This window comes from Oncorhynchus tshawytscha, linkage group LG25 (assembly GCF_018296145.1).
Source record: "Oncorhynchus tshawytscha isolate Ot180627B linkage group LG25, Otsh_v2.0, whole genome shotgun sequence".
Taxonomy (NCBI): domain Eukaryota; kingdom Metazoa; phylum Chordata; class Actinopteri; order Salmoniformes; family Salmonidae; genus Oncorhynchus; species Oncorhynchus tshawytscha.
In genome coordinates, this window is record NC_056453.1 from 10,358,958 (window position 1) to 10,503,136 (window position 144,179).

Here is a 144,179-nt window from a genome sequence, read left to right on the forward strand (position 1 = left end):
TAGTAGGTGCCAGGCACACCGGTTTGAGCGTGTCAAGAACTGCAACACTGCTGGGTTTTTCAAGCTCAACAGTTTCCCGTGTGTATCAAGAATGGTCCACCACCCTAAGGACATCCAGCCGACGGCAGGCCAGTGGTCGAAAATGGATTATTAATGAAGGAGGACAAAGGAGGCTGACACAAATTCGGCAGAGCAACAGACGGGCTACAGATAGTCAACTGACAGTCCAGTACAACATTCGTGCCCAAAGACCATCAAATAGTGCACAACACGGCAGCAGACAACCTTACAGAGAGTTCCACTTCTTTCAGCAAAAAACAAGAAACTGCGGTTGGAGTGGGCTAAGGAATAAAAACACTGGACACTGGAGAATTGGAAAAACATAGCCAGGTCTGATGAATCCCGGTTCATACTGTTTCACGGTGATGGGAGGACAAGGGTATGGAGAGAACCACAGGAGTACATGTACCCATTGTGCCGCGTGTCACGGTGAGGCTTGTGTTCTCATGGCACACGTTGGGCCATCATTGCCAATCAGGTGCATCCCTTCATGGCAGCAGTGCATCCATCTGCGAATGGCTTTCCTAAAGTTCCAAATGTTTTGTACACTGTGTGTGTGTCTAAAGATACAGTAGTATAATGTCTAGCTAAATTCAGGACATTGTAAATCATTTCAAGGGACAGACAGACTGACAACATACACACAACTCACTAGGTTCTTTCACTTAACCCCCCCTCCCGCCGCCGCCTCCACCCTCCATCCCATGCAGCCTTGAAATAGGAATGTTTATTGCAATGACAGAAGGACTGTGACTATGTTAAGTGGCCATGGATGAAGGGGCTTTGTTAACCGGCAAACAGACCACACTCCTCTGAGCCTTTACTTACTGATGAGATACACTCCCCTACGTATGTATTTGGACAGTGAAGCTAAAACTTGGCTTTATACTCCAGCATTTTGGATTTAAGATTAAATATTTCATATCAGGCGACAGAACAGAATGTCACCTTTTATTTGAGGGTATTTTCGTACCTTATCTTTTTTATCATTTAGAAATTAAAAGCACTTCATGTATCTAGTCACCACATTTGAAGGTGTCAGAAGTATTTGGACAAATTCACTTATACAGAGCATTCGGAAAGTATTCAGACCCCTTAACTTCCTCCACATTTTGTTACGTTACAGCCTTATTCTAATATGGATGAAATAAAAAAATATTGAATCACGTCGACAAATCTCCTGGCAAATCCTTTACAGTCCTTGTCATATGAAGAGAACTCACAGAGGAAACTTAGCGGTGCTCATCGCCCATTGAACATAAACATTACACAACATATTGGAAATAGCAAATTCAACAATGAGTGGTTTGGAAGGAATCAGTGGCAAACCATAAATCCAGAGAATGACAGTATTTGATGACAAAGTTTAATGACAAAATTTGCCCACAAGAAGGAACGTCACACCACCTTCCTGTCCAAAAATGTATTGTATGCTGCTGCATGAATGATGTAACATGCCAGAGATATATGTATACTGTTAAGAAAGTAATACTAAGTGTAAATTGTGTAGTGAGCTGTTAGTAGCCTATGTGCCTCACCCTCTTTTCCCCCCTCATAACTTAGCCTACTGTTCTGACTTGGTGGTGCACATGTAGCCTATACTAGCCTGTTTTAATGTCATCCTCAAATATTGTAAGCGCTGTCATTGTCAGTGACTCAGAGCGCTGCACCACTTGGGAGACTGTAGGCCTACGCGTAACTAAGTGTTACAAGTGGTTTTGGTACTGAAAGGAAGTGGAAGGTATAGAGGAAGAGTTGAATGAGAATGTACTTCAGGCGAAATAAATAAACAAGAGAAACATAACAATATACACCGCTCTTCCTGACATGGTGTGATGTATAATTATTACTAGTACATGGTTTGGGATATTGTTGTGTATGGGTGCCTAACAAATAAGTACACATTCAAAAATGGACCGTCGGACAAACAGTTCAAACTTGGCTTTGTGCACATCTTTTTAGCTATCACTGAATACAGCCACTTCCCGAGACTTGGAGGAGAGAATACTGTCTAAAATGTTCTTTGATCCAACTGCACTAATTCTTTCTTGTCATTTCAAACTGAGCTCAAGGAGTTATCGCCCTTGACCCAAGGTGTCATGGTAAGGGAAGGCAGGCATTGTGACATTTGAGGTGGTTTAATCCAATTCACAATCCATCTGTGTCTCTTTAAGACGCCTTGATGTATTTAATTGTGTCTTTCAAAACATTTCCTCACTGATATATTCTTAAAAGCATTATAAATATTTATGATGGCCTGTTGTTTCTCTTTGCCTATTTCAGCTGTTCCTGCCATAATATGGACTTGGTCTTTTACCAAATATGGCTATCGTCTGTATACCACCCCAAAAAAGTCACAACACAACTGACTGGCTCAAGTGCATTAAGAAGAAAAGAAATTCCACCAATTAACTTTTAACAAGGCACACCTGTTAATTGAAATGCTGGTTGAGAGAATGCCAAGAGTGTGCAAAGCTGTCATGAAGGCCAAGGGTGGCAACTTTGAAGAATCTCAAATATAAAATATATTTTGATTTGATTTACATTTTTTTGGTTACTGCATGATTCCACATGTGCTACTTCATAGCTTGATGTCTTCACTATTATTCTCCAATGAAGAAAATAGTAAAAATAAAGAAAAACCATGGAATGAGTAGGTGTGTCCAAACTTTCAACAGGTACTGTGTATCTTTATATATAAATAAACGTCCCTTTTTCAGGACCCTGTCTTTCATAATTAGTAAAAATCCAAATAACTTCACAGATCTTCATTGTAAAGGGTTTAAAAACTGTTTCCCATGCTTGTTCAATGAACCATAAACAATTAATGAACTTGCACCTGTGGAACGGTCTTTAAGACACCAACAGCTTACAGACGTTAGGCAATTAAGGTCACAGTTATGAAAATTTAGGACACTAAAGAGGCCTTTCTACTGACTGAAAAACACCAAAAGAAAGATGCCCACAGTCCCTGCTCATCTCTGTGAATGTGCCTTAGGCATACTGCAAGGAGGCATGAGGACTGCAGATGTGGCCAGGGCAATAAATTGCTATGTCCATACTGTGAGATGCCTAAGACAGCGCTACAGGGAGACAGGACGGACAGCTGATCGCCCCCGCAGTGGCAGACCATGTGTAACAACACCTACACAGGATTGGTACATCCGAACATCACACCTGCGGGACAGGTACAGGATGGCAACAACAACAGCCTGTGTTACACCAGGAATGCACAATCCCTCCATCAGTGCTCAGACTGTCTGCAATAGGCTGAGAGAGGCTGGACTGATGGCTTGTAGGCCTGTTGTAAGGCAGGTCTTCACCAGACATCACCGGCAACAACATCGCCTATGGGCACAAACCCACTGTCGCTGGATCAGACAGGACTGGCAAAAAGTGCTCTTCACTGACGAGTCATGGTTTTGTCTCACCAGTGGTGATGGTCGGATTCGCGTTTATCGTTGTAGGAATGAGCATTACACCGAGGCCTGTACCCTGGAGCGGGATCGATTTGGAGATGGAGGGTCCGTCATGGTCTGGGGCAGGGTGTGTGACAGCAACACCGGACTGAGCTTGTTGTCATTGCAGGAAATCTCAACGCTGTGTGTTACAGGGAAGACATCCTCCTTCCTCATGTGGTACCCTTCCTGCAGGCTCATCCTGACATGACCGTCTAGCATGACAATGCCACCAGTCATACTGCTCTTTCTGTGTGTGATTCCCTGCAAGACAGGAATGTCAGTGTTCTGCCATGGCCAGTGAAGACCCCGGATCTGTAAACAACAGCTGGTGCACAAAATCTAAGGAAGTCTCTAGATTTTGCTCGCCTGAAGTAGAGTATATTGTGATAAACTGCAGGCCACACTACTTTCCTAGAGAGTTCTCAGCTATACTTTTCGTGGCTGTTTATTCACCATCACAGACAGATGCTGGCACTAAGACCGCACTCAGTCAGCCCTATAAGGAAATAAGCAAACAGGAAACCACTCACCCAGAGGCGGCGCTCCTAGTGGCCGGAGACTTTGATGCAGGGAAACTTAAATCAGTTCTACCAAATCTCTATCAACATGTTAAATGTGCAGCCAGAGGGAAAAAGATTCTAGATCACCTGTACTCCACACACAGAGACACGTACAAAGCTCTCCCTCGCCCTCCATTTGGTAAATCCGACCACAACTCGATCCTCCTGATTCCTGCTTACAAGCAAAAATTAAAGCAGGAAGCACCAGTGACTCGGTCTGTAAAGAAATGGTCAGATGAAGCAGATGCTAAACTACAGGACTGCTTTGCTATCACAGACTGGAACATGTTCTGGGATTCTTCCGATGACATTGAGGAATACACCACATCAGTCACTGGCTTTATCAATAAGTGCATTGAGGACGTCGTCCCCACAGTGACTGTACGTACATACCCCAACCAGAAGCCATGGATTACAGGCAACATTTGCACTGAGTTAAAGGGTAGAGCTGCCGCTTTCAAGGTGCGGGACTCTAACCCGGAAGCTTACAAGAAATCCCGCTATGCCCTGCCACAAACCATCAAACAAGCAAAGCGTCAATACAGGGCTAAGATTGAATCATACTACACCGGCTACAACGCTCGTCGGATGTGGCAGGGCTTGCAAACTATTGCAGACTACAAAATGAAGCACAGCCGCGAGCTGCCCAGTGACACGAGCCTACCAGACGAGCTATATCACTTCTATGCTTGCTTCGATGCAAGCAACACTGAGGCATGCATGAGAGCATCAGCTGTTACGGACGACTGTGTGATCACGCAACCCCTCTTTTTACGGTCCTGCTACTCTCTGTTCATCATATATGCATAGTCACTTTAACGATACCTACATGTACATACTACCTCAATAAGCCTGACTAACAGGTGTCTGTATATAGCCTTGCTACTCTTTTTTTCAAATGTATTTTTACTGTTGCTTTATTTCTTTACTTACCTACACACACACCCACACATACCTTTTTTTTACCGCACCATTGGTTAGGGCCTGTAAGTAAGCATTTCACTGTAAGGTCTACACCTGTTGTATTCGGCGCACGTGACAAATAAACTTTGATTTCATTTGATCTCAATCCCATTGAGCACGTCTGGGACCTGTTGGATCGGAGGGTGAGGGCTAGGGCCATTCCCCCCAGAAATGTCTGGGAACTTGCCTTGGTGGAAGAGTGGGGTAACATCTCACAGCAAGAACTGGCAAATCTGGTGCAGTCCATGAGGAGTAGATGCACTGCAGTACTTAATGCAGCTGGTGGCCACACCAGATACTGACTGTTACTTTTGATTTTGACCCCCCCTTTGTTCAGGGATACATTATTCCATTTCTGTTAGTCACATGTCTGTGGAACTTGTTCAGTTTATGTCTCACTTGTTGAATCTTGTTATGTTCATACAATTATTTACACAAGTTAAGTTTGCTGAAAATTAACGCAGTTGACAGTACACACTATACACACTATCGTTCATAAGTTTGGGGTCACTTTGAAATGTCCTTGTTTTTTAAAGAAATGCCAATTTTTTGTCCATTAAATAACATCAAATTGATCAGAAATACAGTGTACACACACATTGTTAATGTTGTAAATGATTAATGTAGCTGGAAACGGCAGATTTTTTATGGAATATCTACATAGGCGAATAGAGGCCTATTATCAGCAACCATCACTCCTGTGTTCCAATGGCACGTTGTGTTAGCATAAAAGGTTAATTGATCATTAGAAAACCCTTTTGCAATTATGTTAGCACAATATTTTACAACTCTAGGCAGATTTCCTCTGTCCAGTGTCTGTGATCTTTTGCCCATATTAATCTTTTCTTTTTATTGGTCAGTCTGTGATATGGCTTTTTCTTTGCAACTCTGTCTAGGAGGCCAGCATCCTGGAGTCGCTTCTTCACTGTTGACATTGAGACTGGTGTTTTACGGGTACTATTTAATGAAGCTGCCAGTTGAGGACTTGTGAGGTGTCTGTTTCTCAAACTAGACACTCTAATGTACTGCGGTTGTGAGGCCAGTTGGACGTACTACCAAATTCTCTAAAACAATGTTGGAGGTAGAGAACTTAAAATTAAATTCTCTGGCAAAAGCTCTGGTAGGCATTCCTGCAGTCAGCATGCCAATTGCATGCTCCCTCAACACTTGAGACATCTGTGGCATTGTGTTGTGACACAACTGCACATTTTAGAGTAGCCTTTTATTGTCCCCAGCGCAAGGTGCACCTGTGTAATTATCATGCTGTTTAATCAGCTTCTTGATATGCCACACCTGTCAGGTGGATGGATATCTTGGCAAAGGAGAAATGCTCACCAACAGGGATGTAAACAAATATGTGCACAACATTTGAGAGAAATTTACTTTTTGTGCCCCTGGAAAACGTCTGTCATTGTTTTGTTCATGAAACATGCAACCAACACTACATGTTGTGTTAATATTTTTTATTCAGTGTAGTTTGGGGGTGGGGGTGCAGCAACTTTTTTGCCGACAGTGGGATGCAGACAAAAATGTTGCCCATGCTGACGACATCTATATAGGTCCGTTTATATAGGACTAGCACACTTTGGCATTGAATGAGTAGGTTTGTCCAAACTTTGACTGGTACTGTATGTTTTCCAGTTTCTTGAAATACTTTGCAAATGCAACTTATTTCAATGTACAACTGAAATGGTCTATTCATTCCTTTTCCATTTTAGTAGACACTCTTATCCAGAGCAATTTACAGTAGTGAGTGCATACATTTTCATACTGGTCACCATGTGGTTACCAAACCCACAACCCTAGCATTGCAAGCGCCATGCTTTACCAACTGAGCTACATCATCACAAACCACTTGATGTCTCAAAGTACCTTTCATGGTGATGGAAAGTCTACAGGTACAAACCTAGATGACCAGCCTATGTACAATACACTACACTAATGTACTTTGACATTAAGTGGTTTGTAAGGATGGTAAATTAAAACTGCACAAAAAGTGGTTGTTTTCCATGTTTTTTGATCAAGAAAAATATTTAATTTGATGTGGATGTTTTGTGTGTTTGCCCATAACTTTGCACCTTTTGATGTAAATGTTTGAAGACAGGGTTTTTGTTTGTTCTGGATTCCATTAAAATGACCATTGCAGAGAAAGGGACAGGGCAACAACTCTTACAATTCCAACTATTGAATCCTGCAAGTTACTGTACTTAATTATACTACCTTTTTTTGCCATAACGGACATGCAAAACAATAAAAAATGGCCCACGCTACAGACGTCTATATTGGTCCGCTAATATTAGTAAAGGCTCAGTGCAACAAAAAAAAAAAATGTTCTATTATGATTTTTTAGGGGGTGCTGCTGCACCCTCAGCACCCCTAATTCCCCGCGGCTATGCCTTTACACTACTGCGATCTCTCATTTTGTTGCTGCACTCACATATTCTATCACAAAAGTTAGACACAGATTTATCTGCACATACTAAGTCGCTTTTATTAATACAGAACTGCATGCTACAGAGACTGTACAGCATAAACATTTATTCATTACAAAAACATGGTTTTGGAACCATTTAAAATAACAGGGAAAAAAACAAAAAATTAAACAAAAGATAAGAGCATAAAATAGAACAGGAACATCACAGCCGTTAAGGAAACATTCAAACTATTCATCATTAGCATCTTAATAAACCAGAGAAGAAATCGACAGGTTACAGTCGCGTCATGTCAACTACAATGGTACCGAGTGGATGATTCTCTTGTAGCTTTTTTTACAGCCTCTTGCAACATCAACATGCCTATTTTTTCTATCTACCTATATGTAGCTGTGTACTTAAAAGTGGCAGTTTGTGTATTTTTTTGTAGTTATTTCATAGTTTTTTATGAACCTCCTAATATACATAATTTGGCCCTTGTGGGTTTATACAGTATGATGTCCGTCTTTTTAATCAGTTTAAATTGTAATATTTGACAATCTGCTACCAAACACATTTGTTATAGCAACATTTATACTACATACATAGCAATCTATGTAACGTCACAGCAAAGTATGGTTTTAAAAAACAAAAAACAATCAACAACAGAAAAACCCTACAGCGTGGTTAGAGGGGGGAGAGAAAATTATCACAAAATTTGGCACGGAAAATCTGTACACAAATCTACAGTCTGGTAGAGATGAGACTGTGCAATAAAAAAGAAGGGCTTTGACACTTTCCCAAACTACTGAAGACACGGTACCCACTGTCCCTTGGTGTTTCAAGTTTCTTTTCTTCTTTTGTAAAATGGCTTATAGACGCATTTCTTGAAATGAAGTTGTGCATACCTCTGTTCGTGAAATCTACACAGTACATTGGGTGGAATCCAGGTTGTCAACAACAACAAAAAGATTTACCTTTAAAACCTCCTTGTAAAAATGGATCATTTCATATATAAGTTGCTTACGTTAAGAAAAAATATTTATACAATGTATTAAGAAAAGAAAATATTTAAAAAGGGACAACATACAAGATACAACAAGCAATCTCTAAAGCAATAAATACTACTGGTCCTAGCGTTGTGACATTTTGTATTGAATAGCGCAACCCCCCCACCCACCTCAATAGCCCTCCCCTGTCTCCCCTCCAAGTCCAACCACCCCACCTGACTCCACCCCCAAAGGTAAACAACAACAAAAAAGACAACGTAATGGAACAATGCACATTAAAACAATACCCCCCCCACACACACCAATATTTCTGTACATTTAAAGAAGAACAAGTAACATCACAATTAAAGTTGTTCCTCAGTAAGAGAGGTGTCTCCACGATCCTCATGCCCTCCAGGGTTTGTACGGGTGTCAAATGATTGGTTCGCAAGCTCGTATTTAATACAAATAATGAAGGAGAACCAACTCTTTCAAGAAAAGGGCTCATTGAATAATCATCTAACCTACCTTTTTATATCTGTCATTTAAACATGTTTAAGTGGAACTACATAACAATTTTCTGTTGCACTGTTTAACACTACAAAATAAAAAATAATAAAAATAAAAAGTTAAGAAAATGTTGGCAAATTCCCAAAGCTATACTCTACAGCTCTTTGTATTATTCATTCATTATAATAATTATATATATTTTTTGATAATGATGGGTCAAATATTGACCAATGAACTTTGATAAAACAATAACTAATTTTCAAAGCCTTATGGCACAGAAATAGACAAAAAGATAGAAAAGAAAGAGGGCCCAAATAGAGGTGTGCAGAGCTAGAAAATTAGGAAGGAAGGACAGGAGTGAATAAGGAGGGAGGCTACTCTATAGACTTGGTCACGAGCGACAGAGGCTGAGGGGCCGTGGAGTTGGGGTGTAGCGAGTGGGAATGACACAGCGATGCTGCCGAGGGCCTGGCCAGGGAGGCGCCTGAGGAGCCCGGTTGCCGCGAGGACGAGACATTGCCGTGGTCATGGGCTCCATTGTGGGCTGCGCCAGGCATTTTACCCGCTGCAGCAGCAGAGTTTTCCAGCAGAACCAAAGATGGCGTAGGAGGATGCCCAGCCAGGAGGTGCGGGTGGTGGAGAGGCTGGTGGGCCGGTTTCATAGTCAGTGAGAGAGGTTGCATTTGTTCAGTCTGAGGTTTGGACTCTTTCGAGGAGGGGGAGGGGGCCACCGAGGAGGGGGAGGATGGGGGGGAGTCTAGTAAGCTTCCGTCCGAAGAGGGAGGACTGGCACAGCTGCCTTCACCTTGGATGTAGCGAATGCACTTTTTTTTTCTCCTGGAGATGGGGGACAGAGAAAGACGCTTTTTAGCATGACATCCCAGAACTGACAGCAATCTGCTGGGCAATAGCTGAGCCTTTAGCAGTCAACTTAAATGCACCATCTTGTTTAATTTGCATAATATCAGTGTCTTAAAGATTCAATCTAAAACCTATTTCTGGGCCTTAAATTATTGTTGTTTTCTGGTGCATTTAAGTGGTTGCCACCACTACAGCCTAGCTGAGGATTAAGGCTACAAGTGGCCTTCTCAGATTCCCAGGACATATATAGTACAACACAGTACACTAAACAGACAGACAGGATAATGAAATAGGAGAAGCAGCAGGATGATTAAAATTATGGATGAGAAATGGATGAAGAATAAAGAAGGATGAAGAATGGTTTTCATGGCAAATCTATAACAGCTCACTTTTCTTTCTTCTATTTTAAAAAGTATTTTAATCTTACAAAAGCTCTGACGAAGGCCTTAAGGCAGATAGGCATATTAAAGAGCAGAGATACTATCAAGAGCAGTGTGCGTGCGGGTTTCTTCTTTTTTCTCAAACGTTTCCTCACAGATTTCTGATCTTGACTGAAACAAAGAGCTGGCCCTGGTGAAGAGCTACCGCCAGGGATCACCCTGCTCTTCTGAAATACTAGTCCTCCCTCCCTCTCTCCTCCCTTCCCTTCACTATCCTGACCTCTCTCTCTCTCCTTTCCTTTGAGGGGAGAGTTTGGATGCAGAGGTAAGAGTTCAGGGGCATGAACACTACGCTGCACCTGCCCCTAAGACATATGTGTGAGTATGAAGGGTAACGGCGTCATGTTTGCATTTCTGCTCGGGTTTGGACCCTCCCCTGTCTGGCGTGCCTGCAGCGTGTGTGTGTGTGTGTTTGTATCTGAGATGGCTATGTGTGTGCTATGTTCAATTGGGGTGGAGGAAGGCTGGGAGGGAGGGGAGCCTCTGCCCACCTCGTCTTACCCTGACCTCTACAACAACTCCTTATCACAAGGACTGTGCTTGCCTGAAGGGCAAATACACTGTGGTTCAGACTGTGTTGCTAGCTCACAGGGACAATGAGCAAGGAGAAAGAACAGAATTCGTAGGTGTGGAGGGAGGGAAGGAGAAGGGCAGAAGTGACTGAAAGAAATGATGCTTTGGTTCAGCTAGCCTTTGAGAAATGTCAGCATCTCTGTTCTATTGTTCAATCAAGGTATGGCCTGTTTGTCAAGTCATACCCTGTCTGTACAAACAGTGTGCGAGAGAGAAAGAGATGGAAAAAAGAGAGGGAGATCGATCAGTGAGAACTGATAAAACAGAGGAATGAAGAAAAAGGGAGAATGGGGAAAGAAAAGCAGACATTTAGACAGCCACATATACCTTACACTGATAGCATGCTGAACAAAAAAGGCAAGCACTTCTGTGACTGAACAATTACACAAAGAGGACAGGCACACAACATGGACACACAAGAAAGAGTGAACCACGGGAAATGTCAAATGAAAAGCAAGGAAAGGGAGTTGGGTTGAGTTGTCTGCTTTGGCTGTCAAAGACCCTGTATGAGTATTGTGTGGTATTGACTGTTAGCTACCATCGTAAAATGCTATTATTCTGCCAGTGCTAGGCTGTCTCTTCCTCTGTCAAGGCTAAACTGATAACTGCCTGTCAAACCGCTACAAATGAGCTAATATCCATTTTTTAACAGACATATCGATTGATAGTATGTGCCTGTGTAACATATTGATTTCTCAGTCTCCAGGGGAATTACGCCAGATGCATCTTTCAGGAAATGGATCCCAGTGAGGTCTGTTAACCTCTCGGCTCCTTAAACGAAGCAGGAATTATCCCTGGCTATTCCCAAGCCTGGCCCTCTGGCACCCCGTTGCTGCCTCGCTCATCATTTACCCGTTACGTTCATGGACTAGATCAGGTAATACTGTGAGAATATCATCCCTTTCTCAATGTGATCAACCATGTACGTCTTAATTAAAATCTACAGTAAAAGTACTTGTTACTGTTAAAACTGAGTGTGGAGCATTTCTAAAAGAGTTCAGCTGTATGAACGTCTTTGTGGATTACTTTAATTGAATGCCATGTGAATTCAACATTTATAACTACTCATAAAATGTGAGGGGAAAAGTGACTCGGTAAGATCACTCAATATCCTGTTTTCTTTGAGGCAATGACAAAATGGCAGAAATCTTTCCGGAGTAATAACTCCAGATCAATATTGAAAACAAAATAAGAAAAATGAAATGCGTTGATAGGTCGCATGCCTTGGGTTGACCAGTGATACACAGTACCAAACGGCATGTCACAATGGTCAGGGTAGAGGTGGGGACACAGTGCAAGCCAGACACAGAGAGGGGTATTACTTAGCAGAAACAAATACCTACCATGAAAATATTCCCAATTCAAAGACTGCTTGTGTCAGAACAGAAAGACAACATGTAGGGACTAAGTACGGGTTATCAGAGAGGAGTTTGGAGGAAGAAGAAGAGGAGGAGGAGGAAGAGGGCATAGAAGAAAGTCACTCTGGTGCCCTCTGAGAAGCAGGGCCAAGTCTTAGCATGACAAGGTTATCAAGAGGGCCAATTCAGACAGACACTTAAGACAGTTAGAATGTCAGGCACTTACATACTGCCTGGATAGAAAATGGATTTCAACCTTTCAACTTGACACAAGAATGGTATCAGAAACCATAAATGTGTTTTAAAAAATTACATTACAACAAAAATACCCAAAGGTCTCCTAAATTTGATTGTTTACAATGTTGCAACCGGGACCTTTCTTTACAATGTTATTGTTATCGCCGAGGTAGTGTACAAATAACAATGCTAGTAAATCCATTTTCTGCCACTGGGCTTCTAGTTTTCAAAGAAAATAAGTAAAATGACTTGTTTAGAGAAGCTATAGCAAAAAATTCCACAATCAGGAAAAGGAACAGATAAAAGAAGGCCATCAATTAACACATTGAAGAAAACATAATACATATATTTTCGAGGGATGTCTTGAGAAGACGTAAGAGAAGGAAGTGGTTGTCTAAACGGTTGTCCTCCCATAGATACTACAGGGGTATACCTGCATGGTTTGCACCATAAACTCAGCTGGTCAAGCCCGAACAAGGCACGACACTTCTTTGGGGTATTTGCATCTGTTAGCCAAAGAGGTAGACACACAAACAATACAAAAACACAGAAAATGGACACGTCATTGGACAGACAACACATGTAGGCAGGGCTTAGGTTTGGGCTGTCAACACTGGGACTTCCTCCACACAGACCAGGCCATCACGTCTCCAACTCCTCTCAGACCCAGTCTACCATCTGAAGAGTCCTGCCCCTCATTGTGGCTAAGAAAATACCCCCTATTGGACCCGCCCAACCCCACATCTATATGTAGAGAATCTAGAGTTATATACAAACACCACTCAAACAAACACACGCACACACATTGACGCATACCCTGTTAACCCTGTTCCCAAACACCAATAAAACTAGTGGATAGAGGCAGGCCAAACTGGCAGGGCTGGGTTGGAGGAAGAATTGTGAGGTGGCGAAAGCCTGGCGAAGGAAGGAGAGAGGGAGTCGGGGAGGGAAGGAGGAAGTCCCAGCTCAGAGAACAGCCGACACCTGGCCCTGGTGTTCATGCCACACACACCATACACACCTGCACGGGCCACACCAGTTATTCTGCTGATCGAGCCCAAAGCGCGCTCGACACTTCTTAGGAGCGCTCAGGTCTGATGCCACAACAGGGAGGGAAGCCAGCAGAGAGGAGGAAGAAAAACCAAAAAGGAGGGAAGAGAAAGAGGAGAAAAATAAAGGAGAAAAATCGTAAACCAGTGAGGCTGCGAGTCTCGAAATCGTGGCATATTTAGCTTATTTCCCCCCCTAATTAAAAAGATGCAAGTAATTGTGCAGTATGCCTTTATAGAAAAGGACTGTCAGAAGACACAGTTAGTGTTTCAGACATTAGTCAAATCAAACCACAAGCAAAAAGTAAACAAATGCATAAATGTGCAAGGATTAAGTATAAAAAAGCGAATAAAAAGATAATAGGTATTTGTTTAAGGTAGAGAATACAATGGGGGAAATAATGCAGACATGATTACATTTCTGCTAAGTGCCATTCATAGTTATCTTTTTATCAGCATATTTGAAAAGGAGAGGGTATAGGTGGTAGGTGAAAGAGGCAGCAGTATCAGACTGTTAAAATAAGGGAAGGTTTGGGTTAGTCCCTGCCAGCAAAAGCATTAAAGGGTTGAACCCTACTGAATGCAGCAAGGGCACTTCTACTTAGACCTGAATTCAACCACCTGACACAATGTTTTACTTTACCTTGACCTGTCAACAAACAATTTGTTGTGTAATCTTCTAGAACTCTACCATGGGCTCTACACAGCCAGCCCAATTCAGATTCCCCCCCTTCGAATTTTGACCAATCAGATCAGCACTGAATATGTGCAAAAATCTGATGTGGTCAAAAGACCAATTAGTGGGAAAAAAATATCAGAATTTGGCTACCTGTGTAAATGCAGCCATAATGGCTTAATAATCATATGTAGAGCAAAGTTTACACTTGGGTCAAAGGAGGAATCCTGTGGTGAGTTGTTTGAATCCAGGCCCTAGTTTGAGCAGAGACAGCATGGAAGGGCATAGAATAGGCCCAACTCATGCTGGCCCAGGGAAAGGAGAAGGTGCAGCTACTGAAGCAAATAGATTAAGGAGGTTTACCCTGACTGACATCAAATCTCTGGGTCATAACTCAACATTAAGATTCTGTAACTTTTACAGTCACTGCTAGAAATATATACTACATATTGATTTGGCCAAATGGGGAAGATTGTTCTGGAATGAATTACTTTAACATAGAAGCATCATTAAATAAATGTGTAAGTATATCAAATGAAACATACTTTTGCTAGTATAATAAATAAAATGGTCAAATAAATAAACATAATCAACATTTTAAGAAATAAAGCAGCAAACAAAGTCAATAACATCCTTCAAAATATTGTATTTAGCTTAGTAAAACTACTTTTAAATATAATATAATACACATACATAGATAAATAAATACATGATAAACCAAAAAGAGAAAAAAAACAAGTTAGTAATTTAAGACTCAAAATGACATTAGCACCTGTAATCGGAGGGAGTGAAAGGCAAGGGTTTGGAAAATATTCTCTGTGTTCTGAAAAAAAGAACAGATAGAGAGGCCTTCAAGAGGGGATCCTTCACGTAAACGAGCGTAAAATACAGTTTAATATGCCGCATTTCTCCTTCTCAACTCACAATATGGATTATCAGAAGAATATGAATAATAAGAATATAAAATGAAGAAATAATAGAATTAGCAAACCTCCTTAATTTCAAGAAGTGGGTGATTTTTGTTTGTTTGTGTGCATGCATGCAGACAAGCAGGGGCAGCCCATGTTACACACACACACACACACACACACACACACACACACACACACACACACACACACACACACACACACACACACACACACACACACACACACACACACATATGCACCCACACACGCACAGACACAGACACACACACAAGCACAGTCTATCTGCAGGGCACAGGCATTATAACACACAGACACACACAACACTGGCAAAGTTAATGGCTCTCACAACGCTTAAATTTCACATTCTCAAAACACACATCACAGTATCATAAATGCTGGGGGCAAAGTGGAGAGGGGTGATGTTGGCGGGGGTGAGGAGGAGGGATGAGGCTGGTGGGGGGGGGTCATGCATATTCAATGTTATTAGCTGGGGAAGGCTAGGGGAGGGGATGGGGAATGGAAGGAGGGGGCGAACAAGCAAGTCTACCATTTAAATATTGCATTGGGTAGCATAACTATGTACAAAAAAACGAGCCAGGCACAACAACACAAAAATAAAATAAAAACGGGCTAGACTTTTATCTTGTGAGATGTCACACAGTCCTGACACATGATGGGGCTCCTCTAATAGGAGGTAATTGGCGCTCACTTACCATTGCCCTCTCCTGGCTGCTTATCCCTTTTTCTCTTCTTCTTTTTGCCCTGTTGGTTACCCGCCAAAAGAAGAGAAATAGACAGGAACCTTAGTTATTATATTGCAGAAGACCCGAGACATGAAATAAAAACGGGGCCCATATTTCTGTTTATTTATTCATTCATTCTCTCGCTCTCTCTGCCCGCTGGTTTTAACTGCCACTGCAGGCCATAACAGAATTTTCCCTTCTCACTTTTTGTACTTTTTCCCCCTTCTTTTATTTTGCTGCATTTTATATAGAGGCTTTGTTGGTTTGTAGTGAGGGAGTCAGATTTGTGCACAATGCTTTGGGCAGGCTGAGAGGAGTCAGAGTTTCACTGGTCAATCTGTACTGCTGGACACACCAACGCTGGGAGAGAAACTTCCTTCAGCAATCAGCATTTCAGGGCTTTTAGGCCCTGTTTAAATAGCCCAACATGTCTACTGTAAAGTATATTGGAGATTCCATCGACTAAGGTGTTTAGGGAAACAGACAGCAGGCATTGCTAAGGAGGTGAGCTCTCAGCTCAGACAGAACAGCAAGAGCACTCATCCCAGGGACATGTTCTTGTGAGGGGAGAAATACAGGATGTACATGTTGAAAACTTAAAAACTTACATAGTTATCTCGTGCTGACCAGCCTGGGTAGAGCTGCATGTGAAGCTGTCGCTCTTTCCGGGCCAGCTCGTAGTATTTCGCCTGCTCCTCTCGTGTTAGGGCATGCCACTATCGACAGACACACAGAAAAAGAGAGAGGGAGGGGAAGAGAGAGGGACAGGACATAATACAAAGAGGTGAGTGCAAGGCGAGAAGACTATAATTGTCAACAGTAAACATGACCATGTTCAGCCAAGAGCAGTGAGAGGTAGAGACAAAATAAGATATAGTGAGTGAGCCTCTGTATAGTTGTGTTGTCTCTCTCTCACCCTTCGTCCCAGGATCTGGTTGATGGCAGCGCTCTCTTTCAACGTGCACTCGGCCACCACCTTGGCCCTCATCTCCTTCATGTAGAGCATGAAGGCGTTCAGCGGCTTCTTTATGTGGGGCTGCTTCTTCTTCTCATCCTCCTTTTTCGAGTCCTGGTGTTTCCTGTGGAGTGTGTACAGTATAGTACTGTATGGTTGGCAAATACCCAGAATTGGTATTAAACAGATTATTGTAATGGTAGAATTTAGAACAACAAGACCAGTGCCAATTTTGACTACACTGCTGTTTAGTTTACAATGGTGAAAACAACCAGGTATGTGTACTCACGAGCTGTTGAGGCCTATGTCGCTGTGGGAGGACTCCTGCTTGACGTTGGGCGTGACGATGGCAGGGTGGGGGATGCCAGTCTGGTGCAAACTGTGGTGAGGGGGGACCATGTGGTGAGGGAACCTGGAGGACAGAAAACTGTGTAAATCGTCAGAGTGGACACGTGTGAAATGGAAGATGGACACATATTAGACACAAATAGACAGAATATGCTCACTCGACATTAATACAGATGTGCATATATACAGGGCCGAATCCTACCTTGAGGTCCGAGCATGAAAGGCCGATTTTCACGCAAATCTCTCATTGACGTCCAATGCATGACTTAACACAAAAGCTTGAGTTTCGCATGGGTATATCAAGAAAGGATTCGGCCCATAAGTATCACAAAATTTAGATCTCACAATCACATCGAAACTGTTACACAGCAAACACACGCTACATATCATAATGAGTTATATTTCATACAGTATATTCATTTTAAAAAGAGAGTCCGTTTGTGTTGGAGTGGGAAGAGTGTTAAATAGAAAGACAGGGCAGCCATTGCACTGAAGGTTTCTCTTTGACAAGCCCAAATGGTCCATACAGACACTTCAACTACACGTGTCCTTGTAATGGATTCTATAAAATCCTCACTTGCTTCCATAACAGAGACAAAATAGTGACTTGGCTCCCCTTTTCTCCAAGGTGAATTCAGTGTTTAGTGATGACACCCCTCTCTCCGGACTGTGGATGACAAATACAGGTCCCAGGATGTCTTGCCCCACTTTACAATGTGACAAACTACAGTTCTATGGAGTCTTGTGCCAAACCGCTGGGTGAGCTGATGTCAAATCCCAGTCCCAGTGCACCACTTTATCTTTAATCATTGGCAAGGCACCTTTTTCTGTGCATCACTGTGTTAGGCCTATTCTATCTGTCCTCATGCTTGATCCGAATTATTAATGGTGTTACCATTCTTTATCTCCCCCCTCTACATCTTCATAATACTGGTAGAATCATTTCATCATCTCCCACAGCTACAGTGATTGAGGGCAATAACCAGCATCTATTGAGCAGTGTGTGTGTGTGTGTGTGTGTGTGTGTGTGAGAGAGAGAGAGAGAGAGAGAGAGAGAGAGAGAGAGAGAGAGAGTAAATGTGTGTGTGTGCAAGATTATTTGTATGAGTGTGTCTGTGTCTGTGTGTGCACAGTATATATCTCAGCTATGCATGACCGTTCACAAATCATAGAAAAAGAGTGGAGGATGAAGAAGGGCAAAAAAGGAGGAATATTATATATATTTTTTAAACAGCTCATTATCTGGCTATGTCTGGCTGCATGGCTCGGAGCCAGAATATAATGATGAGCATAAACTCGCCAGGAACAACTCGTTTCTGTTGCAGGCGATCTCTGGGGAGTGTTCCCTCTCTCCCTCCTCCCTCTCTCTTGCTCTCTCCTCTCCTCCACTGCTCTTCTCTCTTCCCTTTATCATTGACACATTTGTGTTTGCGCCATGTCATCTGCTGAGGCGACCGAGGCAGTGGCTGCGGATCACTCATCATTAGCCCGCCACACTTCCTCTACTCTCTCTCTTCCTCTTTCTCTTTTTCCTTCCTTCTCGCCTTCTTTCTCTCTCTCTTGGTGCTCTTGTTAAGTTTCCTCTGTTCCAGCATCCAATTTTTTTCTCTTCTTCCTTCTCTACACTCCTCCTCCTCCTGCTCCCTGTCCCCTTACCACATCCACATTCCCCCTCCCTCGCCCCAGCTGCCACCGCGCGGCCCAGGTTATGGTTTAAACATGACGGCCATCCCTTTGATGTGCGGGGGCATCATCATCTTGCCTCATCAGCACAGAACAGAACAGCACCTTGGACCAATTTAGCCAACCCCCAGGCTCCTATGTCTCAATCTGAAAGGCAAGGATGGGGGGTGGGTCATTGGCTGCAACACAGGCCCAGTGTCAGCCAGTGCCATTTAATTGCCAATGTGAGGAAGTACCCCTGTGCCTGGTTAATGTACAGGATAACGAACTCGGCCGGCGCGCTTTCCCTTCCGCAGGAAAAAAGAGGGGTAGCGAGGGAGGAAGGGAGAGAGAGCGATGAGGGGGGAACATATCAAAGCGCAGGCGTTGGGCAGGGGGGCGAGGGGTTTACACTTCTCCCCACCTGTCACATACAGGTCCCGCCAGAGATAATGGACCTGTACGGTTCCAATCCCATTATCAAAATAATGTTTCTCATTTGCTCCGTTCGACTGACTCTCTCTTGCCTGCCTTTTTTCCCCCTTTCAGAGAATGTATTTTTTTAAACAGGACCTAGGTGTAAGGTGCTCATTGAGTGGGTGCAAGGTACGAGAGCCAGACTTGCTCTCTGCATTCTAATTGGGCCGGTATGTGGCACTAGGGGCTTGTACTGAAGCACTAGTTCTCTTGTTAAGATCTGGCTAGCCAGTAAAATACAGGATCAGGACATCTCAATGTAATTATTAGACACAGACTGGATGTCCGTGTCTAACTACTGGATGTCTTGTGCCATATTTAAGCAAGAAAAGCCCTTATAAAGACGAGACAATTTTTTGCTTCTGAAACCCTGTCATATACACAATTATCCAAACCTTCCCACAAACCTTCCCACTCTGTGCCATTTCTCTACGCCGTTGACACCCCAATTGGACATCTTTAATTTTTTTGTCAATTCCCCAGTGGAAGTTATAACAAGGACATGCTAAAGCCCCTTTCTCCAGAGAGATGGAGACCTCCACCTATTCAGCTATGCTAATTCAATTAGGGCTCATCAGAACGCATTAGCTCTCCCCAGCCCCACAGCCCAGCCAATCCCCCATCCAGTAGATTCAATTAGCCTTGCTGGAAATAAGATGATCACAATGTAGAGGCCGTCATTAGGGGTGAATTAGCTGTCACTTAAAACACAGGTCCACTAGATGCTGCCAGGTCCTGCTTAGTCTGGCTGCCTGTGCTCTACCAGACACCAGACGCACCCTGCCTGTACCTGAGAGCAAGGCAACCAGGGCTAGGATTGGGAGAAGGGGTAGGGCAAGGTCTGCTTCATGGGGGTTGCTAGGGGTGGAAGAGGGACACAATAGGGATAGAGAGGAGAAATTAGTGCCATCTTAACCCTGCTACATAGATGACACCCACATATGGAAAACAAGACTGTGCTACAGTGAACTGTGAAGATGGTTGGGTCTGTTCCTAAAGCCACAAGGGAGTCTGGGTCAAGGGGTGGCCAACAATGATATAAACTATCAACCTAAGTATTAATGAAGAATACACGTGAAGTTATATAGTTTCAATGTAAGGCTAACCAAGAAAAAGGACAAACGAAGAGCTATTGGCTCACCTAGCCTCTCTTTTTAACAGAAAGTGTGAAGTCAATCTGCTTTTCTGCTTTTAATTAAAAGAAGTGTACCAAGAGGCCATGTCAGAGTGTGTGTGCGTGTATGTGTGTGTGTGAGGGAGAGAGAGAGAGGGTGGGGATAAGGAACCCGAGTGCACACGTGTTCAATGTCAAAGTTCTGAGGGTGTCAGGTACTATTTCACAACATTAAACTTTCCATATCCCAATCGAGGCCTCCCTCTCTCTTCTTCCCTTCTTTTGCATTCTCTCTCCTTTCCTCCCTCGCTCACACTTATCCATCAACGTCACAGAGGTCTGAACAGTCGACTCTCAGGAACTGCTTTTCCAATCAGCACGTAATTAAACTGAAGCTTGGCCTGTTCCCCATACTCCCTAGGCCTCTGCCCCCCCCCCTCCCCTCAAAACTATAAACCATCCCCGTTCCAAACTCTCCAGCTGCCTGGAATGAAATGCCTGTGAATACTGTTCTGGGCTCAGGGAGAGGGACAGGGGAAAAGGGAAAGGGAGGGGCGGCCATATGGAATTGTTTGTTTTTGTTGTTATCGTTTTTCGAAAAGACTCTGAACCTACAAATCATAGGGTACTTGTCATCCACAGTTAACTCTTCCCTCTTCCCACACAATGCAGAGAATTATAGCACAGCCCCCAGGGGAGCCATGCCCAGTTAAAGACACATAATACAACAACAACAAACATATGTGCCCCCCTGGGTCCACTTGAGTCCAGAGCTCTCCTCTTGAGCTGGACCCTAATGGACCCAACAAAGCATTAGCCAAGTGTCAAGCCCGAGTCTACATCATTCTCTCCTTTTAAGTGTCTATATGTTTATTTATCAATGTGTCTGGTGGCTAAAAACTAGGACATGCCCCGTCCATTACAGATGTGGCTGACATGCAGCTAGGGTAAATGTTCTTCAGGGGCCTCATTAGAAAGTGATAAATATAATTAATATTTCAACACATAGTGGGGACACTGGAGGATTGGCCTTTTGAGCACGGAGACGAGAGTGTGCACTCTCCTAAAGGGATAAGTTTACGCAGACTGTGTGTGACGCCTGTGTGTGCACCCGCGTCATGGCCTCCTCCTGTGTGTGTGTATGCCTGTTTATCTCCCAAGGCTCAACTCACCTTTGCATGGATGCATTGACAGTGAGTGCAGTCGGGTAGGGGTGTCTAAAACCCCCTGTTGTGATTGGGTAAACAGGTTGACCTTGCCTAGGAGAAGGAAAAAGAACAAAGGGAAGAGAGGGAGGTAAAGAAACAGGGTTGATGGAAGGAGAGGAGGTAAAGCCCTCTCCCTCTCTCCCCGATCGCAGGTCTCTTTATTCTCATTTGATCAGGACTAAAATCTAGGGGATTGCAGAGTGCGGATCAAAGGAGAGGCAAACTCCGAACAATTTGAATACCACAAATTTGATAGGAATGGCTAATTAAATTTCATAACCCTTCGCTCGGTGTCGACGGAGAGGGAGCCCCTTCCTCCCCGAGCTGGAACTAGGTGTTTTGTTGTGATAATTAAAGACGAAGCGCGGGACTCTTTAATGGAGTCATCACGCTAATTGAGGTCTACACATCCAAAGACAACCAATAATGAATGTAAATTTATACCAAAATAAAGTGCAGCAAATCAAAGGGTGCCGTGGCTGCGCTCGGGGCCTCTTCCGGTATTTACATCGCGGTGAGAAAACATTAAATTAACAGAGCTTAATTTGTAGCCTTTTGTCATATTAACAAGTGTTGACAAGAGTTACCAGGGGAGAGCCCCCGTGTGGAATTCTGGGTAAAATACGGGCAATCACGGTTCATTAATCTAATTGGACAATACAGAGAAATGCAAAAATGCATTTGCCACAAAGAAGCAAGTTGGGGCTGGAGCAAAGGGGGGTTAGGAAACCGCAGTGTGCTTCTAAGGCCCAGTAGTTGGTCCATTGCCAGAATGTATAAACTGGAGACAGTGGTCAGCCAGGAGTCAAATCAGTGCTTGATCAAAACTGAGAGGGCCCAGTTTGAGATAAGTGGATACCGAGCTTTCCCTATGTGCTCTGCTTATGATGTTACCAGTCAGGAAAATACAGAAACCAAGCTCTTAGAAAACCCAACAAAACCAGAAGACATTGCCTCTGACGGAGAACCATTTGACATTATAAACTGGGTGGTTCTATCCCTGAATGCTGATTGGCTGATAAATGTCAAAACATTTATTTTTAATACTCTAATTACGTTGGCAGCCAGTTTATAATAGCAATAAGGTACCTCAGAGGTTTGTGATATATGGCCAATATACCACGGCTAAGGGCTGTATCCAGGCACTCAGCGTTGCGTCGTGAATAAGAACAGCTGTTAGCCGTGGTATATTGGCCATATACCACACCTCCTCGGGCCTTATTGCTAAATTACATCATCTACATTAGGGATGCTGATTTTATACCGTAACGATATACTTAATGATACAAACCGCTAAATAGATCTACATCTAGACATAGTTATAAACATTGTAGCCAGCACATGCGTGGAGCAATAAAAAACATGCTTGATGACAGTGGAGAAAGAGGATAATAAAATGCTGCTTACTGTGGTACTAACCAGCCTAGCGGATGGGGGAGCTGCCCTACAGAGCCAGGCGATAGAGGGTAATAGGGAGATATGTCTGGGTGTTGTGGAGGCCTTGGAATTCCTGGAGAGAAAGAGAGAGAAAGGGTAGAGAGAGCAAGGGTAGAGGGACAAATAAAGAGGGAGAGAGAGATGGACCCCGAAACATCAGCCAGTGTTAAATTCCTCCTTTGTGTGTTTCATAATGAACAGAGTCGACATCACAGGAAGCTGGGTGGGTGGAGAGGAGGAGGAGGAGGAAGAGCGGTTACGCTCACATGTACACAGTGCTAAATCACACGTCCTGATCAAAGCTGTTTGAGTCTGGCAGTACGGTGTCATAACGTGCTGAGAGAAAGGGGGGGGGGGGGTAAACAGGGTTCGACTTCATATAAATCTAATAAGTTCTCTAACTGTCATAAGCATGAATGAAGGGATGTTATAAACCGTCTCTGCAAGTTATTAATGGCCAGCTTGTTTCATAGCTAATATACTGGATGACACTACAGTGTTGTATTTGCCTAGCAGTCTTTATCTGACATAGCCTCTTACAAGCATTTCGCTACACCCACAATAACATCTGCTAAATATGTGTAGGTGACCAATACAATGTGATTTGATGTATGACTTTCGATAACATCTATGACATGCTTATGACATTGTAAAGTAGGCCTTATAAATAGGGGCCCTTGGGTTTCCAGCTTCTTTTAACCAGAATTAGTTCCAGAATTAGAGGACACTGCGAAACAATCACACATTTGCCAAAGTCGCAATCACTTGCTGTGGCAGTTGACAGGCAAATAAAACATGCAGACAAGCCACCCAAAACATTAGGCCTCCAAAGGTCTGTCGTAAAAAAAGGAGGAATGGCGAAAGCGAGGAAATTATGGCTTTTCCATTTTTCTGGTGTTGAGCGTTAAAACATGACAAGGAAGTGTTTGAGTTCCACTGGCAGACAGCACAGCGGAGGGACTTTTATTTGCTCTGGTGCATTATTTTACAGTGGTCCTGCCTGGCCTGCATATCAGTGCAGCTGTGGAGCAGTTTTTGTTTGGCTGGTGCCAATATGGCCACAGTGGACCCAGATGAAGAGTACTGCAGAACTAACCCTGGCCCCATGAATCCGTCCACAGCCGGTGTGTTGCTGGTGTGTGTCATACCCAAAGCCACAGGGCCAAGCCAGGTATTTGAAAATCGGCCCCATGGGAAGGTTTCCATAGACATTGTTCAGTGACAGGTGCCTAAGGAACATTTTGTGCATCCAAGAAGTAGACACACCCTCACTGAGGTTTGTCTCTCAAAACTGATGGCGAACTAATTGAGAACAATTTTTATAAAAAGTTATAGATCGTTAAGGGTTCCAGAGTGGCGCAGCTTTCTAAGGCATTGCATCCAAGTGCTAGAGGTGTCACTACAGACCCTGGTTCGTTTTCAGGCTGTATCACAACCGGCCGTGATTGGGAGTCCCTTAGGGTGGCGCACAATTGGCACATCGTCAACCAGCTTAGGGTTTGGTCAGGGTAAGCTGTCATTGTAAAGAAGAATTTGTTCTTAACTGACTTGCCTCATTAAATAAAAAAATAAAAAAATTCCACATTTGTAGTTAAGGAGGGTTTCAAAAATGTTGTATGCCCTAGTTCTATAGACATAGCGGCACTGACTGACACACTCCTCAGAGGAAAGAGTTCCTAACGTTGCTCTCCATTGCCATCCAGTGCTGAAGTCTTAATATAACTTGTTAATTAATTCAACAACACTAAGCTCAATTAAGCAGACCATTAACTGGCACATTAAACAGCAGCTGGGTCATTATCACCCTTTTGTGAGGAAAATCATAATAAGAGACCATTATTACCTCAAAACCCTAACAAAACAACCAGAGACCCTTCAAAGCTATTCAACACTAACTCAATATTATGTACAACATATTGAAAGTGAGTTGACCTGCTAGATCAAAATGTTTATTGCTGGTGGACATTTAACATGAAGGAATGCTACATTTAAATTCAGTCAGATGGATGGGGAACATGCTGTGGTGTGTGTGTGTGTGTGTGTGTGTGTGTGTGTGTGTGTGTGTGTGTGTGTGTGTGTGTGTGTGTGTGTTTGTGTGTGGGAGAGGAGCATTCAGGCATGTGAAGTTACACACACACCCACCTCCTCCTGTAGTGTCAGAGGAGAGAGGAAATAGTGACCCTCCCCTCCCTGCCAGAGCCAAATCAACAGGCTTACTTCTGCAGGACCAGAGACACAATAGCACAGCCATAAGGAGAGAGAAGCTTTCTGTCTGAGTAGCCCTGACTGTTGTCTGCCCTCAAATACCTCACACCTGGTCAGAGAAAGCAGGCCCTGCAATGCTGTGCTTTGTAAGGGCTATATCTTCCATAAATAAAACTACATTTGATCAGCCAGTCGTGTGTGTGTGTGTGTGTGTGTGTGTGTGTGTGTGTGTGTGTGTGTGTGTGTGTGTGTCTGTGTGTGTGTCTGTGTGTGTGTTTGTGTTTGTGGTGATTGCATAGGCAGCAGTGGTAGCCTTTGTATGTGGACAACAATAAGAATTCTTCTGTGTTCTGTTGAGGAATTCAAAATAAACATTTTTTTTTCTCTTTTGTTGACCTTGGGAGAAGATCTCGTGGCTATTGTATGTTAGTCGCTGGAATATCACTCTTTGGATTTGAGGACTGTGTGTCTTTGGAACATTGGCTGGAGTGTTAACCATTTCCCAACCATTTTTACCATTCCCCAACGGGGCATCAATGTAGTGTAGTGTAGTGTAGTGTAGTGTAGTGTAGTGTAGTGTAGTGTAGTGTAGTGTAGTGTATGTTCTCTGTCTTACCTGTTTTGGGGTCCACGTCTCCCTGTAGGTGCGGAGGGGGGTTGCCCGGTGTGAAGTGCTCATTGCTGTAGGTGATCAGAGGCGTGAGCGGGTGCACGTGGTGAGGGTGCTGTACCACTGGGACTTTATTAGACTATAAAGAGAGGGAGAGAGAGGGGGAGAGGAAAGGGGGAGAAAATAAAACAAAAGAAGAGTGTATTAATACTTGGGTTAGGGGTAGAGATGGCAGGCGCCTTCAGTAGAGTTACAACATGGCTCAGAAAGCTCTAGAAAATTGAGAACCATCAAATGATCAACCCCCTCGGAGCGCCAAACCGCCAGAGCAGAGTGAAAATAGTGTGCTTGGTAATTAAGAACACTTTTGCGGCGACACTCCACGACTCAGTAATGCTATCTCAGATGCAGGGCTGTCATTTTAGTTTTGGACTGGGGCTGCATGACAAGGGGTATCTTACTGGGGGTAGATCGATCATGTGCAGACCACCAAATGTGTAAAATCCACACCCATTATAACAACAGTCAGCAATCCTCTACCATCCAACCCCTCACTTAGTGCTTCACCCTACTGATTCCCTCTCCTCCCTCTGCTATACACCCCTCTACCCCTCCCCTCGCTGTCCCCCCAGGGTCTGGTTTTGGAGGGGGGTAGAGGAGGAGGGGGGTAGAGGAGGAGGGGAGGTAAAGAGGACAGGGGGGCATTGTAATAATAGAGGGGAGAAAATCCATTTCTACATTTTTGCCAAATTAGTTTTAGCTATGTAATCTGCTCTTTGTGCTCCTAAGTGGCCCAGGCCCCTTTTTCAATTACCCAAAGATTACAGTTAAGCTGAGGGGTGCTCCGCCATGGGCCATGTTAACCAGAGCTCAGCCCTCTTCTCCAGACACACACACACACACACACACACACACACACACACACACACACACACACACACACACACACACACACACACACACACACACACACACACACACACACACACACACACACACACACACACACACACACACACACACACACACACACACACAGTAACCAGATTAGTGTTCTGGTTTAAACCACTGGCGGTGAGCTGGTCTTGCTCTTCAACTCATATTCTGTCCCTCGGCAGTCAAAGAGGCATCACTAATCAGGCTTGTGGTAACATGGCTGATGTATGCTGGGGAAAAGGAGAGTGAGCTAGCTGGTGTGTGTCTCTGTGTGTGTAGAGAGAGGGAGGGAGGGAGTAGGAGCAATGGGGGTGTGGGTAATGTTCCCTTCACAAGTTCAATTTGCACTCTTGCAGTCCAAACACACTCATTAGCAGCCCTAACCATGGCGAGGCACCAACCCAAAACCTGGCTGTGGCAATTTTCCAATAGACTTTGAAATGCATTAAAGTAGGAGAGGGAGGGAGGGATAATGTATGGACTCTATGCTCATTTAACTATACAAATGCAAAGCTGAGGGCTCTAGGCAAGACACGTGTGCAGAGCTTAATGCTGAAAATCCATCATCTCCATAGGCTGAACCAACTGTGAGCAATTTATGAGATACATTTCTGTGTAACTGACAACCAGATTGGTCTGAACTGAACTGTACCAGGCTGGAGTGGGTAAAGTTCCCTTCCAGTGGAGCTGTGAGAGGGGTAGAGAGGAGAGGGGAGGGGGAAGGGTAGCGCCAAGCGAGAGAGGGAGGGGGAGGGGTGGCATTCCACACCGCATGGTCCCAATGAAAGATTAATGAACCCAGTAGAACTACTGGGAAACATGGAGAGACTCTAGGGACTCATTCACAGCCCTGAGCTCAAAAGACTGGAGAGTGAGAAGAGAGAGGGAGGAAAGAGAGTGAGAGAAGAAGAGGGGAGGGTGTTGGTTGTGGTACACGACTCGTTAAAATGAATACAAGACACAAATCAACATGTTTCTTCCCCACAGTCCCCATATCTAATCTAAAAATCTTGAACAGAGGGATAAAAAAAGATGGGGATATGACAGCTGCCAAACACAGCTGACGAGGTTGCCATTGAGCAAAACGCACTGGCTGCCCCAAACGGCCTTCTCTCCTCTACCCCCTTCAGTAATGATGTGAAAGAATGTTGTCAATTCTCCCTCTGCTGAAAGGCTTTAGAGGCCATTTAAATTAGTTATTTTGTCTCCATTGAGAGACTGTTTAAAATGCCCATCCATCAAGTATGCATTAAGAGCGAGAGACAGCTAGAGAGACAGCAAGAGATGACAGAGAGAGAAGGACAGAGAGCGAAAGGGGGAGAGAGAGAGACTGTTTGAGCATGATAGAGAGAGCGAAGCTGTGAGAGAGAAACTGTGTGTGTGTGTGAGAGAGAGAGAGCAAAAGAGAGAGAAAGAAAGAGAGAGAGAGATTGAAAGAGATGTAGAGAGGGATTTACATGGGGCTAACAGGCCTCCATTTCAGAAGCCCCGAGCAGAGCCAGGCAAATAATAGACAACGCAAGTGCTCCAGTTAATATGGCTTCTGGGCCATGCGGACAATACTGCTGTTTGGCTACTGTAGCGGCCAGCCTCTCTCTGTGTGACTGAGGGGAGGATTAGAACCACCCCATGAAGGGGGGAGGAAAGAGGGAGGTGTAATGTCACCCATAGAGAGAAACATTCATCAGCAATGGAGGTTTGCTGCCTTACAGAGAAGGCTAGTCTGTATCAAGACGAAAGAATAAATGCATTCTGAAGTATTTTTCAGTACAGTTATTTTAAAACAACTCTGGAGAATGCCTCAATTCTATGCTCACATGCAGCAAGAGGGGTGTGAGAGTGAAACATTCTGTGCAGCTTCCATTTGGGTCATGTTGACTCACACACACACACCTCTACATGCCCTAGAGTCCAGACGTCACTGACAAGTCCATGAGTTAAGCTTTTGCACTTTCACAGAGAGAACAGGTGAGTCATACCAGATTCCAACACCTACAGTGCAGAGCCCATATGTACTGTAACACACGCACAGAACTTAAGTAGAACAGCCATGGAGAGAGGCGGGATGATTTTTTGTTTTACTGATATGAGCCCAATCACACCTGAAGTTCAGGCCTTTGCAGAAAACACAGACTAGGTTCACACCATATCAACAATACAGTTTAGTCCCCCCCCAAAATAAGATATAGCCTACACTGCGTGTACGTGCACACACACACACACACACACACACACACACACACACACACACACACACACACACACACACACACACACACACACACACACACACACACACACACACACACACACACACACACACCGTCCATTAAAATGAAGCCTCAGTGCAGCACCTGCTTTTTCCCCATTAAAATGAAAGTAGGCCTAGGTGCAGCACCTGCTTTTAACACCCTCGGACAACAGGCGCTGACGGAATCACACCACAGCTACTCAAACAAGTGGAGCATTATACAAAGCACACATGCTAAACAAAGGAACTACGTGGGAGTATTTTCTGTTTCTCTACAAAGGAAGGAGCAAAGCCGACTTCCTGGCCCTGTTGCCATCACTCCCACCACTTTCAGTATTACTATAGACAGAAATATACCAGGAGACTAATCACGAGAGAGCTGTTCAAGAAAGTGCACACACGCTCAAACGGGCACACACGCTCAAACGGGTACACAATCAACACACAATTGTATGAATTTGTATACACTACTGTTCCTTGACCTTGATTAACCATTTCAAAGAAAGTGTCCCGCAGAAATTCCAACTGCTGAATGGCTAAACCCTTTACAGAAGCTCTGTAGTACTACGGCATGTGCATACACCTCTGCACACACACTGTAGCGCACTTTATAAATATATATACATAAAAAGACACACTGCAAAGAAAGACAACTGTTTTTTCTCGAGAGAGTGTGTCTGTGAGAGCGTACATGTTCACATGAGTGTATGCGTGCGTACACTGAACCCCCTTGGTGCGAGTGACAGTCGCAGTATCAGGGTCTTGACCCCTGGTGGTGATCTCACTAGTGTCTGGGCTGTGTGGATGGAGAGAGGGCCTGTGTGTTTGTGTGCAGGCCCTCTGGTTGCCACGGAGAGGCTGTGTCACACTCACTCAGCATCATTGTCCGACCCCTGACCCCTAGGCATTCCCATCAGCCACTCATGCAATGGAGCTGATGTAGGGGACACACAACTTGTCCGAGTTGGTTAGGTATCCTCTTTCTTTATGGTTCAACTGACCATGGTTTTGGATCTGAAAATAAAGCGTGACCTTTATCAAGTGGTATTTCACGTTCCAATGGTACATTTGAGTAAATAACTTGGTTTTTACAATATTGTTTATCATTTAGTCTACGAAACAAATCAAACTTTGTCAAATGACTTTTTGAGCTGCTTCACCACAGGCATGTGGTAATGACAGTTACAAGAGGATACCCTGTGAGAGACAGAAACAAAGAGGAGGGTGACAGAGAGAGAGAGAGAAAAGCAGGACAGGGAAAAGCTGTTGGCCTTGCATTTCCGCCTGGTGGCACCTTGCAGGGCAATTTCAAGACTAAATGTGAAGGTGGCGACCTTGTGGCCCCTGGGGGGCCCTACACGTCTCTCCATGCTTTATCTCATGATATGATGAGTTGTCACAACGCCTTGCAGGCTCTAATGAGCTGTAGTGGGGTTGAGTGAGGGGGGCAGGGGGACCAGGGGGGCTGACAGCGTAGTGATGGATAGGGGTCCTCGCAGGCCCACAAATTCCAGAGCAAGCATAAAAAGCTGCCAGGGCACTGATCCCCTCCCAAAACGTGCCTGTGGCCCGCATCCAAGCACACACACAGAGACACCATGCAGAAAACACACACTGTGCAAGAGGAGTGGGAGGGAGGGAGGGAAAGAAAGAAAGAGAGAAAGAGAGAGAGGGAGGGAATGATTGGAGCTTGTGTGTGTAGACTTTCACATTATCTGATAAGTGCAAAAACAAAACACATGGCAACATCAAAATTACTGTCCACGATCACAATAGGTCTTATTGGCGTGAAAGGATTTATTTTCATAAAACATTCAAGTTTACCTCTAAGGCGTTAAGAGTGCCCGCTCCAGGCAAAATATTATCGTCTCCAAGCGACACCCATATCAAATCTCTGTTGCCAGTAACTACATTTTCCCTCTCACTGTAGCAGTGATGGAGATCAAAGTGAACATTCCCAAAGATACAGATCGCAGGCTACACATCAAATCCTAGTAACGATGCCATATTTTCATTAATGCAACACCTTGGGGCCAAACGAGCAGAGAAACACATTACATACCATTTTGTGTTGGTTTCTTTACCAATACAATATCTTAAAGCGTAATCTTCTATGAACATTCTGTATATACACTCTTAGAAAAAAGTGTTCCAAAAGGGTTATTTGGCTGTACCCATAGGAGAAAACTTTTTGTTTCCAGGTAGAACCTTTTTGGTTTCAGGTGGAACCCAAAAGGGTACTACCTGGAACCAAAAAGGGTTCTTCAAAGGGTTATCCTGTGGGGACAACCGAAGAACCCTTTTAGGTTCTAGATAGCACCTTTATTTTCTAAGAGTGTACAGTGTCAGAATAAAAATACACACACTAACTTAGATCACCATATTTGAGTTAAAGCTGGACAATTTCTGCAGCATTAAATACATCAATATTTTCCATATTTAGATGTGGAAACAACCCTCACTGTTGTGTTTGCACTAAAATACCATCTCAGTAATATCTCAATGCTGTGTTGGAAAAAAATGAAAGAATTTAGGAAAGTGCCAGGCGATCAGTATTGCTATTCCAGACAGGGAGAAAAAAATCAGCCCACTCCAAGGGCATCTTGCTCTAGAGACCGAGTCAGTATATTTAAAAGTTAATCTATTCACTTTGCTTCTGTGACATGCTTGCTGCTGATCACAGGACCTAACAAAAAATGTATCTGGGCCAAAGCCTTTGCTCTCACTCTCCATCTCTCTTCATTCATTCATACATATTGAAGTCTGTCATTTGTCAAATTTACATTTTGCAATATATCTTCCATATAACTTTCTCAATGTGATTTTAATAATTAATTGTCTAAAATGTATTTCATATTGAGTTTTATACAAGAGCAATGTGCTATGTGTATTTACACTTCCCCATTAGAATGTAATCATCTCTTGAGCTTTCCTACCCGAGTTGAAGTGGTGTCTAGAAGCAGTGATACTACAGTGCAGGAGCTACACTGAGTTCTGTCATCAGCTTTTGAAATGCAATCAGCGTTTTACATTTTCAGTTGAAAGAGGAGGCAATTATAATTTTGAATTAGACGGCAAAATTAAGAGAGGAATATGTTAATTTGGGGGTTATTTCAATTATATTTTCCATTTCATGGTTAGACGCGAGCATGATCAAATAATGCTTTGTCTAGGAATTACTATTCAGTTGGATAATAAGGTATGATCTTTTGATAAATAATACAAAGTAATACTGAACTAACTATTTTCATTTTAATTCATTAGTAAATAACTGTTTATAGATTTGAATAGCAATTTAAAACAAAATGGCAAATGCTGCTTTCTGTCTTTGGCCTGTTTCTGTAAATGTACACTGCTCATTAGCATATCCCCACACACACCTCCCAAACACACGCCAAGATCAAGAACACCCCCTCCCCGCACATAAACATACACAGCCACCTAAAAAATAAATAGAAGCAGAAAGGAATACTTGAAAGGAAAAAGCTTTAAAGCAGATGACCACCAGCCTGCACTTACAGGAGAGGGAATACCCGTCTGGGTCCCCCTTAATCACAACAACCATCATCTGAACCTCAAAGTTCAACGGTAACATAATCAAAAAGTGATGGAGAACAGGAATTGAGAGAAAGGGAGATGAAGAGAGACAGAGAAAGGAGATAGGGGAGTGTGGTTTACTCACCCAGCCACTGAGATTCAGATGCCAGCAGCCGATCTGCTGGAGGAGGGGGAGCCCGGAGGCAAGGACTCCTCCTTTGGCTCCCCTCTCCTCCGGCCCCGCTAAAACGCCCTCACTCGGGTACATGACCCCCCGTTTACTTTTCACCTGCCCCCCACTTCTCCTCCCTCACTACAGAGTTCAAAACCACTGGCCTTCCCTTTCTTCTTCACACTCTTTTTCCTCCTCCACTTCTTCTTCTTTGTCTTTTCTTAGCCCTCACTTCTTCTTCTCCCAAAGTGCTGAAGTGTGTGCGGCTGGGCATGTGTGTGTCCCTCAAACCGAGGCATCCTCATTGCGACACGAGTGGCCCATTGTTCCCAGGATTTTATGATTGGAGGATCCACAGACATTTGTGTCTGAGGATCCACAGATGTGGTTCAGGGTCTGGGGCCTAGCCTGCCCCCTTACCTCCCCCAAAACAGCATGAGGATCCCCCAGCTTCCTCCACCACTCTCAGCACCTCCTCACAGCTTCCTCTCTCAGGAAAGTTTGTGCCGGTCACAAGAAATGAAAGCGAAAAAACAAACCGAGAAAAAAAATATAAAGTGCTGCTTCTCAGCGCAGAGAAATCTTCCCACAAGCAACAAACGAGAAAAAAATACACAACAATATAGACAACAAAAATATTGTTATTACAAAACTCCCAGATTGCACACTTGTATATGTGTGTGTATGTGTGGGTAGGCTCTGCAGTCCCTCCAGGATGCCCAGAGTCGAACTGGCAGCTTGAAAAGCTTTGGCTACAACAAGGTAAAGTGAGCAAGGAAAGAGACAAAGAGAGAGGGGGAGAAAAAAGAACAAGACACAACATCCACAAAGGGAGGGCAGGCTCAGCAAAGTGTAGCGAACAGTCACTTATCCATGTGATACTGACAGTCCCCTCTCCAACCCAACTTTCCAGGAGGGTAGGAGGAAACGAGAAAGAAATGTATTTGTCTTCATTTTGACATGGACGTGACATCTACGTGGGGTCTTCTTTCTGTTTTTCCTTTTCTGTTATTTTTCTGACCAATAATACTGAAGATGGGAGGGTGGAGGATTCCACTGTTAAATCCTCCTGACCTCTCTGTGTGAGAAGATCAACTACGCAAGGCCTAAAGCCTCCATACCCCCTACTGCTCTCTCTGTCCTCCGCCTCTGAAACATTATTATCTTGAGATCATTTCCTCTTAATATTCGGGTCCCACAACCATGCTCCTGTCCCTAGCGCTTTTCAGGCTCTTACCACTTCCAGGGCCTTAGAGCAGGGCAAGCAAATGCATGCATGACATGTGCCTTTCACCAATTAACAAGTAGGGTGATTAACTAATTGCACAAGAACTTGCTTCACCAAGGTGTAATTTGATATTTTGAATGTAAAGGAAATATACAATTGTGGTTTTTAATAAATCTATCATTTCAATATGATTTAGTGACAAAAAAGTAGGTAGAGTTGACCGATGGTATATTCCAAACACATTGTCACCTAATTTTACCTGGTGACAATGAATCAAAAATATATTTGCAAAAAAGGGGTGGCAGGTAGCCTAGTGGTTAGAGCGTTGGGCCAGTAACTGAAGGGTTGCTGGATTGAATCCCCGAGCTGACAAGGTAAAAATGTGTCGTTCTGCCCCTGAACAAGGCAGTTAACCCACTGTTCCACAGTAGGCCGTCATTGTAAATAAGAATTTGTTTTTAACTGACTTGCCTAATTAAATACAAAAATATATTTAAAAAATGGGCAACTGAAAAGGCGGAGCAGCATATTTTAATATCTGAGCAACAATAAGATGTAGAAAAATGACAACAACGGAAGCAACAAAAACCTAACGCATGACTATTTCCCCAATATTTTATTTCAATCTTCTTTTTTATGCCCTGCTCTTCTCTGGCGTTCACCAGAGGCCCTTAATGCCAAAACAAAGCCCTAGGAATGTCCTTTACATGGCTCCCACAAAAGCAACGAGGCTCCGGCTTGACAAGTAAAAGAGCCCCAACAACTTGGCGGCTAATTGCCTTCCCTCCCTCCATTCAGCTCGGCCGCCACACTCCCGCGACCTCCTTTGTCCCACGTGCACTTTCTTAAGTAAACTGCCAGTTCACCCGCAAATGATGGACAGCTCCCAATCAGCCGGCCACAATGGCAACAGTGCGACCAACAGGAGAGACGACCCCTCTGAAAAAAGAGAGAAATAAAAGACCCTCTATCCCACTCCACTGTCTCCGGTGTACACACTAGACCAAAAATTGTGCAAGAAAAGAAACGAAAGAGAGGAAACCGGAATGGACAACAATGGATGGCGACCGTTACAAATCCTGCTCATTTGGACTTAACTTTGAGGAATACAAGACTGGACACAAAATGTAAATGATTGGCATACACTCAAAGAGATGCCCCTAATCCAGGCACATTGTTTTGTGATAACATACCATGATAATTGATTTAATAGAATATTTACAGATAATACAAATTGAGTTTCATGATTTAAAATTCAATTGAAAAAAACTATTTCAAAATTATTTGAGAATAACAACAATTAAAATGTATTAAAAAAACAATACATTAGAAGAAACTGAATAAAAAATACCTGATATTTAGTTATTAATAGTACAATGCACTTCACTATTTTCATTACCTTAATCATAATTGATATGATTTATGATCAATATATTATTACAAAATAATAAATATAAATTTAAATTAAAGTTGACCATGTCAGACTGTCAGACAAAGCAATCAAACACTGCCTTTCAACCTGTCACTTAGCAACTAAACTATTAGAAATTGCCAAATGGAAGACATAAAATAATGTCAACAAACTCCAATAAAAAATGATATTTACAGCCAGACAAACCAACTTACATTAGTTGAACAATAAAGCACAGGAGGTAATAAATAATGTTGAAGTCTTACCATTTAAAAGAGCTGTATTTGGGATGCTGCTCGGTTCCTGGTTAAAACAAGCATGCTGGCGCTCATGGTAGCGCACAGACTTCAACAAGACGCCCATCACCATGTCATCCACTAATCCACTGGGGGGCAGCACCTCATCTACGGCAGCCCCTCGCAAACCAAACGCCTGATCGGCTGAGTCGATAACACACGAGCCCAAAGAAGAGGGAAAAGGACCGGTGGAGCACCAGCCAGCGATGGCAAGCCCATCCAGGTCCGACAGAGGAGAGCGAGCGAGCGGCCAAACTGGGCTGTTCACACTCAGCCCCCTCATTCATTCACACACACTCTCAGGCAGCGTTGCTCTCCTCCACGTCTGACCAGGAGTCCCTCTCTCTCCCCCTCGCCCATCTTCATATCCCCCCTAATAAGCTCCTTTGTGTCCATCTCTCTTTCTTTGATAAGTTGAAAGGACAACAAAAAGAATTGAGAGAAAGAAGTGAGGGAGAGGGAGAGAGAGGCTATCCTTCCGCGGCTTGGTAGACATAAAGGTACTCGAGTCTTCTATAGGAGTTTCCCTAACTTGGCTAAACTCAAGCAGTGGGGTGTCCCTCGTCATGTCATTAATCCTCAACGCTAGCTACGCTCCATTCACTATGAGTAGGACGGAATAAAACGCAAAATCAAAAAACACAACACAGGGCAAAAATACATGTTTTTAAAAAGCCAAAGAAAGTAATCCGATCGGGCAGCGAGTGTGTGGTGTTATGGCCAAATTGCCCCCTGGTCCTGCCTGCCGGTAGCCACAGATTTTGATGAAGGGACCCCGTAAAATACGAGACCAAAAAGACCAACCAGACATTTATTAACAAAAGAGCCCGCCACACTGTTAAAGCTTTGCAAACTCCACTAATCTCTAAAGACAACAGAAAAGAAAAATCAGCCCCGACTCCAAAGTCCAACAAAGCCAGAAGACAAGCCAACAACAGCAGTTAACAATAACAAAAATACTAATAAATTGAAACAAGCCGGTATGGTTCCTACCGAACTTGCAATAGGAAATTAAGCCCGGACAACTGGTGGCTTGAAGAGAGGAAGCCCACTCTTAAAGCCGTGATCCGACCATCCACCATACCACCGCTGTGAGCCTTTTAACCATAGCAGAAAAAAATTACTATTGATCTTCAAATGGCGATAATTTAAAAGATCAAAAAGATTAAACAAAATCAAGAATGTGCTGACTTACCATGTTACTCTTTTTTTTGGTTGCAACTTTTATTTAAAAAAAATATATATATTTGCTCAAAGATGAGGCATCGGAGGTGTCAAATTTTTGTAGCCGTCTCTTGATCGTATTACTTCTGCAGTCCTGGTTTCCAATGCGTGTGAACTTTTTCCGTTTCTCTTTTATTTTGTTTGTGGTACCTAGCTTTTTTTCCTTCCTTAAGACTTTAAAAGCCTTCAGCTCAGTAAACCAGCACAAATTATCTTGCCACCTTGCGCAGCTCTGATGCTTTGGCCGCTAACTTTGGAAGGCCCTTTACTACTGCATCAAAATTAGCATTGTCAAAGCAGTTAATGAATATTAATATTGTATTTGTCATTGGAGCTGGCCCATTGCTGAACTCCAAGTCATCCATCAGGGACAAGATTAAGCACACAATTATTTCTGACTGACAGGGACCAAATCTGGGAGATTTTTTTTCTCCAACAATTTAAAGAAAAAGACAAAACATCATCTTAAGGTGCCTCCCTGGAGACAAGAGACAAGATTAATACACTTTTAATGAAGCAAGATTTCATTGTGCGTGAGCTGGAGGAACGTCAGAAAAAAAGGACGTAAGAAATATTCTGACTCACGATTTTAACCGTTTTTACTAAAAGGACTGAAACCACAAATTACTAATATTTTCTGTGACAGCAGTCAAAAATTATGATTCAAGTACTATTATAATTTTTTTGATAGAATCTGAATTCTAATTAACGTTTCTCCCTCCTTCTGGAATACTTTTTCCTCAGGGCTTTCTAACATGAGTTGGAATGAAGAGGAATGAGAGATATAAACATGGAATAGTAAATAATTCCTGCACAAATTTGACATGAAACGTTAATCAGAAACCTGGACCTCCAGCGCTCTACGTGGAGCCCGACACAGTGCCGCTCACCGTGGACCACACAAGCAGCCTTCCACTACCACCCGCTACCACCATTTCAACTAAAACCTGTGAAACCCTTTCCCTACACCATCAGAACAACCCGCTTACACCAATACAGTTCAAACTAAGGAACCTTTTCCCAATAATCTGAAATACAGTACCTACAACCAGGGATGTATATCAAACAACATGTCTGAAAAATCACATATTTTCTAATCGAGACTGGCCAGCATAAATCCAAGTCGTAATAACATATATATATTTTTTAAATACAGTGCCTTAATCAAAAGCATTCTTACCTGCACCTGACTCGCTGAGAAATTAGCCAGGTAACATGCCATTTAGTTCAGTCCTACTCTTAATCCAATATCCATTGTAATTGCTTTTGCATGTTTTTGAAGAGCAAAAAAGCACAGATCACACACATTTTTATTTTTTTTGTCTTCTCACGCTTGAGGCTTAAGATTTTGAACAAACTCTACAGTGCGATACCGGTTCTTTTCACCATTCTTTGAGGTGCTTTCACCGCTTTCCCTTTTCCTTTCCCGTTATCCATCAGGGGTCGACCCAAATAGGAACCTTTTTTAGGGCACGTTTGGAATTTCTTTCGATCTTTTCATGGAAAATACCACTTTGAAATATAGTAAAAAGGCGCCAAGGGGGTGTACGAAAAATGACAGATGTGGGGCATTAATGCCACCGGCCCTGTGAATTGGTGCAGGTCGGGGGTCAAGCTATGGGCACACCTTGGGGTGTCGGGCCCCTGTCGACCACCCTGCAGGACCCCTAATACCATTAGCAACCCTTAGATGAACATAAAAAATTGGGCTTTTGTTCTCAAGGTGCTGATCCGACTCCAACAGCCCAGCGGCACTACCACCCCAAAATACAGATTGGAGTGTCTTCTATTGAACTGAAGAAAGCAGCATAGGACTGCTCAATATCAACATTTTACGGCGCCTCAAAAAGCCGCAGGCATCGATGTGATTGTTTTCGGGTGTTTTTATTTTTTAGATAACTTTGCAGTATATACCTTTATTTTTTTATAAGAGCTTGATTATATTTGACCTCACAATATCATATTAAAATATCATATTTTGATATTGTAGGCTTTAAAAATGTATGATCATGGTCAATAAAAAAATGCTATACCAAAATACCAAATGCTATATTTAGAGTTTTAATTTACCTTGGGTTGTAATTGAGTTGTAAAATATAACCAATTTAGCAATATTAAATGAAGATATGATTAATATTACAAATACAATTGTGTGTTCCTCACAATGCATTTGGCAATTTGAGATTGACAAATGCTGGTCTATATGTCTTCTTGAGCATACATTCATAATAATAATAATAAGAAGAAGAATAATAGTAATAATAATAGCAATTAGAATTAGAATTTTAGCAATTGCATGAACACAGACACACAGCCCAATTAATTAGGTGTTCACTGGAGTATGTCTTTAAGAGTAAACAGCAAGTAGAAAACCCCTCCATGTCTTAATGCATGTTGAGAGTCTATAACAGGTCCAATCTAGGTGAGTAGAAGGAAAGAGGAAAGGAGGAGAGCAGGCAGCTCTGTGGCCCAGCGTGATCACATCAGCACTAGTATCAAATTAACTCTCCGACTTTGAAACTTATTGATCTGCTATTAAGACACTAGTGAACTTGATGAAGTGAGTGCTGTAGGTGACTCGGGGACTTCAAAGTCTCACACGAGCCACATAAAACAAGCCACTTTGATCCCCCCTTGCCTCGGATCTGGAGAGGGGCTTCTGAGGAACCCCCAATTCGACTCCTCTCGCTTCTACTCTCCTCTCTCCCACTCACCCGAGGCCCGGGCTTCAGTACCGGCTCTCTCTTTTTCTCCATCCCTCTCTGGCAGCCTGGAGAACTGGCACAGCACTACTGTACAACCACACACTGTTAATTGCACATATTCAAGGGAATGATTAACATGGAGAATACAGTAGCTTTTACAGTGGTGCAGATCTCCTGTCTGATTCACACAAACACTTATATGAAAACACACACACAGTTTGACTGCATGATACGATGCATCAAAAATACACATTCACATCGGCTACACTGCCGGTTCTAAAGATGTCACCATTAAAATTCACTGCTGATAAAGAGGGGAGTCTCCTGACCGAATTTACAGTATTTAACATTGTAAGGATAAGAGGAACAATGCAGAGTGCTAGATATAGCATTGCTATTGTGTGGCGACCCCCCCCCCCAAGGAAAATCTTCACTTCCATATTAGAAACTGCAGAATGCCAATCATACCTGGGATTTTCTTTTCTCCTTTTGTGCCACTGGGTGGAGGTAGTAGTTAATGTTTTCAGTTCATGCTAAATCACAATTACATTTTGAGATATAAACAAATCCAGACATGCCCACGGAACACCATATTTTCCGGGCCAACCCTCTATAGAGCCTACTTTAAATAACATAACACAAAAAGCAGTGTCTAACTCACTCACTAGAAGCTCTATCTGCTGTCTCTCTCCATTCCACTATTAGAACGGCTGGAAAATGGTTTTAAAAACCCCCACTGGTTCTGCCTCCAGTCCTCCACTAACCCACAAGGGCCGATTAAAGTCAATATGAATGGCTAAATGAAGGACCGGACAGTGTTTGCGCTTAGGCTCCGGTGCTCAAAAGGTGTGTGTGTGTATATAAGTGTGTGTGTGGCTGCACTTGGAGTGCCAGGGCTAAGCTGTGTCTGTTTAATTAAGAGGTGTAAACAGATGACAAATGTGAGACAGTTAAACATTTCATGTGTGTTTATCTCTCCCCTCTCGCACTCATTTATTTAGTTCAGAGAAGATTCTAGAGTGGGTGGTGTTAAAGACTGATGGGAGAGACAGCGTCGGATTAAAACGCAGCCGCCACGCTACCATGACAGTCAGCAGGCAACAGAGACAATTGTTTTGACATTTTTTACTGCTCAACTAAATTCTGTTCGATAAAAAGAAAGCTAGGGACTATACATTTAATTGAATAAATTCAAATACTTATGCTGCTATGCAGCTGTTGTTAGAGGCAATAATTACATTGGTTTCAATTTTGATGACATTATGACATTGAATGACAAAACATTGGAATTAGATTTTCCATTTCAAATAGTATCAAGTGAATTGACAATATAAAAGTGCAATTAATATTGCTATAACGTTCATGACCGCATTCTCCTTGCAAGTAAGATCACCTGACAATGTTTTTATGCTTCCTATCTCGCATTGATGTATATTGCCAAGAGTCAATGTCAAATCGGAGCTGCGCAACACCCGCAGTAAATGCAGAACGAACAACGCCTGCGGCACACGCATCCTTTTCTTAACCCACTTGCAATATATAGCTCAAAGTTATCATTTCCATTGTGACAATGTTAAAGTCAAAAAAAATATGTTTGGGGGGTGGATAGGGGAAGGAGAGGCATGAGAGGCAGGAGAGAAAAAGCAAAAGAAGAAGGAGAGGGAGAAAAAGAAGAAGAGGAGCAGGAGGAGGAGGGGAAAAAAGAGCCCTGTGCCACGAGCATATATAAGAGAACTTTCACCAATTAGTGGGGAGAAACGGGAGAGGGAGCTGCCGCAGAGCCGGCACTCAAAGAGCCAGGCCTCGCGGCGGAGCTGTCATGTCGGCAGGATTGATCAACAGGCCTGCTATTTCTAATGGCATGTTGTCATGAAGCCGCAGCCATGGGGAGCCACCTGCCTCAGTCCTCCTAGACAGCAAAGTGTGTGTGTGTGTGTGTGTGTGTATGTGGATTTGAGATTGGGTTGGGGGGTATTGCAGCAACCATATATACCTATTCCGTGCCAGTATATCTTTAACTAACAATTTGAGAAGGGCCTCAATTCCTCCTCCCCTCTCTTCCTTCCTTCCTCCCTTACCCATCCCTGAAGTGTTCAAATGTGACAGGTGCACCTGTACTGTTTTAATCTCACCTAGTCCAGCCAGACAAAGCGTGTGTCAGTGCAATGACATGAAAATGTATAATATTGTTTTAATTTCTATTTCCATTGATAATAATAATAATAATACATTAAATCAATTTAAACCTCTCAGCTGTTCAACTTGTATTGTTAATAGGAGTGAAATTACAATACAATAAATAGAAGATGAATTTCTACTAAGAAGCTATTTTTTATTCCATTTTCATAACAAATCAGAAGTACCCATTTCATTGAGCTATAAATGATTGTCTCAATCAAGAGGCTATGATAAGCTGCATTAAGTATGCAAAAAAATGATATACTATAAAGCATCTTATTTGATTAAAGCTCATTTACTGAAAATCTAGCCAATTTTAAAACATTTTTGTATAATTTAAAACGGTTCTGGGAGAAACGACGCAATCAAACAAAGGAAATCGCTCAATAAAAAATTTGTCACGTTGCTCCGTTTTTCAGTAATGCGGCAACAGTAACTAGAAGCCTTGCTTAATTTCTAGCCTCCACTGCAACACAAGTGTGGCCTCACTAATGATAAAAAGTCAAATAAAAGTTACAGAACTTTCGAGTTCAAGGTAGCGATAGCTACTTGGAGTGTATGTCACGTACAGGTAACCTTTTTATCGGGCCTGCCTCTGGTCTCATCAGTCGATTAAATTCTCTGCCGGCGGCAGTGGCTTAGCCGAGGGACACGGACCAATAGAAAAATATTTCATTGTGTTAGCATTTCAAATGGCGAGTTGAGGGAGGGGGGGGTGGGTTGGAGAGGTGGGGGGAAGAAGCGCAAACCGATCATTGCCAGTGGAATTAATTGGCTATTCCGAGAATAATGTCCCTTACCCATGATCCTCGGAGGGCCGAACGCCAGCGGAGGCCACTTTTTTTGTTCGGTGTCTTCAAAAAGAGGACTGCTTGGGGGTACTGACCGTATTAGGGTTTTAGCTCAGACCCCTAAAGGCCGGGTGAAATAATCAGAGGCGCTGAACCAAACTCGGCTAATCCGCACCCTAATTAAAAACTCAGAACCCCATTACACCTCACCGTAATGCCAATCGAAAAATAAATACTTTTAAAGAAATAAAATGGAGTGAAAATAAAATTCGGAACATAAAGAGAAAGAATAAAACAACGATATATGCAGAGAGAATTTTAGAACAATGGACTGCACTAGGCTTTCAGCCAACGCTCAATAAATGGCTCAAGATGGAGCTACCATGGTGGTGCTTCTATCCTTTTATTCAAGGGGATTTGGGTTTGAGCTCTGTTACACATCGCCCAAGCATATGCAATGACCCTAACTGATATCGGTGCATCTTTTAACCATATCTTAATCTAACCTTTTTAAAGCTCTGTGGCTTTTCAGACTCAAAACAGCATTAAGAATGAGCATTGTTTGGAGCATGGGGGAGGCAGCCCTAGGAGACGATTCCACAGAATTGTTGGGCCTGGTCCGGGGCAGGAGCCCTCTGGATAAACAGCTGCTTATGCGCACGAATCATCAACTCTATAGAGCAAAGTGGGAAAACAACCCCCCCCAAAAAGATCCAGATTAGGGGGATCATCCCAAATGCTCCATCTCTCCATATCGACCACTTTGGGTCTATAGTACGCAGTTTGTCGATTTTATCCCCCCCAAAGACGTACGGGCGAATTCGCAGTGGTCCCCATTACACGCCTCTCCTTCGCTCATTGTGAATTCAGTCAACGAAGTCAATCTTATTAACTTCCGCACTGGTTCACACATGACATTTTCTTCAATTTTCTCGGCAACATCAAAAACATCAATTAGCAGCTGAAAAATGGGAAGGCGCGAATGACAGAGTCCGATAACAGACTTATTTGAAGCTGAGGGTAAATCTATTCTCCGGTTTCTGAATGTGTTCATTACAATTGCATTTTCAAAGAAGACCTCCAAATAGCAAAGAAATTAAACGTATCTTCTAGAAATGTCCAGAAATTGTTTTTTGTGTGTTTTTTTAATCCTGTGTCTATCTCCCGGCCTCAGCGGGCAACACAAAGCATAGTGGTGCCGCATTTTCCGTCTCTCATTATAACAGCTCACAACTTCCTCCACAGAACTTGAAACCCTGTAATGCCAAATCCAACCCGGAAAATAACAATTTTAAAGAAATGTAACATTTTCCTATGATGGATGGAGACCCAGATAAAAAAAAACTTTAACTGACCTATTGTCAAAAAAAATATAGACCGACTGTATGATGATTTAACACCTACTTTTATTTTAAAATAGTGATTAAATACACCAGATATCATATCACATGGCAAATCTGAGGGAAAAATATGTTTATTGAGTATTATTTAGTTGGTTTTTACCCTTATCCTATCTTTAATTAAAGTCTAAATAAGTGAAGACTTCAATATCCAAAATCCACTGTACTGAGAAGTAGTCTTGCAATGTATGTGGCATGGTATCACACCCCCTCATAGTTTAACCTTGCTTTTAAATGGAATATTTCCTTCCCCTTACTGGATCCTGGATACTTGAAATGCTATAAAAATATATAAAAAATAACATATTAAATATCATACATCAACTCATTTCAATTGATAATTTCCTGCTTTTTACATCACATCACAGTGTGTCGAAATATGAACCTGCATATAAAAATAAAAAAACATTTCTTTGCTCAACTTTTCCCCTTTCGCAACATTGATGAACATGTAACCCAGTAAACTAAGTAAAAGGCTATTTTTTGCTGATATCCAAACATCGTCAGACCGCTTCCTCATGCTTGAGTTACATCTCCGAGGGGGTGAACAAAAGCAACTTTAGTGGCTGCGGAAAGACACTCGTAATGCTATGGGGGAGAGGGCCGATCACATACAGAGATGCGCGGATCAGGTTCCTCCGGCCCATTGATTTCTGATCTTTTGACATTATTTAGTTGCTTTTTATTTTCTTGCCCGTCTTTCTTCCACGTCACAAAAGACAGGGATGTCCAAACAAGCGACGGTGGGGATATCTACTATCTGTCAAAAGAGCAGGCTTTTCCCGGCACTGAAGCAGTGGAGTGCTCCGACAGTGCCGAGAACCATCGGGATGAAAATATCACTCTTTATAATGGGGCTAATCAGATTTCGGATGCTATTTGCCTTCTAGCCAAGGGGAGACGGGTGGCGTAGAGCAAAAGGGCTGTAACCAATACACTTCCCCTAGTCCATCAGAGTCACTATCTGTCCGCACCTCAAAAAGAAGGCCTTTAATGAGGTTAGATCCATTTGAGGTGTAGCTATAGGCTATAAATCACACCAATACGGAAGAACACAACTTTAAATGTATGGTGACACATCTACCTGAATTTCTATGTACAACATTGTAAATATGGCTAAAACAAACAAGCTGGCTAAATGCAGAATGAAATGAGTAGAGGTGCATTTGTAATACCTCTGCTCGATGAATGCTGAACATACAGAAGTGATCATTTCCATTAAGCAGGGATTAGATCATCTTTCCCATGTGCTTTCACAGGCCTGTTGCAGATTAGATCACTGTGAAAATGGTCAAATGGTTCTGTTTATCTCCCTGTAATTATTTTGATGCAGAGATTGTTTGTGTGGCTGTGTGTAAGGCTTGATGACGCGCACAACCACACACACACACAGACACACAAACAGTGAGATAAAGACCTCTGCATGGACAAAGCTGAGTGGCGCCTCTAAATACCATTAACCCATTAGATTGTTTTAATAAAAACCTTACAAAAGGACCCATAGTAAGTGATTTGTAATACTGTTTTAGGTGAAGGAGCAGGTCCAAGCACACACAATTACAATATTCAAGTCAAGTAATGACTGACAGTAATGTTCTTGTGACGTGACACAAATTGACTTTCAATGAGGTAGAAAAACAGACAAACTGGGCGACCACGGCATGGCGTTTGCTATGCTAGCAGACAGTGCTTCAATCAGGGCCACCCGCACATCTCCCACGGCATCAATTGTAAGGAAGAATTCATATTGGTTGTTCTTCACAAAACATGACTATCAACCACTATCAAGTCAAACTATTTTTTGAAGAGATCTCCATCATATTTTTCCCATTACCTGCACATTGACAGTTTAAAAGAGCAATTACAAGGTTAAAAATAATAACTGTCCTTCGCCAGGGCAAGGCATTGTCAGTAACCCAGATGTAAATAATGCTGTCTTTTTATACTAACATATTTTATTAGCCTAAGGAATTATTAAAACATGTTGCAATAATAGAGGACCATGGCATTCTGTTATATTCATTCAATTCCATGCATTTTACAAGCAAGCAATTCAGCTTTCTTTTGTGTGGCGCAATTGGTGATACTGTACCTTAAACAGTACACCCCCATCATATCAATTGCTTTGTAAATAAGGATGCATTATGAAAGGAAAATTACATGGGCAAGAGACTGTAGTAATAGTTTTCCTCTTCGGGACTATAATACATGGCATCCAGGTCAGGATAACCAATAATATACACAAAGCACTAACCCTGACTCTCGTTTTTAAGTGTTCATAGGTCTAGGTCTATATATTCCTGGTGTTTTTTTAACAAACATTGCTTATTTTAGGTAAACGCTCTCCACAGACTGTGCTTACTTGAGACCAAAACTAGCGATCAATTGTAGAGTCGTGACTCTTTATAATCACTTCTATTTCCAGTCCATTAAAGTTTGGCCGTGTCACTTGATTACTACCTTTTGTATCTACCTTTCCAATTACTTTTAGAGTTGGGGATTTACAAATGTGCACTTTCATGTCCCGTGTTAGCAGATAAGTTGCTGCTCCTTGCCATGAAAGAAGCGTTTTAATGAGCTGCACTAGGGTTAATTGGTTCGCTAAGATCCCAGAGTCATGTTTCTCAATATGAAATTAAGCCATTTCTTGGAGTTTCCACAACTTATTTAATTACAAACACTTCAGCCCAATTTCTAGAGTTGAAAAAACGGCTGTGTTGATCTGACCGTGTCTGCTTGTTTGTTTATGCTGGTTGGTCTTACCCTGCCTTCCCATGATTCCTGACACCGTCATGTTCTTCATAGATAGCCCATGGTGTACTTTCAGATAGGAAAATAAACATGATCCAGTGTAATGCGTAGGTGCATAAGTGTGGTGGTCAGAAAATGGCACGAGTCACCAATATGATTGGTCGATTTAGTATTTGTCCTAGAATTTGGTAGCTACTGTTTATAATTATGTTTACTTTTTGGAAGAAAAAAATAACTTCTCTCACACCTTTCCACTCTCTCCATCTTACCACACACACAGAGCCCCCCCCCACCCACACACACACACAACCAGCTAATCCCCCCTAAAAGACTGTTCCAGTCACTTGCTATTAGGAACTACATGAGGTGAATCTGCCCGTATAAAATGCCTTGTAATTAACACTGGTGCAAACGTGTTAAGGTTACCCTCTGGTAGAAGGGGTTCAGTACTCTTGGCAGTGTAATTACGGGTTCCCCACAACGCACCAACCATCTCACTTAACATCGCTAATTCAATCCATCTTCATTTCTCCAGCACCACCCATCTCATTGATGGATAGCTATCATTAGAGGGTGACAAAGCACTGAAATGACTGAGGCGTGTGTGTGTGTTGGGCCTAATGTCGGGGTGCCGTGCAGGAGGACGCATCCTCTCAGACACACACTATTGCCTTCTAACAGTGGACCTACACATTACCAAGGGGTGTGGAGAGATGGGACAGAGCGAATGCTTTTGGGTCAGAGAGCAGGACGCATACTGGAAACACATACATAAAAAGCACACATATATTTGAGTATACGCACAACACTTGGCTGCCAGTGACCCCAACACACAGAGAGGCTATGGTTCTGCTCGGCACCCTTTTATAACATGCTGCTCAGACAGCAGACACACAGACACACGTCTCGTGTTCGAAGCAGTCCAACACTAACCACAGGCCCTGATTGAGGGAGACTGGTCTGGTGGTACTCTATATTTTCAGTCTATATATTCAGCCCCAGCCTGGCTGTATATCTTAATTATGTGCTCTGTTTCTTTGTGGAGTGGCGGAGAACAGTCTCCTAGTCATCCCAGTGCAGCAGAAGGTCTCTGTCATGAGGCTATGTTAGACTTTATGGGCTCTGTCATTTCCACTGCATCATTACACAACTCACAACCAGCCGGCCCGAATGCCTCTCTAAACAGTGTGTCGCACTCAAACAGGCAATTGCGCGCACACTGTACAAGGCCAACAGCTTCACATGAAGCGAGTTTGTAAAATCTTTAAAATAATAATTAATTTGAACATAATTAAGGTCCTACATACTTGTTTAATGACCCGCAGTAGGCTTATCTCTTATTACACATGGGCATCTGAAAATCAACAACCCATTCGGGCTACAATGTGGGATAAAAGAGAATAAACAACTGAGAAGGAGGTGAAGAGGAACAAATGCCCAGAAGAGCGAGCCCAGCTGATGTGTGGCTATAGCAGCCAGGCAGCCCTGCGCTCAGCTCAATGTGATTATCTCCTTTCTGGCTGCAGGTTTCGGGGTCAACGGTGCCACACACACAAGCCTGGCCTTGCCATTTCAATGATTGAATTGAATTCGGAGCTCTCAATCAATTGTGTTCAGTGACCCCAGAGACGCCACTGTGGAGAATGCCCACCACCGTCTCACCGTCCTGGGGAGGGAGCCTAGGCCTACAACAAGCCCCTATCCATTAACCAGGATCCGGTGCCACCGGGTTGAGTAGCTCAAAATGGCTGCCACACCAGGCAGCGGCGCTTCATGTTTTTACCCGGAGACGTGGGGTCTACTGTGGGAGGTTTGTTTCGTTTTTTTCTATTAGCAGGGATTTAAAAGGCATTTTGACACCTGGAGTTGTAGGCACTTCCACAAAAGACACAGACACTCTGTTTTACTATCAAACTCTATTTAACAGTGAAGAGGACACAGAGGTTCACATTCAGGTGATGCTGCCTGGCTGAATGTGGGAGATTCTCAGGCTTGTGCTCTCTTGTTTTGTTGGCTTGTTGTGAGGGAGGAATGTGTTGCTACAGCCTCCAAACTCAGCATTCACACAAATACAGCACAGACACACACACAACCTATTGCTCACACTCACATACGCATACACATACTCAGACACACCTTGCATCCATACACTCCCACTATTAAATCACCCTCAGACAACTCTGACAATCATGCAAATACACACTAGTACATCAACGAAACCCATGCAGGCACTCATATATTCACAGCAACACACTTACATACAGACACAGACACACAGACACACAGACACACAGACACACACACACACACACACACACACACACACACACACACACACACACACACACACACACACACACACACACACACACACACACACACACACACACACACAGATGTAGGCCTATGTACTGTATTCCAGTGCAGGCTGCTGAGAGGAGGATTACTCATAACAATGACTGGAATGGAGTGAATGGAATGGTATCAAACACGTGGTTTTCATGTGTTTGATACCATTCCATTCAGTCTATTCCAGCCATTATACTCCATTCCAATCATTATTATGAGCCATCCTCCCCTCAGCAGCCTCCACTGCTGTATTCCCTGATACACTCCCATAGACTTCAGTGCTGGCCTGCCTGCAGATCCTGCAGTTTGTTTAGCAACACTCCATTTGACGACAACCAAAGGGTGCAATTAAGTCCAATTAGAGTCTGTCGGTTTTATTAAGAGGCAAAAGCTAGCCAGGCTTGGGGGCAGCGAGGGGAGCAGGGGGAGCTACAACAGCACCAAACTGCTGCACTGCACACATCCAGGCTGGCTGAGAATAGAGCCATTACTCCGAGGAGAAGGGCAAATGCCAGTAGATGTCAGGAAAAAAAAAACAGACAACTGAAAGACGACTAAACGACTCGGCTGCCAATGTAAACAGTGGAGGTGTGGAATAACAAAAAAGGTTCATGTTCACCAGGTTCAAAGATATTCGCTGTCAGTCAAGTCTCGTCTTTAACCAGCCCGGGGTCAGCGGGTGAGCTGACCTCAGATGCTCTGGTGATTACATCATCAGGGTAAGACCCCGTTTGGCACATTGAGAGAGATTAGTACTGTAAACAGCTGCTCTATCCTTGAGGTGAGATAGGTCGGACTAGCAGGCAGGCGGTACTGTGCGCCAGGCTAAGCTATACTGTAATGCTGAGTTATCAAACTATAAATAACTTAAAATGGAATAATTAAACTGTATTTTTACGACAGATGATTCATCAAATCGATCAATACATGATAAAAGTAGTAAATGCTGAAATCTGACAGCAAAAACGCCTGAAATGCAGATGTCACAAGCCAAATTGGGAGGGGGTCCATACAGGACTTATGTGGCCATGCCCTGGGATACTTGTGTTTAAATAGCTAAATACTACAGCTGTGATGGAACAAAACACTGGCGCAGCTTTCATCGGATCAAAAACATTTTCCACGTTTACGTCCGACCCCTCCTCAGGGATGTTTACAGATCGCTATCGTTCCGTCTTCGTCACGTTTTTCTCTTGGACCTGTTTCAAAAGACGAGGGCTTTTTATCTCGCCTCTTGCTGTGAGGAAATCTGCTCTTAATGGCTTTCAAAACAGGAAGCCCAACAACAAAAACTGGAAAGTGAGCATGCTTCCCTACCAGCCCCTTCAGTAGGCATCCTTCCCAGTGTTGGGGTATAGTATTCTGCACCACAGTGTTGCCAAATGTGTCAGTCACAACCCTTCACCTGACAGCACAACTTAATATTCCTGATCGATATCAAATTAAAGTCTGTAGTATACTGTTTATGGCATTCTCAGGCATTTACTGTTGTGTATCCACAACCCAATCCCGTGCCTCCTCTATGGAATCCATGCCCACTGAGTGCCCTGGACATGAGTAGATTTTCTGTGGCCCAACAAAAAGAGACCTGAAAGACAGCTAGCTACACACGCTTCCTCACAGTTGGATAAAACAAACCTTAACCGCACAACTCAACCTCACCAAATAACTGATTTTGATATCCTGAAGTTGTTTTTACTACTCTCTCCTCTCTCTCTCTGGGTAAAAAAAAGGAAATAATTTTCAGGAAAAAAATAAGAAAAAAATATATCCTTTCTCACTCCCTGTGTGCTGTTTCCGTGTGTGGAAGTGTTCCCTTCCATTGATTTTTCCCAGCCGGGGCCCTTCCCAACACTAGGCGCTTCCTTGACGGTGTCATCTTCAGCACCATTCTTCCTTTTAACTGTGCTTTACTCAAGTGGTGTAGTGTACTAAACCGCCAGAGAGGAGGGGGGGAAGAAAGGAGGAGAAAAACTGATACATGCGCTTCAAAGTTTCATCTATTGATTTCTGTTTGATGCAGATTGGGGGGGGAGAGAAAGAAAGAACAGTTCACAGCTGAGGAGATTATTTTTTGATCACCGCTACAGTGGTGGTGTTTGGTAGTAGGAGTAGTAGTTATAGTAGACAGGGATGTGCGTCTGTCTGGAAATTCCTTTGTTCTGCGCTGTGTATAGTTCATACCGAGATTCCATGCGGACAGTGGGCTCATTAAACGTAGTGACCAACGGCAAGTAGCGTAATTACACGCTGATAGGAGATCATCAGAATGTGCCAGCACGTGACCTATGCTGCCTATCCCTATGGAGTTTAACGGTAGACAAAGGTGAATACATTCACACGCTGGATGGTACAAAACTGCAGACACACGGAAAAGCATAAAAGAAGAGCACAACTATTCAACAAATCATGAGTGCAGGGAGCTGGAGATGATAAGATATGGAGAGACAGGGAGAGAAAGATTGACAGCAGAGGGAGAAAGAGAGGAACGGAGGGAGTCTTTGCAGCGTCCATTTATTTTCCCCCATCATGAAGCAAGATACAGAGAGCCATGGAAACAGAGAAAAAAGACAGCATGGGCAGAACGATGGGTAAGGTAGAGACTAGAGAGAGAGAGGGGAAAAGAGAGATGGTGGGTGTCTGCCGTCTCCATTCATTCCCATGATTAGCAGAGCTGTAGACTCTTATCCAGTGCTCCCCACTCTGTCAGTCCTCTCTGTGATGTGCATCTGTGTCCACTGGGGGCTACAATTAGCCCATCAAACTCATTCCAGCCGGGACTCGGTGCCGCCTCTCAAACCCCCTCACTCTCAGGAGCCTACTCCTCCAAAGAGACGGGCAACTTGTAAGACTGGGGGAGGTAGCCTTTGAAGTCCCAGGCGTTGCCGAGGCCTCCCCTTTTGCTCATATCAAGGGTGAGGAGATATAACAATTAAAACAGCAAGAGAGGCAGGCCCACACCACGGCGCGCATGCATGCACAGCACACAGGCTTGTGCAGATGCAGGAGAGCTCGTGGGCATCAAGCACGTTCTCTCAGAAGAAGGTGGGCCACAATAGAGGAGACAAGCGAGCCGTTGGCATGGCAGCTAACGGATCACCACCGGCCGTGGTACAAGTGATGGAGGAATTTGACACATATTTCCTAGTACAAAACAGGAGTTATCGGTCTTACTGCTAGTTACTCAAGCTCAGATGGGCATTAGTGTAAGTGACCCCACGTTGCATAAGACACAGCTTTACTCCTCTCTGCTCCAGTGGGGCTCAGTGGCAACCTTCCAGGTAATTACACAGCCCTGACTACCAGCCCAGATAGATAGCCTACACACAAACAAACACACACACACACACACACACACACACACACACACACACACACACACACACACACACACACACACACACACACCGGCAGAATCAGTCTCACACACAGCCAGACACAAACCCACATCATTTTAAGGAGGATTACAATGACTTCAATCTGAGCCTGTTCATCAAGCCCCCTATATACGGCGATACTCCCCTGTCAACTCCTTTGCCTTTAGCGTATTGTACTATATGTATAGTAGGACTGGCTCTGTACGGTGCAGGGTCATCTGTAGTTTAAACATGTGTGCGTATGCAGATGCAACGGAGCATGTGGTCCGCATTAGCTACAGCAAGGAGCAGTAGCCAAAAAGAGCTAAACCAGCATTTTAGCAGCCGTCTAGTCTAGCATGTCAAAAGGATCTCTTATTATTTATTCGGAGTCTGCCCTTTTAGCAGTTTATCAACAAACTGTATCATAGTGATAGAGCAAAAAAAAATACTAATGCATACTTTTGCATTTAATTGCAAACATAAATTGGATACCAGTTTTGAGTACATTGCACTGCAAAACAAAACAAAAGAGTCATGCTTAATAAAACTAAGAAGCATTCTTTCTTTTGTCTGTTATTTTAGACTCTTCTCTAAAGACAGAATCCCATAAAAAAAAACACAAAACGGCTATGGTCTCAATGAATACCAGTGAGAATCAAATGAGCTATTCAGGCTGCCAGTTGATTTATCCATGCCTCGCTACACACCAATCAGCTCGCCCGCCGGCCACACCAACAGCCAGTCACTTGTCTGCCATTTCAACGCAAGATGGAGACAGTGCCAAAAGTTCCAATTAAAATCTCTGTTCACCATGACGTGTGAGGGGAAAAAGCCCAAACGCTGGGCTTTCCAACAAAGTCGAGGAAAACTACAAAAAAAGCTGCCGAATGCTACGGACAAGCCGCATCTTCTCGGTTTCTGCCGAGCACAAAATAAATAAGCATGAAGAGGAGGCGGAAGAGGGGGGGACGTCTTGTTACGGAGGAACAGAGCATGTAACAGATAACAGAGCGACAGTGTTCAAAGAAGAAGGCAGGCCCGTAAAACTTGCGCAGATTCGACATCATCGCCTCACTGTCCCTTAATGAGCCAGTAAAGAAGAGCCTGTCGTGTGTCCGCAAAACCACGCCTGTCTCACTCCAATCACAATGCCTCAGATTCAAATCACACACACACACACACACACACACACACACACACACACACACACACACACACACACACACACACACACACACACACACACACACACACACACACACACACACACACACACACAGACACACACACACACACACACACACACCTGTCACACAGCCACTCTACATCTGTGCTGTTTATTTTGCTCAGAAAGGATGTTAACAAGACAAATGAATGAATAAATGCACAAATAATGCATTTAGATCATGTTAATAATGTATGAAAAGTAAGCTGCTTTTTTTGCTTTTTGACAGCTATCCCAATGCTGAGGACTTTGCAGACTTTGGTGGTGGGTTCATTATTTTGATCTATTTCCCGAGTTGCAACTCTTGTGCTTTTGTGCTTTTATTGACAGTCTGGCCAGTGCCTGGTGCACATGGCAGATCTGTTGATCCATCACCAGACATAATAGTGTATCCACTAACTATATTATCTAACAGATTTTTCATAACAACGTGCCCATATTTCAATGAAATTGGGCAATGTTTCCCAGACATGTATGGCAAAATTAAAAATGTTTCTCCTTCACCTTGATTGATTTAAATGGTATGTTAATAAGCCATTTAATCAGAGATGATTAAATGATCAGAGATTTTTAGAGGGCTGGAAAAACAACTAAATAAAAAAGCATGTGCACGCACACCTGCAGAGGTATGCACGTACATGCAAATACAAATCACCTGCCTCAGTGTGAGCTGTTCCAGATTTTCACAACTATTAGAAAAAAAAACACCTAAGAGAGAAACTGACTTGGAAGAAAAATAGTCTCAAGTCTAATTGTATCGCTTTTTTTGAGACGAGACAAAAGAAGAGCCCGGGACTCAGTCATCATTGACTACACTGACTGTGGAAGAAAACATAAGAAACACAGCCAAACAAATAAAGAAAGTTCAGAGATGTCTTCACTGAAACCGCTGAGAAGAACAAAATAAAATAAATTGGGGGTTAGTCTCGCTCAGGTTGAGCTGACACATGTGAAAACAATATAAAAGAGGTTTGAGGAAAGAGAAGGAGGAGGACAATGCAAAACTATTCAGGAATTAGATACCGAGTGTTCTTAACTAATCCCCGCGACCCGCTCTCCTGCCGTACGAGCAGGGAAACTAAACCTAATTCAGGGCAGCTTAAGGGCTCCCTGGAAACAGTCAGCATTCCACCGGCAAACACACACACAACACACACAACACACACAACACACACACACACAACACACACACAACACACACACACACACACACACACACACACACACACACACACACACACACACACACACACACACACACACACACACACACACACACACACACACACACACACACACACACACACACACACACACACACAGGGAGAAGGAGGTGTTATACTTTAACTGCCACAGTGCATTCAACTGTAGCAATAAATTGCTCTTTGGGGATGTGGGGTTCATCGCCTCTCCATACACACCCAGTGCGCCCTACCCCTCTCCAAAATCCACCAAAAATCTCTCACCCCAAAGTGTGGCCACCGCAGTCAGGCAAACAACCAGCCAGGGAATGGGTGCTCCAACACAAGGGGCGCTGTGCCAGTCCAAACAGTGGATTAGCAGGCGAGAGCGTGCTGAGGGTCTGACGGTGATTCAAGAGGACAGCAGACTGTAGCACTATATACGTAGGCCTGTGTGATGGGCTTTGCAGTAGAATGTTAGAGTTGTGCAGCCAGGGGCTCCACTGCTATTTGACCCTAACCTACGGATTACTCATTGGATATTACTGCATTGTCGGAACTAGAAGCACAAGCATTCTGCTACACTCGCATTAACATCTGCTAACCATGGCCTGTTCCTTGGCCTGTAAGCAGTATATGGACAAGGTGTGACAGCAATCCATGCTTTGGTTTAGTTTCCCTGGCACGGTTTCCAAATGCTAAGGTTTTAGCATTTGTGACACATTTCCCCTGCAAGTCATCGAACCAATATCAGCGTTCTTCACGCATCATGTTCAAATCATCTATAAGTGACTTTGATGAGCTTCACAATCAATTTTAGATACTTTCGGATGACTTGGATATGGTGAACGAAATATCGGTCCCATGACTCGAATGGGATTTGTGACACAAATGCTAATATGGAAACATGGATTGCAGTCATACCTTGTCCATTGATTGCTTTAAGGGTAAGGAAACCAATATGTGATTTTGTAATTCGGGTGAACAATCCCTTCAATGAGTGCGGTTACATGCACACAATAAAGCGTTTATTGTGGATAGTCAGATTGATATAATCGATTAAAACGTTTGTATGCTTTGCAAAAATAACAATTTCCCTAACAATCATGTTTAAATGGACACATCTGAAATCAGGCTACCTGATGGCACTCTGATAAATGTAGAAAATCGGCAATCAATATAGACATTCTACCACAGCGAACATGTTATTTTTGGGAAACATATTTGATTCTGAGTACGGACATAAAGTGTGAAAACTACTTCTAAGACACATTCATTCAGTTGTTTCCGAACACACTTCACTCGCACTAAAGATGGAGGCTCGATCGGCTGGTGCTGGCACATGCACAGATCAAAAACACAGCTGGAGATCGATTAAGGTGTTTACATGTCCTAATAGTATGAAAGATTGCTTAGAAAACTAGATGTTTTAATTGGAATATGCTTACTTAGATTTTGACCGTACGCCAATTAAGACAAATAGAGTAAGGTGTTCGCGTGACTTTTGTATAACCTGCCCACTGCCATAATCAGTTTAATATAGAAGTATTAGCGTGCATGTCAATGTACTCAATGAGAAATCTTTACGACCTTATTTCTAGAGGGTTCATCACTTTTGTCTTTATTTACGTTTTTTTCCCTTTAACTTTCTGACCAAGTAAGCACCCGCAGTGATTTCATAGAGCGCTAACACCAGAGTCATAATGGACACACAAACACATACTGTACTCTGGAGCCAAACAGTGCTCTAAATTCTACTGGCGACTCTAGGGATATTCTCTAAATCACTTCACCCTACTCTCCAAAGTTCATGTAAAAACTTCCTGGAAAAGGGGCAGGCTGTTCTGAAGGTAAAACAAAGAGTTTCAGAAAGTTAAACCTCTGTCTATAATCCCACACAATTCAGCCTAGTAAGAAAGTGAGAACAGAGGAGGAAGCAAGGATTTCTATAAAAACTAATCATTGGTTCGGGAGCGGATGTGTGTAAAAACACTCTCCAAAGATTGGGATCTGCTGAGTCAATACATTGTGTACTGAGGCCCACTTGTGTTAGCGTAAATCAAATCATCTCAATTTTGCAGTAACATTGACAAAAACTAACTGACAGAGCAAAATAAGAAAAAATGCCATCCTTTTTTGGCAGTATCAGGCTGGACTATAGGCCACTTGCTAAGTTAAAGCCTAAGCCTCCTTTTCCTCCTCCTCCTCCTCATTTGCCTCCTTCACACCGCCCATCCTATTTCTTCTCCTCTTTGTCACTCAGCTGAAACCTGTCATTCCATTCCTCCGCTGGGAAAAGGAGGTCACGTATCGACTTGCTCAGCGTCCCTCTCTCTCTCCAGCCACAAGACCCTCCAAAAGACCCCCCTTTCTTCTTCCTCCTCCACCAACTCAGTCCATCACTCTACCCAACCCGGAACATCCCATCCCACCTCTCCATTTCAATTCTTCCATACTTACCCTTCCCTCTGCTCCCGGTCCCCCCTTCCCACCCCAACCATGCCCTCAGCCAAATACTAATTGGTAAATCTGTTGAACCATAGCAGTTCCAACAATGAGACACCTGGAGTTCTGTCAAAACAAATTTCCCTGTGAAACGGCCTCAAGTACTAATACAGTACACGCTCACAGCCCAGCCACAGAATCAGATGTGGGACTTGGGCAGTGGAGGTGGGAGAGAGGATTGGTCATGCAGGGGGATATAGAAAATATAGTAAATTATCATTATTTGGAAAATAAATAGTGGGATGAGGTGGGATATTTTTTAAGTTTCTTAAAAACCAATATGACAAATGAACTCTGTCTGCACATTGTACCATGATTTAGGGTCACATTTTGATGAGACATTTTTGCATCCAACTGCAAAACTAAGCTGCTATTTTTAAAAGATCAGTGCGACATCACTGTCTTTCATTTGATATATTCCTCTCAAGTGTGCGCACACACACACACACACACACACACAGACACACACACACACACACACACACACACACACACACACACACACACACACACACACACACACACACACACACACACACACTTGTTTTACTATCCTTATGGGGACAAAACAATTGATTCCCATTCAAAATCATATTTTCCCTAACCTTAACCCTAAAGGCTCGCACACATCGCATCGGTTGTGGGTCTAGCATTCGCCTGTCTATCGTTCAGTGCGCTGCTTTAGGCACCACCCGCTGTAGACGTCTGACTGACTAAATGTTTTACTCAATTCTACATGTAAAATCAGTGTGCACTCGGTTCGCAAATTACGTTCAGGGGTGCTAAGTACTCTTGGCCAGCAAACACTATTGGTGTGACTGAGCTCTAACCCTAACCCTAACCTTAACCCTAATTGTAACCCTAAACGTAACCCCTAAGCCTAAAATAGCTTTTTTTCTTGTGGGGACCCGCGAAATGTCCCCACTTGTCCAAATTCACCTTGTTTTACTATATTTGTGAGGACTGCTGGTCCCCACAAGGATAGTAAAACCAAAAACACACACACGCACAACTGTGCTTGACAACCTTACTTGACGTGACTGAGACTGCTTATCTAGCACACAAACATAGACACACACCTACATTCGATTTGGCACACATACATCTACACCTTAGAGAGACACGGACACTAAAGAATATGCAGACAAACACATATTTAAGACGCACTCACACAGAAACACAGACATAGACACACCCAACAGAGCTCCTGCCCTACCTAGTCAAACAGGTTCTAGCAGACACCTTTTAGAGAAAGGAGGGAGGAGGGGAAAACTAGAAGGAGGAAAATCTCTCTCCACTTGACATTTAAGGTTGTTGTTTCCGAAAGTGTTTTTTCCAAGTGCAACGACTTTATTACCAAAACGGTCTTGATGGAGCATGGAAATTCAACAAGCAATTGATAAGCCACAGCGATTCAAGCAGGCAACTCAAGAGTCCGGGGGTCCATTCAAAGGATACAAAAATGTGTTTTCTTCTTGGCTCCTCAATGACAACCCATGTCCCGCCATTCCTGTCACTCCCTTCATCAGGCTAACCATGCAACAGTGAGCTATAATCTAGCCTAACACCCACTGATCTGGCAGTAGTCATCTCTGCAGACCAAGGCTAACCATTATGTCCCCATCCATTCAAACCCTGAATGTTTGGGTTCGTCAAGTAGGACACCATAGTTAAATGAGACACTGGGTAGTAATATAAAAATACGAAACAAAGCATTCATGGTCCTTGGATGGCTCTAAGCACCTTCTGACAACAGCAGAACAATTCAGAAAAGCTAGACAGCCTTGTCTCGTCCAAGTCCCTTGTCTTCAACATCGACCTCCCCCCCGCATCGACATAAATACATAGGCAGACACACACAGTCACTCACTTAGACCACACACACACACACACTGCATTTTCTAGTTAACTTCTTGCTGGCTCACATTCAACCACAGATGCCGATAATATAGAGAATCCTCTTCATGACAACTGTAGATAAAAATAGAACAGAAATATTATCTCTCCTGGATGGTAATTCAAACACAAAAACAAATGTGTATGTATACAGAGTACAGTCCTCCAGTAAAAGACTGTAAAACGATTCACATCTCATAATGTGTGACAAATGTTTACCAAGAACCTCAGAACTGATGGAGATTTAGATCAACAAATACATTATCCATTAGAATTCAATAACTTTTTCACAGCACTCCTTTTGATTTGAACCAAACCTTCAATACATGTTTGCCCATTGAAGAAGTGCTCAGAAAGTGATGTTTTGGACCTGAATGCCAAGACAAAGGTGCTCAAAGTTGAGCTATTTTGCATACCATGAGACAATGTCCATCCCTGGAAAAGATATTGATATTTATTGCTAATTATTTATATAATTTAAAGCTTACAAATAGGGTTGTCAAAACATTTCATAATTCATTTTTTATAGCCTTTTTTTTGGTACTTTTTTCGTCAATTATCTAAAAATGTGTAGATGCCAATTTTTATCATATTCACATGTTGTAGCTTAGACCCTACTTTACATTATCTGAGGTTTTTGTGATGTGCCGCCATCGGTTGAGACACAACATGCTCTTGGATACAGGGTAGGTGTCATGTTTTGGCTCAAAAATATACTAAAATGGGAATAAAACTGAAATGTCAAATTTCAAACATTACCACAAAGATGGTTGGATTCAGCCACAATGTTGACTTAAACAGGAATATCTGTTGTTTTAATTATACTGTCAATCCTCCATAGGAAACCTATTGAAATCATATAAATATAGATAATAGAATAGACATGACCATTAAAGTTAACATTCAATGGTGGGTAGACCGGCGGCCATCTTTGTGATAGCAATTAGAATCTAAATTGTCAGTTAAATGGAAATGGTGTATCAGCTAAATTGCAGTGGTCTGAAAGGATAAGTCCATTCTATGAATTCTAGTTCTGTGTTTGAAATTACACCCACCCTGTATTCAAGAGCATTTTGTGTCTCAACCAATTATGTAAAGTAGGGTCTAAGCTACAACATATGCCAGGAATAGGCAGATTTTTTTTCAACACTGCAAATTGACCACAATCAAGCCCAAAAATAGATTGGATTTGAAAATAATAATAATTTCATACTTTCATTACATTGAGACACGGTCACATGTCTCTTTTTTAATTTGTGGGACTACTTGGTGAACAGATTTCCTAAATAAAATTCATTTTTAGCTGAATTCCTGGTGATGCTTGTCTCGCTTGCGGGCCGGTTTTGGCCCCTGTCCCCTGACATACAGTACCAGTCAAACGTTTGGACACACCTACTCATTTAAGGGTTTTCTTTATTTTACTATGAAGACATCAAAGGAGCTCCCACATATGCTGAACACTTGTTGGCTGCTTTTCCTTCACTCTGCGGTCCAACTCATCCCAAACCATCTCAATTGGGTTGAGGTTGTGTGATTGTGGAGGCCAGGTCATCTGATGCAGCACTCCATCACTCTCCTTCTTGGTCAAACAGCCCTTACACAGCCTGGAGGTGTGTAGGGTCGTTGTCCTGTTGAAAAACAAATGATAGTCCCACTAAGCGCAAACCAGATGGGATGGCGTATCGCTGCAGAATGCTGTAGTAGCCATGCTGGTTAAGTGTGCCTTGAATTCTAAATAAATCACAGACAGTGTCACCAGAAAAACACCCCCACACCAACACACCTCCTCCTCCATGCTTCACAGTGGGAATCACACATGCGGAGATCATCCGTTCACCTACTCTGTGTCTCACAAAGGCATGGCGGTTGGAACCAAAAATCTCAAATGTGGACTCATCAAACCGAAGGACAGATTTCCCCCGGTCTAATGTCAATTGCTCATGTTTATTGGCCCAAGCAAGTCTCTTCTTCTGATTGGTGTCCTTCAGTTTCTTTGCAGCAAGTCGACCATGAAGGCCTGACTCACGCAGTCTCCTCTGAATAGTTGATGTTGAGATGTATCTGTTACTTGAACTCTGTGAAGCATTTATTTGGGCTGCAATCTGAGGTGCAGCTAACTGTAATGAACTTATCCTCTGCAGCAGAGGTAACTCTGGGTCTTCCTTTCCTGTGGTGGTCCTCATGAGAGACAGTTTCATCATTGTGCTTGATGATTTTTGCGACTGCAATTGAACAAAATTTTAAAGTTCTTGACATTTTCCGTATTGAATGATTTTCATGTCTTAAAGTAATGATGGACTCTTGTTTCTCTTTGCTTATTTGAGCTGTTCTTGTCATAATATGGACTTGGTCTTTAACCAAATAGGGCTTTCTTCTGTATAACACCCCTACCTTGTCACAACACAATTGATTGGCTCAAATGCATTAAGAAGGAAATCAATTCCACAAATTAACTTTTAACAAGACAACCTGTTAATTTAATTGTATTTCAGGTGACTACCTCATGAAGCTAGTTGAGAGGGTGGCTACTTTGAAGAATCAAAACAATATATTGTGTTTTGTTTAACACTTTTTTGGTTACTACATGAATGCATATATGTTATAATTCTACAATGTAGAAAATAGTACAAATAAAGAACAACCCTTGAATGAGTAGGTGTGTCCATACATTTGACTGGTAGTGTATGAAATTATTAGTTTCTCGTTTATGCGTTCTTAGATAATCGACCTTAAAACGTTTTTAAAAGTATTATATTTTAATTTAAAAAAAACTTTTTTTTGCCCAAGACATTTTTAAATAGTTTGACAACCCTGTTTGCAAGCTTTTAAATTATATCAAACTCAACCGTTTATCTTTTCCAATGATGAAGACATGGATGTCTCATGGCTATACCATGAGACATCCATGTCTTCATCACTGGAAAAGATAAACGACTGAGTTGAGATATGCGAAATGGGTCAACTTGGAACACCTTTACCGGCTAAATGTTTTGGCATTCAGGTCCAAAAAGTCCCTTTCTGACCACTTCTTTCATGGGCAAAATGTATGCAAAGTTTTGTTTAAATAAAAAAGGATGCTGTTAAAAGTGATTGAATTCAAATGGATTTAACCTATACTGTTTGACAGAAACCTTTATGGACCTGAAAGCATCATTATATACCATGTTCAAACAGCAGAGACTTAAATCAATAGACACTTTGGCACTGTTGTAAAGCCAAAGAGCACAATCCCTATCGATGGAGACCATAATGCTACCTTAAGAATAAACATTCTAAACCATCTGATGTTAGCTACACCAGAGACAAAGCACAGTCAGCAACCTGAGCTGGGCTACACCAAGTATCACAACACTAGTGGGTTACAAGCCAATTACTTACAGACCACAGTTCACAGTCTTTTAAAAGCATCTCGGGAAATCAGGATTGTCAGAGAACTAGGAATGTATGTGTTGCACAAGACATGAGTACATATTTAGTGTGAAAACCATGGCTAAAAGGTCAGTAGGTTAAGGCTGTCAAAAGTATCCAAGACATATCTGCACCAGCTGCCATTTCAGAGCAACAAAGCAAGTCAACAACACAGCAGTAGCAGCACTGAATCAGTAGCAAACACAACAACATAGCATGATTAGGCTATCATTAGGATTATGGTTGTTATTATTACTTTTTATTTAATTTTTCATCAACATCATCATAATTTGTCAGTTGTTATTTTGGCATCATCAACCAGCTAACAAGATACTTGGAATTCAAAGTTCTCACCAACTGAAATTGGTGAAGGCTCAGATCTGACTGTCCGGGGAATTCCAAGCAGAAGGGCCCCTGAAAGGCAAAGACGGACGTTCCCGAGTCACACAATTATATCAGCTCACACACACATCATCCTAGCCTACCAGGAACATGAATGTAAAGCAGTGTGTTTTCACTTCCCAAAAGAAATAGGCCTAATGCTTTTTTTCACTAGCTAGGCTATTCATTTATTTAACCTTCTATTTCCTTTCCTTATGGCTACCTCAGCTTTCTCCAGGGTGCCATGCCTATCCGTATACACACACATTACACAGAGAATATGAGAACATGGGTTGGCTTTGGGTTGGTTACATGGCAGTTATACTGTTATACACTGGAGTTTCTCAGCTGTTCTCGCTGCTGGTTCAAAGACATCGCCTTCTTTGGCTCTTAAGTAAATGCAGCTTGCACTAGGGTGAACATGGGGAGATGTATTCCTGTATTCCTGTGCATTAGGTAGGTGTGCAGCTATCATGTTTTACATCACTCTAAAATCAGGAGGGGAAGGGCATGGAAAGAAAGAGGGAGGAAAAAAGAGGAAAAGGGAAAAGAAACAGAGAAGGAGATGAAGAGTTCATGTATCATTTTACAAAAAAACTCACATACACAATCATTCAGACACAAACACACAGACCCCCAAAAACTACTGAACCACATAAGTTAGTTATGACAAAGTGTTTTCACCATATACAGTACTGAAACCTCACACATAACGTTACTGTACTGTACAGGTTAACCTACTCGGCACAAAAGTCAATAAGTCTTGTGTGCTTGACCCTATGACTGCTTGACCCTGTGGGAGACAGATTTCTCACAACAGGATTACAGTATATACAGTGGTTATCGGTGTGACTGCTTGCACGCACACAAACACAGTCTAGATCTGCCCATTACCCAGGGTGGCCTAAGTCTACAGGGGTTAGGCTACATAGTGGCTAAATACCACCCAAAGGTAAAAAGGACAAATGATCTCTCAACTATTCATGTGCGTATAAAAGCCGCTATTCACATTTCTTCCTGCAATCAGATGACAACTAATGGTGGCGTGCGCTAGGCCTAGAGTGCATTCCTGAGGAAAAAATATTGAACAATAAAGGAAAAGGTACAACAAAATAGGCCACGCACTATTACAGGTCAGAATCTGGATGGAATTTTTCCTCTATAAATCCCTATAAATTCCACTATCGCTTGCTCAGTCATTCCTTTGTTGGCTGCTCAGCAGACACTGACTGTCATTGGGAAGTCTGTAAACAACTGGACATTCAGTGTTGTAGAGAAACAAGGACTTTGTCTAGATTGGGTTTCACTGAGTGAAACAGCAAACCCCTATTACCCACTCTTGTCACAGTTCCCATGATTGACACACGTCTCAGCTGGTCTCACATTTGGCACCCAAGATGGTCATGATGTCAGCATGACAGTGCAACGTCTGGTTTGAGACAATGGACAGGGCCAAGGCCTGTTGGGTGGCAAGAAGAGGCACAAAGCCCCCTGTCTAAGGGTGAGGCCATGTCTCCTACCAACAGAAGAGCTGAAGGGGCTCTGGTCTAGAGCACTACTGCCATAACAACAGACAGCATTGCATTCTTCTGTGATAATGCTACCACTGACTTTGCTCAGTCTACCCAGAGCTTGCAGACTGAAGTAAGGATGATTATCTGAGCAAGGTAGAGGAACAGAGAGAGAGCGAGGGGGAGAAGGAGAGAGACAGAGGGAAAGAGAGAGGTCTCCCCTCGTAAACAGTGAGGGCAGTGTGTCTCCAGTCTGTGACCCTGGGGGCGCTCATTAACAGTGAGGCCAGGCTCTCCCACCAGGGCTTCCAACCCACAGAGCTATTGTCTGTACAGCCCAGGTGGACTGCAATTCATAGGGAGGAGACTTGTCTTTATTTAACGTTTCTCAACATACAAAGATGTACGTGGAGTGGACAAGAGACCACTGGCCATGTCTTTTCTAAGGATGACCGGCCAAGCTGTTTAGCCACAGTGGGGGACTGAGAAGTCATTGTGGGCATTTCCTGAACAAATCTATTCTTTTTCAAAAAATTGGGAAGGAGACTTAATTTCAAGCCAACTCCCACTTCCATTTCGTAGCTCTTGTTCTAGTGCACTTTTCTATGGAGAGACAAATTGGCCTAAAACGTGAAAGCCAAGTGTTCATTGGTTCAGGTGGGAGGTCTTGCCACACATAGATGTAATGGTCAGATTCCATCACTTACTCAACGCTCATTATCATACACTTGGAGTAGGCACACAACAGGACACTATACTCCCTCAATTTTCATTCTTCACTGCTCCTGACACACACACACGGATACACTACACTGAGGCCTGGTTGGGAAATGGTTAACACTCCAGCCATCCCCTGCTGCCAGTGAAAGCCCAGAAAACAATGGAGACATTGTCCAGCCTGAACAGACTCTGAGGAAAGGACTAGTGTGGTGTGGAGTGTGTGTGTATGTGTATTTGTTTGTGTGTGTGTATGCGCACACTCTCTCGCTCTCAAGCATATTTCTGCCCCAGTTCCCAGCATGTCAATTTAAGAAACATTGTCAAAAATGTTTGACTTGCACCACAATAGTAACGCTAAAGTGGCATCTAATTTAGGTTATTCATCACTTAACCCACGGTTGGGCAGAAATTATGGCTCGAGGGCCACATTGGGATTTCAAAATTCTGAACTGATTTGTTCATCAAAAGCTATTTGCGGGCCAGAAGAAGAACAGTTATTTGAAAATGTAAAGGTCCAGTATAATTACTACATACATTCTATCTAGTTTTAGACCTCAAGAGTGGCCTGGAGTCCCCCCCCCAAAAAAAAAAAACTGACAGCCTACCATTTACATTGTCCGATGACTGAGTTAGACGATGACTCAATATTTTAAAGCCAACAACAAGTGACGTACCCTTTCTTACATTCCCTTATACAATTCTTGCCTTACAGAGTTGAAATGTAAAGTACTTTTCTCAACTTGAATGTGTAAAGAAATGGCATGACCAGAACACCACCATGTTATGCTACTGGGACACAGCTATGTCCTGCTTGAGTAGCAGCAGTTGCCAGCTGTGATGTGGGGGCACACACACACGAAACAGATCCCGTAACAAATCAAAAATCTGTCACGTGGCTCAAAACAAATCCTATTTCGAGCACCTCTAAGCTACTAGGAAAATGGCATAATACATCAGTCGATGTAGGCCTACTGTATTTGGTGCACCAACAATTTAACAAGAAAGGATAACCTTCATTTTTTTTTTTTTATAGATGACTGTCAACTCATTGTGTTTTGAGAATTGACTGTGTTAATGTGTGTATGAAAATGAGTCAAATGAAGATACTGTAGCATACAACTCTACGAACTGAGTGCTATTCAATACAAAATTCTCTCAGACTGTTGACTATGTGAAGCACAAGACAAAAATGTCTCTCCCTGGGTTTCTTTCTGAAAAAAATACACATCAATAGACATAAATAAATAATAACTTTCAGCCAATGGTCTAAAAGTTCAGCGGCAGCGGTTTGGAGGCTGCCCCGCGGCGCGGTCAGACACATCAAAGGGCCAGGCGTGCCCCCTTTGCGGGCATGGAGGAGAGGGGCACGCCCTCGTAACGACAAGCCCCTGTGAGGTCACTTCCTCCTTTCCCTTCATGACCCTCAAGAGTTCCACCTACTTCTGCCCCTGAAACTGACCTATCCATAGAGTCTACACAAGACAGTATGTTTTTGTTTGATTCTATGTCTATCTGTCCATCAGTCTTTGTCCTTCTCCATATCTCATTGCTCAATTTAGCATTTGTATGTATGTCTCAAACTTGATATTTTTGTCTTATTTAGTATTTCACTCTCTCTGACTTTCTGAAGTTGCTGAAGGGTCACTTAAACTTTGGATCGCTCTCTCCATATCGCTGGTGCCTATCGGCTGGTTTTTATCGCTACGTTGCAGATGGCACATTTCAAGCCAAAGATCAGTCAATGTGCCCAGGTGTTTTTCCCATTTGAAAGCAAAAAGAAACGACTGTTTACGACCACATTTTTCTATAAAGGGATTACGTAAAGTGGGGATCATCGACTAGATTCAGCCAAAGGTCGAGTTGTAGAATGAAAATTGACCGCAAGAAGCCCAAACAGATACAGTGAAAAAAAGTATTTGATCCCCTGCTGATTTTGTACGTTTGCCCACTGACATAGAAATGATCAGTCTACAATTTGAATGGTAGGTTTATTTGAACAGTGAGAGATAGAATAACAACAAAAAAATCCAGGGAAACACATGTCAAAAATGTTATAAATTGAATTGCATTTTAATGAGGGAAATAAGTATTTGACCCCTCTGCAAAACATGACTTAGTACTTGGTGGCAAAACCCTTGTTTGCAATCCCAGAGGTCAGACGTTTCTTGTAGCTGGCCACCAGGTTTACACACATCTCAGGAGGGATTTTGTCCCATTCCTCTTTGCAGATCTTCTCCAAGTCATTAAGGTTGAGGCTGAGGTTTGGCAACTCGAACCTTCAGCTCCCTCCACAGATTTTCTATGGGATTAAGGTCTGGAGACTGGCTAGGCCACTCCAGGACCTTAATGTGCTTCTTCTTGAGCCACTCCTTTGTTGCCTTGGCTGTGTGTTTTGGGTCATTGTCATGCTGGAATAACCATCCACGACCCATTTTCAATGCCCTGGCTGAGGGAAGGAGGTTCTCACCCAAGATTTGACGGTACATGGCCCCGTCCATCGTCCCTTTGATGCGGTGAAGTTGTCCTGTCCCCTTAGCAGAAAAACACCCCCAAAGCATAATGTTTCCACTTCCATATTTGACGGTGGGGATGGTGTTCTTGGGGTCATAGGCAGCATTCCTCCTCCTCCAAACATGGCGAGTTGAGTTGATGCTAAAGAGCTCCATTTTGGTTTCATCTGACCACAACACTTTCACCCAGTTGTCCTCTGAATCATTCAGATGTTTATTTGCAAACTTCAGACGGGCATGTATATGTGCTTTCTTGAGCAGGGGGACCTTGCGGGCGCTGCAGGATTTCAGTCCTTCACGGCGTAGTGTGTTACAGCTGGGGTCCCAGCTGCCTTGAGATCATTGACAAGATCCTCCCGTGTAGTTCTGGGCTGATTCTTCACCGTTCTCATGATCATTGCAACCCCACAAGGTGAGAGTTTGGAATCTGATTGATTGATTGCTTCTGTGGACAGGTGTCTTTTATACAGGTAACAAGATGAGATTATGAGCACTCCCTTTAAGAGTGTGCTCCTAATCTCAGTTCGTTACCTGTATAAAAGACACCTGGGAGCCAGAAATCTTTCTGATTGAGAGGGGGTCAAATAATTATTTCCCTCATTAAAATGCAAATCAATTCATAACATTTTTGAGATGCGTTTTTCTGTATTTTTTTGTTGTTATTCTGTCTCTCACTGTTCAAATAAACCTAGCATTAAAATGATAGATGGATCATTTCTTTGTCAGTGGGCAAATGTACAAAATCAGCAGGGGATCAAATACTTTTTCCCCTCACTGTATGATATTTGACTAAAACATACTAATTTCAAACCTTGCTTACATTTGTATACAATCACATATACAAGTAACTGCCAAAATAATGGAAACACTTGAGTAAATGAGGGATACAGTATTGTATATTGAAAGCAGGTGCTTCCACACAGGTGTGGTTCCTGAGTTAATTAAGCAATTAACATCCCATCATGCTTAGGGTCATGTATAAAAATGCTGGGCAGGTTATTATTTTGGTCATTATTTTGGCTACAATGCCCCCATCCATAGGGCACGAGTAGTCACTGAATCGTTTGATGAGCATGAGAACGATGTAAACCATATGCCATGGTCGTCTCAGTCAACAAGATCTCAATCTTAACACTTATGGGAGATTCTGGAGCGTCGCCTGAAACAGCGTTTTCCACCACCATCAACAAAACACCAAATTATGGAATTTCCAGTGGAAGAATGGTGTCGCATCCCTCCTCCAGTAGAGTTCCAGACACTTGTAGAATCTATGCCAAGGTGCATTGAAGCTGTTCTGGCCATGGTGGCCCAACGCCCCATTAAGACACTTTATGTTGGTGTTTCCTTTATTTTGGATTTGGCAGTTACCTGTATCTCTATTATGCTTGGGAATACTTTGGAACAGATTTCCAAAATTCAAATCACTTGGAGTTGATTTGTTGGTGGTTTTACAGTATTTTATGTCCAACAATAATAATAATATTTATTTATTTTTACTTTGAATGGCTGATGTAAAGGAACATATAAACCAGTGGCATTGAAACTTTTTCACCTGGGACCCCATTTCTTCCCGCAAGAATTTCTGTGGACAATTTTTTTTTGCAAGAATTTCTCATGACCCCAACCAACCAAATCCAAATCTAATGACAACCATAAAACACATTTTTCTAATAAAACTTCCCTCATTTGGAGATAAATGGAGGAGGGCAGGAGGGCAGGAGGGAGAAGACAATACAAGCTTCATCTCACATTCAATTTGATCACATACACTAACAGCAAGTGCATTCAGGTGCAGCAACACCTCTGATCTTACAAACTCTCGCGTTTTTTATCAAACAAATAAATATATAAACAATGAAGATAGACGCGTTTTCTGGAGTAACAAGATGCTATGCATTCTGACTACAAAGCATTTTAACTGTAACCGTGTTTTGGATGTCAAACTAAAGCCCACGGTACGAAGGAGCAATGGAACGAAGGAGCAATGGAAGATATGAGGTGATAAGTATTTAAAGCCATATGACTCATGGAGGAATAAAAACTGAAGCATTTACCTGCAGCTTAACTGCCTCCTACCAGCTTAATGATTTCAGAGGAAATGGTGTCTCTTAAAATAACCACGCAAGTTGGGCCTCCTGAACTTTACGGTATAAAAATAACACTGGCGTCGCTCTGAGGATAAGGAGGGCCTGTCCTACTGAGTTTGCTTGTTGTGTTCGTTAGAGCACTGTCATCGCCATCTCTTTGTCTTAAGCATAACTTTTGACAGGGTTTCTGCTTTAAAAAACAGACTATTTTAAGCTGTACTTAGAGAAAATAGGCAAAAGACCAAGAGGGCTGGTTTTCCAACTTTTTCTTACTGTTGAACTGGAAACCATTGATGATAGTATTTTTTTATTGTAGCTCATAAAAACTAGCTCTACTTATCAAATACCAACAGTGACTCATGTGGAGACAGTTCCTTAACATCGTTTAAGCCACTAATTATTCACATCCTTGTGTAAAACACATGACCTAAACAAATAGTGACTACACATATTCGCTCCATGGGTCAACACGGGGTCAGCTCTGTGGTTAAGTCTAAATCAATCAGACACTCATATGCACAATGGGTCTATAGTGTAGCCCTAACTAAGTGCATGTCCAATATTATGCCATAGAGACCATGTATGAACTTTAACGTTGGCAATACCTCAACTATCCTAATTACAACTCTAGAAACAATGCTTACCCACCATGGCAATACTGGCTCACTTTTAGTCATCTTACTGACACCAACTTTATTCCACACCTTTTTATATTCTTCACTATATACCACTTTTACATTGGCCAAACATGGACAAATCTGTTAATAATAGAGAACTAGCTTTTAAAATATTGACATGGTCCCTATTAGACTATCACTGTCCAGTCACGTAGCCAGCCCGGACGCAGGGCGGTCATGCTCTTTGGAAAGTGAACCGTGTTGGTTAGTTAACAATATGGCTATAGCTCTTCCTTACTGTGCTCATAAAGTCAGAAGAGTATCCATCTGCAAACTCTACTGTACAGCAAGCACTGGGTTGGGCCTTGTGTCGCCACACACACTGCGTCGGGAGCGGCGTGGCCGTTCAAAGAGCAATGGCCATCTGCCACTACAGCTGCCAGCTTATCCCTTTCACAGAGTGAGCTTTCCCTTACAATTGGCTTTACGCAATCAATACAGTCAATATAATGCTTATAATAGGGTTGGGCTCAATTCAGGCTCAATAAGGCAGTCAACTCAGGAAGTGATTCGAATTTAACATTCAGAAATTTTTTCAGTTTATTGAAGTCAAAATAAATGCAATTTTTTTTTGATTATTGAATTGTAATTTTTGTTTACTTCCTGATTTGACTGCCTTCAATTTGAATTGATCCCAACCCTGGTCTCTAGGTATTTCAGTTAGTCACTGACATCCATTCAACAGATTTTGTGTTAGAAAAAGAGGGTATACAGAGGTATACAATACAGGATACAGGAGAAGGGTTGTATTTCTGTTTTAGGGGCAAAAGGAGGTAGGGAAATGTAAAGGAATAAAGAGGGGGTTACTTACAACAATGTGTGCTGGTGACGGGGACCGGGCATCTTTAAGTGCTTGTCTACTTTGAAGACTTCCGTGGTTAACATCTAGCAAAGGCCATTTCATCTGTAGGTACTGTATGGTGAGAAAGAAACAAAATGGACAACAAAATAAATACATGTTACCAATGCATAATGTTAAAAACCAAAACATTAACATAAAGGAATCAACATTCTAAATGTGATCACATGATTTAGAAAGTAAAAACAAACTCAAAAGCAAGCAGATGGGGATCCCAAAGCGGGTGACACACATGGTGGGTTTTGCCTCATAACATTATGTTTTCGGTGTCATATTAGTCAGAAAAAACTACTACAGTAGATTGAAAACATTTATTACAGATATGTTACATAAACATTAAAAAAGAGAACTACATGTCCTAGTAGTTTGAACGGGATACAGTAGTTGTGTCATCCATTCAAGAATTAGAACCGTTCCAAATCTTAGGTAAGCTAAATCACTGCTTATATGCCTGAGAAGGCTACTGTAAGTGGATTATGGGTTTAGAATGATTTGATGCCATAAATGTGACCACTCTGAGATTCCAGGTGACTTGAATGACTTTTATTGGTCAGCCTCATAAAACCGTGCACTGTGGATCCACTGGCCGCTATTATGGGTCTGAATCCACCTAGTGACTGTCCCAGTGAATGATTGACTTGGCTTTATTAGGCCTGAGTGACACATACACAGAGAGCGAGATTGCGAGAGCTAGAGAGCTAGAGAGAGAGAGAGAGAGAGAGAGAGAGAGAGAGAGAGAGAGAGAGGAGAGGGGTGGGGGTGAGAGAGCGAGAACGGGAGAGAAAGAGGGGGAGCGAGAGAGCATGAGATGAAGAGAGAGAGAGAGAGACTTACACGAGACATAGAGCATTTCTCATAAATTGGGTAGAGCCCTTTAAATCAGATGACATGCCAATTGCTTTGGCGACATAGTCTACCATATTTAGTTTCCTGACGAGGAAGGAAGGAGGAGGAAGAACAGTTGCTCTGAATTATGAGCTAAGCCATCAGGGAGAGCAAAGTCTAAACCACTGTAAGACAAACTTTACAGGGGCAAGACCATCATAAAGAAGAAGCCTAGCATCTTAAGTATTGTGACCAATATCTTCCTTGTCAACAGGTCATATTGACAAAAAGTACCTTCAAAGGATTCAAGGATACTCATATAATGCAATAACATTATAATGCAAAGCATAATTTCCCCCCGCTCATTCCACAACCCACAGCTAAATGCTTTCCCTTCCAGAGATCTATTTGCTGTGCCTGCCCTTTGCTATAGCTAAAGCTCCTACTCCATTCTGACCCAGTGATCCTAGGGGATGACCCTGCTATCGGCTGTGACATAGTCTCCCTAACAAATGTCAAGGCCACCTAGTCGGAAGGGGTACAAACTGAGGTCACCTCAGCTGCCTGCGCTCAGAGAGGGCCCCCAACATTAGTTAAGTTACTGGGGGGTCAACAGGGTGAAACAGGCACTTAATGTACAGTGTGAAAAATAGAACTACTAAATATCAAAGCAGGGCACACTGTGTAAGACCTTTCCATACCACTTACGGCAAGCGAGTACATTCAAATAGGTAAGCAAACAATATGTCCAACAGTGACAGGAGTTCCCTGAATTTGCAGGTAGGGCAAATAGTAGTGCACACACTGATGGGAATGCGGACAGTCCAAATATTGAGGGCAAAATACACTGTCACAAAGAACTATAAAACCCTGTACAGTTGATGTACATGTAACATGAACAACAACTAAATATACACAGGGAGAGCAACAGAAAACGAGATCAACAAGGTCAGATAGGAAAACAGACTCCAAGCCAATAAGAAAAAATTAAGAGAGGAAAGAGAAAAAGGAGAGTGAAAGAAATATGGGGTCATTAGTAGAGCCGGGACGATCATTAGTATCATGGCAAGGAAACAAAACACAAAGCAGATTTAACTTCTTAAGGAAAACAGCCCTAATGTTGGAAACAAACATCACTATGTGTCATCCAGAGTCACATTTATTTATTTATTTATTTATAGCACATACATACAACAGGTTTTTAAAGGACCAAAGAGTTTGGTCTGCATCGTGTTTTCACTTTTGCCTTAGATTTTTTTTTTTACAATACTGGTATCGTCACAGCCCTAGTCATTAGAGTTGGCTAGTAGAAACACAAGAGGGTTACGGACTTGTTTCTTAACCTTGAGACCACAGGCACTGCTCTCTCTAGCGTCAAGGCCGGTGCATCCATAAAGTATGCCGCCTCATAGCACACTGGGTCCCCCCCAAAGGAAAATTCTGACAAGTCAAGTTGGCCTTGTATCTTGGCCTCTGATGCAATCGGAACATCAACCGCTGGGCTAGCTAGGATTCTGGCCAAAGAACTCATCCAGAGCTAGAATTGGAATGTTGTCATTCCATCTACGTCTGTGTTCCTATCCTTATCCTCTAAATAAAACAATCACAATGGCCCTCCTGCTGCCCTGATATCCGATGACAACACCTTTCTTGTAGCCTATTCAACTACCTAATCAGAGCAAGTCTCTGTCCTCTAAGTATGGGCCTGTGCTAGAAGAAATCTGTACACTTCTACACTGTTGCTGTGAGCATCTGCCTGTCTGTGGTTGTTACTGCATCAGCAAGAGTTTGTGTTTGCGAGCATGTGGCACGTGTGTATTTGTGTGTGTGCTTGTGTGTGTGTCACGACCTTTCCTGAGACCGTGGCTAAATCAGTGGTAATTAGCGGAGAGTTCACCACGGGGTGCATTGCTGTGGCTTGTGCTGGAGGGAGTTATTGACTCCCGTCCTCTGGCTGGCCCCACAACCACTCATTTATGACCCCCACAAGGCTTTCACTGCAACTGTCTTTGTTTGTGTTTGTTTGTGCGTCGAAGGGTGGAAAGTACGACTTGTAAAGCTCCAGTGTTGTTGTCTTGTGATTTTTACAGACCACCCATATTGGGTATCAATTGCCCTGAAGGGGGGTGGAGTGTTGAGAGTGATGGTACCACTGTTATCTATGAGGTAACTCAAGACTATACTGGTGCAAGAGGGGCTGGTGGATGGCAGGTTACAAATTCTGATTCCAGTCATGGGAAGGTCTTATCATATACTAGACTTGCCAAATTATTGTCCAAGTTGAGCACACAGATGCACACAAATATTCAGACACAACCGCAGGGAGGCCTTCAGTGAGGGGACAACCCTTAAGCCTCTGTCTTGAGGTGGTGGGTGAAAGGTGACACTCCAGAGTGTGGCGCTGAAGCGGAGAGAGGAAGAGAGCACATGCCCTAACAGGCGGCTCCACTTCAGCCTGCTATTGCAAATGCTCTCACACGCTAATCCCTCCTGTAGGTTTTACAAGCATGCCAAGGAGAACGGAGCCCCGGGGAGTGCCAAGCTTTCCGACCCCACCTCCACCTCCTCCCCATTTTACCCTCCTCCTTCCCTCCAACTCCTACTGACGGATGCGTCGCCTGGGTTTGAGTAGGCCGTGACCCCTGACCCCTCTTGGCCGCCCGGCTCCTCCTCCTCCCACCCATAAAAAACTATCCCACTATTAGGGCCACCTTGGTAACTCAAGAGCCATTCCAATGTGACAAATTGCTTCGGCATTCCAGGATAACTCTCTCGCCCCCACCTCTTCTTCCTCCCTTTACCCCCATCCCCCATCTCTCGCCCCTAAGAGCCACCCAGAGTACACACTGTACATCAGGGGCTTCCCCCTTCCCTCCCTCTCGCTCCCCCTCTAACCCTCTGCCCCTCCTCGCCTCACCGGGCCCCACAATGGGAGCTGAATGACTCAATTGTCTCTGATGAAGTAAAAGACAAGGGAGTCCTCTAAATCCTTACAGAGGGATGAACTCTCCCTCTCTCGCCTGGAGATTTCCCATAGTGACAAGCAAACTGGCTAGAAAGGGGGTGAGAGTGAATGATAGAGGGAAAGAGGGTGGTCTTAAAAAATAGCCCCAAGCCCCCACATTTCACTACCAAGGTCCAACTGCTGGACTGTCTGCTTGCCATATTTGAGTGACTGATGCAAAAGTTCAGCTTGGCATGGTATGAGCTGCTGAATGTGACCCAGACACACTAACTTTCATCACAATGCAAAGAAGCTGAGGCTAACCCAGTGCCATCCGTTATACAGAAGGACACAGAGGGAGACAACAGAGTGCATTGTGAGTGCTCACACATCATCCTCACATGTCCACACCATAAGTTGGGTGATAGAACTGAATATTTGATTTGGAATATGAGAGGACTCTTATTTCAAATATATAACAAATAGACTACAAGAACATTTTAACCTGAAATAGTTTGATACATATGTCATTGACACTAGTCTAACGCATAATGTTACTAAAGCACTCCCAAAATGTATTTATTGAAAAATAAGCTAAGCAAATAAAATCCATTAAAATATTCTGATGCACAATTATTAGCTATAAACTATGTATACTGAGTCAGCTACCCTAAATTCTGGTGGTGGTCAATGCTGTGAAAGCTGTTCTTGTTGAAACCCCATCTGACGTGTTTATTACAAGCAACCCGAGCCTCGGCACATACCGACTTGTTCATATTGTTTTGGATTAACAGCAGACAAATAGGGCTCCTAACGTGCCAAAGTGGCTCGGAACCCCGGGAATATTCCCAGCGGGACTGCGAGAGAGGATGAAGTGAATCTCGGTCTCAGGCCGAACGGGGTCCAGAGGCATTCCTGCCACATACACAATGTTAGGGGGAGATCGACGGAAGAGAGAGAGAGCGGGAAAGAGGGGCGAGCAGCTCGGATTTACAGCCAACATATGGAGCCTGGGTCTTGCTCTGGAGACCTCGGCAGATCCCCGGCCCATCTGTGGCCGTGTGGGCTGCTGCCTCATAGTGTAGCCATGACACAGCCACCACCATCCAGACATACAGTAGTAGCAGTGGGCGTGTACCACACACATTGACATGTAGGCTACAAGGAGCAACACATGTGCATTCACACAGTGACACATGCATGTACACATACACTCAAATAAAAAATATAAAAAATAAATGGTTAATGCTTTGAAAACAACAGGTTTTAGACTAACAATGAAATGCTTACTTACGGGTTATTTTCCAACAATGCAGAGTTAAAGATAATGATAAAGCTACCTGATTCATGCACAAAGAGACACACATGTTCACCGCACACACACACACACACACACACATTACTGAAAACATGCTCACACACAGGAACACACTGTGGCTAACTGTTCATCATGTTCAATGACACCCTGGGGACAGGGGCCCGGGATCAGAATAACAGCTTGCAGATTACACCAAATCAAACAACAAATTTAAAAGAGCTTTATTTGTGTTTGCTGTGCCCAAAACAAGTGAGAGACCGAATCGAAACAGAGTAAATCCCACTATCCCAGTGCCCCAGTGTCAAGTCCTATTGGGGTTGAGTTAGACTAAAAGTCTGAGAAAGAGTATTGTTTAGTTAACTTCATGTTCTTCTAAGGACAGCTGCTACATTCAAATAATACTTGAAAATGATGGCAAATGTGTTTCCTTCTTGACATTTGTGGGTTCCTTTGTCTAGGCCACAGGTGCAGGGGTTAAACATACACCCAATTGTTGGGGCGGGAACAGTAATTTTCTGTAATTGGGGGGGATAATGCAATCCAGATCCTTTGAAATCCCCCAGGTCAAAAGAGAGACCTTTTCCCAATCTATAGGATACACCACACATTTGAGAAGGAAGAAGAGCGATATAAGCAGGCAGAAAGTGAGGGGAGTAGAGGGAAGAAAGTCCAACCAAAACTGAGAGAAGGTTAGTCGACGAGAGAGGGCTCTTCATGACTGATTTAGTTCTTCTAATACACATTTTATGAGTAAATAAAAAAAGTCCCACCAGCTCTGATAGCCAGAGGCGTTTTGCAAGCAGGAAAATAAAAGTGGAATGTGGGAAGGCCTGGGGTTTGTGTGCCCTGGGGCGGGGAAAGGGGTCCGCTGGGCCTGTATTTACTCCAAAGCCCGAACCGTTAGGGGATTCCACAAGGCCCTGACAGCGCGGGGCCGTCGACCCACTCCAACCCCCCCACCCCCCTTCTCGCGCAAGATAAACTCAACCTGACACTTTTATATGGACGTTTTTTTAGGCCCCCGGTCCCGCCTCCTGCATCCTCTAAACATATTCTACGGACTGTCTGAAAACAACGTGGCCAAAGCCAAGATGGTTTCAAAAGAGTTTGAGACATTGTACTCTTCAATAAAAAATGTTTATTTTGGAATAGATTATTTTCTTTGTTTTCTCAAAATGTGTCCCTGAACCCTTTCCTTATCTGTCCTGTTCTGGACGTTAACTCTGGTTTCAAACACGGGTTCATGAGATATGTGCAGTCTTGCTCCTACACTGTTTACTTAACAGGTGTGGACAAAATGCGCTATTCAAACACCAGCTGATTTGCTGGAAAGTTTCTAAAGATTGCGCAACACATATTCAACTAAACTAAGGAATTAACAAAAATCAATAACAGCAGTAAAATGCTCCATTTGAAAGACAAAAAGCATCTGAACCAATGAGAAACAAAACTGATTGGCTGATGGAGCTGGAGTAATCCAATCCCACTTGGAAGAAGAAAGACCAGTCACAGACATACTGGGGCACTCACATCTGTGATGTGACATCACCACAGACTCCAAATTCTTGGTGGATTTACGGCATACAGACTCAGAAAGTAAACAGTGTTGTATTTCTCTGACTCCCCCTGTCTCTGCCTCCATGTCATTAAGGGCATCTCTGGGCCAGTCTATAAATAGAGCTGGGAGGCTAAGGACTGCAGGGCCTGCTGTTCCTCCGACAGACCCGGGACACTAATGAACAGCACAGGCATCTTTAACATCAGGCCTTCCTGGCTGGCTCTGCTCTCAGGTACTGCTTCGATCTCAGCTTCTGTCTCCAGTTCTCTGACTTTTACTTCTCACGTTTCTCCACCGCCCATCTCTCAATGTCAATGTCTATGTCTGGGCCTCTTCCCAGACATATTCCAGCAAATAGTAAATACACATAATTTGTAAACTGTATGTCGCTTTGGATGAAAGCATCTGCTTGATGACTGTACAATTATTCTTGCAACACTAGTCTACAGAAGCCCAGAGCAACATAGTGAGTGTGGGCAGTGAGAGAGTGAGATCAGGGCTGAGATGAGAAGTTCAGGTCAGATCCAAGTCCTGCTGCCCGGTGGATTCTCGTACATACTGACCTACTTAGCGGCTACGTGAGCTCAGCAAGCTAGCACAGCAGGTGTGTCTGAGCCCCTTGTGCAAGGAGCTCGCTCTGTGGTAGGAAAAGTTTGGGTAATAGGTGCACATTGTGTGTACATGCTTGCCTTTGTTTAGGAGAAGTGGTAATATTAAAAGTATAAAATAAGAAGTTGAAGGTTAAGCCAGAGCCCTGGAACCTCTACTTGCAGCCACCTTGAGTAGGATGATGATGATGATGATGATTGGCTTTGTGATGTTGGATGGATATCACCCTGACACAACAAGAAGGTTACCTGTTTATTCAGGTAACTATTTAGGTATCTATATAGTTCCATGGCCACATCCTGACTGATGGCAGCCCATTCTTGCATAATCAATTCTTGGAGTTTGTCAAAATTTGTGGGTTTTTGTTTGTCTACCCGCCTCTTGAGGATTGACCACAAGTTCTCAATGGGATTAAAGTCTGGGGAGTTTCTTGGCCATGGACCCAAAATGTCAATGTTTTGTTCCCCGAGCCACTTAGTTATGGCAAGGTGCTCCATCATGCTGGAAAAGGCATTGTTCGTCACCAAACTGTTCCTGAATGGTTGGGAGAAGTTGCTCTCGGAGGATGGGTTGGTACCATTCTTTATTCATGGCTGTGTTCTTAGGCAAAATTGTGAATGGTCTCAGGATGCTTTACTGTTGGCATGACACAGGGCTAATGGTAGCGCTCACCTTGTCTTCTCCGGACAAGCTTTTTTCAGGATGCCCCAAACAATCGGAAAGGGGATTCATCAGAGACTTTACCCCAGTACTCAGCAGTCCAATCCCTGTACTTTTTGCAGAATATCAGTCTGTCCCTGATGTTTTTCCTGGAGAGAAGTGGCTTCTTTGCTGCCCTTCTTGACACCAGGCGAAGACTTTCTCCAAAAGTCTTCGCCTCACTGTGTGTGCAGATTCACTCACACCTGCCTGCTGCCATTCCTGAGCAAGCTCTGTACTGGTGGTGCCCTGATCCCGCAGCCAAATCAACTTTAGGAGATGGTCCTGGCGCTTGCTGGACTTTCTTGGGTGCCCTGAAGCCTTCTTCGCAATGTCCTTGCCTGTGAAGCCCTTTTTGTGCAAAGTAATGATGACGGCACGTGTTTCCTTGCAGGTAACCATGTTTGACAGAGGAAGAACAATGATTTCAAGCGGCACCCTCCTTTTGAAGCTTCCAGTCTGTTATTCGAACTCAATCAGCATGACAGAGTGATCTCCAGCCTTGTCCTCGTCAACACTCACCACACACCTGTGTTAACGAGAGAATCACTGACATGATATCAGCTGGTCCTTTTGTGGCAGGGCTGAAATGCAGTGGAAATATTTTTTGGGGATTCAGTTCATTTGCATGGCAATTCATCTGATCACTCTTCATAACATTCTGGAGTACATGCAAATTGCCATCATACAAACTGAGGCAGCAAACTTTGTGAAAATGTATATTTGTGTCATTCTCAAAACTTTTGGCCACAACTGTACATACACACACAAACCGTCAAAGGCTTCAACATACATACAGTACACACACACTAAAACACTCAACCATCACACATCTACACCCTCAACCAACACAATTGAATCACATACACACACCGTTTCAACACACAACCTACAGAAATGCATTGTACACATTTACAGGGCTCCCTGGAAACAGTCAGCATTCCACCGGCAAACACACACACACACACACACACACACACACACACACACACACACACACACACACACACACACACACACACACACACACACACACACACACACACACACACACACACACACACACACACACACACACACACACACACACACCTTGGAGCAGTTTAGACTCTATTCATGAGGCCCGTTCCCTATGCAGGCCAGATACCCATTACCAGGGCTCCAGCTCAAAATCCAGAATGGTTCCAGGACACATGAATGGTTTCAGGACACAGGCATTGAGCCCTACACCTCCAAAACTATGAAGACAGTTTGCGCTACAGCAGCTGCAATACTCTGCACTACAGTTTTTAACAATCACTTTGGCACTAATTTCAGAACGGTGTGTTCATTTTTCAAAACTCTAGACACAAAACTCAAAACGGTCATCACACGGTCATCACTTCAAAACATTGCATTGTGCATTCATATCTTTAAAGAAACCTTGCACTTGCAGAATCATGGGTTCAAATAACTAATTTATCATGAAATACCATAGGAACATTCATTTAGATCACCCACACACAAGATACCAATAGTTTCACTGTGTAGTTGTTCATACAATCATTACATATTGTAGTACAAAATATGTGATACATGTTTCATTATGCTACTACACGTAAATACATTACTGTAAAAGGACTAGTAGAGAGAATACTAAAGACACAGTGGAATCATTGAAAAAAATATGACATTTAGTGATGAAATACAATAAAATCACAACATAGGTTTCTTTGAATCAAAGCAAAAATAATTAGCTACAAAAAAAATAAAAAACAGTTAGAGGTCAACTGCAGTGTTCCTCACCTAGCTTACTGTAAAAAGCAAAACAAAATATTTTTTACTGTACTTCTATATTTCCATCAACCCTGTCTTGTGGATTTGGCCACAGGTTCTCATCCACATCACAATGGATGTTTTCATTAGCCAAACATCTTGGGAAGAATCTTCGGTCATGGCGAATCCAGGCCTGACACTGGTCTGCCGTGATGTCATTGCATGCGTCATCCATGGCCTGGAGAAGGGTGGCTTGTTCATGAGGGAGCCTACCTTCCACCTCCATGTGGAGAAAAAATTCCTCAATCAGGTTAAGGAAAGGAGAGTATGGGGGTAAGTACAGGGTGGTAAATTGCGGATGGGCCTGAAACCATGCTTGCACCATTTGAGCATGGTGGAACCTGACATTATCCCACACAATGACATAGGTCATGCCATCAGCTCTACAGACCTGATTTAGCTCATCGAGGAAGGTTACATTCGAACAGCGAATCATGTGGCTGCCTGCAACTCAATATGTAGAGTATATAGAGTAGAGAGCTTTAGATGTTGTTCGACCAAACATTAGAACGGGCAAGATGAGTAATCTAAGCAACTTTGACCATGGTATGATTGTTGATGCCACACATGGTGATTCCAGCATCTCAGAAACAGCTGCCTTCCTGGGATAGTTACGCAGTACAGACTCTAGAGTTTACAGAGAATGGTGCGATAAACAAAACACATTCAGTGAGCGGCAGTTCTGTGGGCAAAACACCTTGTTAATGAGAGGTCAGAAGAGAATGTCCAGACTCATTCAAGCTAACAGAAAGGCCACCAATGCTCAAATAACAGCTGTTTAAAACAGTGGTGTGCAGAAGGGCATCTCTTAACGTACAACACCGTGAATAATTCTGGCTGTTGTGGAGGCAAAAGTGGTCCTACCCAGTACTAGATAGGTGTACCTAATAAGGTGAGTGTACAGTAGTGTCAAATCTGAAAACATGGTCTGGAAAAGTGGTACATGGGACCATAGAAACAGTGTCTGATAAAGAATGATGATGAAATATTACATCCATAGATAATGTAGTCCAATTGGTTCAAGTTCCATGGTAATTGGTGTCAATGGATCTCGTTATCCTGAAACTTTCATGATCTAAACATGGAATATTGTTTGTCAGTTTCCATAAAACTATGCGTACACATAAAGCTAAGATCATTTGTTCATTGAACTAAAATCACCTGTTCAAAATGACACAACTTAACATCAAAGTATTACCATTTCAAAATGAAATTCACACACTACATCTGAAATGACTGTCTATTCATTTCATTACAATGATCTAACTATCAATTGATACAACTGCTCAAAATGATAAGTAACTGTTGGGTATCCAAGCAATTGGAAATAGTGTTAAAGTTTTGAAAAATTGGCATTTTGATCACTGGTTGTGAGTTTTGTGTCTAGAGTTTTGAAAAACGTCATCAAGGTTCCGAAATTGTGCCAAAGTGATTGTAAAAAACTGTAATACAGTATCCCACAGAAAACATCCTCATACCTCCATTGACTGAGTCAGATTAAGCCTAGTTTAAACACATCGACTAATCTGCCGTTCCTGAGGGCCATATGATCTTACTGACTGTGATACAGGAATAATTATTTTTCATCCATTAAACACACACACACAATATAGCAGTAGGAAACTAGCTCTTCACTGTCGCAGCTTAATAAATAAATAAGTAATAAGGATGTAGTTATTGGAGCTCATTAAAATGGAGGACGCTGCCGTGACAACAGGACCCCGGGAGGGTCAGGGAGGCTGCTACTTGGGCCGGGCTGTGTCTGCGTGGGTGTTTCTCCTTCCCGTCTCCTGTCCCTCGGTACCCCACCCAGGCGCCCCCGCCCCTCACCTCCAAATCAACTGCCAATGACTCCCCCCCTTGCACACACACCCCTCTCTGCCTTGTGCACACACACACGGCTAATTACAGCCTTGCTTAATCACTGGGTGATCTGTCTGACTCTGAAGACATTCTCCTTCACCACCGACACAAACATGGGCACAAAAGCCAATTATTGATGAATCTTTAATAAGGTATTTTACCAACTCCCTGTTTGGCTTTGCTACAAATGTCCCTGTTTGGTTTTCCTAGGAGTTATCTCCCCCAGCCAAGGGAAATGTAGTGGAAAGGGAGAAAGATACAGAGGACAGTGTGAGAAAGCCTGCTGTTTGTGACCTCTGCCCTGTATAATTTAAAAGAAATAAATCATCTTAAAAATAATTTATTTTTATTTTTTGTCACCAATGAGCTGATATAGTGTACATCTGAAAACACTTTGTTACTCCCTTCTTCATACCTCTTCTACGAGCCCCTTAAAAACGGACAGAAATCCCACACCATGATAATACGTCGATAACGAGCTGAGGCCATCTATTGATCAGTTTCATTTTGCATCTATTAGCTGGGGAGGTGCGGCTCTGGGCCAAAGCGGGCGTTTCACACACTGACAGCCAGGCTGGATGGAGATCCTTACACTGATGTTCACACGCTGTGATTGACATGGAGATAAGGTAGAGCTCAGCACAACCGCCCGCGTTACAGCAGGCGGGCTAATGACACGTGTGAGTGTGTGTGTGCATGTGTGAGAGAGAGAGGAGAGAGAGCAGTCCACAAGTCTTTACTAATTGGTGCAATGAGACAGAGATTTTTTTAAAAGAGAGGAAAAAATATTTTCCCGTAGTGCCAGAGTCTCACTATATTATACCATTTAGCCCCTATATATCCTATATTCTCACTAGTTTTGTGGTATTTCACATGGCCACATCCAGAATAAGCTAAATTCTGAAATTGTTTTCTCCCTTCAAGGGATCATTTTTGAGATACTGATGCTGATAATAAGCTAAGCATTCATCATTAGATCAGTTGTGTGTGGTTTACCAGTGAGTGAACACAATAGTGTGCCTCGCACGCCCATGTAAACACGGGACCTGAAAGGCTGGATGTTCTCCTCCCCTTAACACATTCTGACAGTTCTCAGATAAAAAAAAGGTTTAAAAAACAACAGGCAGATGAATACATCTGAACATGCGTGTAGCAAACAATATGGAGTATTATGCTCTCTTCTGGACCCATCCGCCAACGAGGCCCAGCATTGACGCAACCCACTGCAATATTGGGAGCTGCATGTCATCCACGCATTAAGAAGAAAATGCTTGGTCCTGGCATGGGCAATAATTTACACTGCACACCTTAATACAGAGGCTATGAATAAACCTATATATAAACCTATAGAGATGTAGATACAGATTCATGAGGTGCTTTTTGGTTCTTGTTGTGTTCCAGATAGGTTCCATAAAGGTTAACATGGACTAGAAAAAACCTTGACTACAAACTGTGTGTTTTTGTCAGCTGAGGGAAGCAGTGCAGCGGCGGGAGGAGGAGAGAAAAAAAGCCCTCAGCCAAGCCATCAAGTTGAACATTGAACTTCACAGTAGTAGCTGCCTTTCTATGCCTCTCCTTTTGATGTTACCTCCAAAGCAAAGGATCAAAGGCTTGGAGTGTGGCGTGGGGAAGTCCCAGGCTCTTAGTCTGCCAGCCTGTGATATATGCAAAAGTCTACGCCAAAAAAGAGAGAGCAAGCTAGGCAGAGATAGGGGAGAGAGAGTGCAAGAGTGCGAGAGAGAGAGAGAGAGAGAGAGAGAGAGAGAGAGGGAGACGGACAGAGAAAGGGGGAGAGGGAGAGACAAAGAGTGGTGTGAGTGAGAGAGCAAGAGAGAGCAAGCTTGCAAGGAATGTGGCTAAATATTATTTTTCGCTTTTAATGAACGGCGAGAGATGATGCAATCAGCTGCTTTCTCTTATGTTGTTTTAGCTACAATGAGAGGTGAAAATAAAGTGTGTATGAATCAGAGAATAGGCATTTGTTTGATACTAGGGGGTACTGGCAGTGTATGTTACCCTGCCCCCAATCCCCCAACCAGCCGTGCAGTACCTACCCCCAACCCCCATCGCCTTTCGAACATCAAGGGGGTGAGGCTGTGTCGTCTCTACATAAATACACAGTGTGCTGTTAAAGTGAGGACTACAGCAAACACAGTGGAGATGAAATGCACAGGCACACACACAATACGGGACATGGACAAACACACACACACAAAATGTAGGCTCAGCTGGGCCAAATACTGTAGCAGGTGTGCTGAAATTGTCAAACCTTTACTAGACACATACACACACCCTTTCCCCAAGGCTATAGGATTAAGAGGTCCAGCTGGCTGACAGCAAACCCTTCGTTCCCACGTATCCCGTCGATCTCCCCCCACAGCCCCTCCACCCCTGGTCTGCCAGCTAGCCAAGTCTGCGAGGAGGACACACCTGAACTTGACATCGATCGGCCCCAAGCTTTTGCTGCACACAGACACACACACTTGCATGCTCAGACACACACAAAATCTAACCAAAGAAAAAGAGTGGCGAAAGGCAGAGGACACCTCAGGGAGGTGTATGGTTGAGGATGGATGAAAAGCAGGGCTGGGAATCACCAGGGACCTCATGATACAATATTATCATGATATTTTGGTGCCCGATACAATATGTATTGCAATACCCACGATTCTCACAATTCTATATATATTATGATTCGATACTCAATTTTTGTTGCGATTCGATGTTGGAAACATCTTGCTCAACATATGTCTTCCGCAGAGGGACATGAGAAAACTCGTTTTGATCAGTCATGGAAATAAAAGTGCTGAAAACAAATTGTCTCCCTATTTTTTTTTTTAAAGATGGAGAATAAGCTATTAAGGAAAAATACTGGAGTTTTTGTGCAGGTACAGCCAACTAGCGCAAAAATGATAATGCGATATTGCCAAAACAATATGATACGATATATCTTCCAACATAATATCCTGATCCTTTAGTAAATATTTTCTTAACTCTATTTCTTGAACTGCACTGTTGGTTAAAGGGTTTGTAAGTAAGTATTTCACGGTAAGGTCTACACCTGTTGTATTTGGCACGTGACTAATAAAATGTGATTTGATTTTTGATCTGGTTTGATATGTAACTGTATCAATATTTTCCCCCATCACTTTTTCCCTCCTTGATTGGGAGAACAAGGAACCATCCTTGAGAGAAGTCTGAGAACCTACTATACCTGCCATCCATGAACCAACTAGAACACTGCATAGCATACAAACAAACACATCAACAAGCAGTCTTACGCCCAACACACACATCTAAATGCCCAGCCAATATCAATGTCAGTTGTGTTTGTCCATCTACCCTTGGGTCACCGCCACAGCCCTATTCTTCAAGTTACAGATTCCTTAAGAGTCAAGGCCTTGAGAGAGAGAGAGAGTGGAGAAAAAAGACTGGAGGTACAACATAATGAGCCTGTTGTTGGAGGAATAGGAGAACGTGAGACTGAAAAGAGAGAGAGAGAAAGAGAGACAGAGAAAGAGAGACAGAGAGAGAGAGCGAGAGAGAGAAGGGGAGAGGGAGGAATATATAACATGGCTGGATCTTGTTTCGCAACAGCTGCCAGGTCAATCTGGACTTTTTGCATTTCCATGTCTTTGTGTGTGTCTGAGTACGAGTAGGCCTAGGCAATGTGAGTGGCTGAATGTATAGGTTATGATAGAACTACAAATTATTCCCTCGCATTAAGTGCTAAGGTATTGTATGTAAACACAAAACAGGCACCACCCATTGAAAATGAGTAGTTGAAGGATAAGGCCTTTTTTACTATTCATTCACATGCAGAACCATTACGTCCAATCTACAGTATAAGACATTCAGGCTTTCATTGACCTTTAAAAAAAATAGTTAGGTTACATCATTGAATTTCTTTGGGAAATAGTGCATACAGCAAGAGAGAAATGAAGCACACAAAAGTTAGGCTAGTGCTCAGGCTCTGTAGCCATACTAGAGCATATCTGAGTGATGGCTGAACTGTGGAGAAAATACAGAAATAGGTAGATGCACTAAAACAAAAAATAAAATAAATAAATAAGGGGACACGTTTGGGGTGTGATCAGAGCTTGTGTTGCTAAAGCTCGGCTTCAGTCTGCCTCGCCATGATGGATAGCTAATGAGCGAGAGAAAAATCCATCCGATGATACAACAGAATACCATCGACAGGGCAGATCGCTAGCTCCCTCCTTATCAACGACGGGTTAGGGGGAAGAAAAGACAGGAGGATAGACGAGGACAGAGGGGGGAGGGAGAGAATAAGAAAGAGAGAGTGTGAGAGAAAAAAAAATCCCAATGATGACATTAAGGATTTACTTTCAAAAGGACTCCCATTGATCTTTTTTGATAGACCTGCAATAAATCAAACCAGATTGACTCACATGAGGACGAAGCCTAATCCTTTAGTCAGATCCAGAAGAACTCCAACCAAACCAGCTGTTAATTTAGGCTTTACAAGATAAAGCAGGAGAAATCCAACCTGATGTACCCTAGGGCATGGGCTTACATCATCTCTGTAAAGCAATCAACTTATTGCCAGTTTCGAGAGGTAATCAGAGCACATACTGTGTGAGATAGGAGGGGGAGAGGGAGGAGAGGGAGAGAGTGAAGCAGAGAGAAAGAGAGAGCAGAGAGAAAGAGAAACAGATAGCCTGAGAGGCTAGAATAAATAAGCACAGAGTACAACAAAACACTGAAATGGGATAAAAAAAGAAAAAAAGAAGGACCTCAAATCGAGAAACTTAGCCCAAATATTGCTACACTAGAAAGTATGGAGGGTTTTTCCCAAATTGTGAATGTCTAGGCCTACCGCTACACAGGTCTATTGACTGAAACGCTGACTACGTGAAACAAAGTAACTTTGAAAAGATACCTTGAAGGAAGACGCTGTGTATGTGGGAGTACCTTTCTCCAATTATCTCTGGAGCAACAATATAAAACAGTGAGCGGAAAGTGATAGGAGATGGCAACAGTAGCACTTGGGGATGATAGCTGAAGTGGAGCAGGCGGACTGCTGAAGGGGTAGCAGGCAGTGGAGGCCGCCGGCTCTATTTCTTGCCCTGAGCACCCTGTAATTTCCCTGGAGCCTCGCCCAGTCTCGGTCATGGTCTCCTATGGCTGGTGCCACCTCACCCGAGCCTTGCCAGGCACACTGTGGCTGCGCCATAGCAATTAAAACAGTTATTTTTGTTTCAGCCTTATTTTTCTCTCTCCCCCCTGACCGCTCCCAGCGGAAGTATTGCAAGACGCCATCCAGCCCACACTGGTAACATCGTCTAATGTCTTTTTCAGCCATGCATCCTGTGTTTGTACGTGAATGTGTGTGTATGTGTAATCATGATATAGTTGTTAAGTTCCTTTTCTGACCTAGGCGTGTTACCACAATGGGGATGCAAAGAATATGCATACCATACACACACACACACACACACACACGCAGAGTTCACCCCTTGTCTCCTTGTCCTGTTTACTACATGCAACAAGATAAAATCTCAAATCCAATTCCGGGCCTTACAGGACCCTTCACTCTGGGATTTCAGAGGGGTGAAAAAAGCAGGCTCTGTAGTCTCTGGACACTGTCCAAGGGAAACTGATCCTCAGGAGTCAAAACAAAACCAGACGTGAAATCAGAGTTAAAACAGCTCCACCCTCGGCCCCCCTCAGCCCCCCCTTCAGCTCCCTATCTCTCCGCCCTCTCGTGGTTACACTGGATGCACACAGGGATCACCATGACTTTGTGGGGATCCTCTCGACCCTCCAAATTGAAGGAGGTTTTGGGGCTTTGACACGGACCAGTACTTGTGTGTATTAGTGGTGCGCGGGCCAGCTGTTTGTTCACCCGCACCCGCCCGCAACTGCTAATAACCCATCCGCAACTACCTGACTATATGTGATAAATTGAAAATCTGAGGCCCGCACCCGACCCTAACCCGCAAATATAGACAATGTGCTGTAGGCTAAAGTCAGAGACGGCAGAATGTTATTTTGACAGGAGGTGCAGGATTTTTAAATATATTTTTCTGCTTATAATTTCAGACATTTTGGAAGGCTATTTGTTAGTCAACTTGTCTATAATTATATACATGCAGCTTCTCTTCTGTCATTATATGTTGCCCTAGAAGACTAAATAAACCCTTGCTCACTACCCATTCCCAAAAGCATTTGGCGATTGGCGTGTAGGCCATTTGGCGCTCGTACAGTTAGGCCTGAAAGCTTAGGCTTATGCACTAATGCCGGATAGCCTAAAATAATGAAAGAAAAACCTCAGTGTAGTCTATAGATAAAAATTGCACAAGAATGATATATATATGGATTTTTAAGGTATTGTTTTCTCTTTATTCAACCAGCCTGCACGCCCACCCGCCCTTGATCCACACAATATTCCATAACCCTAAACCTGCGGATCTAACTGCAGGGATTGCAGATTATGAGTAAACCCGCACATCACTAGTGTGTATACAGGACACATCCGCCCCCCAGCCTGGGCCTGTGGTTCTGACAGCCCACTGGCCCATCCTACCACGGCCTCAAGGTCACACTTTTAATTACACAGAAACAGTAATCTCACGAGACAGATGGCAAACAGGCCGCCTCTCAATTACTTTATGCCCAATTGAATCATTACTGATGTTATTTGCTAAATCATGGCACACAAAAACACCACAAAACAGGATTTGTGCTACAAGTGTGGGGTGGGAGGGAGAAAGCAGATGTGCCTCTTGCCAAGCATCTGTGACGGAGATCAAAAAGGAATGAAGACTACAAGCACAGGACAGTGTTAGTAAAAAAAAAAACTATAATACTATAATCAGTGCCAGTGAAAATAGACCCTTATTTTTCATGAAGAAAATAATACATGGGCCTATGCAAAACAAGTCGGCTCCCAACAGCCTAGTTTGGTAAACCACATAACAAGGGCAATTTAAAAGTGAGGAAAAGTGTTTGTCTCTTAAAAGGAGAGAGGGAAGAGAGTTTGGTTTACGGGTTCTCTCTGGGCCCGGCAGTTTGTCTTTGGGGAGCATCCCAGGACTAGGCTCCTTTCCTGAAAACTCAGCAGTGAGAGAGCTCCGCTCAGTGTCCGCCCTGCTGATGCTTCGCTCTTCCTGCCAATGGCTTCTGTGAACAATTAGAGGTCGGCTTTCCCAGCATCTCTGACCACAGCTCCCCAAGCATCTCAATCTCTAGCCCATCATTTCGAAGTGTTGGCTACTCAGATGTGCTTCAAACCAACACTGATGCCGACCGATATTGATTCGATATTGACACTATTACAAATGCCAAAGCCAAAACCAATGAAGAAAAACACATCCTGGTTAGTTTAGGCAAGAACTTAATTGCACAAATATTGCTGCACCGATGCTCATAAATACTTGAACTTGGGAGATAAATGCTTGGGTCTGACTGGTTCTAAATCCCCAGGCTGATTGGCTGCTCGTTTGGTCGTTGGGTATATATCTTGTCCTGATTGGTTGCACCCTGGTGTGTCATGTTCTACAACATTTATTTGGAGCCTCGTGCTAGTGGGGGGTGCAGCCCAACAGGCCAGAGGAGGGCTATAAATCTGCCCTAACCATCGGAGGGACAAAGAAGACATCAATGCAACAGAACATTTCCCCTACCAACAAGAACACTGTGGCGACTCCCACCTCTTCTCCTCGATTAGAACAGAGCACCATGGGCTAAATCAGCACAGGAACTTTCAGGGGGATATATGAGAGTGACTTGCCAAGTTGAGTCATTTAGACTGGGCCAAGTCTGAATCCATATACAGTATAATAGTTGTGAAAAATATCTGTCCCTCTAATGACCCTAATAAGACTGGCAGCTCCCCACTAAATGAGAACAGTTGCGTCTAGTGGCACGTCCTATGTTGTAAAACGATCCTTAGCATATATAGAAAACTTCCAAGCTGTTGTTTTTTTTAGTCGGGGTGAGGAATTCTGTTGGCCTACAGAGCGCGGCCAGCAGTTGTTCTCCCAAGAGAGTGGTGAGCGACTTGGAAGTAGGGAGGAGGGGGGATTCTGGAAGATGGTTGGATGTTACCAACCACATGGCATGTTGAGAAATTGAGGGATTCTTCCAGAGGGATTCGTAAAATGTGGGGGTCCGCAAAGCGATGCCACAGGCCAAGTTACAGGATGAGGAGATGTGGGGGTGGTGGGTGGAGGAGGAGAATACAGACAGCATCCCAGGCAAACATAAGGCTGAGAGGAAGTAGTGTGTATGGCCCAATACATCACTGGGGCCAAGCTTTTTGCCATCCAGGACCTATATACTAGGCAGTGTCAGAGGAAAGACCAAAAATTGTCAGAGACCCCACCCAAGTCATAGACTGTTTTCTCTGCTACCACAAGGCAAGCGGTACCGGATCGCCAAGTCTAGGACCAAAAGCTCCTTAACAGCTTCTACCCCCAAGCCATAAGACTGCTGAACAATTCATCAAATGGCCACCGGACTATTTACATTGACCTCCCCCATTTGTTTTTTACACTGCTGCTACGCTGTTAATTATCTATGCATAGTGACTTCATCCCTACCAACATGTACAAATTACCTCGACTAACTTGCACCCCTGCACAGTGATTTGGTACAGGTACCCCCTAGATATATAGCCTCGTTATTGTTATTTTGTTGTGTTACTTTTTATAATTTTTTTCCTTTCTGTTGGTTAAGGGCTTGTAAGTAAGCATTTCACAGTAAGGTCATATTCGGCGCATTTGACTAATAAAGTTTCATTCGATTTTTTGATCTCATGCACATCCACTCCATGGCCTTGACAATAAAAGTTTCCTGTTGCAATCTCCAACTCTGCCATAGTTCTGGGGCTAAGGGTTTGGGGAATAGCAGATAGGTTGAGTACGGAAGATTCTGCTCTGGCAAGCTGGAAGGACAGGAGTCTACAGCTCCAATCACTAGGCCTATAATGCATACTAACCCACATCCTTGGATTAAGTAATGAAATGCCAATATTGGTCCACAGTAGTAGCATCTAGCGGCCTGTTAACAACACTAATCCCTGCTGAGATTAGGGCGAAGAATTCCACCCAATACCTTCTCCTAACCCCACACCACAGCCATGGACTCCTGCCCTCCCAGCTGCTGTGTGTGTAGCAGGGTGGGCGCCATGGCAGGCAGCTCTGACACCTGTCTCGAACAAGTGCCAGCATTCACACAGTGACTCTGGTTTCCTGAAGCTCGCTGCCTGGCAGTCAGGTGACAAATACTAACCCACAACTCCTCTGATAGTGCACACACACACAGTAGGCACACACACAGCAACATCTTAACCAAGAGGCACTTAAGTGTGATCAAGACCACTTACAAAGCCTCAATACCATGGCTAGAGAGGCCATACCCTCTCATGTTTCTCAGATATCAAACCCCTGATTCAATCTGTGGCTTGGAGCTATAAACCAACGCTTCCCCCAGTCTCTCGCCCGCCCTGCTGTAACCACCATTTTTGCATACCGCTCGACTTGCGTAACTGTTGAGTGGTTTCTCTCCCGGGAGACAATGACTGTGTACAGAGCAGGCCAAATCTTTCAACTTTAAATAGGCTACAGATTGTGAGAGAGACAAAAAGACGTTCGGTCCACTGTATAAAAATAAACATTTCTATGAGTGTTGAGTAATGTTGCTTCTTTAAAGGGGTGCTGAACTTCCTGATTTGGCCATGGAACTTCCTGATTTCGCCAATTACCATCAGCCGAATGGTGTGCGACTGTGGCAAAGTTGGTTTGACATTTGATAGCCTACCTCTGGGGCTAGATAGGGACTCTGGGGATAGATAGGGACTGTCAATAAATTACACAATTAAATTAAAATCTCATTAAAATCTTTCAATATACACTACCGTCCAAAAGTTTGGGGTCACTTAGAAATGTCCTTGTTTTTTTAAAGAAAAGCACATTTTTGGTCCATTAAAATAACATCACAATGATCAAAAATACAGCGTAGACATTGTTAATGTTGGAAATGACTATTGTAGCTGGAAACGGCTGACTTTTGGGGGGAATATCTACATAGGCGTACAGAGGCCCATTATCAGCAACCATCACTCCTGTGTTCCAATGGCACGTTGTGTTAGCTAATCCAAGTTTATCATTTTAAAAGGCTAATTGATCATTAGAAAACCCTTTTGCAATTATGTTAGCACAGCTGAAAACTGTTGTCCTGGTTAAAGAAGCAATAAAACTGGCCTTCTTAAAGCTTGCCTGGAGTAAACATCGGAATCCATGCTGTAATTGTAACTTAATTGTAAACTCCCCTGAGTTCACTGAGAGTATCAGAGTCAAGCTGGGTCGGGGGGGTGTAATTGAGTTGTAGTCCAACAACAGCTAGGCCTACATCTGACACCACTGTAGCCACTTTGAAACATTCTACTATTACTACTACTAGTGATAGCACTTCTTTATCCATAATATATTTACGCTATATAGTGAGCTTGTCACCACTGTTGCTTGTATGAAAAGTACTCCAGTAGTATACCACTAGTAATGGGGGGGATGTGAGGTCAGGGGTCCAGGCTGGGTGCTGGGGCAGTGGACTGGACCTGATTGAGCGCTGCAGTCTCTGGTATGGAGATGCTGCCGGTGCTCACTCTACCGCCCAGCGGACCACAGCCTCTTTCCCCGCCTCATTTGCACAGCAATCCCACTTTTCTGCACTCAGTGTATCTTTTTGTCATTTCCCTGCTGAGGGTCCATTTGTATTATCTGCTGAAATGGCAGGCAGAGGGAGAAGGAGGTAGGGAGGAGAAAGGGGGGTCTGGTCCCAAGGAGACTGTGTTTCTTTACAGCAGTGAATCTCAATGGCAACCTCCCCCTGCACACACACAGACTGACACTCAGGCCCAACTCCCCTCCATGACTAATGTGCCCCGACACTCATACATCACCCGTAAATTGGCCAAATGAATTAACCACGGCCCCTGTGTAGTGTTACAGACTTTAAATGGATTTTCCCCTCTCCAGGTCTGCCCAATAATTGCATTTATCCATCTTGTTGAAGCGCAGTTTACACACTTGCTAACATCATGCCAATCCCGGCTACATTTTCCGCTCCAATGGTGGGAGATTTGTCATTGGATCATAACAGATAATTCAAACAACAATTAGTTTGATGACTCAACCATATGTCAATGTCTGGCTGCCCAGTAGGCAAGGCCTTGGTGGAGCAAAGGGCCCTTCTATCAGTCTGTCTGTCTCAACCCCACCCTTTCTCAACTCTCCCCTGTTTTCTGAGATAAATACAGTCTTGTATTTATTTAATATCAATCATGCAAACCTCCAGGTTGAAGCAACCCATGGCTGTGGTACCTAGGAACTAAATGAGGCCTGTAGGCAACCATGCAAACACACAGAGACAGACAAACGAGGCTATGGCTGTGAACACTGGTGTGGGTGGGGGTCATCGCTACACTTGTGTAGTGTTTGAACAGTAGTGCATTAGACACTCTGGGGCCCACAGGACAATTCAGCTATGTAAACACAGAGGAACTTCCTTCCCTCCGGTCCTTCAGGCCTGCACTAAGACGACCCACTGTTTAAACAGCAGAGAATTCCTCCGCCCGCCTGGCCCTACCAGAGCAGCTGCTCTCCACTGAGGCCTCAGTGCAGGACAGACCAGAGACAGGCTCGGTGTTTAGTCAAAGTGCTCAGGGTAATCCTCCAAAGACAAATAAATATGTACAGACAGAATCTGGACTGAATTGACAATAAAGACTTAGCATGGCCATAAAAGGTGTATTATATTTTTTACCTCGACTGTAATGTCTGAATGGGTTTCATTTGTTCACAGAAATTATAGACTAGTCACCTGGGCAAAGGCAGATTAGCTAACCAGAAGATCAAGAGTTAAAACTGGGAAAATATTCCATCCTGAAATCTTGCCACTCAACATCACCTGTTATGACAACGCCAGTAATATATCTTTATTGATATTTGAAGAATGCTCGACGCATAAAGATACCGGGGCAGTAAATGGTAAGATAAAAAATAAGATGCGGGGGTAAAGAAACTCCTCGTTCTAAAGGGCACCGTGACAGACGTCACAGAAGCCGGTCACATGATCTTCACCTGTCACCCTCGCAAGATGACAGGATGACAATCCAGACCCCTTAGTATACTTTCAATATTTTATTAATCACTTAAGTTCAAAGATCTTCATATTTGTTTTCTATAATTATTATGTATAAATCTTTTCAGTTGACTGTCAATCAAACCTGTTATAATACTGTACTAGGCCTAATCTAGAAAATCATCTTTTACTTTCATCCTTTTCCCTGTAGATATTTATCGTAGTACTATATGACTTGCTAACACCATGAACAACAGGTCATTATTTCAACCCATACCTTGGGATGCTGAATTCAATTGTTTTCTACTTCAACAGTGCTACATTTCTTCTGCTTGTCAGTTGATTTGGTCCTCATTCCACATCAGTCCCCTCTGGCTGACAGCGAAGGCCACTCATCCCACCTCGGGCCAGTTGTCCAAACAGACACTCAATTCACTTTGACCCCTTGGGGAGCCAATTGACAATTCACTCAGTACTGGGAGTCAATTTCTTCACTTTTGGAATTGACCCCAAACACTGCTGACACCATTCCTCAGTGGAGAGTAGAATGCATTTGGGGCATTTAAACCTATGCTTTTCATACAAACAGCCCCCCCACCCACTCACACACACACACACACAGACCACAACATACAATATCCCACAACAGTGTCAGATGTGGTATTCAATCTACTCTACTGCCTACTAAGAACACAACATAGCCTGTGCCCATGTGACCAGCAATTCTCATGAAATGTTATCTACTGTACACAAAGTGACAGCTGTCTATTTTAAGGGGTAGGCTAATATTATTTTATGTAAATAGATTTCTAATGGGCAGCTAAAGAGCTGACACTGGAAATGTTCTCTTAATCTATTTTTTCCGGACATTGTTGCACAGACCCGTAAAATCTCTCACTATTCCACAATGTGTGCAAAGGGCTTACATTTCATTAGCCTTGTGCATTTTTACATACAGTAATCTCTGAAACATTTTGTTCTAAATCCTACAATAATCTGGAGATTAGTAGATACATTTCTTCTGCTTTGGCTCTAAAGCTCCCTCACCTTTTCAAGCAGTTATAAATCCAGCACTTTTAACGGCAAACAAGCAGACAATCACCTCATTAGTGCGCTCCCACACACACACAAACCACTCCGCAGACCTTATCCTCCTGCAATTAAAAGTTGAATTAGAAGATTTAAAAAAGACATGGTTCTCCATGATGTGTTTGACATATTACAAAACGGTCCCTCGCATCTGAAAGGTTTTTGTCCAGATTATTTGAACAAAGGGAAAGTTCCAGAATCCAAATGTGCATTCACAAACTAGACAGACAGGATACCAAATTATCTATGCTCCTTACAAATCCAGAAATCCTTGACATTTGTGAATATCTGAAATACAGCAGATAATCACCATAATAGGACACTCGTCAGACTGCTGCATCTTTTTATGCAGGATTTAATATTGTAATGACAATGTCTTAATATATGCCATGTATTTTCCCTTTGAAGTTAAAAATAGACGGGTAGGTTCGCTGTAGCTTATAACAATGGTGAGATGGTATAGGGAAGATTAAGTGCTAAAGGGTGGTGGTTCACATATATTCACCAAACATTGCAGGTGATGATTCATAATCACTTCTCCCAAAAACACTAAGCTCTCCTGAGTGAGATTTCCACACAGTGGAACAATCTAGAGCAATCTGACACATCCATACAAGCCTGGCCTACTACAGGTGTTCCCTGCACATTGGCATGGCTAGTCATTATACAGTCCAACATGATCTTTAAGAGCTATGATAAAGTTACACACCCCCCCATGGAAAACTCAAGCACTTTTATCTCTCATCATAAAAGGGTTAGAGGAGCAGCTCCTTTCCCAACAGAAAGCATGTCAGCCTCCCTGCACTTTGACCCTCCCCAAACACACTCCAATCCAAACAAGCCCAGCACCACCAAATTCCTCCACCATCAAACAATCCACTCACTCGATGACTCTTTTGGGGTCGACATTTTGATAACAAGGCATGGAAACAGGTGGAGAAGTGGCCAGAATTATTAAGAGGAAAAGCCACACACATGGCCTGTCCACATCAACTGTGGCAATAAACCCGTCCCAACCCCCCCTTCTCTTAGTCTTGCTGTTTTTTTGGAGGGGAAGATAAATGTGAGGCCTGGGGGCACTATTGTTTAGAGATCGAACCAGGAACTGTCGCTGTTCTCATTGCCCCGGCATTCACAGAAATTATGCACCCTATTCAGACCACACACACACACACGTCGCTGGACGCATTTCCTGCTTTTCTTAAACCCCACATTCTCTCCCACTCTGCTAAACTCCTTTCGCTGCTGGAGACTCACAGCATAATGAATGAATGGGCTTACAGAAATATGCACACTCAGACGAAAAATAAATATACCTAGTCTTAAATTGAACAAATAAAAGTATCACTAATTATTTACCTAAAAAACATACAGTACTTACATATGCATTTAAAAAATGCTACATAAACAGTTTTTCACTATAAAAGGTCATTGGTCTAATTATCCTTAAACAGGCAATCAATACTACAGAGCTACATCTTATCTTTCTACTGGATGCAGTGCAAAAGCACAGCTCTATTGTAAAGGAATACAAACCCCTGCTAGCACCTGCTCTAAACTATATTGATCCCATAATTGATGGAAAGAGAAAACAACTTTGAGCTTCAGTAGAATTATAGAATAAAAGGATGAGATTGCCTATCAGTATCATCTAAGGAGTCATTGCCTGCAAGGTAAACCTTGACATCTCGACTAGGAGTCCAGGGCTAACGCAACCAACACTCCCAACACGTGTGTTTGTATTGGAACACTTGACAGATATAAGGACAATAGAGCAAAGAATCCTCAGAACTACCCCTTGAAATTCAAGGAACATCCATGCATCTTACATACTTCGGATCTAGGGAGCATAGTACATGGAACATAAAACGTGAGTGCACACTGCATGCACATACTATGCCGCACACATATGGTACATAGATGCAAATGCAAACACACAAATAGGATATAATTTGATTTCCATGTTTCGGGGAGCCCCAAGCCCTGTGGGCCGGCAGTAAGACTATATTTAACAGATGACAAAAGTTGCATTCCAGATGTACAGTGAGATCTTTGTGTTGAGCTTTATGGAAATGCATGGGAGAGAGAGAAAATGGGAGAGGGGGTGAGTGGAGGGGAAGGAGAAGAGGGGGGCACCAGTGCACAGCTGCTAAGCCAATGCTGTTTTTTGAGACAGAATAGCATAAAGCAGTGTGGCCCAGTGATAGGGAATTGGAAGGTTGGGGGGGGGGTAGTTGTTGCGGTATGGGGGAAAGTGTATTTGTCAGTAGTCTATGCAATGTGCCTTCCCAACCACAGTTCTATTGAGGAAGAAAAGTTAGATATTTCAGTTAAAGGCCTATTTTTATTTAAAAAAAATATGCATTCAGCACAACACATTTGAAATTGAACATGAGATTAGTAGTTCTATTACCCAAAGCTCAATTGCATAGGTTTGATAAATAAATTAAACAAAACCAGGGTTGATTGTGCAGTTGGGCATAAACAACACCCAAACTCTGTTCACTACCACCAGGGAACTACTCCCATCACAGTATTTAAAAAACCTAATTATAAACACACCCATAAACATGTTGGACTGACTGATTTTGTTGTGTGTCATTTCAAATGAACAGACCGAGAGCCATTTTTGTATGGTTTCACAGCTTAGCCTGCCAACATCATCAGCATAAGACAATTAAGTCCTGCCAGTGAAAGAAAACAATATCAGTAAATATTTACATTGCAAATCTTTACCAGTCATTCACTAGGCGCTAACAAAACCTTGCTGTACTCTCCCTCTCTCCCCCTCCTTCCCCTCTCTCTTACTCTTTCTTTCTCTACATCTGCGATTCATTGACTTTACAATTTACCACATGTCGAGATGGGAGAGGTCGAGCCTCCATCTGAATCACGACACAAATATGCAAGTGATTTATTGTTTTAAAAACTGTGGGCCGATTTAGTGCAACTCCACTTTTCCTGAGCATTACTCCTATTGGCAGACCATGAACAATTACAGTTTGGACTAATTAAGCTTGGAGAATGTGCAGTGCGCCGCTAATGTCTAGCAGGCCTCGATTTTAGTTTAATGGTGCCAAACTTTACTTCCCAACTTTACTCCCTCAAATCCAAAACAGATTGCACTTTTTATGGGTGTTTATCAAGCTCAAGAAAAATAAGGACCTTTTATTTTCCTTGCATGGGATGAGAAAAATAAAGAAGTGGAAGGGGGTGAGAAAGAAGAGAAAAGATAGAGGGAAAAAGAGGGCATGAGGGAGAAAGAGAGCGTGTCCTTCACAGCCTAAAAAAATGTGGAGTGCATTTTGCGAGGAAAGACTAAATGTGGACACGTAGTGCCATGAACCCCCTGCGGATTGCAATTAAGCCCTATTAACATGTAAAGCCAATTTGATAAGGTGTGGGTCTATCCCCTAAATCCGCATTTAGATATCTTTCCTCACCTCGCAGGGACAAGCCATTCAGAGCTGTACCAGAACACACATAATCCATATGATATACTAGTGTTATGCATATTCTGCTAACATGTTTAAAAAGATACTGTATGTGTCAATTATACAATTTTGGCCATACCAGTACATCTACATACACACAAAGGATTACACTCTGTATTAAATTTGGGCTAATGTACAAATACCACTGCTGATCTGATGTTAATCTTGCCACAAATCCAACATTCCCTCCCAAAAATGTCAAAATTGTGTAAGTCATTAATTGTGAAGGCAAGCGCCATTCATTTTTAAATAGGTGGGTCTACTGCAATAGAAGAGATACTGCTGCAACAATACAAGTGAAACAAAGAAAAAAGGAAAAAGGCTATTGTTTCAATCATACAATGCCTCTTGCCAAGCTTCCTGTGGAATCGCCACGGGTTTCGAGAGTGTCTTTTTTTCACTCTAAATAGACCAAGGGATGCTGGGTGTTGCGTTCTCGCTCCCGCTCTCTCTTTTGGTTCTTTTTAAAACTACTCATAATTAGATGTTGAAACCCAAAACCAAAAACCCCAGCCAAAAGTCTCCAGGCCCCAGGAATTATGGGGCCAGGGGTGGCGTCAAATATCTTAACATTCATAAGTCTGAGGCAGTAAATAAACCCGGTGGATTTACGGCCCTGCAGCCCTATGCCAGAGTGCTGGCCGCCCAGCCCCCGCTCCCTCTCTTTCCTCTCTGCATACCTGTTGAGGTGTGATGTTAGCCAGCAGCACTGAAGTTAACCCGTCGCCTTTCAGAAAGACCCATGTTAGCATGAGCATCTGCACAATCGCAGAGAGAGTGAGGTGCAAGGAACAGCATGGCACCCAGAGTTAGCTGGCCAGGCCACTTCACCAATTCAACCTGTTCCCACTGAACCAGCAGGCCTTTGTGTGAGGTTGAGAAAGGAGGGAGAAGAAGGAATGGAAGGACGAGGGGAAGAAGAGGGCAGGAGGCCTAACACCCTGGGCATAACGTCATGTCAAATTGCAAAATTATCCCAAATTGTACAGCTTTTTAGATTTAGGTGGTTGGAAAAAACAAACTCACGCTCGTTATAGCTGTCTGAGGTCAGACAGATTATAGTAACCTCCACACATTCAAACACACACACACACACACACACACACACACACACACACACACACACACACACAGAGTCACACAAAAAAAGACATGCAGTAACGGAATCACAGGAAGCATGGAAAGGCATGCCCAAAATGTCAAGATCATGGCCAGTTGACAAAAAAAAGAGAAATCAAGTGGCAAGGCTGTAACATCACTAACATCACAATCATATCACATTGGGCCATTATATGTCTAAAAGTATGGAAACAACAAAAAAAGATTGCACATATGCCAAATCATGAATTCCAAAATAATAGTACTGAACCGTCTGTACCAATGAGACCCAAAATTGATCAAATGAGAAAATTGGATTGAGGAGAAAAAGCAACTGACAAAGCCTGCTATATCAAAGAACCACACAACAATGGAGTGAGCTAGCCATTTCTAATCACAGACACAGTACCAGTTATATTCTGTAGCCTTCCTTACTAGTTAGGGAGGAAGACAGATAATCAATGCCCAGGTGAATTATTGATGCTATACATTTATGAATACAACAGCCACACAAAAAAAACACTAATGGGTGGACACACACGGTGCTAAATGTAACCGACCTGAGAGGAGGGTTGGGTTAGTGCACTAGGTAAACCATCATAAGCCAAAAAGGTATGATGTGATCTTGAATAAAGCTGTACTGAACATTTATAGTGCATTTGATCACGTTTGCAACGTCTCCTTGCATTGTAAACCAATTAAACACGGATCACTGGGTTTTTCTAAAATGTTATTTTTGCAGATGATCTTATCTTGCATACAGGGAGGTGGTGAAGTATGGAGTAGACAGAATGACGGAATGACAGTGTGTAACAAAACTGATCAAATAGGTTACTATGAAAACCTTCCAAGTTTGAATTACCTCTGACAACCACTGAACTAATGGGCACAAGGAGGTAGACTGTACACAGACCTGATATCAGATTTGAGACATGTACAGCAGCATCTTCTTACACTGCAAGGGCAGTGACTTTGCTCATATCAGTTTGGTATATAAGCATATTCTAATGTGGAAGTTATGTGCGCAAGCACTGGACCTGGCACTATAGTGAACATGTGCAAAAAGAAAATAACCCATTGAAACAAATAGCCAGCTAAAACCCAGTGTGGGTGTGTGCACTGATGGGAATAAAGGATGACTAGTCCTGCAAATGCACCAGTATTGTGAACATGAAGGACACACTACTGCGTAATAATGGTAAAGAATGTCAAACGGTCACAAATATGCACAAGACACACATTTAATAAAAACACCAAATCATAAAATATACAAATAGCAAGATAATTCGGTAAGATGTAAATAAAGTGTCATATATGTGCAATTATTTTGTAGACATGTTATAAGACATGCTTAAAATATTTACATGTGTCAGACAGAAAAGGGTGCATTACATTGTCTATCACATGTGTGTTCATTTTCAAGGTGTGTGTGGTGCACTAAATTGAGGAAACAAATATCAGTTTCATTACCCTGAGGTATATGTGGGGGTAAGATCATATTTCCTAATGCCTGGTCTTTGCCTTAACCTTGTAAGATGAGATGACAGGTCTTAAAGCAATGACTTGTAATTGCAACCATTATTATTTTATTTTTTTAAGGTTTAGAAAATTATCCGGCCTAAGCATTGCTATTGCCCAGTGGGACTAGGAGGTGGCGAGTAAATGAGTAAGTATGCATAATTATAGCTGAGCTGATTGCCTCTAATAAATAACATGAATTTATTTATAAATAATATTTTACATGGCACATGCTTTTAAGAGCGATGGTTTACCCATTACAGGCTAGCGTGGTATACATGGGCTACAACATGTAAAAATCAAACCATTTCCAGCCTATAAATAAATTATTTCAAATGTATTTAAATGTTTGAGGTAAAAATATTAATGTCTGCATATTCAAAGTAACTGTCAATGACAGGCCTCTTTCAGCTAATGTCAATGCAGTTTGACAAATGCAAATTACATAAATAAACTAATTAACACATTGGCTTTGTTTTTATAAGGTCCTTTCTCAATGCTTTTCTGAGTTTCCTGTATGTTGATATATTTATAGAAACTTGTGTTAGGTGTTAATATACTGCCCTAGGATAAAAAAAAGTTTAAATGGGTCATGTGTTTTAAGCGTTAAAGAAAAAAACGTTTTCAATTAGGTTGTAGCGAACGTAGCGAAGGCTCAGTACAACATTATATTAGGGGCGGTATGAAATCAAAGCCAGTGATAGCCTAACAAACACTCACATAATAATACAGTAATAATAATAATAACAATGCTAATAATAATAACAATACTAATAATAAAATCAAGAAGAGGCAGCATAATAATAATAATTTTCAATTGTCCACTATAAACTGCTATGTTATTATTGAGATTAATGTTCATATTTTGTACTATAATTTGATCACAGGTGTACAAAAAAATAGAATATTCATCATGTGCGCATGACCTTGCATACCATTTGTTTTATTTGAGGTGATGGAAATGAATTGATTATCCCTATTCCTAGAATGCTACAGAGAAACATGCAGGCACACTGTTGCAAGCGACATGCATGCCATTGTACAGTTCATGAAAAGTTGCGAAACTTCTGTCTACATTTAACAGCTAAACACACCTAGCTGGGTGTCAATGCGCGTTTGTTCAAGGCTACGTGGGTCGTGTGTGTCCATTAATGTACGCACATCGGTGTAAATAAATGAACTTACTGTGCGAGCTGTTGGAGAAAGTGATCCATTCGGAAGGTACGGGCTTGTAAGATCGGGGATCATTATAAATGGATAGCCCGGGTACGGTGGGCTCTTGAACAGCCCTCCATCTTGCCTTTTCGCAGCTAACATGGCGGGGGGAAAGAAGAAAAACTTTTATAAGTGCCTTGACAACTTTTATACATCTGAGATTTTAGAAGAAACCCACTCGGTACGCTCATATGCCATTGTGTACAAATCTAAGAGACAGACAAGCAGAAACTCACCCTCCTCTAAACTTTCTCTTGTTTTGTCTCTGAAAGTTTCAGACCTAGGCGGAGGCCGTCTTTCCGCCTTGAAAAACAACGAAACACAGGGGTTGCATTAAAGAAAAAGAAATCATTAGAGAAATCATAACTTTTATATACCGTGGTTGCACATTTCGCGCACAATAAGTAAATGTTTGTAAACTACGAATGCCCAATCGATTCCGATTATTTCACTTACCTCCGAATCTGACGAGCTGTTTTGATTTGTTTCTGATTCATTTACAAGAGAAGATTTGACATCTGCTAAATCCCTTTCTGCCGATAAGTTCTCCGAAATTTTTTCATCCTGCTCCCCTTCGTCTTTGAAGGAAATCATTTCATCGTTCGCACCCAAATCGTCCCCTCCACCGCCGTTGAGCTGCGGCATTTTCCCGAGCAATTTTGGGGGGCAAAAACACAAAGTTTTAAACCCTTGATCTTGGTGATCTAGAATCCGAGTTAAAGTTTAGAGTCTGTATTGGCGTTTTCCAAGCACTGGCGGTTTATACAAACTAAAAAGAGGGGAACCTTGGCAGAAAAAGAAGCCGGAGATGGAGCTGAGCCGCTCGGATTGAGTGAGTTGAAGTTGGTCGGAGTGGTTTTCAGTTCAAAGGCGGCGCTGATTGACAGATAGAGAGGGATGGAAATAGAGAGAGTCTGGATTCAGGATTATTGACAGGGAGAAACACACAAGAAACTAATGAGATTCAAAAAAGGGAGGGACTTGAAGTGACGTTTTCATAAATAGGGAGAGAGAAAAAGGCTGGAGGAAGACGACCGACGAGTGTGCAGTTCGAAAAGCGGGTGAGGAAAAGGCAGTTTTGGTGAGGAGCGCGGGACAGTGAAGCGCCCCTGTTTGCTTTTGTGCTGTTATAGCAAAATAAGCGAAAGACTGGAGTTACTTGTAAATACGGATTCAATATATGGGCGGTCTCCCGCTGAAAATGAGTAGAGAGCACTTCCTTATTTTCTACAGTTTCAATGCAGCAATTTTGAAAAGTCACGACATAGGGGCCAAAAGTTTACCGCGCATGCTTTCCAGAATGAACTTGAATAAGCCTATATCCCATCAACATTTGCTTCGGGTAGGCTATGAAGCAGTATGAATACCATTTTGATCACTATGACAGCTTGAAGCCTTTCCTTCTTTTTTCTTTAACCCTTTTAAAGCAAGCTATAATATATGTCAATTATATTGGACATATTGTTGTACATTTCTCATATCATATTGCATAATATTCTATTCTATACTATATCCTCAATTAGGTTGCATCCATAGCCTAATGCATTTTCATTAAAACATGTTGTTCTACTTAATTAAGATAGGCCTAGTGTGAAATATAAAGGACGCGACGATGAAGGTACAGACGTGCTCTAACAGTCTGCACACCGTTGGGAAGACTACAGGCAGGGAGGGTCTAATGAGGCCGGAGATTTAGGACTAACCTGTAGCCTATTCATTATAAAAGAACAGACAGGGGCTTGGTAAATGTGTGCTAGGTTCTTTTCTCCATCAGACAGATTTCTAAAGCACAGTATTAAAAAAATTAAATGCCACCAAAAAAACTGTACAGCTCATTTGTGTCATTGGTGCAAATTCTTAACGGCACTCGAAAGAAATGTTTCATTACATTATGGAGCAGGTTTATTTATAATGGTCATCCAGTGGTTTTAATTATAAGTTTGGCTAGACATTTTTAGTACAACAATTTAATGAATGCCACGCTAAAATCCTACTGTTTGTGTAAAAAAAAAAATGAAGCTCTAGGCCCACACCAGGTCACAGTCAGTTGACAGTAGTTTACTACGGTGTAGTGTAGGAATTGCCTATCGTAGTCTTCTTTGGACTTAAATTCTATTGAGTATATAATAGCCTACCGGAATATGTGACTGCAGTCCTCCATGTTTATCGCAGCTTGTTTTCACACCTTCATCTCCCAAATGTTGTTCAAAAACAGCAACCTCTGGAACTCAAAACATGTCATTTATTCTATCAACCTCTTTGGGTTTCGCGCCACAAGTTCCAATCAGGGTCACGCGGACATCAAACGGCAGATGAATCTCATTAATGCGATCAAGCGTTTGAATAAATTAAGGGGAGAAACAAAACGACCGCTTCGGATTTGATCTTCTGCACTATTTTCTTTATTTAGGCTTACCTTAATTCTCAAATTGAATTATTCAATTGTATATCTCTACTTAAGCCTAGGGTTCCTATTTTGATGACCCCCCAAAAAAAAAAAAAAAAGGTGTCGGTGGTAGCCTATGAAAAAAGCATTGTGAAAATATAAGCAGTTTAATGAATAGGCTATAGCTGACCCTCACCTCTCACTTGGCTGCTCCAGAAAAACTCTGTTTGTGTGTGTGTGTGTGTGTGTGTGTGTGTGTGTGTGTGAGAGAGAGAGAGAGTAGTCCACTGGGGCTCCAAAAGCCTGGGAAAGCTATGTTTTATTTAATAATCATAAAAGTGATGTTTAATAAATCATAAAATGTTTTTTCCAGAAAAACAAAATATATAGCTATAGTAACACAATGTTTTTTTTTTAAATGGCATAATATCCTTGTTTTGAGTCTGTCTTCCACTCAGTTGTCAAAATACTGTGTTGACAAACATTTATTTCACATAGACCTACTGCATGACAGAGATAAGGGCTATATAATGAACCTGTAGCCTATATTGACTCGCTTAGAACAGGCTTCTTTAAAAGCACATCCTTCTGCAATATGATCACTGATCTGGCATGACTGGATCAGCTGAAAGCAATATGGTGGAAACCTACACAATATTATCAAATTATTGAGTTCCTGTAGCAAAGGAAGGAAGGAAGGATGCATTGGAGGGGCTGGAGGGATTATAGGGATGCTTTTCTTAGGTAATCCTGTATGTCTGTGTAGCTGCAGAGAAGAGGCACCCCACCCCTCCCAGCTCTACAAACCTGGAGCCCACACAGACCAGACCAAAGCAGCGGAGTTCCAAGCTCGCCCCTTCCTGGATTGCCTCAGCAGGTGCCTGAGAGTTTATTGGGGTGTGTGGAGTGTTACCGTAATTTTTCTATGGAGGAGTGTTATCAAATCTATAGGATTTATACATTCTCTTACATTTTCACCACTTCATACAGCAATACACGCTACTGTATTAGATCACCCACTCTTCTTTCCTAGATATTACAGTGAAAATAGTCCTAGTGGTCCTTACAGCCAACCTCGGGCAAGATAGTTCTGCACACATGCTAAACTCTTTGTGCAAACGGTTAATTACCCACAATGCCTCCATATTCTCAACCATGCAGGCTGAAATGGCTCTGGTCTCAATTAGCATATTATAGGGTCTGTCTACCTCTTGTTTTCATAGTAACAATATGTGCATTTTAAAGCCCTGTTTAATAGTAACTACAGCTTGATTCATGCCATATCCCCTCTGAGCCAGATGAATAAAGCAATATAAAGATGTCTGTCTTTAACAAGTGGAACTTGACATTTTAATCTTCTTTTTTTTTGCATTTAGTCAATTGCAAATTCCCCCCATTGTATGGGGAGGCGCTGCTAACCATTTCAGCGTTTTTTCCAGTACAGTTCAGATGAATTATATCATATGAATAATGACATGGTTAACCACAATTATGTGTTTCTAATGGCTCTCCACATTGTGTAAAGGACAATAATGGGGAAATTGATTTTAAAATGTATTTGATTATGCAAAGATCCTTTTATGATGTATATTCATCATTATTGTAAAAGCAAATCTGACCACAGAAATAACTTGTTCCAAAAGCTGGTTCAGTGAATGTGGTTATTTAATGTTTCCTGCCAGTGTACAGTACAAACATACAATACAACTCACAAAGCTGAAAAAATACAGAACATATTAGGCCTACAGAAAAGATAACATAAGTATAACGTAGGAGAGTAAGTAGCATAAATGACCACATATGTCTTATGCAATCAATACTATCGCCATGCCACAATTTCTTTAACAATCTGTTTAACCAACCATTTGTAGTTTCATTAGATTATTGAACACTATAAATTAATTCCTCAACCTATATACGCACTCTGTACAAAGGATAACATTATATTGGCATTAGAATGTTTCTAAGTAAGAAGCACAATATGAAGAAGAGATGTCTTGTGCAAGTAACAGGTCAGACTAACATGATAAATGGCAACATTCTGGTTTATTAGCTCTACTTCTACGTCAGTAGGTATTGGCTGCTGGCAACACCTGCCTGTCTCCAACCCGTCCACCGTTACAAAACAGTGCGTCGTGGGAACCGTATTAGAGGAACTAAGTGAACTGCCTCCTTCATCCAAAACAAACAGCAGGCTTTTCAAAAATGAATGTGATAGTCATTAATCAGTGGATGACGCAGACCTGGAGCTCTCTAAACATAGAACCCACCTGAGACAGGACTGCAGGGCCTGGAGCTACAGTACACAGTCAGGGCATGTGTTTGCTGTCCTCAAGCCCTGTGGTCACCTCCGATATGTCAGCCAAGGCACAGCAGCGTACTCCTGTCCGTCAGAGAAATTGTCTCGTTGGACGGCAAGCCAAGCTCTGGCTTGTAAACGTTAGGTAATGGTCAATAGTAGGTCAACAACACAGAATGTTTGTGTTGGGTGTTATTGTATTTTTATGGTACTGAATGAGAAGTGAAAACCTATGGAGGCCTACATCATAGGATTATATATGGGTTAGTGCAAAGTTTGATGATTCACACCATCACATTCTGGTGGTCTTATTGTCAGCAGTCAGAATATGAGAGTATCGTCTTTGCGGGAGAGTGACTCAAGGTTATTATTAAGTTTGTTGGTTTTGTCTGGTCTTATAACAAATATGTGCAATCGTTTATAAAGATGCTGACACGGCTTGTAGCATTAGGCTTCTACTGACAGCAGGTCAGGTGTGGGACTAGACATTACCACAAAGAAAACTGATGGAGAAGCAGAAGCCTTTTTGTCTCTTCTAACCTTTTCACAAATCTCAAACAACCACGTCCAAAGAGACGCAAAAGAGCCATGTGGAAAATAACAGTTATCCTGACCCCCACTTTGTGTTTCGGACAAAAAAGGAAATCCCTCTTGTAACAATGGGCTTGTGTTTTGGACCACACTACCGCTATGGTTTTCTGAGATGAGGACCTTATCTCAGGAGCTTCCTTAGGAAGCAACAGCAGGTCTTTGACCAGGAGGAGAAAACCAGGAACAATGTTTCAATGACATTCAGAAGAATGGCCCATAATTACAACCATACTGAGAGCAATTTTCCCTGTTTGTTGATGACAAGTGTGTACGTATGTGGTGATGGTTGAGGGGGGTCAGATAATGAGATTTCCATACAGAGGGGCTTAATTGAAGATATTTATTTATTGTCCACATCACGTGTTTGCGTTCTCCCTCTTTCGCTCTATCCCGTTCTCTCTGTCTCTCTCTCGCACTTTGTGGAATTGTTTTCCAATCACATTTGTATATAGAAACATATGATGAACAGTAATGGTGCTCTCACATGGGTAGAGGCTGTATAGCTCCCCAGTTGATTGCATACAGCCGCTCTTTGAATAGGACATTGCATGTACCAAGAAAAAACAAACGCCATATTATGGATAGGGACAGTTATTTCTTACATGTTATTTTGTTGTTTTTATTTTGACCGGTATTTCCAGCATTTTCCACTAGGTTTGTTGCAGGTAGGAAATCCTAGAAAATGTTTTGTGATTTACACAACCTGTCTCCAATCAATCAATTGTGTTGCATGAGTGTTGACCCTTTTCACGCTAACTCTTTTAACTCATCATATATGCTGCTGCTACTGTTTATTATCTCTCCTGTTGCCTAGTCACTTTATCCTCACCTGTATGTACATACACTACATGACTGAAAGTATCTGGACACCTTGCTTGTGCGAACATCTCATTCCAAAATCTTTTATATGGAGAAGGCTGGGAAGGCTTTCCTCTAGAAACATTGCTGCAGGACATGCTTCCATTCAGCCACAAGAGCATTAGTGAGGTTGGGCACTGATGTTGGGCGATTAGGCCTGGCTCGCAGTCGACATTCCAATTCATCCCAAGGCGTTCAATGGGGTGAGGTCAGGGCTCTGTGCAGGCCAGTCAAGTTCTTACACACCAATCTTGACAAACCATTTCTGTTTGGACCTTGCTTTGTGCACAGGGGCATTGTCATGCTGAAACGGGAAAGGGCCTTCCCCATACTGTTGCCACAAAGTTGGAATCACAGAATCGTCTAGAATGTCATTGTATGCTGTAGAATTAAGATTTCCCTTCACTGGAACTAAGGGGGTCTAGCCCGAACCATGAAAAACAGCCCTAGACCATTATGTCTCCTCCATCAAACTTTACAGTTGGTACTATGCATTCAGGCAGGTAGCGTTCTCCTGGCATCCGCCAAACCCAAATTCGTCTTTTGGATAACAGCAATTACAGGTGACTGGGGCAGCTCTAGCAGGGCAGAAATTTGACAAACTTGTTGGAAAGGTGGGATCCTATGACGGTGCCACATTGAAAGTCACTGAGCTCTTCAGTAAGGCCATTCTACTGCCAATGTTTGTCTATGGAGATTGTATGCCTGTGTGCTTGATTTTATACACATCAGCTAAAATAGCAGAATCAACTAATCTGAAGGGGTGTCCACATCATTTTGTATATATAGTGTATCTACCTCAGTTACCTTGTACCGCTGCACATCGACTATATATTGTACCCCGTGTATATAGCCAAGTTATTTTTACTCATTGAGTTATAATTTGTCTATTATTTGTATTTTTTTCCTCTGCATTGTTGGGAAGGCGCCGTAAGCAAGCATTTCACTGTTAGTCTACACCTGTTGTTTACGAACCATGTGACAAATTTGATTTGATTTGAGTCCTGGTCGGGGATACTCCCCGAGTTCACTACAATATACTTCCTTGGTGGTTTCATTGACTCTCCCCTTAAACTGCCGAAATTGACACATTTTTAGCTACAATGTCCAAATCTGTTGGGAAGGATCAGCTTCAGCAAAATGAGATGTAGAATCACTGATTTACAAATGGTATTCCCCGCCTAATAATAGGCTTTGTGCAATTAAGGTTCGTAGAGCTATGCCACCCCTGGCTTAGGCGATCCCCCCACCAAACACTCAACCAGACATTGAGTGATTAATTGGAGACAGCTTGTGTAAATTAAAGAACATTTCCTAGGATTTTCTACCTCGAGCAAACCTAGTGGATAATGCTGGAAATATAGGTTTTAAAAAACCGGAAGCCCATTACTATGGAAACCCATTTCCGCCATCCCAAATTTTCTGGGGGGGATACTATCGAAAAATGTCATGTTACTATCTCAAAACTTTGAGATACTAAGTCAACATTTGGTGATACGTACAGTAAGTACAAATTTAGAGATACGCTTACATAAAAAAAAAATACTAAGTAAAAAATCTGAGATATGAAAGTCAAAATTTCTACATAATAACTCGAAATGTTTGGATAGTAGACAATACGTAGAGGATATGTTTCTTCATTTGTAAAACGATGTGGTGATTTCATAGGTGACACCACAGGAGTGTTTTCCTGGGGCCCAGAGTTTTCCCTGATCTGGTAGGCTACCTAACCAGGCAAACTCCAGACCCCAGTTATAAGCTGTAAAACAGTTTTATGGGCTATGATGGGACCAGATTCTTTCTAATCAGGTCATATGGTTTTAAAAAACTAGACAACAACTCCAATTTGACAATCCACCTAACAGGGCTGAGTTTGCTTTATGAAGCACTGCAACATGGATATATGAAAATAAATCGCCACATTAATGCTACAAATTAAGAAACATATCTTACATTAATGTTCTACTCTCAAAACATGTGGAGTTAGTACCTAAAAATTTCCAGTTAGTATCATTTTTTTTTAAACTTACTTTACTGTTCAAAAGTTTGGGGTCACCTAGAAATGTCCTTGTTTTTGAAAGAAAAGCACATTTTTGGTCCAATAAAATGACATCAAATTGATCAAAAATACAGTGTAGACATTGTTAATGTTGTAAATGACTATTGTAGCTGGAAACGGCAGATTTTTAATGGAATATCTGCATAGGCGTCCAGAGGCCCATTATCAGCAACCATCACTCCTGTGTTCCAATGGCACGTTGTGTTAGCTAATCCAAGTTTATCATTTTAAAAGGCTAATTGATCATTAGAAAACTCTTTTGAAATTATGCTAGCACAGCTAAAAACTGTTGTCCTGATTAAAGAAGCAATAAAACTGGCCTTCTTAAATACTAGTTGAGTATCTGGAGCATCAGAATTTGTGGGTTCGATTACAGGCTCAAAATGGCCAGAAACAAAGAACTTTCTTTTGAAACTCGTCAGTCTATTCTTGTTCTGAGAAATGAAGGCTATTCCATGTGAGAAATTGCCAAGAAACTGAAGATCTCGTACAACGCTGTGTACTACTCCCTTCACAGAACAGCGCAAACTGTCTCTAACCAGAATAGAAAGAGGAGTGGGAGGCCCCGGTGCACAACTGAGCAAGAGGACAAGTACATTAGAGTGTCTAGTTTGAGAAACAAGTCGTCAACTGGCAGCTTCATTAAATAGTCCCTGCAAAACACCAGTCTCAAAGTCAACAGTGGCATTCTAGGCAGAGTTGCAAAGTAAAAGCCATATCTCAGACTGGCCAATGAAAAGAAAAGATTAAGATGGGCAAAAGAACACAGCCACTGGACAGAGGAACTCTGCCTAGAAGGCCAGCAACCCGGAGTAGCCTCTTCACTGTTGATGTTGAGACTGGTCTTTTGCGGGTCGATTTAGTATCTCAACATTTTTCAATTGGTATCTCAAAATGTTGACTTATGATTCTTAACATTTTTAGATAGTATCAACATGTAAAAAAAAAAAATTTGTGTCGGCAATGTGCTTCCATACTACTTTGAAGCACAAAATGTTTTAATGGACTTAGGAATGTTCCCTAGAATGTTCAAGACACCGTATAGAATGAACTTGAAAAAGGTTAAGTAATAAGCCTGTATTCTCTTGGCCTTTTTTTATATAACGAATTCAAATGTAGAGGCAACAATTAAAACACCAGCAACAGGATTCAGAACTGAGGCCATGGCATTATGATTGTTGCTCTACATTTCAATTACTGCTATAGAAATGCCAAGATAATAAAGGCTTTTTAATTAACCTAAAACTTTCTATCGCCATAACACAATATTTTTGTTTTACAAAGTGATGGCTGCAGCCATCAAAAAACATGTTTTTCTCTCTCTCTCTGTTTTTTTAATATCGGTAATTGCTTTGGCAGAGGGCACGATTGTGCATTATGCTGTACATTCACTAGGCATTCAATACCGCCACAATGGCATAGCGACTTTGGGTCAAATAAGATGCTTCACAATGCAAATGAAATCATTTTCTCATCAATTACTTGTGACTATCACCGGTTTGTGTTTGTTCAGTGTGTCTTTTCATAAACAGCAGGTGGGTGAAGAGATACAGATGAATGCAAGATCAGAGCCTATACACTGGCGGAGGCAGAGAATGGTTTCGAGGTTAAGGGCGCAGGGTTATGGTTGATGCCTTGCAAACCACAAGATGAATGCAGCAGACACATTAGCTAGTCTTTATCTACACAGTGACAGTTTGGCATAGGGATCTGATAGGTGAAATGAGGTAGCCCTCACCACCTGGGACCATTGGATCATTACCATTTGAATCACTCGTAATGGGTGAGGTGATGTATTTTTTACATCCAAATCATGAAATACAAAATACACGGCTTTAAATTTACAGTAAATGTACTCTTTCGTCATTATACAGGCTCTCCTATCCAGATTGACTCACAGTGCATACAGTCAGGGAGCTAAAAATAAGCACAAATACAATACAGCTAAACAAAAGAACAAAACTCTTCAAAATGATGGATTATGTGACGTATGCAGAGTTTAGAGAGTTCTGGCGGGATGTAAACTATTATCATGGGAATTAGTTTAAGGGCATGATGATTTGCAATATTGATTACTTCTGCCCTAGGTCAAAATATGTTATTTTCCTGAAAGTATATCAAAATGATCCATATCAAAATGGCTGTATATATCTATTTTAACCAGGTTTGTGTATTGTATCCTGGTTTACTGTTTTGAATTGCTCCCCCATCCTCCAAATGCCCTCTTTTCCAAGTGTTTAAACTCAGCATCCCTCATGGTTGCCATACCAGGACTCTAATTAAGAAATTAATGCAGGAAAATCAATTGGCCTCAAGTTTGTGTCCAATATATTCATGATGGCTTCAAGCTCACACCAATCAATGCTTTTCACAAGGGTGGATGAAACTGCCTCTCTTTTGTTTTGAAAGCTATAGCTGAAGGATTTTTATGTGAATTAAATAAATAAATTCTACACGTTCATGATGTTGTAAGGTGTATTGCATATATTCAAGGGCGTAAAGTATTTTTTGGTCACTACTTATCTGTATCGCTTATCCCGATTAAAATTGCCAGTAAGGTTTCTCATGTGTTTCGCTGTATGTTTGATAACTGGTTTGCTTACTGTCTACTTACACGTTTGAACGTGCCCCTACCGATTTACAGTTCAAATGTGCATTCAGTGATTTGTGATATTCTCCCTGTATTGTGTCAGTGGATGAATCGTGTTCAAGCCTATAGAGGACAAAAGCTAATTTGGGTGGTTCGGTAAAGCTAATTTGGGAGGGTTGAGTTGTGCACTCAATCAAAATGGTTTCAATTGGCAACAACCTTGAATTTCCTTTGATGCAATTGACTTTAGCATATAGCAATTTGTTACCTGAACCAAAACAGGGCAAAAAGACAGAACAAAATCCCCACACAATCATTGTCTTTTGAAGCCACAGGTTAACGCTTTGCCCAGTGCTCACCAACTACAGTCAGGCCTCATAAACCACAGCACAGACAGTGTTATATTTTGGCCAGTGTAGTTAATGATAATGAAATGGAGACCCTTGTTCCATCAGGGTCTGTGCTTTTTATCCACTTCAGGGAAATGAGTCCCATGTTCTATTTCTGTTCATTAACCAAACTCCCAAATGCATCATAAGCCCAGAGATCAGATCACAGTATATTTGATCAATATTAATAAGGATAGGCAAACTCCTCTGGTAATTAAGAGAGTCCCTGGGCTTTGATTTAGACCATTACCAACGCCTCTGCATCTTTAGATTAAAAAACCGACCTCTTTTATTTAATAACATTAAATCCCGACATGTATCTTCTAAAAGCTTTAATAAAGACAAAGATAAGATTTGCATCCCCATACAAGTGTCTTTTTCAATTGATTATGAAGCCGCCATTGATGTGTGAGAAATGGATGTTTTCCTCTGTTCTTAAGGGGTTCTAATAGAAGAGGAGGAGACTTTGCCACTTTGATCTTCAATCAGTAAAAATTCCCACTTCTTCTTTGTCAGACTATATTTGGTAAATAACGGTGACAATCCATGTGCTTTATTAATAAGATGAAATAGAGAGAGAGAGGGGGGGGGTGGATGGTGAGAGAAAGGGGTAAAAGAAAAAGAGTGCACAATGGCGAGATAGCGAGGGTGAGAGGGAGATGGGAAGAGAGGGATGAAGAGAAAGAGAGATGGAGAGACGGGGTGGTAATTCACACATTTGTATTTCAGATGCTCTATATCTGCTCTCCATGGCACGGGCACCTTATGTGGCACGTACACACACGTACACACACGTACACACACGTACACACATGTACACACATGTACACACACACACATACACGTACACACACACACACACATACACGTACACACACACACACACATGTACACACACACACACACACACACACACACACACACACACACACACACACACACACACACACACACACACACACACACACACACACAGCTACCCTTTCAATGGCAATCTGGACGCTAAAAAAATAGGACAGCTCTGGACTGATCTCTCACACTGGCACTGGTGTCAGAAAAAATATTCTGGGTTATTTGTTTATGGGTGAATGATATTTCACAGTACTGTCCCCATGCTTGTGTGAATTAGGCGTTGCTGTGACACATTACTTTGTTTATTCCAAACAACAATCCACATCATCACAGTCTGTCCAGTCCCTCTTTTAACGCTGTCACGCCTGGCCCACTCCACTCATGTTGTCTGGGTCACTCAACCCATAAAGTGAAGCTTTCTGGTAACTATGGGAGGAATACAAACCACAGGCACCACCAATGCCAATTGTAGAACCATGTATTTGGAGTTTAGATTCAGGCAATGTCCATTGCTGTGCCATGTATACTGAAGATTTTATTCACTTAGAAGATTCACTAGAAACAAAGATTCACAAAGCAAGTCTGCACAGCATCAGGTGGATTTGACTCACAGATAAAAACAAGGATATTGTTAACAAACAAGGATGCCACAAGTCATGTATATTGGAACACTACTAAAACATCAGAGCAGCTTTTATGCTCTAACATCTTCAGCTGGGCATCCCAACCTCTCTCCACATAAAAGGGACCATAGAAAGTGTGCTTTGTTAGAGCATAGCGGAGGCTAGGGCACCTTAGAGGACTCATTACCATGCTATTTAGTCCCCCCATCAAAAAGGGGAAAGTGCAAGTGAAAATGTTGAAATACAGGAAGTAATGTCATGTAAGAGGCCCGAGTGTAGAAAAGGAAGCTTTTCGTTCCATTTTGTCCTCTCAACAGTTCACCAGCTGACACAAAGGGACACATAGAGAGACTGAGAGAAAACAAAAAAGAGGTGTAGAAACATTAAGAGATAAAGAAATAGGTATAGGTCAGTGCGATGGACTGAGGAGTAAGGTCAAAGGAAGAGATGACCAGGTGGCTAGAAAGACAGAAGGATAGGTAGATGGAGCGAGAATAGGTTACATGGAAAGAGGACAACAAAGGGAATAGGAGGAGAGACGAAAAGGTATTAAAAGGGATGGCAAGAGGTAGTGGGAGATGGAGATGGAGAGAGAGAGCACAGCATGGAGCTCAGAGGAGCTAGGGGCTGGCTCCAGCCAGGGGGAGAGCATGGGAGGATTTAGAGAGCAGATCAACCATAGACACACTCGATAAACCCCCACGGACAGGAGGAAACCTGACACCGCTCAACACATGTGAGCATTCATTTACAAATGTTTACATCCTTTAAAAGGAACAGAAAAAGACTTGTCAATGCCGTTCGATATCTGCAAATACTGTAGCATTGGGTCCAAATACTGTAGCATTGGGATAGCACATAATGCAGAGGGGGGTTTGTTGGGTTGGTTTGTTTGTTTTGACCAAAGCCTCCGTTTTACAGAGGGTCTCGTGAAGTTCTAAACAGTGGAAAAGGAGACAATTATAGATATTTATAAAGAGTGTATATGTATGTATGTATGCATCCAGATCTATAGAAAAAGATAAACAGCAATTGTTTTACACAACGTTATAGTGTACTTGCAATGTGAGGCACAAAGAAATTCTATTATTTATGGGCTACATTAGAACATAACACAGAACCTAAACACACATGTAACAATTAACCGGTCTGAAATGTAATCACTGAACCCTGTAGGCAAGATTTATAAACAGAAAGCAGACAGCAATATCTTTTTTTAAATCATCAGTATTTTTAAGTGAGCAAATATTAAATATATATATAAATATATATATATAAATATAAATATAGAAATATGAACCTCAGTATTGTGCTGTTTAAACAGAGGAGGTACAGTTGTGTGAGGGTAGTGGTTCAGGAGATGGGTTTTTGACCAGATACATATAATCAGATACCAGGTAGATCCCCGGTGCATTTCTCAGGCCTAAAATAACGGCCCTAAATCTAATACAGCTTAAGTACAGCTTAAGTACAGTATAACTATACATACAAACAGTATAGCAACATGACAAAAAAAGATACATTGCTACAGTACAGTATATTGTGTTACTGGAATCAACTAAGTACAATCATAGTGTGTTTTTGAAATTCATGATGTACCTTACATTTTTAAGTGAAACAATTGTCATTAAAATGTTTCCTTCTATTTGGCTCTGTTTTTCTAACCAATCCAGGATAGCAAAATGTGTTTTCCTAGACAACTCAGAGCTAAGTGGGTCAGAACAGAGCCATAGTTGCTCCTAAATAGCCTATGTGAGGACTGAGGGCTCGTGTAGTGGTTACCGGCTCAGTGAAGCCTCAGTCCAGCAACCACCAGCCTCTCAAAAGTAACTCAACCCAAAAGTGAACATAAGAGGTCCTTTCTTTCACTCTTGTTAGAGATGGCCACATCCATAAAAAAATCCTCTGGTCAACTGGTCTAAAGATGGCCACCTACTCCAAACACCTCAAACCAAACTAGTAAAACCTAAGAAAAACCTGTTTGACTTTAAATATATTCAAAGTCATGTGTCTTAGGGGGACACAGGGACACAGGGGACACAGCGTAGGAGCGACTCTGACATGGGGTTGGGGGGCATGTTGCTACTGAGAGAGCATGTTGCTAATGTTTTTTGAAACACAGGTTTTAAATACTAATTTCTAATGACTTTTCAGAAAAGGATACAGACAAATCTTAACTTATAAATGGGCAAATTTACAAGGCTAAGGGGGGCTTTGCTTACTGTACTGAATACAAGTGTTAATGTGGTTATATTCAATTAAACAACCATTTTGTACTATGCTTGTATTTTTCTCACTTCCCCTATGCTATGTGGTTACTTCTGCTGCTCTACATATGGTTTGAAACATAACGTTATATTTTCTGCTTAAAATATAGTTTTACACTGTAATAATAACCAGCAATATACACAGTTAAAAACTGATATAATAAACAAAAGGTAAAACTGAAATTAATCAAACTCCACTACATAATTACCAAAAGTAAAATCATGGCTGCCTGTCTACTGCATGAAGTTAACACATGCAATACACCCTCTAGACTTCATTTCATCAGATATCAGATCAACACAGAGGGCGTTATTTAATGTAAGCCTCACCAACATAATCCAGGTAGAATCAGGAATTCCCCAGGACAGCTGTCTAGGCCACTTACTTTTTTTCAATCTTTACTAACAACATGCCACTGGCTTTGAGTAAAGTCAGTGTGCCTATGTATGCAGATGACACTATACACATCAGCTACTACAGTGACTGAAATGAATGCAAAACTTAACAAAAAGCTGCAGTTAGTTTCAGAATGGGTGTCAAGGAATAAGTTAGCTGTAAATATTTCAAAAACTTAAAGCATTGTATTTGGGACAAATCATTTACTAAACCCTAAACATCAACTAAATACTGTAAGGAATAATATGGAAATTTAGAAAGTTGAGGTGACTAAACTGCTTGGAGTAACCTTGGATTGTAAACTGTCATCATAACATATTGATCAGTGGAGGCTCCTCAGGGAATTTCATTTAAAAAATTGTAAAACATTGGAAAAGTTGTCCCTTTTAGATAAAACTATACTAAATATATTCATGTCACCAAATAATTGATTAAAACACACAGTTTTGCAATGAGGGTAGCCTCAACAGCACTCTGTAGGGTAGCACCATGGTGTAGCCGGAGGACAGTTAGCTTCCGTCCTCATCTTGGTACATTGACTTAGGAGGCCTAGGAGGCTCTTGGTTCTCGCCCGCTTCCATAAGACTTACACAGTAAATATCGCTCTCGACATGTATGCACCTGCGTTGTAAACTTTCATTCATAGGCTAGGTTGTAGCAACCTCATGATGGGTATAGGGAAAATTTGAGTATCATGTATTAGCCTAAACCTGTCGATGTTATGTTGAACTGGGTGAATGGAATATGAATGACAGTCATCCAATATACTGTAATAGAAATAAGACCATGCTTATGAAAAAAAACATTTCCTCCCTCATCATAAACGGCACTGACCGCCACTGATATTCATACAACAGTGGGGAGAAGTCAGTCTATAATAAAGCGCTGCTCTGCCTTCTTAACAACTCTACAGACAAGGCAGGTTCTACAGGCCCCAGTTTTGTCGCACCTGGACTACTGTTCAGTCAGGACGGCTGACCCTTTAATGTACACAGGGAGCTAACGTTAACGATAAGCATGTCAATCTCTCATGGCTCAAAATGGAGGACAGATGGACTTCATCACTACTTGTTTTTGTAAGAAGTGTTGACAAGCAGAATGCACCGAGCAGTTTGTTAAAACTACTAGCCCACAGCTCGGATGCATACCCCACAAGACATGCCACCAGAGGTCTCTTCACAATCCCCAAGTCCAGAACAGACTATGGGAGGCGCACAGTACTACATAGAGCCATGACTACATGGAACTCTATTCCACATCAGGTTACTGATGCAAGCAAAAAAACATCTTATGGAACAGCGGGGACTGTGAAGAGACACACACAAACAGGTACAGACGCATACGCACACACACGCACTCTACACACAGGTACATTGTAATATTGTTGTATGGTGGTATACAGCTAATGGGGATCCGTAATAAATACACACACAATTTTTTTTTAATCAAATTTGCTAGCTAGTTTGCCAGGGGTGGTGTTTGGGCAGTTTCCAAGAATTCTACTTTGAAAAAAAAGGTCCTCTATTTTCACTCTTCTTGACTTGTGGCATCCATTGCTAACTTGCTGAACCTATATTGAAGACTAAGACAGTAATTATGTAAAATTCACTATCAGTTTTTCACACAGCCAGAACTACCCAGTGTTAGATGAAACCTGACACAGCTAAAAAAAATACTCAACTGTAAATGTAAATCTGACTACTGTAGCACCTAGCCAGGAGAAAGCATATAGTTGCTCAAAATGAACTTTGTTGTTGCCAACAATGACTTTCCTCGGTTCGGTGTGTAATGATGGTGGTGGTGCACAGTGCTTTTTCTCTGACTCACACACTGCCACACTGCTTGTAACAACCAAGAGTGAGAACAAAGCAGTCAGTGGGGGCGGGGGGAAGGGACACACATTGCAGCAGAGGCCGCCTTTTCAAAACAACGTCTCTCAACGAATCTGGGGACACATTTAAAATACATATATATTATATTTTTGAAATTATACTTTCTAAAAAAACATTTATTGAGGGGGGACCGTTTCATGTTCTAATGTCACGTGTACAGTGAAATGCCTTTCTTGCACGCTCCAAACCCAATAATGCAGTAATCAATATCAATGTAGAGTAGCACTAAAAATAACATAAGGTACAATAAAAACACACAAGAAATAAAAATAAGAAATAGGAAGAGCACAAGAAAGTAAGACACTACACTGAACAAAAATATACATGCAACATGCAACAATTTCAAAGATTTTACTGAGTTTTAGTTCATATAAGGAAATCAGTCAATTGAAAATTCATTAGGCCCTAATCTATGGATTTCACATGTCTGAGAATACAAATATGCATCTGTTGGTCACATATACCTTTAAAAAAAAGGTAGGGGCGTGGATCAGAAAATCAGTCAGTATCTGGTGTGACCACCATTTGCCTCATGCAGCACGACACATCACCTTTACATAATTGATCAGGCTGTTGATTGTGGCCTGTGGAATGTTGTCCCAGACTGTAAATAGCTGGATATTGGCGGTAACTGGAACATGCTGTTGAACACGTCAATCCAGAGTATCCCAAACATTCTCAATGGGTGACTGTAGGCTCTCATCATTGCCGGTGAGCAGGCCTACCAACATCGTGTCGTCAGCCCACTTGATGATGTTGGAGTCGTGCGTAGCCATGCAGTCATGGGTGACTAGGGAGTACAGAAGGGAACTAAGCACACACCCCTGTGGGGCCCCTGTGTTGAGGCTCAGCGTGTGGAGGTGATGTTGCCTACCCTCACCACTTGGTGTTGCCCATCAGGAAGTCCAGGATCCAGTTTCAGGGTCCTAAGCTTGGTGATGAGCTTGTAGTGGACAAAGGTGTTGAACGCTGAGCTGTAGTCAATGAACAGCATTCTCACAAAAGTATTCCTCTTGTCGAGGCGGGTGAGGGCAGTGTGGACTGCATTTGAGATTGCGTCGTCTATGGATCTGTTGGGGCTGTATGCAAATTGGAGTGGATCTAGGTTGTCTGGTATGATGGAGTTGATGTGTGACATAACAAGCCTTTAAAGCACTTCATGATTACATATGTGAGTGCAACAGGGTGGTAATAATTGTGGCATGAAGCCTTAGAGTTCTTGGGAAAAGGAATGATGGAAGTCATCTTAAGAAATGTAGGGATTACAAACTAGGATAAGGAGAGATTGAAAATTATAGTGAATATGCCTGAAAGCTGATCTGCGCATGCTCTGAGAATGTGCCCTGGAATACCATCTGGCCCCGCGTCCTTGCGAGTGTTGACCTGATTAAATACCTTACTCATGTCGGCCTCGGAGACCAAGATCACCCAGTCCTCTAGGCGGGTGGGGGCCCTCACACATGGTACGGTGTTGTTATTGTTGAAGCGTGCATAAAATGCATTGAGTTTGTCTGGAAGAGAGGCATCGTCGGGCAGATCACGGCTAGGTCTTTCTTTGTAATCCGTAATGGACCTGCCACAGGCAGCGGACATGGGAGCCTGTGTAGTATGATTCCACTTTATTCCTGTATTGTCCTTTTGCTCGTTTGATGACTCTGCGGAGATCGTAGCGGGACTTCTTGTACTTGTTCCTGTCCTCAGCTGTAGCCTCAGGGTTGTCTGTGGTAGCCCCGTGTGCTGTAACCCTGTCCTTTATTTTAGTGCCAACCTCAGTGTTAATCCAGGGCTTTTGACTGGGGAAGCAGCGAACCTTCACTGTGAGGGCAACACCGCCAATGTATTTCCTTATGAAGCCAGAGGCTGATAACTCGTTGATGTTATCAGTGGAGTCACGGAACATATTCCAATCCACGCTAGCAAAGCAGTCCTGTAGCAGAATCTCTGATTCTGCTGACCATTTCTCAACGGAGCGAGTCACATGTTGTTCCTTTTTGAGCTTCTGCTTGTAATAAGGAAGCAAAAGTATGGAGTCATGATCTGATTTGCCAAAGGAGGGCCTTGTATGCTTGCTTGTGGGTAGAGTAACAGTGGTCTAGGACTTAATGAGGCAGAATTAAAATCGCAGCGACAAGAAAGGCATCCTCCGGATGTTCGTTTCTGCTTGTTTTTTTAGCCTCGTACGGTTTGTTAAGTGCCAGATTGTTATATTTATTGTCCTGAGGTGAAATCTACAGTGCATTCAGAAAGTATTCAGACCCCTTGAATTTTTTTTGTTACAGCCTTATTAAAAAATGTATTACCTGTTTTTTCCCTCATCAATCTGCCCACAGTACACCATAAAGAAAAAGAAAAACAGTTTTTTAGACATTTTTGCTAATTTATAAAAAATAATAAACTGAAATATTACATTTACATAAATATTCAGACCCTTTAATCAGAACTTTATTGATGCACCTTTGGCAGCGATTACAGCCTCGAGTCTTCTTGGGTATGACGCTACAAGCTTGGCACACCTGTATTTGGGGAGTTTCTCCCATTCTTCTATGCAAATCCTCTCAAGCTGTCAGGTTGGATGGGAAGTGTCGCTGCACAGCTATTTTCAGGTCTCTCCAGAGATGTTCAATTGAGTTCAAGTCCAGGTTCTGGCTGGGCCACTCAAGGACATTCAGAGACTTACCCCAAAGCCACTCCTGTGTTGTCTTGGCTGTGTGCTTGGGGTTGTTGTCCTGTTGGAAGGTAAACATTCGCCCCAGTCTGAGGTCCTGAGTGCTCTGGAAAGATCTCTCCTTACTTTGCTCTGTTCATCTTTCCCTCGATCATGACTAGTCTCCCAGTCCCTGCCGCTGAAAATCCATACTTTTTAAAAACTGCACTGTTGGTTAGGGGCTCGTAAGTAAGCATTTCACTGTAAGGTCTTGTATTTGGCGCATGTGACTAATAAAATGTGATTTGATATCCCGGAGAACGTTATTAACCAGGGCCAGGAACACAGCAGGAGCATTGGTCAAACCGAATGGCATCACTAGGTATTCATAGTGTCCGCTAGCAGTGTTGAAGGCTGTCTTCTACTCGTGACCTTCCCATCACCTTCCCGTATACGTACCAGGTGGTAGCCATCCCCGGGGTGGTGTAGTGCCCGGGAGAAGGTCGATCCCGCAGTCATAGGGTCGATACGGAGGAAGCGAAGTGGCCCGGGCCTTGCTGAAAACCTCCCAGAGATCCTGGTACTCCTCGGGAACGGCGGAGAGGTCCAAGACTTCTTCGAAGCCCACATGAAGACATCCCAGGGCAGGCTGCGACAACTTCAGCCAATGGGCATGGCAGAATGGGATCCAGCACACGATAGTACCAGCAGTCCAGTTGATAAGGGGATTGTGGTGCTGGAGCCAAGAAAACCCCAATACCACGGGAACCTGAGGAGACTTGATGAGTATAAACTGTGTAGACTCACTGTGGTTCCCTGACACACGCAGGTGGACACGAGTAGTAATTGTGGTTGACCCTGCCTATAGAGCGCCCATCCAGTGCTCTAACATCCAGAGGGCTGGAGAGGGGCTGAGTAGGGATGCCCAGCTCAGAGACCAGGGTGGCGTCCATGAAACTGTCATCAGCCCCAGAGTCAATGAGAACCCAGAGAGATGGATACTGGTCACCCCACAGCAGGATGGCATGGAGAGGGGTGCGAGTTAGAGGAGAGTAAGAATTCTCTATATGGCCCACCAGAGTACTCGTACCTACTGATGAGCCTGGTACCTTTAAAGGACAGGTAGACACATAATGACCGGCAGTTCCGCAATACAGACAACTCTGGGTGTTAAGTCTGTGTAAGCTTTCGGCTGGAGACAGCCTAGCTCTGCTGATTTGCATCTGCTCCAGAAAAGGCGAGTAGGCAGACCTCGGAGACTCTTGGAGGAACTTCGGTAAGCTTGGATCCTGTCGGGGACAGGGTCTTCCGGAGATCCTTGGAGGCAAGGTGGTATCCTTGGGTGAGCAATTGGGACCGGAATCAGACATTTACTCCCTCCTACCTTTCTGTAGCCGCCCATCGATCCAGATGGTCAAGGTGATGAGCAAATTGAGATCCGTAGGCAGCTCCCGGGTTGCGAGCTCGTCCTTAACCTCCTACGATAATCCATGAAGGAATGTGTCAAACAGGGATTCTGGGTTCCAGGCACTCTCGGCAGCCAACGTGTGGAAATCAACCTCATAATCCGCCACAGTGCGGGGGTCTTGGCGAAGCTGCTTAACAGATGGCGCCGATAGAGATGGCAGCTCGCATCTAGTCCTTAGGAAACTGTGCAGTATTTAGTATTTAGACCGCACGACCCTCTGGAGAGCCTTGCGGTTGTGGGCGGTGCAGTTGCAGTTGCAGTACCAGGCGGTGATACAGCCCAACAGGATGCTCTCAATTTTGCACCTGTAAAAGTTAGTGAATGTTTTCGGTGACAAGCCACATTTTTTCAGCCTCCTGAGGTTGAAGAGGCTTGGCCAAGCAATGGAATTTAAAGCTGTATCATCTGAAAAAAAAGAATATTATACTTTTTTAGAGCATTACCAATGTTATTTATATAGATTTTAATAGTATCAACCTTGGGGCACCCCTTTATGTAACTAAAGGAACTCAGATTTGACGTCATCTACCTTGGCCCCATGGCCTGAGTTCTGTCATTGAGATACTGTAATTCTGAAACCATTGGCAAGCATCAGTATCCAACTCTATCGAAGACAGTTTATTCTAAAGAATAACACGGTGTACAGTATCAAAAGCTTTTGAAAAGTCTACAAACATGGCAGCACATTTCTTTCTATCGGGCATTTGCAATATAATTTACCACAAGCATGGTAGCCATGGTGGTGCTATGTTTAGGTCTGAATCCAGATTGATTAACATTAAGAATACCATTTACAGATAGTAAATAACGTAGCTGTTTGTTGAACAGTGATTCTAGGATTTTCGCAAGAGAAAGGAGCCTGGAAATGGGTCGATAATTATCGAGATGATAATGATGACTAATAGCATTACAAATCTGAACTTTTTCAGTAATGATGCAGGAGTCTAAAACTACTTGCTTAGGCAGGGAAGTAGAGGAATTTTCCCCCTTCGGTGAAGTAACGGTTTTCCAGAAAGTAACAGAGGATCACTAACTGTTTAAACGAGGCAGTGCACCTCTTATAGCTTCCAATCAGCTGACGAGACAGTTTGTCTAGCCTTGGGCCAGGCTTGATTTCTTCTCAAGGGGAGGTACAGGAGAGTACCATGGATTAGTTCGGTTTTTGACTCTGAGCTGCTTGAAAGGGGCATGTTGATCAGCCAGAGGTAAAAAGGAAGGAGAAAAAACAGTGCCAAAACAGGGTCTGGTATGCAGCTCGGAGAAAAAAGCTCTGAATAATAATATAGATCATGAACAAACGCCAGGGACGAGGGTCCGAGTTTTTCATTTTGGTATCTCTAATGCAAGCAATTGGGCAGTGATCGCTGATACAGTATCATTTGCAAAAACACCACTAGCTAAATACTTATGGGTACGGTTAGTTAGGATAAGGTCAATCAATGAAGAATTTGCAAGTTTTTTTTTGCATTAATCCGAGTGGGTTTCATTATCAATTGAGTCAAGTTGAACTCAAGACAGATAATCTTAAACTGATTTGAGGCATGTTGGATATCCATGGGGGGTATTTGTCCGAAAGCAATGTTTCAGAAAAGCAGTGGACATTGCAGCTATGAAAGTCTCGTTGGTAGCAAATCCGCAATTGGAGGTCATCCATCTTATTATCAAGTGATTGGCCAATAGAATGGAGGGAAGAGGTGGCCGCTTTTCCGTTCACCTGAATCTCTCCAGGATTCCCCCTCTCCTGCCTCTTGCATATCCCCAAAATTGGGTTGGAATTACAGAAAGAGCCCAGGACAGAAGAGTCGAAGTTGAAGTCAGCATTGAGGTAAGTAACTGCTGATCTGATGTTCAAAGGTTCCTGTCGGTTCTAAGAAATGATAGCGGATACATTGTGAAAAAAAGTAAAGATGAACACCAAAAGAATCACAAAATAGCAAAGTTGGGTCGGAGATTGCAAAACGGCGGCCATCGAATACGCCTCCATCTTTAAAGACCCCTTCAGGTAAGTACCCCATATACCCGCTTCCTCTCTGTCCTGCCTGTCTCCTACGCCCTTGGGGGACAGGTGTGTGTCATTGAACTGTAACTAACCTTTGATCGTTAGAGGCCCCGTTATTTCAATTCTCTGAACTCTCTTGCATTTTAAACACACCCAAAGTAAAGTAAGAGAAGGACAAAGAAGGGGGAAAAAAGTTTCTCATTGTCATTTGCAGAGAACGAACATTTCAGAGGGGCTGTTGCTCCCACGCCTCACTGTGCACTAATATCCAGAGTCCCCGTGATCGGAGAAACCTGTGTCAAAAAGTCTGTTTTCTAACGGTGTCTCATTTGCATGTTTGAATAATACATGCCGCTTATAAGCATATTAAATGGCATATAGCTGCACGTCATTTTGAAGGATGATATTAAACCTTCCGAGTTAATTATAAAGATGTCAAATGTCAGCCGGTGAACCCGAGCCCCCGAGGTCGCACCCTTTAGTTTAGTGATTATATGCCCAAACTACAGATAAAGTGTTATCATACAGACTATTAGGGCTCTCAGTGGTGAAGAGACACTTCCCAGGCTTTATTACTATGCTGCATCAGTAAGGTACCTGGGCCACACACTCTCAGTGCTTCAACTAACCCTTATCTCCCTCCTGTATCTCCCACACTTACAGACAGAGATGAATAACAACTAAAGAAAGATCGTTAAAAAAGATTACAGTGATATGCATTGCAGTTTAGTTTAGCCCCACTTCTGTTTTTCAAGCTTATAGTCTCTATACATACTGGAAAACTTTAAATAATAGCCCGGGTGTTTATTTGCTTAAATCACTGAATAAAACAGTCAATTATTAGAGACAGACTTCTATTTTTTTAATGTACACAGTTTTTTCTTTTACATTAGCATAGTGAATTGCATTCACTGCAAGCGTTTTAATCAATTTCTTAATTTCCTGTACTAGGGTGTTATCATTTACATACTGTGTCACATTTATTTTGTGTTAGTATGCGTCTATAAAGAAAATGATAAAAAAACTTTTCCTTGACAGAATAATTATTCTCCTCTGACTGTGCAGTTCTTTCTTTCGCCTTTATCAAATCAAATGTTATTTGTCACATGCGCCGATTACAACAGGTGTAGACCTTACAGTGAAATGCTTACTTACAAGCACTTAACCAGTTTTAAGAAAAATAAGTGTTAAGAAAGTATTTACCAAAATAAACTGAAGTAATAAATACAGAAAAAAATTAAAATAAATAAGAAAAATTTAAAAAATAAATAATTAAGGAGCAACAATAAAATAACGGTAGCGAGGCTATATACATGGGGTAACGGTACAGAGTCAATGTGTGGGGGCACCGGTTAGTCGAGGTAACTGTGATAATATGTGCATGTAGGTAGAGGTAAAGTGACTATGCATGGGTAATAAACAGAGAGTAGCAGCAGCGTAAAAATGGGGGTGGGGACAATGCAAATAGTCCGGGTAGCCATCCGATTAGCTGTTTAGGAGTCTTATGGCTTGGGGGTAGAAGCTGTTTTGAAGCCTTTTGGATCTAGATTTGGTGCTCTGGTACCGCTTGCTGTGCGGTTGCAGAGAGAACAGACTATGACAAGGGTGGCTGGAGTCCTTGTAAACTTTTAGGGCCTTCCTCTGACACCGCCAGGTATAGAGGTCCTGGATGGCAGGAAGCTTGGACCCAGTGATGTACTGGGCTGTACGCACTACCCTCTGTAGTGCCTTGCGGTCGGAAACTGAGTTTTGTACGCGTCTCTGTGTGTGGAGTAAAGGTGGTCAAGTTTTTATTGGTTGTCAAGTTTTTATTGGTTTTATTTAAACGGGTGTAAGTTTCCCTGCATTAAAGTCCCTGCCCACTAGGAGCACCGCCTCTGGATGAGCATTTTCTTGTTTGCTGCTGGCCTTATACAGCTCGTTGAATGTCATCTTAGTGCCAGCATCAGTTTATGGTAGTAAATAGACAGTTACAGAAAATATAGATGAAAACTCTCTTGGTTTAAAAGTGTGGTCTACAGCTTATCATGAGAAACTCTACCTCAGGCGAGCAAAACCTCGAGACTTCCTTAATATTAGATTTCGTGCACCAGCTGTTATTTACTAAAAGACACAGACCACCACCCCTTCTCTTACCGGAGGCAGCTGTTCTATCTTTCTGATGGACCGAAAACCCAGCCAGCTATGTTATCCATGTCGTCGTTCAGCTACGAATCAGTGAAACATAAATTATTACAGTTTGTAATGTCCCGTTGGTAGGATAGAGGGCGATCGGACGATTTCTGGGGGTCTGTACTCCCAAAGTTGTTGACTGTTTATGTGCTTTTCCAGTTAGCTAGCAGTTCTCAGCTGTTACCAGCAAATGGCTACCAGTTTCTTACTGGCAATAAAAACTGATTATTGCCATAATTTTTTCGAGTCATTACTGGATTATTCAATGCAACAAATCAAACATACAATTCATGGTAACCTCGTTACCTGTCTAAACTTAATTTAGACTGCATTTAATTTACATTTTACGGTATGTGCTTGTGTGTGTGTGTGGGGGGGGACCAAGGACTGTTTGCTTCGGTCTGGTCATTACTGTACCATTAAGACCAAATCAACTCAGGGAGGCAGGGAGTGGAACGGAGTGTAGGGGAGCGCCTCTGGGTGCACTTTGACAGGGCCGCCAGTCAAACGGGTTGGCTCTCTCTGTGTTTCTGTCAATCTCCCCCTCTGAAGTTCATTTAAAGGGAGGAGGGACGCCTCACTAGCTCCTAACAGGTAAGAGAACCCATATTATCAGCCCTCAGAGAAAGCAGTAGAAATCTGATGTGTTCTTTCAACTGTACTAAACTGAGCCAGGTTCACTGACTACAGGCAGGCCACTGTCAGCTGATTAAGAACGAGGGAGAGACCGAGGGATAGACAGAGAGATGAGGTGAGAAAGGAGATAAAGGGAGGGATATGCATATGATATGAGAGTTGGAAAAGCGTAAATAAATGTATAGATTAAGGGGGTGGGAATGAGCAGAGCACAATTAAATCTATGGGAGCTAAATATGTAAGTGTATGAGAGAGGGTGTTGAGGACATTAGGAAATCACACACACTTGTACAACTAGCCTTGTGGGGACACAAAATTCAGTTCAAAATCCTATTTACCCTTACCCTAACCCCAAAACCTAACCTTAACCCTAAAACTAACCCTAGCTCCTAACTCGAACCCTTAAACCCCCTAGAAATATCATTTGACCTTGTGGGGATTAACAAAATGTCCCCAGTTCGTCAAATGTTTGTTCATTTGCTATTCCTGTGGGCCCCACAAGTATAGTTACACAAGTCCACAGCTTTCTCAATATTTCATACAGCCCCGACGGAGCACAAACCTGGCTCCATGGTTCCCCATAACCAACTATGAAAAAAAAACAACACAGTTACCTCCAATTTGCAACAATCTGACAGACTGTATTTTCACCCAAAACACAATATAATGACTTACGCTTAACCAACCATTGAGGCTTCAGGTTCCCACAACTTCAATAGCAACTTCAACAGAATTTGAGTATAATTGTACACCATGGTATGCATTGATAACTGTCCATATTATTAGGTGTTTAGAGCAATTAAACAGTTCAATATTCTGAGTGTTGTTGTGTTTGAGCAGATGGCTTTGATTTAGTAAACCAACAGGGACCTACAGTATACAGTAGCCTACTGTGTGGTGATATTTTCTGTCTACTGGGATAAATAGTGACTGACCTCATCAATATGAGATGTGAGGATTGAGGATGAAGATGATTGTAAGTACCTTTACTGTACATTTCATGAAAAAGAGAACATGGTAACCATCTGTTTTGGCCCAATTTCTCGCTTTGAGCCGCCTCTCAAACCGAATATCGAATCAAACACACAATTCTCGCCACTCTGTTTTGTTTTGTCTGGTATTTTCTTCAAGCTGGGTGTCATCGGAGAGTAAACTATGTGTACGTTTTCAGCTCTTTGAGTTTTTTCCCCCTCTCTCTCCACGTGTGTGTGTGAGTGAGTGTGTGTTTGCGAACGAACGTGTGCTGGCTTTGTTTTTCTTTTAGAAAATCCCTTTGATGTGCCCTGTTTGTTTATTTATTTAGTTGCAGCGAAGGCCTTTTTGCCGGTTAGGGCTACGGTGGGTACGGCGGTGCTCGGAGTGCCATCCATCAACGAGGAGCCTCTTTGACGGATGATCCGCTGACCTCGCCTTCCCAGCATTCTCTGGTTTTGCTACAGTACAGAAAAAGTAGGGCCTTTTTTTTTTTTTTTTTTTTTTTTAATGAGACGCAATGCACTCAGGAAGGTTTCATCCCTTCCTCATCTGTCTGAGTATCAATGTGTGTCAGAGTGTGCATAAACTCATACTGTGTCCCATTTCTAAATATGAACATATTATTCTGACTTGGTTTAAAATAGAATCTTTCCATCCCTTGGTAAAGATAACCTTGGTAACTAAGGGCTCCCTACTGTGTGGATGACATGTGATTTCATGCTGTTGATATATTGCAGCAATGATTCATGACATGAACAAGGTTTGATTGTAAAAAAAACAGTTTCATATAAGTTTCACTAAGTTCATCATACATATTATTACATGTTAGTAATACCTTCCTGTATTTGAATGTACAGTGCCTTCAGAAAGTATTCATACCCATTGACTTATTCAACATTTTCTTATGTTACAGCCTGAATTTAATATTTTCTAACCCATCTACACATAATGACAAAGTGAAAAAATGTTTTTGGAATTACTTGCTAATTTATTGATAATGAAATACAGAAATCTCACTTACACAAGTATTCACACCCCTGAGTTAATACTTTGTAGAAACACCTTGGGCATTGATTACAGCTGTGAGTCTTTCTGAGTAAGTATGTAAGAGATTTTTACACTTGGATTGTGCAACATTTACCCATTATTATTTTCAAAATTCTTCAAGCTCTGTCGAATTGGTCGTTGATCATTGCTAGACAACCATTTTCATGTATTGCCATAGATTTAAGTAAAAACTGCCACTCAGGAAAAATCATTGCCTTCTTGTTAAGCAACCCCAGAGTAGATTTGGGCTTGTGTTTTAGGTTATTGTCCTGCTGAAAGGTGAATTCATCTCCCAGTGTCTGGTGGAAAGCAGACTGAACAAGATTTTCCTCTGAGATTTTGCCTGTGCTTCACTCCATTCCATTTCTTTTTTTATCATGAAAAAACTCCCCAGTTCTTAAAGATTGGAAGCATACCCATAGCATAATGTAGCCACCACTATTCTTGAAAATGGAGAGAGGTACTCAGTAATGTGTTGTATTGGATTTGCCCCAAACATAACACTTTGCGTTCAGGACAAAAAGTTAATTGCTTTGTCACATTTTTTGCAGTTGTACTGTAGTGCCTTGTTGCAAACAGAATACATGTTCTGGAATATTTGTATTATATAGAGTTTAAATGTAATTTCATTTTAAGTTTCCATCCCAATATTACACTTTATATGACATAGAAACGCCGGATAAAAAGAAGAAGAAAAAAAAGAACAAATATTCATAACATTCCATCCATGAGGTCACTGGAGGCTGATTTGCTCATTTGATTGCAGGAAAGGGCTACACACTCTGTTAAAGTCACCTTTGGCCTCATGGTGAAATCCATGAGCGATTTTCTTCCTCTCCGGCAACTGAGTTAGGAAGGACACCTGTATCTTTGTAGTGACTGGGTGTATTGATACATCATCCAAAGTGTATTATATATACGTTTATCATGCTTAAAGGGATATTCAATGTCTGCTTTTTGAATTTTACCCATCTAACAATAAGTGCCGTTCTTTGCGAGGCATTGGAAAACCTCCCTGGTCTTTGTGGTCGAATCTGTGTTTCAAATTCACTGCTGCTCAACTGAAGGACCTTTCAGATAATTGTATGTTTGGCGTACAGAGATGAGGTAGTCATTCAAAAATCATCTTAAACACTATTATTGCACACGGAGTGAGTCCATGCAATTTATTGAGTTTACTTGTCAAGCACATTTTTACTCCTGAACTTATTTAGGCTTGCCATAACAAATAGGTTGAATACTTATTGACCCAAGACATTTCAACTTTTTATTTGTAATTCATTTGAAATATATGTCTGTGTCTATTTGTGTGTAGCTTAAATTCATAGACAGAGCTATGGAGCTATGGATACAAGCACTGACCATCCATGATATCAAAATGATAGTTTTAACCATGCAGTGTTTGATCAGAAACAAAGGGGTAAAAAAAACGTATATTTTGGTTTCTGATGGGGTAAGACAGTTGAACTAAGCTCATAAGTTATATTTATGAAGAATCAATGAGTACATATATGTATCATGAATTTAAAAGTAAAAAAAATGGATGTAGCAACCGCAGATTGCCCATTTAAACACAATGAGAGCCGGATGCATACTATAGGCTATTTACTACTCATAACCACCATACAAGTGGATGAGGACTCAAGGCTATAGCAGAATTGTTGAACCACAAACACTGAAGGCTCTAGGCATCCCCAGGCATTTCCATTGTTTTTATTAGTACCGTTCAAGAGGGAATTCATTTAGAATGAAAATGTTGTATTCATGGTGAGGGAGCAATAGTAAGAGTACTAGTTTGTTTAAACAAATGCTCTTTTCTTTCCTTCATGACCTATTGTTGCCTACTGCCTAAGGAGAGGCATTTCTCACTCTTAGTGAACTTTCTGATTCATTCTTACTGAAGAAAGTGTGTATCACAGCCATTTTCTCGCTTGACCTTCAACCACAAGAAGTACTTCAGCAGTTGTGGAGATTTTAATGGCCTCATTTATACCTGGTTCTAACATGCTGATTGTGTCTGCATTTTCAGACGGGTCTAAACATGGTGTTAAAATTTGAATTTTATCCGTCCACTGTCTGCATTGTGACCAGATCTCCTTGTCCCTCCCTGTATGCAAATTATTAGACAGATATTCTTTCAAAATAATATACATTTACTTTAATACTCATATTGATGGCATTAAGTCAATGGTGCCAGTTGTCAATGATTTTAGAGGGCGGGATAATGATGATTTGAATGGTTTCACTGTCCAGATCCATATACACTAGCTCCGGAGGTGGGCAGGAAGATCTGATCACATTTAGATCACAATGTATCTATAGATCACAATGCGTCTTTCAATCGTCTACACCGGTTCTGACACAATCAGAATGTGGACAAAGGACGCATGTTAGCACCAGGTATAAACATGGCTAATGGTTCTCCATTCCCAGTTAAAAAGAAAACGAATACATATTCATGAAATAGATATGCAATGAAAAAAACTAAATCGATATCCTTGACAAGTTATATGGCACATGATATTCAGAGGTGAGTGCTATAGAGGATACATTGACTGTTTCACAATGTAATGCATCACTGTAGGCTGTATCCCTGTTTCTTTCTCTCACTATCCATATATCTATTCCTCTTTCATCGCGCTGGCTTGTCCTCTGGGTCCCAAGCCCCCCCCCCCCGACAGAACCCCCCCAGATGGAAACCATGGGGATTAATGATTCATAAGCTGCTATATACACACAATTATTATTATTCTAATGTGTAGTAATGGCTCATGAGAATCTGATGCACACATGGCATGAATGGATTAATCTCCTTCCAACCAGAACAGAAATAAACAACTAAATATTATTTGGTCATTTTGTGCAATTCTATATCTCGTGCCCTTTTGGTAACGAGAACCGGTGTTCAACTTACTGAAGTGTCTTGCTGTCGATGGCAAATCTCTAGTTGATGCTGTTGTTTGGAGTTTGGCGGTTGGCTAAAGGTCACTGGTATTTCTCAGAGGGAGTCAGTCTGTGAATTCAGCGTTTTAATCCCAGAGTGTAATTGAGCGTCTTGTAGTCTTCTGAACACACTGAGGGATAGAGCTCCGGTCAATCACCCTCTATGGACAGTCCATAAAGTCAAGCTCAACTACATGTTGGTTGTATGGGCTCACTCTTCGCACCTGTGCAATATGCTTAACTAATAAGGTTTTATTTTTTTCTGTACATTTTATTTGGTTTCTCTTTTCCCTGTGAGGGGCTCAACGTTTCTTTTGATTGAGAATAAACACTAGGGTCATTCAATTCTGGACAACTTCTGGACAATTCCGGAGACCTAGTAAAGCCAGTAAAACTCCCCCAAATATCTTTGTTTGGGGGAGTTAAAGTATGTGTTTTCAAAGAAATGCAAACACATGTACAGTACGTACAGTACCAGTCAAAAGTTTGGACACAGCTACTCATTCAAGGGTTTTTCTTTTTTTCATTCCATCCTTACTTTAAGACATCGTCGGTCAAGCCGGAAAATCTCAGGGACTTTGAAAGATTCTTCAAGTGCAGTCGCAAAAACCATCAAGCCTATGATGAAACTGTCTCTCATGAGGATTGCAACAGGAAAGGAACAGGAAAGGAAGACCCAGAGTTACCTCTGCTGCAGAGGATAAATTCATTAGAGCTAACTGCACCTCAGATTGCATCCCAAATAAATGCTTCACAGAGTTCAAGTAACAGATACATCTCAACAACAACTGTTCAGAGGAGACGGCGTGAATCAGGTCTTCATGGTTGACTTGCTGCAAAGAAACCACTACTAAAAGACACCAATAATAAGAAGAGACTTGCTTGGGCCAAGAAACACGAGCAATGGACATTAGACCAGTGGAAATCTGTCCTGCGGTTTGATGAGTCCAAATTTGAGATTATTTGTTCCAACCACCGTATCTTTGTGAAACGCAGAGTAGGTGAACGGATGATCTCCGCATGTGTGGTTCCCACCGTGAAGCATGGAGGAAGTGGTGACCCAACACACCTCCAGGCTGTGTAAGGGCTGTTTGACCAAGCAGGAGAGTGATGGAGTGCTGCATCAGATGACCTGGCCTCCACAATCACCCAAACTCAACACAATTGAGATGGTTTGGGATGAGTTGGACCGCAGAGTGAAGTAAAAGCAACCAAAAAGTGCTCAGCATATGTGGGAACTCCTGCAAGACTGTTGGAAAAGCATTCCTCATGAAGCTGGTTGAGAGAATGCCAAGAGTGTGCAAAGCTGTCATCAAGGCAAAGGGTGGCTGCTTTGAATAATCTAAAATCTCTAATATATTTTAATTTGCTTTACACTTGTTTGGGTTACTACATGATTCCCAATGTAGAAAATAGTAAAAATAAAGAAAAACCCTTGAATGAGTAGGTGAGTCCACACTTTCAACTGGCACTGTATATAAAACAATGCAGAATCACCCTCTGAGAGGTTTTCTTGGCCAGCCATGGTTCTAACTTCCATGTTGAAATATGGCATAATTAATATATCCTGACCCCCACATCAACTGGTCAAGTGAAGGCATCCAGCGGCCAGAAGGTTTGTCTTGTCTACCATTAATGAGTGCATTTTAAAAAATACCTGGAGACATAATTATTTGGCTGTGTGTTTGGTTGACATGGCAGGTTAAGACAGCGTTGGCCCATTGAAGACCTTTAGCTAAAAGGGACCATCATATTGGCAGCATCATCATGAGTAATAAGTTTGTGACTATATGTGTGTGTGTGTGTGTGTGTGTGTGTGTGTATGCCAGTGGAACTTTGCAGGGCCCACCCACAAGATCTGGAAAACCCTCTATGGAAAGTCCATAAGGTCAAGCTCAACTACAGTTCTACATGTTGGTTGTAAGGGCTCAGCCTTCACATTTGTGCAATAACCATTTAAAAAACACACAAACTTCCTACAATTCTACACATTTTGCCATGAGTCTGGAAAAAAGTTGCTGTTCTAATGCTAATGTCCTGCAATTCTACACATTTTGCCATGGGGCAGAGAAGAACATTTTCATTTTTACAGCTAATTTCATACTATCCTACACATTCTGCAATGAGGCTGAGAGAATTTAGCATTTGTAAAGCTAATTTACTGCTATTCCACACATTTTGCCATGAGACAGAGAACATTTGGCAGTTTTACAGCTAATTTCCTGTAATTCTAATATTTTTTTGTCATGGTTTATGAAGTGTTCATATCCTATCTGGGGAGAAGGGCTATATAAACCCTTGTTGGGTTGAAAATGGCAGCCATATTGGTCAGGGAGAAATCCAAACCAGTCTAATTGGAATGAATGGCAGTAGAGCCATAATCCTGATTTTACTTATGGAGGAAAATAAAACAAAGGCAAGTGATATATCGGAAATTGTGTAATAGAATTACTGTTAATCTAAAATATTGTCATATATCATAAATACAATTTATTGTTGATTAACAAGACTGCATTGAATGTTCCTGAATGGCCTAGTTACAGTTTGAGTGAAATCTACAGCAAGACTTGAAAATCGCTGTCTAGCAATGATCAACAACCAACTTGATAGAGCTTGAAGAATTTTTAAAAAGAATAATGCAAATATTGTAAAATCCAGGTGTGTAAAGCTCTTAGAGGGTTACCTAGAAATACCAATATTGTGGGCATTCCTGTTCCTTTATGAACACCCACCCCCTCGAGCATCCCATTGGTTCCTGCATGAGAAAACTGTGCCCTCACAGGCGAGGGCAAAGAAAACTGTCGTCCCTGCTTCCCGATAGCACAGCAGATGGGAGGCTATGGCGACTAGTTTGTTAGTTAGCTAGTACACAGTGGCTCCAGCCTGCTGTGTACTGGAGTCCTCCTTAGGACTAACTGGCTAAGCTAGCATGCAGTGTCATTTGCTCCCGCCTGCTGAACACCTGCACTCGCCGTCGTTAACGGAACATCGGGAAAACAGTGCCTGACAGGTGGGGGAGAAGGACGCTGTCTACCCGTTTACGGCTAGCTAGCTACTGTTGTCGCCCCCGCCCCTTCTTCTGTGGGGTTTTTCGTTGACTGGCATCCAACGTTATTGTGCATTAAAACCACCTACTGTACTGGAGCATCCCCGCTTCCAGCCTGTCCTAAATAAAAAATGGGCCAATAGGAGTATAAAGAAGGTTTCCTGCAGATGCAGGAATGTCCACATTCAGGAAAGCCCCGAATTGCGGGTCACAATTACACTTCTCAAAAAGACTCACAGCTGTAATTGCTGCCAAAATGTGATTCTAGCTTGTATTGACTTAGGGGGTTGGATACTTATTTAATCAAGTTGAATTTTTTATTTGACATTGACATTACAATTAAATCCATTTTAAATCCACTTTGTAACAACAAAATGTGAAAAAAGTCAAGGGGTGTCAATATACTTCCTGAAGGCACTCAATATCATTATTATTTCGAAAAACCCTCAATATCCTTATTCTTTGGAAAAAAGCTTTAACCCACCACCACCCGCTGTTATCTAGAACCTTCCAGTGTATTGTTGATGAGTGAGATTAAGGTTTGGTCCTCTCTTTTTCTTTCTCTCCCTCAAGACTTGGCCAGTAAGATTCCAAAGATACCCTTTATTCATAATCCCCACTGACTCCTTTCCCTTTCTCTCACCTGATTATAATTTCTGCCGTGGCCTCTGGGATTGGACAATTTGAACATATTTTATTTAACCGCTTTTGTAAGGCCTAATATTCAACAGCTGTGATCTATAGAATAATTTAATTCTCAGGGTCAAAGAGGGATTCTGCCATGGAAGGGGAGTGTACAATCACTCTTTAGAAAATAGGAGTGATAGAGAGATGAGAAAAGGGGAAGAATCACACGAGTTGTCTTTAAAAATGAATGAGAAAATGGGTAATCACAGTCACTGCATGGCAAGGAGAAAAATCAATATGGGCTCTCGGTTCATCGGGGCAGTCCGAAAATCCTTGAGATGAACAAAAGTTGTGCATTTTGTTGCCTTCGCTGTACAACTCAACACAGGTGCCTGTGTTTCTGTGTGTTTAATAAAAGCATGTGTGTTCCTGTGTGTGTGTGCGTGCGTGCGCGTGAGTGACTGACAGAATGTGTGGGTCTATGTGTTCATTGAAAGTGCATTGAATGATGTCTGTTGGAGTTAGTAACTGAAAAACACCCAGTTTGTAACCAAATATTGTTCTGCATTCTACAACACTGATAAACGAGCATGATATCCATATAAAAGCAAGTCGGCCGGTATTCCTTACTGTGTTAGATGTCTCCTATTGTATGAATGAGGGAAGGGTGGTTGGGGACATAAGAGGACATCAAATAGATTCTGGTACTGCTGAACTCCCCTTTCAATTGACCCCTCATGCCAACCTGCAGGGTCCCCCCTCGCTAGAATCCAATTCCACTTCCTGCCCTGTGTAGAAAGACCGTCAGACGAGCTCTCTGATTGGACACAACATGAATATTTAATCACCACCCTCCATCTAAGGCGGAGGTAGCATGGAGGGGGATAGAGGACAGGGAGAGGCGGGTTCGATTGCCCTTTTCTAGGGTTGCGCGTAACATTCAGACAATACCTTTCTCTCATCCACACCATCCTATCTTCCTCATCTCCATCCATCCATAGTATATTTATGAGCTTATGTTTATATTTGGACAATCATGCATATGAAATGCCTCAATGCTTCAATTCGACCCCCATCGCCATCCCCGCATCCCTAATCCCCCCCATCCCTTCTTTTGCCATGCTGCCATGCTAAGCGATGCCCCCCCAGTTCATTAGCGAGCTCTTCAGTAGCCTGTCATAGAGGATGTGCTCCATCAAAGCTGATCGACTCCCCGTTCTCCAGAAAGATGTCGTGGGTTATCACCGTTTGCTCAGATCTCCGGCTACGGGGAACATGAATGGCAGGCCGTTGTTTGAAGACAGTGATTTCTCCACTGATGCCTCCCAGTTGGAAATTTAGAATCTTGTCTGGTAAGACACCATATGCAAAGTAAAGTACTGTACAGCATGGAACTAGCTCAACAGTCAGGGCCTGCCTTCCAGGCTTCCAGCAACCTAGTCTGATCCATCCATCTATCCCTCTATTTTTACCTCTCTGTCAGTCCCTCTCTAGCTCAACCCATCTCTACATTACACTCTGTCTCAGGGTTGACCAGAATAATAATATTAGTCTCTGAAAAGTGAACAGACAACGTTCCCATTGACCACTGATTTCAATTTGTCAACAAGCTTCTGGGAAAGGACATTCACTGTACCACTGAACATATATTTAAATAATGGACCATAACAAATTACTACATTTAAATATGTGGCAAAAGTATCTTAAACATTTACTGCACTACATTATATATTCATATAATAGCTATTAGGACCCTAATTAAATTATAAGCATTGCTTAACAAAATGAGAGGCTAAAAGTAAGCAAATATTTAAGAGACATAATAGTGTGTCTACTGGGCCCATTATATCAAGTCTCCATTATCATGCAAATGAGAGCGCTGGTTACAACTGTATTCCTTTGTAGTGGTAAAAGCGTTAATTTTAGCTCAAAGGATATGCCAGTATACTACAGGGAAAGTGATGAGAGAGAAAGAGAACGAGGGAGAGGGAGAGGAGGAGAACGTGCAGTAGTTTAAGTCCGCTTCAGTCTGACCTGGTCTGTGAGTTTCCATGTTCATATTGCATGACTAGTCCGTCTGGGTTGGGACTTTCTCTGTGCAAGTCGAGGTGTGCCTCTGCCACACACAACAGCCAAATGGACGGTGATACAGACATGGGATTTGACTGTGGTTTTAGCGGTGGGTGAAACGTAAACTCGCAGGCGCCGCCTTCTCTCCTTGCCGAAGTGTCAGGTTGAACGACAGAAAGAGAGGGTGGCGGAGGGTAGAAGACAGGAACTCATGACAGGGCACCTTGGTTGCCCCAATACAATACTGCTTTAATGACGACAAAAGCAGTCTTCACATCTACAGAAATCCAAAAATGTCTCGGAAAAACTAAACAGCCCCCCCAAAAAGGATGAAACGCAGCATAGCGCATACAGCTCAGCTACGGATGAAGGGTAAAATGGACCTGATCATCAAGACTTACGCTACGGGTGGACATGTTGGACAGACAGACAGACACGCGCACACAATGCACACACACGCCGACAACTGCGCCCAACAGGACTTCGCCACCATTGCGCTGACCATGCCGGCTACATCCCCTCACTGAATCAATGAATATGTGTACATGCGTACTCGCGCACGCACGCAAGGGGAGGCCCGTGACTTCAACAGAGAATAGGGTCATTGTCATGTCCTCGTGAGCATAAACACCATGAAAATGAACAACAGCGTTCGTGGTGGTAAAGAAAGAAAGCCATTCTACTTGGACTGGTGGCGTGTACAAAGGGGGGACATATCTCTCTCTCTACTGCCTAACAATAAAAGGGGGATGATGGAAAGGGGGTGGGGGGGGGTTAGTCCAGCACGTGTGATAGTAGAGATGCCTGTGTGTGTAATGTGTCTATGGATGTGTGTGGACAGTCGAAACAGAGGTAAGATTCATTCGTATTGTCAATTGTGGATTTCTGCTCCGTGGTCTGCGGGTGGGCAGGCGTCCCTTGTAGCGGGACACTGAGACCCACAGAAACTCTCTGGGAGATAAACCCGTCTGCCTCCCATCGCGATCCCACTGTTGGAGCTGTTTATCCCGTTTAAGGCTCACCCTTCAGAGGAAGAACTGCTCAAACGCTCCTTGTCACAATCCCTGTCCGCCCTAAACGGCTGACAAACGGCAGGATTTTGTACTGGAAGGGAGCGCCGCCGAGAGGTTGGCTTGCCTGGGGAACAATTTGCCCCTATTCACCGGTTTTAGAAGCACATCTTTCAAATCTTCAGAAGAATAGCCCTGGTTTGCGCATCAAACACCAGGAGTTGTAAGCTTAACCTAACCTGCATTGTGGTTGAGAGGGCCCTTGGTAGGTACATACGGCCTATATGGTATTGTGCTACAATCAACGATGCACATGGCCAAGAACATACGGCTCCAAAACAAGGACATGACGACGCACCAGCCACTCAGACAATGTTCATATAACCATGGCCAAGGACACCCAAAGACTAGCCTGTCTGGCGAATCAGAGGCTTTGAAAACGCTTTAGACATCAAATGACTCATCACTCACACCCCCCCCTCTCCCTGTCTGTATGGAGCCCCCACACCTCCAGTCACTTAAGGAGGGTTAACACGGGGCTTAATGAAATATTAAAAGGTGTCTGTACCTGCTGCTATTGTTGCCCCTTGGAATAAGATATAACCTATCTCTTGACAAGTTTTCATCCCCCTCTCCGTGGCGAGACGCTCGTCGAAAACCCAAAAAACAGTCACAAAGAGGAGAAGGGGGTAATGGATAATCTATTTCATATTCCAAAGGCGCCCGCTGCTCTGAGGGAAAGAGGGAGGGAAGGAGAGGGAAGGAAGGAAAGAGAAGGGGATGGATGGATGGATAGGGAGACGTGGGAGATGAGGAGAGAGAGACGTAGGGAGGCATGTAGAGATACTGTATTAGGGGGATGGGTAAAAAAGGAGACTAGGATGGGCAGAGAAAATGGAGAGAATGAGAGAAAGAATGAGAGGAGAAGGAGAAAGCTGGCAGATGATACCAGGCGTCTGCCAAGCCATTAAATCACGACAGGCTTCCTGTTGAAATAACCCCCCCACCCTAAATAAATTGTCACCCCCCCCATATCTAAAGTTGTTTAATGCAATTTCTTAATGAACATAATAGCCAGAAATAATAATGAAAGAAAATAAAAACATCTAAACGGAGCCCAGGCAGAGTTGTCGCCGGCGCTCAATTATTTCCCTGTCAAGTGGGTCTGTTTTTAATGAGGCCCTGTGGGACTGATGGCTGTCAGTCAGCCCTGACTTTTTGACACCGTTACAACTTCAAATAGAGCCGCGCTCGCTGCCTGCCGCAGCCACGCTTGCACGGCGGAAGGGAGGCTGCAGCAGCGCTACAACTCAGCTCGTCCTGACAGGCTGGGAGAGAGACGGAGGAAGAGACAGAGGGAGGAGTGGTGGTGGGGGGGGGTGAACAGCAGACACATACACATAATATTACGTTATTTTGCTCATATACACCGGCCTCCATGTATAGACTCTCACACAGACCTCCACACACACACCAGTTTCTCCTTTTGATGGAAAAACCAATTGCACAGGTGCTTATCTGATGAGGTTTGTCAAACTAGCAGGGATTTCCTCTCCCTCCCTCCCTCAACCTCCTTATTTCCATTTCTGCTTCTTCTCCTCTTCGTTCGTTATTCCTCAACTTAATGATAACTCTCCACGGGCTGGCCCCACATGGGACGGACAGGTACAAACTATTTTGTTTCCCATTAATATGAACCTTTGACGCCGCCGGGCGGCTGGGAGGGGTGGCGGAGAAAGCCCCCCCCACCCACCAAGCGTGCTTCCAAAATAAGACAATCCGCTCGCCCTGAAACGGAACAGCAAATGGCCTCTCTCTTGTGCGCGAGCGCGTTCTGCCACACGGAGGCAGGTTGGCGGTCTGGTCTGAGCCAGGCAGAGACCACCGGTCTCCTGTCTGTCTATGAGTCTGTCTGTGTGTTCGAAGGAGGTGGACGTGGGGGGTACCGGTGAAGGTTTTAGAGAGAGTATGTTTCTGTGTGAGTGTAATATGTGTGACACATAAGAGCATAATTCAGCCCTCAGGACTGGACACTGGAATCCCCCTCAACAGTCCAACATTTGCCTTGCCTCTAATTATACACATAAAATACAACAATATTAACCTGTCCACAAACAGTAGAATGGCTTTTAACTACAAAACAAGGACTTAAACACACACAGTATTGTGAGTTGGTAAAAAGAACATGGAACATCATCGTCAGCTTGAAGACTTTCGGGTAAAAGGCTCTATGTAAAAGCACTGCATTGTCATCATTTCAACTCGACAAAAAGTAAAGAAAGAAGAAATACAATAATTTAGACAGGACAACAGAGCAATTTCACTCATATTAAAAATGGCTTAAGTCTGAATTCACACACAATGAAAGCAATCCATGTTTCAATTGGTCCTGGACTATACAATACTATACATGTCATGTGGGGCGGCAGGGTAGCCTAGTGGTTAGGGAGTTGGACTAGTAACCGAAAGGTTGCAAGTTCAAACCCCCGAGCTGACAAGGTACAAATCTGTTGTTCTGCCCCTGAACAGGCAGTTTTAACCCACTGTTCCTAGGCTGTCATTGAAAATAAGAATTTGTTCTTAACTGACTTGCCTAGTTAAATAAAAATATATATAATAAAAAAAGTGATTCGCCGGCCGATTGGTCTGCGTCAGTTCACGTTAATAATAGACTTCATAAAATATACACTTAGTATCACATAATCTTTAACGCTAATCCCAAAAATCTATCATCAATTCTAAAACAATGTTTATAAATAAATAGAATTGCTGTTGAACCCCCCCCCAAAAAAACATGAT

General features: G+C 42.5%; 2 protein-coding genes across 33 annotated transcripts in view; both read right to left on the minus strand.

Moving 5' to 3' along the window:
- Positions 1-7,509: 7,509 nt before the first annotated feature.
- On the minus strand, positions 7,510-104,643 carry LOC112224184 (transcription factor 7-like 2). Of its 32 annotated transcripts, none has more exons than XM_024387574.2 (16): positions 103,997-104,642; positions 103,777-103,843; positions 103,511-103,635; positions 71,340-71,441; positions 62,997-63,056; positions 25,846-25,978; positions 22,995-23,097; positions 21,552-21,638; positions 17,068-17,205; positions 16,740-16,926; positions 16,432-16,539; positions 15,794-15,857; positions 14,921-14,971; positions 13,445-13,517; positions 12,857-12,929; positions 9,674-9,791 (listed from the first exon to the last, which is right to left on the minus strand). In XM_024387574.2, exons 1-15 carry the CDS (start codon positions 104,183-104,185, stop codon positions 12,887-12,889), a joined length of 1,530 nt encoding a protein of 509 aa, XP_024243342.1. In that variant the 5' UTR covers positions 104,186-104,642; the 3' UTR covers positions 9,674-9,791; positions 12,857-12,886. The 32 variants fall into 32 exon arrangements, with proteins under 32 accessions (XP_024243326.2, XP_024243325.2, XP_024243324.2 ...); XM_024387575.2 differs by lacking the exon at positions 12,857-12,929 and adding an exon at positions 12,172-12,232 and having other exon boundaries at positions 9,703-9,791; positions 103,997-104,643; XM_024387579.2 differs by lacking the exon at positions 12,857-12,929 and adding an exon at positions 12,172-12,196 and having other exon boundaries at positions 9,703-9,791.
- Positions 104,644-143,901: 39,258 nt separating this feature from the next.
- LOC121840851 (vesicle transport through interaction with t-SNAREs homolog 1A-like) overlaps positions 143,902-144,179 on the minus strand; it is a 110,394-nt gene continuing 110,116 nt past the window's right edge. Inside the window, exon 5 of the mRNA XM_042306288.1 lies at positions 143,902-144,179. This exon is cut by the window's right edge and continues 1,026 nt beyond it. The gene's annotated coding sequence lies outside the window, so the exon portion shown is untranslated.

What these genes read in the sequence shown, in the direction of transcription:
- LOC112224184 (XM_024387556.2), bottom strand. Translation starts at nt 104,185, where the DNA reads ATGCCGCAGCTCAACGGCGGTGGAGGGGACGATTTGGGTGCGAACGAT. An exon ending in ACAGCTCGTCAGATTCGGAG is followed by an intron (nt 103,844 to 103,996) that starts GTAAGTGAAATA and finishes TTGTTTTTCAAG; the next exon opens with GCGGAAAGACGGCCTCCGCC. An exon ending in GCCTTCACCAATTTCAGTTG is followed by an intron (nt 25,979 to 62,996) that starts GTGAGAACTTTG and finishes CTCTCTTTATAG; the next exon opens with TCTAATAAAGTCCCAGTGGT.